At 47.6% G+C, this 112,177-nt stretch overlaps 3 protein-coding genes across 5 annotated transcripts; 2 read left to right on the plus strand and 1 right to left on the minus strand.

Annotated features, from left to right (window-relative positions):
- The first annotated feature begins 9,649 nt into the window (after positions 1–9,649).
- On the plus strand, positions 9,650–17,241 carry ACR (acrosin). The gene is given in 7 exon segments (XM_074984258.1): positions 9,650–9,783; positions 10,379–10,582; positions 11,017–11,282; positions 12,449–12,594; positions 13,090–13,106; positions 13,108–13,173; positions 16,989–17,241. Coding segments are annotated over 7 exon segments (1,086 nt in total).
- A 554-nt stretch (positions 17,242–17,795) lies between these two features.
- RABL2B (RAB, member of RAS oncogene family like 2B) lies at positions 17,796–49,945 on the minus strand. Of its 3 annotated transcripts, XM_074984260.1 has the most exons (9): positions 49,808–49,945; positions 47,446–47,597; positions 47,221–47,250; positions 42,842–42,921; positions 28,793–28,872; positions 24,006–24,117; positions 18,925–19,022; positions 18,604–18,687; positions 17,796–18,227 (listed from the first exon to the last, which is right to left on the minus strand). In XM_074984260.1, the coding sequence occupies exons 2-9, from the start codon at positions 47,559–47,561 to the stop codon at positions 18,150–18,152; spliced, it is 678 nt and encodes a 225-aa protein (XP_074840361.1). In that variant the 5' UTR covers positions 47,562–47,597; positions 49,808–49,945; the 3' UTR covers positions 17,796–18,149. The 3 variants fall into 3 exon arrangements, with proteins under 3 accessions (XP_074840361.1, XP_074840360.1, XP_074840362.1); XM_074984259.1 differs by lacking the exon at positions 49,808–49,945 and having other exon boundaries at positions 47,446–47,818; XM_074984261.1 differs by lacking the exons at positions 42,842–42,921; positions 47,221–47,250; positions 49,808–49,945 and having other exon boundaries at positions 47,446–47,534.
- An 83-nt stretch (positions 49,946–50,028) lies between these two features.
- Positions 50,029–60,459, plus strand: NME6 (NME/NM23 nucleoside diphosphate kinase 6). The gene is made up of 5 exons (XM_074976884.1): positions 50,029–50,189; positions 54,080–54,182; positions 55,254–55,293; positions 55,953–56,113; positions 56,216–60,459. Exons 1-5 carry the CDS (start codon positions 50,100–50,102, stop codon positions 56,380–56,382), a joined length of 561 nt encoding a protein of 186 aa, XP_074832985.1. The 5' UTR covers positions 50,029–50,099; the 3' UTR covers positions 56,383–60,459.
- The last annotated feature ends 51,718 nt before the right edge of the window (positions 60,460–112,177 follow it).

Genomic DNA, 112,177 nt, shown 5'->3' on the forward strand with positions numbered 1-112,177 from the left:
ATAGTTTTATATAGGGGAAGTATGATATCTTTTGTAGTATTATCTATCCCTTTTTTAATAATTCCTAACATCCTATTTGCTTTATTAACTGCCACTGCACACTGCGTGGATGTCTTCAGAGAACTATCCACTATAACTCCAAGATCCCTTTCCTGATCTGTCGTAGCTAAATTTGACCCCATCATGTTGTACGTGTAATTTGGGTTATTTTTTCCAATGTGCATTACCTTACACTTACCCACATTAAATTTCATTTGCCATTTTGCTGCCCAATCACTCAGTTTGTTGAGATCTTTTTGTAGTTCTTCACAATCCCTTTTGGTTTTGACTGTCCTGTAGAACTTGGTGTCATCTGCAAACTTTGCCACCTCACTGCTTACCTCATTTTCTAGATCATTGATGAACAAGTTGAACAGGATCGGTCCCAGGACTGACCCCTGGGGAACACCACTAGTTACCCCCCTCCACTGTGAAAATTTACCATTTATTCCAACCCTTTGTTTTCTGTCTTTTAACCAATTCCCGATCCATGAAAGGATCTTTCCTCCTATCCCATGACTGCCTAATTTACATAAAAGCCTTTGGTGTGGGACCGTGTCAAAGGCTTTCTGGAAATCTAGGTATATTATGTCCACTGGGTGCCCCTTGTCTGCATGTTTATTAACCCCTTCAAAGAATTCTAATAGATTAGTTCGACACGACTTCCCTCTGCAGAAACCATGCTGACTTTTGCCCAACAATTCGTGCTCTTCTACATGCCTTGGAATTTTATTCTTTACTATTGTTTCTACTAATTTGCCTGGTACTGATGTTAGACTTATCGGTCTATAATTGCCAGGGTCTCCTCTGGAGCCTTTTTTAAATATTGGCGTTATATTGGCCATCTTCCAGTCATTGGGTACCGAAGCGGATTTAAAGGATAGGTTACAAACCACTGTTAATAACTCCGCAATTTCACATTTGAGTTCTTTCAGAACCCTTGGGTGAATACCGTCTGGTCCTGGAGACTTGTTACTATTCAGCTTATCAATTAACTCCAAAACCTCCTCTAATGTCACTTCAATCTGGGAGAGTTCCTCAGATTTGTCACCTAAAAAGGCTGGCTCAGATTTAGGAACCTCTGTAACCTCCTCAGCCGTGAAGACTGAAGCAAAGAAATCATTTAATCGCTCCGCAATGGCACTGTCTTCCTTGATCGCTCCTTTTATATCTTTATCGTCGAAGGGCCCCACTGCTTTTTTAGCGGGCTTCCTGCTTCTAATGTATTTAAAAAACATTTTACTGTCATTTTTTGAATTTTTGGCTAGCTGTTCCTCAAAATCTTTTTTGGCTTTTCTTACTACATTATGACACTTAATTTGGGAGTGTTTATGTTCCTTTCTATTTTCCTCACTAGCATTTGACTTCCACTTTTTAAAGGCTGCCCTTTTCTCTCTCACTGCCTTTTTAACATGGCTGTTAAGCCATGGTGGTTCTTTGTTAGGTCTCTTACTGTGTTTTTTTATTTGGGGTATACATTTAAGTTGGGCCTCTAGTATGGTGTCTTTAAACTGTTTCCATGCAGCTTCCAGGGATTTTAATTTAGTTACTCTACCTTTTAGTTTCTGTTTAACTAGCTTCCTCATTTTAGTGTAATTCCCCTTTTTGAAATTAAATGCCAGAGTGTTTGACCGCTGCGGTGTTCTTCCCAACACAGGAATATTAAAAGTTATTATATTGTGGTCGCTATTTCCAAGCGGTCCAGTAACAGTTACTTCTTGGACCAGATCCTGCGTTCCAGTCAGGACTAGATCGAGAATTGACTCTCCCCTTGTGGGTTCCTGTACTAGCTGCTCCAAGAAGCAGTCATTTAAGGCATCAAGAAATTTAATCTCTGAATCCCGTCCTGAGGTGACATGTACCCAATCAATATGGGGATAATTGAAATCTCCTATTATTACTGTGTTTTTTATTGTGATAGCCTCTTTAATCTCCCTTAACATTTCAGCATCACTATCACTGTCCTGGTTAGGTGGTCGGTAATATATTCCTAATGCCATATTCATATTAGAGGAATGAATTGTTATCCATAATGATTCTATGGAACATTTTGATTCCTTTAGGATTTTTGGTTCATTTGATTCTATATTATCCTTCACATATAGTACCACTCTGCCACCCGCACGACCTGTTCTGTCTTTCCGATATAATTTATATCCCGGTATGATAGCGTCCCACTGATTGTCCTCATTCCACCATGTTTCTGTGATGCCTATTATGTCAACTTCCTCCTTTGATATGAGGTACTCCAGTTCACCCATCTTATTAGACAGACTCCGAGCATTTGTGTAAAAGCACTTTAAAAAACTACCACTATTTATATGTCCGCCTTTCACAGACGCCTTGGATTTTTTTATATGCGATTGTTTCACATCTGATCTTGCCCATATATTATTTCCCACGTTCCCTGTCTGACTAACTTCTAGGGAGTCCCTATCTATGGAGCCTCGTGTAAGAGAAGTCTCCGTCCGATCCACGTGCTCCCCCGCACCAATCGGCTTTCCCCCACCTCTTAGTTTAAAAACTGCTCTACGACCTTTTTAATGTTTAATGTCAGCAGTCTGGATCCACCTTGATTTAGGTGGAGCCCATCATTCCTGTATAGGCTCCCCCTACCCCAAAAGTGTCCCCAGTTCCTAATAAATCTAAACCCTTCTTCCCTACACCATCGTCTCATCCACGCATTGAGACTCTGAAGTTCTGCCTCTCTATCTGGCCCTGCGCGTGGAACTGGAAGCATTTCAGAGAATGCCACCATAGATGTTCTGGATTTCAGTCTCTTTCCTAGTAACCTAAATTTGGCCTCCAGAACATCTCTTCTACCCTTCCCTATGTCATTGGTACCGACATGTACCACGACCACCGGCTCCTCCCCAGCACTGCCCATAAGTCTGTCTAGATGCCGCGAGAGATCCGCAACCTTTGCACCAGGCAGGCAAGTCACCATACGGTTCTCCCGGTCATCACAAACCCAACTATCTATATTTCTAATGATCGAATCCCCCACTACTAGAACCTGTTTCTTCCTAACAGCTGGTGCTCCCTCCCCCGGAGAAGTATCCTCGGCATGAGAGGATACCATAGCACCCTCTGGAAGGAGGGTCCCAACTATGGGATGGTTTCCCTCTGCTCCCATGGTCTTCACAGAGAAGTCTGAAGGAATGCCTGACATAGTGAATGCTGGTGGAAAAGGGGTAGAGTTAGTTTTTGAAATAAAAAAAGAACAAGTTAAAAACCATTTGGAAAAATTAGATGTCTGCAAGTCACCAGGGCCTGATGAAATGCATCCTAGAATCCTCAAGGAGCTGACAGAAGAGGTAGCTGAGCCGTTAGCTCTCATTTTTGGAAAGTCATGGGAGACAGGAGAGATTCCAGAAGACTGGAAGAGGGCAAATATAGTGCCCATCTACAAAAAGGGGAACAAGAACAACCCAGGAAATTACAGGCCAGTCAGCTTAACTTCTGTGCCAGGAAAGGTAATGGAGCAGGTAGTTAAGGAAGTCATCTGCAAGCACTTGGAAGGTAGTAAAGTGATAGGGAACAGCCAGCATGGTTTTGTAAAAAACAAATCATGTCAAACCAACCTGATAGCTTTTTTTGACACGATAACGAGACTCGTAGATAAGGGAGAAGCAGTGGATGTGGTATACCTAGACTTTAGTAAAGCATTTGATACGGTCTCGCATAATATTCTTATCGGCAAACTAGGCAAGTCCAACTTAAATGGGGCTGAAATAAGATGGGTGCATAACTGGCTGGCTAATCATACCCAGAGAGTAGTTGTTAATGGTGCTCAATCCTGCTGGAAAAGCATAACAAGTGGGGTTCCGCAGGGGTCTGTTTTGGGACCAGTTCTGTTCAATATCTTCATTAATGATTTGGATATTGGCATAGAAAGTACGCTTATTAAGTTTGCAGATGATACCAAGCTGGGAGGGGTTGCAACTACCTTGGAGGATAGGTTCATAATTCAGAATGATCTAGATAAATTGGAGAAATGGTCTGAAGTAAACAGGATGAAGTTTAATAAAGATAAATGTAAGGTGTTGCACTTAGGAAGGAATAATCTGTTTCACACATACAGAATGAGAAAAGACTGTCTAGGAAGGAGTACAGCAGAAAGGGATCTAGGGGTTCTAGTAGATCACAAGTTAAATATGAGTCAACAGTGTGATGCTGTTGCAAAAAAAGCAAACATGATTCTGGGATGCATTAGCAGGTGTGTTGTGAACAAGACACGAGAAGTCATTCTTCCGCTCTACTCTGCGCTGGTTAGGCCTCGCTGGAATATTGTGTCCAGTTCTGGGCACCCCAATTCAAGAAAGATGTGGAGAAATTAGAGAAGGTCCAGAGAAGAGCAACTAGAATGATAAAAGGTCTGGAGAACATGACTTATGAAGAAAGGCTGAAAGAATTGGGCTTGTTTAGCTTGGAAAAGAGAAGATTGAGGGGGGACATGATAGCGGTTTTCAGATATCTTAAAGGGTGTCATAAGGAGGAGGGAGAAAACTTGTTCTTCTTGGCCTCTGAGGAGAGAACAAGAGGCAATGGACTTAAGCTGCAGCAAGGGAAATTTAGGTTGGACATTAGGAAAAAGTTCCTAACTGTCAGGGTGGTCAAGTACTGGAACAAGTTGCCAAGGGAGGTTGTGGAATCTCCTTCGCTGGAGATATTTAAAAACAGATTAGATAGATGTCTATCAGGGATGGTATAGATAGTGGTCGGTCCTGCCGTCGGGGCAGGGGACTGGACTCGATGGCCTCTCGAGGCCCCTTCCGGTCCTAGTGTTCTATGATTCTATGATGTCTTTTGGAATCCTTCCATCATTCATCCTGTGGACGTGGCCAAGCCAGCGGAGTCGAAGCTGCCTGAGGAGGGTGTGCATGGTTGGGATTCCAGCTTGCTCGAGGACGGCGGTGTTGGTTACTCTGTCCTTCCATGATATTCCAAGGATGCGCCTGAGGCAGCGCAAGTGGAAGATGTTCAGCCTCTTTTCCTGGCGGGCATACAGGGTCCAAGTCTTGCTGCCATAAAGGAGGGTGCTGAGGATGCAGGCTCTGTAGACTTGCATTTTGGTGTGAGTGTACAGCTTGTTGTTATTCCACACTCTCTTGCTGAGTCTGGACAGAGTTGTGGCCGCTTTTCCGATCCTCCTATTGGTATAGAGAGCCTCTATTTCCATGGTGGCCAGGATGGTGTTTTCAGGAAGATCACCAGTGCATTGTAGTTTCCTTAGGAAGTTGGTGGCGTCTCGAAGATGGCTAAGAGTGGTGGCAGCATAGGGTCTTAGTAGTAGCGGATCTTGGGTAGTAGGTAGAATAACCCTGGCTGGGGCTCTACGGGTATGTGTGGGTAGACATAATAGTGGTATGGTTAATTCACCCAGCAATTTTGTCAATCTATCCAACTATATACTCGGCCCAGCAGAAGAGTCTGTCATATTTCGGGGACTCTCTTTTTGCCCCACCACCCCAACAAACATTATATAGTTCTGCCGTGATCTGGAAGTGTACTTTCACTGTCTCTGACTCAAGGAATACTTCCAATATGACACTGAACAGTCCACTGACTCACAAATACCCTCCTACCAACAGTACAAGAAGAATTCTCCATGTACTCCTCCTGATGGTTGAAACAACAGACTAGACCTATATATAGAGTGCTTCTGCTGATGTGCACAGGCCAAAACTGTGGAAAAGCAGCATCATTAGCCCCCTAACCTCAGCCGTGCAGAACGCAATGCCATCCACAGTCTCAGAGACAACTCTGACGTTATAATCCAACAGGTTGACAAAGGAGGTGCTGTTGTCATCATGAATAGCTCAGACTACCAAAAGGAGGCTACCAGGTAACTCTCCAAAACTCTCCAATACCACATTCCACAGGCTTCTATCCTCTGATCCCACAAAGGTATACCTAAAGAAACTGCACCATCTGCTCAAGACACTCCCTACAAAAGCACAGGAACAAATCTACACAGATGCACCCCTAGAGCTCCAAGCAGGGTTACTCTACCTAGTACCCAAGATTCATAAACCTGGAAATCCTGGGTGCTCCATCATCTCAGGCACTGGCACTCACACTGCAGGATTGTCTGAATATGTGGACTCTCTACTAAAACCCTATGTTCTCAGCACTCGTAGCTACCTTTGAGATACCGCCGACTTCCTGAGGAAACTACACTACATTGGTGATCTTCCTGAAAACACCATCCAATCCAGTCCAATCAATCACTTCTCAGGTGGTATAAATGAATCAGACTGTACCACAGTTATCACCTGGCTGCTGTACAGTCACCTGAGAAGATCAATGCACACTCATCTAGGACTGAAGCCTCCATTTTGTCTCCCTCTCTGATGTATACAAAGCCACACTTTGCAGCTCTGGACACCCCTCACAGCTTTTCTTCCTCAAGTAGATGCCCAAGTCCCTAGCACTTTGCAGTTAGTGCTGCTAGAGGCCCAGGACTGCTGAATAACTGCCCAGTAAGGGGATCTATGGGACAGTTCTCAAAGAAAGAAAAGAGGTTCTGCACCAGGGTAATTATGACCCTCGTCCCTTTCCCCTTGTTCAGAGTCTTGGGGGAAACTATTTGCAGAGGAGAAGGGGGAATATGGGATAAGTGGCCCCAATGGACACTGTTTCTAGCACACCCACCTTGTATGTTGTGTAAGTGCTCACACCAGCGGTGTGTCTCCCTATAAACAATCACCTGGAAGAACCAGTCACAAGAATGAGAGTTTGGGGTGCTGGGACAGAGGGAGATGAAAGCAAAATCATGGCACAGTCCACTCCCACCTACAATCAACTGCAACACTAGGGAAAAAAGCATGTTGGTCACACTTATTGCCTGGGGGACAGAATTCTGGAAATCCCTAACTCTGTAAAGGACTCTGTGGTCACGGTAGAAAACAACTGAAATTAACTCTTATTTTGATGCTGTGGTTAGGAGGGAGAATGTGATCCTTGGATGTATTAGCAAGCGGGGTATCAGGTATGATTGCGCTGATGATATCACCTGTGTATACAACTCTGGTGAGACCATTGCTGGATACTGTATCCAGTTCTGAGTCTGCGTTTCAGTAAAGATATTGGTAAATTTAGTGGCGCTCTGAGAATGTTTTGGGGTCTGGGAAGCATGCCTTACAGCAAGAGACTAAGAACATTCTGAGAAGTAACTTGACCATCATTGACAAGTACTTACATAAAGAGGAGACTTCTGGGAGCATGGTTCTCTTTATCACAGCAGACAAAGGCAGAATAAGAGCTCACGGCTGGAAGCCAAAGTGAAACACATTCGGAGTAGGAATAATGCATAATGTATTTAATTATAATGTTCTTTGCTGACCTTAAAATCTCCCAGTGCACCCTGCTCTACCCATTGCACTCAGGCTTCCTGGTATTCCCCAAGACTGAAGAATCCTGATACTGGCCATGGAAGTTTAAAAGCCTCAGACAGGTGCCCCTCATTCAAATCCATCATGCCCACCCGCAGTGCCTATGTTAGAATTACATAGAAGGACAATTATTTTCAAAGACCTCACCCTCTGAAGCAGGCTGACTTCTTTGTCAAGGTGTCATAATCAGAGGGAGGCTCTTGCCTTGAATGGCTCTGCTCACTCCCTCAAACTTAGAAAGGGTTTTCCCCACTAAGCATGGCCCAGGTTTGATGGATTCTCTGCAGATAGGCTAGGGAATGTGGCTGGAAAGTTAAGCTTTTGAGCAACACACTTCCCAAGTGCATGGTGCATTCACTGCCCCGGAAGCACAAGTGACATAAATAACTACACTGCGCTGTTGGTTGATGCTTTTCATCATCAAAGCACTGTTTAAAGACTAACTAAATATATCTCTGCTGTCTTAAACAGGTCAAGTCTGTGCAGCACATGCTGCAGGCATTGGCTGGGCTGCTCCCAGTGCAAACTAAGCAGTACCTTAGATCATGGCCAAACTTCACACACATCCCTGTGTGACACATCCCTCCACACGTTCTTATCTCACAACCATGCACCACATGGGAACATCTGTCCACTATCAATGTAGATAAATGTACACTGGGCAGGAAAATGTGAACTGCTCATACATTACAAGGCTCTATCAGCTCAGAAAAGGACCTTGGTGCCAGTGCAGACAACTCTATAGGAAACACAGTCAAGCCAGTCAGCAAAGAACATGGATGCCTAAGGTGTGGCCTGGAGACTAACACAGAGACTATTGTAATGTCATATAGTCAATGGTGCAGTCTCAGTTGGATACAGCAGCATTTGAGGGAGTAGAAGAGAAGGATGTTGGCAATGATCAGAGACCTGGAAAAACTCATAGCAAGAAAGATTAAAGAGATCGGGATTATTACTTTAGCAAGGAGATGAATAAGGGGGCATGACAAAAATCTATAAAGTAAAAACTGACCTCATGACGTTGGATCAGGAGCTTCTGTTTTCCTTGTCTCACTGCCCAAGGACCAGGGAACATATGATTAAATCAAAAGGGAGCAAACTGAAAACCACTAAAAGAAAATACTGTCCCTAACAATGCATAGTCTGTAGAACTCACTCTGTTACCATGGAAGTTGTTAAGGCCAAAAACTTAGCAAAAGTCCAAAAAGGACTGGTCATTTATATGGACAAAAATATCCAGATTTATGAGTATTAACACAAAAGTGGCCTTGGAAGGGTTATTAAACACTGGATTAAATCCTGAAGAACCATCTCTAGGGCCATGCCTACACTGGTACAAATCTTCCAAATCACCATGCTAACAGCTATTTCAAAGATTACTAATGAGGCGCTGAATTGAATGTTCAGCGCCTTAGTGTAGCATTAGCACGCTTCTGGCTGCGGCGCAGCTACAAGGGGGTCGTTTTCAAAATGACCCCGCACATTTCGAAATCCCCTTATTCCTCTCAGCTGACAGGAATAAGGGGATTTTGAAATGTGTGGGGTCATTTCAAAAAGGACCCAGTGCATTCAATTCAGTACCTCATGAGTAATCTTCAAAATGGCCATTAGCATGGCTATTTCAAAGATTTGTACCAGTGTAGACACGGCCTAACAGTTAAAGATTAGAATTATAACTTTGGAGGAAGAAGCAAATTCTGATTTGGGGGTCATAAACTTTCCTCTGGAGCATCTAGTTCAGGCAAGGGGTACAGGACATTGATCTAGCTGGAACTTGGGGCTATGTTCTTTGTTGTAGTTTATGTTTATGTTATCACTGCACTCTGGGAGAACCTAGGCACCTATTCCATGATGCCTCAGCAGGGTACAGAGTACCTTGAGAACATGCTTGCATAACCTGCAATGTGGCCTAGTAGAGAGCCAGCGGGATGGGAGGAGAGCCTGCCAAGTTGGATACACTATCCAGGGAGATTTCCCATGTGCTTTAAGCAGAAATGCCAGTAGCCTACCCATTCCTACCTGCCCCCAGGTATCTCCATTGCCCATGAAAATCACCTTCTATGTCATTCCCTCAGTGTTCACATCATTGGCCCTGAGGCCTCCTGCACCATCTTCTCAGCTGCACTTGAGTCACAAAAGAAGGAGGAAACCATAGACCTGTATGATGTCATGTCAGTTTGACACTGATTGGTCAGAAGCCCAAGACTTGGTCTATGATGTCACAAGTGGTGAGGCACAGCTCTGCAGATTCAGGTGCCCTGGCACTCTGGAAGAAGATGAGACTGCTCTCCCTCTTCCTGTTCTACACCCTGGCCTGGCCCAGTCACAGCATGAATGGCAGCTGTGAGTAAGTGGCATAGGGGTCTTGAGCAGAGATGTATATGTATCTCATAGAGCTGAAAGGGACTGTCAGAGGTCATTGAGTCCAGTCCCCTGCACTCACAGCAGGACCTACCAGTATCCCTGACAGATTTTTTTTTAAATGTATTTGCCCCAGATCCCTACATGGCCCCCTCAAGGATTTAGCTCACAACTCTGGGCTTAGCAGGCTGATGCTCAAACCTCTGAGCTATCCCTGGCCCCGCAGGAAGAGTGGTCCCGATGGGGCACTTCACCTACACCAAAGCACATTGTTTCCACCCCCAGCATGAGGTTCTCCTGCCAATGATCCCTGGGACATTCCCAGGTTCAGGTGATAGCTGTGCTTTAGGGGTTGGCAATGATGCCCTGGCACATAAATCTCATGCATCAGCTCACATGATGTTGGTAACACAAAGGGCTCCTAGGCCTTGCTGTTGCCCACAGGCTGCATGCAGGGAAAGGCAGTTGGCATGACAGCAGATGCATGGAAAGACCTGGGGAGTCAGAAACATCTTAGGGTAAAGTTCAGCCCCACGGTGTTAAATCCCTGCAGCAATGCAGTAACACACTTTCGTCTCTAGTGCAGTCTGTGGGCGCCGCCCCCTGGTGTCTGGTTATGGTGGGATGCGGATCGTGGGTGGTGTTGATGCCCTGCCGGGGGCATGGCCCTGGCTCGTCAGCATCCAGATCCTGACCCGAATGGGCCCTCGGCATTCATGTGGTGGGTCCCTCATCAGCGCCCGCTGGGTCCTCACAGCAGCTCACTGCTTCAAAGCCAAGAGAAGGTGAGATAGGGGATCTTTGGAGAGGGGTGCCTTTACAGCATAGGCACGGTGCCAGATAAGGAACAGGTCAGGCCACCCCACCTACTTTTCCATGTATGCCCAGCACTTGTAAGCCAGAAGGGCACCTGGGAAATACTGTGGAACTGGCCATGCCATGGGGTTATCCTCCTGGGGAAAGAAAATGGCACCATGGTCTGTCCCGCAGTTTGGCACCATTCCCTGGGTGCTGGAGAACACACTACCCAGCACTGGCCCCTGTTGTTTTTCTGTACCTGGCTCCCTGCAGATGCTCTCTTCCCTGCACCTCAGAAAATAGGGCAGTGTAATGCACCCAGCTACAGTGCATCTCTCTGGTGCCCTCCACTGGCTGGGAGATGAACCTTTCTATCCCTTCCTCTCTCCATCCCAAGACTGATTCCCACTCTGTCCTTCAGGCTGCTTCCACAGTGGCGTGTTGTGATTGGTGCGTCCCAGCTATCCCAACTTGGCCCTGAGACCCAGGTGCGCTCCATCAAACAGGTGGTGCAGCATGAGCGCTATGAGCCTCGCATGGAGAATAATGACGTCGCTCTGTTGGAGCTCAACCAGCCCATCGAGTGCAATGAATATGCACAGCCTGCCTGCCTGCCTGCAGCCACAATGGACATGTGGAATTTGTCCCACTGCTATATCAGCGGCTGGGGTGTCACGCAGGAGACATGTGAGAGCCACAGGTTCCCTGTAACTTCTAACTAGGCACCTGTCCCAGCACAGGCACAGCGACCTCACTGGGGACTACTGAGATCTTCTACTCTGAAGGCCTAGGCCTCTGCTGCTGTGAAAAGACAGCAGCTGATCCTCCTGACAGTATCAGTGCCCCACACACCTCATTGTGCCAAGGGCTTGTGTCTTCCACAGGCTGGATCCAAACTTGACCCCCCTAGGCGAGCGAGGAAGATGAGGGGATGTATTAGCAAAACTTCCTACCACAAAGCTGATAGAGGAGAGAGTCAAATGTGAGGAGCACACCCATGCGAGATCTTGGGGAACGGGAGAGAGGGTTAGGACAGGGGTGACCAATAATTTTTGATGGGAGCCACTCCAAGATTTGGTAAGTGGCCAAGGGCCACACTTTTTATATGGAGAGGTGCTGGTCTGGGATGGAAGTTGGGTGCAGAAGAGAGCTTGGGGTAGGGGCTCAGGTGTAGGATAGGGTGTGAGGTCTGAGAGAGAGTTCAGTTGAAGGAGAGGGCTGTGACCTGGGGTGGGGTATTTGGGTGCAGGGTCCAGGCGTGACTATGGGAGCAGGAGAAGATTCTGGCCTGGGTAAGGGGCATAGGGTGGGAAATAAGGTCTGGGAGAGGGTTGGAATATGGGAATATGGTGCTACAAGCAGGCTCTGGCCAGGAGCATACTCTTGCCTGCCAACAGCCCCAGTGGCTGTTCCATGTAGTTCTCTGCGTGCGGGGGGATCGGGGGGGGGGCTATCAGGTAAAATAAACTGGCCAATGGGAGCTGAGAAATTGTGGTGTGCTAACCTCACTCTTGGCAAAATCTCTCAGCTCCCATTGGCTGGTTTTGTGTGCTGCCCCTGTCCCAAGCAAAATCTCTCAGCTCCTATTGGCTGGAATAGGAATTTCTCCTATTGGAGAAATTGTGCTACATAGCTGAGAGATTTTGCTGGGGCAGGGGTAGTACATGAAACTGGCCAATGGGAGTTGAAAGATTTTGCTTGGGGAGGCACCCAAAGCCCTCCCCCTCTGCAGCCATAGGGGCTGGCAACAGACCGGATTAAAAGGTTTGGTGGGCCAAATCCAGCCTGTGGGCTGTATCTTGACAGCCCCTGGGCTAGGAGCTCTGCAGAAAATATTCTTCATGTCCCCACAGCCCTGGAAACAGCCGACATCCTGCAGGAAGCCAAAGTGCATCTCATTGACATTTCAACCTGTAACAGCAGCCGCTGGTACAATGGGGCCATTGCCAGCAACAACCTGTGTGCAGGGTATGAGCAAGGAGGCATCGACAGCTGCCAGGTATTGCAGGCCATAGGCCTCTGACCACATGCCCCACTCCCAGCACTAACCCCAATCCCCCATGCCCTCTTCAGGCATCCCCAGCCTGCCCTAGAGAGTGACAAGCTGCAAGGTATGCAGGCTGGAGCCCTCTCAGTTCACAGCCAGCCCTAGCCCCACTCAGATGCCTCTGCTGTGGCCTCTCAACCCCTCATCTGGGATCTCTACCTAGAACTCTCATTTTCCACTGTTTTGCTGGACTCCCTACTGGGGACCTTGCCTCTCCATCCTCCCGTATCCCTACCTGGTGTTCTGCCTCCATCTTCTTTTCCTCCAGGATCCTCCTCTACCTCCTCCAACCTGAGCAGTTTCAGTTCTGTTGGCTATGGGAAAGTGAGACCAAATCATTCCTTCTCACCCATCCTCAGGATTCTCCACTGGTGCCCAGTCCATTCCAAACTCCCATACTTCATTTTAAAGCCCATGCCTTTTGCCTCTGTCTTTCTGTTTGCCCAGCACTGGCCTCTTCCCCTAGGTGGTATGGGCACCTTCTCCTCAATCTGCCTGCTGCCTGAATCCTTCCATATGCCCATGTCAGGGGTAATCTCAGCTGGAAATGTCTTTGCTTTTCTCTCTTTCTGTATCATTGTATTTAGGGGTGTAAAACCCATGAGATCCTAGTCAAAAGGAGGGGGACAGTATAGAAATAGAAGTGGAAGGGAACCTGGGCTGCAGTGACCATGAGACCGTAGATCTCAGGATCCGGACGAAAGGAAGAAGGGTGAGCAGTGACATACAGACCCTTGATTTCAGAAGAGCAGACTTTGATTCCCTAACAGACTGGATGAGCAGGATCCCTTGGGAAATGAAGATGAAGGGGAAAAGAGTTGAAGAGAACTGGAAGTACTTTAAAGAAGTCTTACTGAAGGCACAGGAACAAACAATCCCACTGAGTAGTAAGAAATGCAAATATGGTAGGCAACCAGCTTGGCTTAACAGGGAAATCCTTAGTCAGCTTAAATTCAAAAAGGATGCATACAAGAAATGGAAATGTGGACAGCTGACTAAGGAGGAGTATAAACATACAGCTGGAGAATGCCGGGCAGTAATCAGGAAAGCGAAAGCGCAATTGGAACTTCAGTGGGCAAGGGATGGGAAGAGTAACAAGAAGGGTTTCTACAGGCATGTGAACAATAAACAGGTTATCAGAGAAGGTGTGGGGCCATTACTGGATAAGGGAGGTAACCTAGTGACAGATGATGCAGGAAAAGCTGAAGTACTCGATGCTTTTTTTGCCTCAGTCTTCACAGACAAAGTCAACTTCCCCAGGACGGTCCTAGATGATGCAGTATGGGAAGGTGGAGGGCAGCCATCTGTGGGGAAGGAACAAGTTCTGAGCTAGAAAAACTAGATGTGCACAAGTCAATGAGTCTGGCTTTAATGCACCTCAGGGTACTGAGGGAATTGGCAGAGGTCATTGCTGAACCTTTGGTCATTATCCTTGAAGACTCTTGGAGATCAGGGGAGATACTGGATGACTGGAAGAAGGCAAACGTAGTGCCCATCTTTAAAAAAGAAAAGAAGGACAATCCAGGGAAATATAGACCTGTCAGCCTTACCTCAATCCCTGAGAAAATAATGGAGGGAATCCTCAAGGAATCTGTTTTGAAGCACTTGGAAGAGGGGAAAGTGATCAAAAGTAGCCAACATGGATTCACCAGGGGCAAGTCCTACCTCACCAATCTGATTAGCTTCTATGACGAGGTAACAAGCTCTGTGGACATGGGGAAGTCAGTGGATGTGATATACGTTGACTTCAGCAAGGCTTTTGATACGGTCTCCCACAACATTCTTGTCCATAAGTTAAGGAAATATGGATTGGATCCTTGGACTATAAGATGGATAGAAAGCTGGCTCGATGGTTGGGCCCAACGGGTAGTGGTCAATGGCTCAATATCTGGATGGTGGTCTGTTTCAAGCGGAGTACCGCAAGGCTCAGTTCTGGGGCTGGTGTTATTCAACATCTTTACTAATGACCTGGTTGAGGGACTGGGTTGCACCCTCAGCAAGTTTGCGGATGACACAAAACTAGGGGGAGAGGTAGATACGTTGGAGGGTAGAGAGAGAATCCAGAGGGACCTGGATAAATTGGATTGGGCCAAAAGAAATCTGATGCGGTTCAATAAGGAGAAGTGTAGAGTCCTGCACCTGGGGCAGAAGAATCCCAAACATTGTTACAGGCTGAGGACCAACTGGCCCAGCAGCAGTACGATGGAAAGGGACCTAGGGGTTATGGTGGATGAAAGGCTGGATATGAGTAAACAGTGTGCCCTTGTAGCCAAGAAAGCTAACGGCATACTGGGGTGCATTAGGAGAAGCATTTCGAGCAGATCTAGAGAAGTAGTTATTCATCTTTATTCAGCACTGGTGAGGACACCTCTGGAATACTGTGTCTAGTTTTGGGCCCCCCAGTATAAAAAGGATGTGGATTTGCTCGAGCAGGTTCAGCGAAGGGCAACAAAAATGATTAAGGGTCTGGAGCACAATACCTATGAGGAGAGGTTGAGGGATTTGGGCTTGTTTAGTTTACAGAAGAGAAGACTTAGAGGTGATTTAATAGCAACCTTCAACTTCCTGAAGGGAAGCTCTAAAAAGGAGGGTGAGAAACTGTTCTCAGTGGTGTCAGATGGCAGAACATGGAGTTGAAGAGGGAAAGGTGTAGGTTAGATATTAGGAAGAACTACTTCACCAGGCAGGTGGTGAAGCATTGGAATGCGTTGCCTAGAGAGGTGGTGGATTCTCCATCCCTTGAGGCTTTTAAGTCCCGTCTGGACAAGGTCCTGGCTGGGATGACTTAGTAGGGGTTGATCCTGCTTGAAGCAGAGGGCTGGACCAGATGACCTCCTGAGGTCCCTTCCAGCCTTATGATTCTGTAGATCCCATGCATAATGAGCTGCATTGGGCTATGGCACTGTCCCAAAGTAAGTGGGAAGAGATCAATTTCGTGTCCTCAAAAGTGTGACTGTCCAGAACACTAAGGGAGAGGCCAAAGGAAACAAGCTACAAAAATAGCTGAGTGTGGCCCAGTAGGCAGTTTTTATCTCTAATGTCACTGACTCAGAGACCCAGTATGGGTCAGGAGCTCTCAGGGCCAGTGAGGCAGATACCCTGACATGGCAAGCACAGCTGTGAGCAAGGCCCCAGTGCTCTAGCACATGAGGGCAGGGAGTGAAGCCACCAAGCCATACTATGTTCAGAGGCATGATCAAGGGTCTGCAACCAAAATTGTGAGAAGAGTCATTTTTCCAAATTCAGTTACAAAATCAATCCTTCAAGACCCACAATGCATGTAAATATAAGATAGTCCTTAATAAATAACAGCAAACTGTGCTTTTTATCACCCGTTTTAAGAACAGCACACACACAATAATTTGTACCAGTTAGAAAGTTAAGTTACCCCAGTCTCCAAGTTTTATCTGCCTCAGCCCCAAATATGCCCCCTATCCCCAGGCTTTACCCCCACATTCTGCAAACCCACCCCAACATCCCCAGGATTCACTCCCTTCAACCCCAACCTTCCCCAGCACTCACACGCTTAACCCCTCTGAACCACAACCTCCCACCCCCCCTCAGGCTTAACTCGCCTTAGTGCGTGCAGTTTGGGCACAGCCGCTGCCTTCTCCTCCTCCTTCTTGGCATGGCTGCATGGCTTCAGCAGAGATAGTCCTGGTGGCCCTCCCCCAAGTTCTCCTGCTGGCTTAGACTTCCGCCCATGTGGGGTGGCTCCCTATATAGCCAGCTTTCTTTCCTGCCACAGCTGACTGCTGAGCAGCTCCGGCTGCCACTGTTTACTGAAAAAAAACTAAATTCAGTTGGCTCAACAGTGGACAACTGGATTTATATTTTTGTTTAAGCAGCAGCAGCCTCCAGAGCTGCAAGAGGAGTCAGTGGCGACTGCTCTTGGAGCCACAAGTGGCTCCTTAAAGAGCGACATGCAACTCTGGAGCTACAGGTTGCCGACCCAGGGCATGACCAAAGAGGACCCTGTATTGGAGGAGGAGGAAAAGAAGGGCACTTACTGCTCAGTGCTCACTAATCCATGGTATGAGCTAACAGAGAAGTGTAGCTGACTTCTGATGGAGGAATCCTGGCTGCAGCTCCTAGAGAGTCCATCTCCAGGGGCAGGGAACACCGCAAGACTGTTAGCTTTTTGAATGTGTGTTAGGGCTTTGCCAATGCTAGCCAGGACCGAGGGGTTGGCCCCCTTCCCTTTAGCTCTAGCTGACAAATTTCTCCCAGTGGCAGATGCCAAAGGGAGGAATGTGGATTGGTAAGCCTCTCCCAAGGAGGAGTCAGCCTTACTGCCAAGCTTGTGACAATTTGGCTGCACCTCAGATCTCTCTCCCCTTCTACAGGGTGACAGTGGTGGTCCCCTCATGTGTGCAGAAGAAAGGTCAAAGCGTTTCTGGGTCATTGGAGTCACCAGCTGGGGGCTGGGCTGCGCCAAGGCCCAGAGGCCAGGGGTCTACAGCTCCACTCAGCACTTTCATGACTGGATCTTGGGGAAAGTCAGGCCCAGGTCCAGAACAAGGACAGGCTCCTGTCCATCAGGCCAGAGCAGCTTGTTGGACTTCTTCAGGAAGCTGCATGAGTTCCTACAAAGCCTGAAGGGAAAGGGGACTTGAGAGGGGAGGGGAGCAGAGCACAGCGGAGGCTGAGATGGACAGTGGCCATTTCTGATACTTTGCCCACTGCTGTAGAAGACTCTGCATCAGCACCCAGCTCCTATCCTGCCTGTCCTCCTTGTGGATGGAGAGACTGAAAGCTGACCTGACACCAAAGAAATAAAACAGTGCCCATGACACAGCCTGCTCTGCTTCTGTTCTATTAAACCCCTTATGCCAAGCCCAGAGCCCCACAGGAACAGGGCTTCACACATGGCCAGGTGGGCTAGAATGATGGAGCAAGGCAAGCGAGGTATGGCTTATGGTGATCTGGGAAAGGGGGGCACACAAAACCAGATGGGCTTGAACACTGGGCATGATGACAGGTGGCACACACAATACTGGAGAAACATTGGGGTGGAGCGGGTGGGCTGGAATGGTCAGTTAGGTTGGGGAGGGGTAGAAAGCAGAGCTGATTGGGTTGAAACAACAATGGTAAGGGCCGGTATTCAAACACGTACGCAAGGTACAGGTGCAGGAAGGACTCAGACTCAACACTTAGCAAAAACAATCTTTTAGTGTTTTTTTCAAGCTGGGCTCCACTAATACACATGTGAGCAGGGCCTTTCCCGGCAGGGTGGACAGTGGCCCCATTCCCCAGCAATGTCCTGTCCTCCCCTGGCACCACAGGCAGCAGTTACATGTACTCTTGTCCCTTCTGCATCGTGGTTGCTCAAGAGGGTGGGACCGAGGCCAGGAAGATCAGGCCCAAACAGTCTCCCCAGGGAGGGGAGGCCCCCAGCATGGTCAGCGCATGAGAAACCTGCTCTCCTCAGGCTGAGTGGCAGCTTTAACTAACCATGAAGGAGCTGGGCGATGGGGAGCAACACAAAGTTGGTCTAAAGCCTAGGCTCAGGTGGATGGCAGTTTCCTCTCGGGGTTGCTCTCATCTTTATCGGAGTCCTCTCCCTTTTTCTGCAGTTCGAAGTTCTGGAAGGGAGCAAGACGGGGAATGATGAAAAGCAAATGAGAACCAGCTAGTCCCCACCACAAAGCACCTCAATACCTCCGCCCCCAACCTGGGACTGATTGTCTGGCATCCCCATGACACTCCCAGACCAGCCCTCCCCTGGCACTGAGCTGAGACAAGTTGTCCAGGATTACCACAATGATCCCAGCACTGGCTCCACCTCACCCCCTATTTGACCTGGACTGGTTGTACATGATCTGCATGATGCTCCCAGCACAGATGCCCTCTCAACCCACTCTGAGCCAGGACTGGGAACATTTTCCTAGTGAGAGCACAGGGGTGTGGTGCTGGCAGCACACTAAGGAGAGGGAGGGGAGCTTCAGGCAGGGCTCTTACCTCCAGCTCCCGCATGACCTCATCCATAAAATCCCCTGAATTCTGTTTGTATGCGACAGCCAGTTTGATAGCATCACTGAAGAGCTGAAGAAAAACAGGGGCACTTGTCACTTTGGGAATCAGAGGCCCAACCCCAGCTGAACCCACAGGACTTTTGCCCACCCCACCCCACAGCACCCTAGAGAAACCAGCCATGAGACAATCTCCCCACACACACTTGGGAGGCAGCCAGTGACACATCCTGTCTCCCAAAGAACCCCTCCTCTTTTCTGCCCCCCGATACAGCCAGGCACCAAGCCCACCTCCACCGCCAAGCTTCACCTTCACTACATTGGTGCCATCTGCAGCTGAGACAAAATAGAAGGGCAGATTGAACTTCCGGGCAAAGTTGAAGCTTTTCTGAGTCATTTTCATATCCGCTGGAGGAGGAAAGGAGAAGCAGATGGTGAGCTATCACTGCTGGCTGTGCTGGGACAGCATAGAGAAGGAGTCCATGCAACCTGCATGGGGACATATCTTGCTAGGAAGTTCCCCTACATGGTTTGAATGGTCCCTCCACTTGTGCCTGTAGCCAGACAGACTGCCTGACCATGGATGTTTCTACCCAGATCCTGGTGTGGTTCTGCAAGGACTGTGGCTTGCCGTTCCCACTTACTGATACCCAGGCTGAGGGGAATATTCAGTGTGAAAGGTGCCTGCTGGTGGAATCTCTCAGGCAGCAGGTGGGGAAGCTACAGGAGGAGGTGGCCAGGTTGAGGAGTATCCGAGTCCATGAGCAGTTCCTGGATAGTATTCAGGTGGAGACTGCGGAGGTAACTGTCCCAGTGCACAGGACGGCTGATAAACCACTGGAGGAGGTGGACCAAGGTGGACACTGGCAGCTGGTTACTTCTCGCAGCAGGCAGTGTCCCACCCCTGCTCAGAACCCTCCCACCGTGGTACTGGAAAACCGTTATGCTGTACTCGATACAGGAGACCAAGAATTACCCTGTACAGAAGAGGAGAAGCCTCGTACCCCCAAGTCTGGGAAGTCTACTGCCACCCTTGCAAGAAGGAAACGTAGAGTAGTGGTGGTTGGAGACTCTCTTCTGAGGGGGACGGAGGCACCCATCTGTCGCCCTGACATTTCATCTCGGGAGGTGTGCTGCCTGCCGGGGGCCCGTATCTGAGACGTTACGCAGGCATTGTTGAGGATTATCCAGCCCTCTGACTACTATCCCATGCTTCTCATCCATGTGGGCACTGATGATACTGCGAGGTGTGACGCTGAGCAGGTCAAGAGTGACTTCAGGGCTCTGGGGGCACGGGTCAGGGAGTTTGGGGTGCAGGTGGTATTCTCTTCAATCCTGCCTGTCAGAGGTAGGGGCCCAGGCAGAGACAGGTGTATCCTGGAGGTGAATGCTTGGTTGTGTAGATGGTGTTGCCCGGAAGGCTTTGGTTTCTTTGACCATGGGATCCTTTTCCGGGAAGGACTGCTAGGCAGAGATGGTGTTCACCTTTCGAGGAGGGGGAAGACCATATTCGGACACAGGCTGGCTAACGTAGTGAGGAGGGCTTTAAACTAGGTTCGACGGGGGCAGGTGAGCAAAGCCTGCAGGTAAGTGGAGAGCATGGATACCTGGGAGATGAACTTGAAATGGGACGGAGTATGGGCTACACTGGGAGAGTAAAAAGAGGGCCAGGGCAAAACTGGGAGGCAAGACCAAATCAATGTCTGAGATGCCTATATACAAATGCAAGAAGTATGGGAAATAAATAAGAAGAATTAGAAGTACTAATAAATGAATACAACTATGATATCGTTGGCATCACAGAAACGTGGTGGGATAATACTCATGATTGGAATGTTGGTATTGAAGGGTACAGCCTGCTTAGGAAGGACAGATAGGGAAAGAAGGGAGGAGGTATTGCCTTGTATATTAAAAATGTACACACTTGGACAGAGGTGGAGATGGACGTAGGAGATGGATGGGTTGAAAGTCTCTGGGTTAGACTCAGAGGAGTTAAAAACAAGGATGAGGTCCTACTAGGCGTCTACTACAGGCCCCCTAGCCAGCTGGAAGAGGTGGATGAGGCTTTCTTTAAACAGCTAACAAAATCATCCAGGGCCCAGAATTTGGTGGTGATAGGGGACTTCAACTATCCAGGTATACGTTGGGAAACTAATACAGCAGGGGACAGACTGTCCAATACATGCTTAGATTGCATTGCAGACAACTTTTTATTCCAAAAGGTTGAAAAAGCTACCGGGGGGAAACTGTTCTAGATTTAATTTTAACAAACAGGGAGGAAATTATTGAGAATTTGAAAGTGGAAGGATGCTTGGGTGGAAGTGATCATGAAATCATAGAGTTCACAATTCTAAGGAAGGGTAGAAGGGAAAACAGTACAATAGAAATAATGGATTTCAGGAAGGCAGATTTTGGTAAACTCAGACAGCTGGTAGGTAAGGTCCCATGGGAAGCTAAACTGAGGGGAAAAACGGCTGAGGAGAGTTGGCAGTTTTTCAAAGGGACATTATTAAGGTCCCAAAAGCAAGCTATCCCACTGCGTAGGAAAGATAGAAAATATGGCAAAAGACTGCCTTGGCTTACCCAGGGGATCGTGCATGATCTCAAACTAAAAAAGGAATTGTATAAGAAATGGAAACTAGGACAAATTACAAAGGATGAGTATAGGCAAACAACACGAGCATGCAGGAGCAAGATTAGAAAGGCTAAGGCACAAAATGAGCTCAAGCTAGCTACAAGCATAAAGGGAAACAAGAAGGCTTTTTACAAATACATTGGTAACAAGAGGAAGACCAAGGAGAGGGTAGGGCCATTGGTCAGTGAGGAGGGAGAAACAGTAACAGGGAATTTGGAAATGGCAGAGATGTTTAACGATTTCTTTGTTTCGGTCTTCACTGAGAAATCTGAAGGAATGCCTGACATAGAGAATGCTAGTGAAAAAGGGGTAGGCTTAGAAGTTGAAATAAGAAAAGAACAAGTTAAAATTTACTTAGAAAAATTAGATGTCTGCAAATCACCAGGGCCTGATGAAATGCATCCTAGAATTCTCAAGGAGCTGATAGAAGAGGTATCTGAGCCTTTAGCAATCATTTTTGGAAAATCATGGGAGACGGGAGAGATTCCAGAAGACTGGAAAAGGGCAAATATAGTACCCATTTATAAAAAGGGGAACAAGAATAACCCGGGAAACTACAGGCCAGTCAGCTTAACTTCTGTGCCAGGAAAGATAATGGAGCAGGTCATTAAAGAAATCATCTGCAAGCAATTGGGAGGTGGTAAGGTGATAGGGAACAGCCATGCATGGTTTTGTTAAAAACAGATCATGTCAAACCAATCTAATAGCTTTCTTTGATAGAATAATGAGTCTTGTGGATAAGGGAGAAGCAGTGGATGTGTATACCTAGACTTCAGCAAAGCATTTGACACGGTCTCACATAATATACTTATCAATAAACTACTCAAATACAACTTAGATGGGGCTACTATAAGGTGGGTGAACAACTGGCTGGATAACCGTACCCAGAGAGTAGTTATTAATGGCTTTCAGTCCTGCTGGAAAAGTATAACTAGTGGGGCTAAACAGGGGTCTGTTTTAGGACCGGTTCTGTTCAATATCTTCATTAATGATTTAGATATTGTCATAGAAAGTACACTTATTAAGTTTGCAGATGATACCAAGCTAGGAGGGGTTGCAACTTCTTTGGAGGATAGGGTCATAATTCAAAAGGATCTGCATAAACTGGAGAAATGGGCTGAGGTAAACAGGATGAAGTTTAATAAGGACAAATGCAAAGTGCTCCACTTAGGAAGGAACAATCAGTGTCACACATACAGAATAGGAAAGGACTGCCTAGGAATGAGTACAGCAGAAAGGGATCTAGGGGTTATAGTGGACCACAGGTTAAATATGAGTCAAAAGTGTGATGCTGTTGCAAAAAAATCAAACATGATTCTAGGTTGCATAAACAGGTGTCTTGTGAACAAAACACGAGAAGTCATTCTCCCGCTCTACTCTGCGCTGATTAGGCCTCAGCTGGAGTATTGTGCCCAGTTCTGGGCACCGCAGTTCAGGAAGGATGTGGAGAAATTGGAGAGGGTCTCCAGAGGAGAGCAACGAGAATGATCAAAGGTCTAGAGACCTATGAAGAAAGGCTGAAAGAATTAGGCTTGTTTAGTTTGGAAAAGAGAAGATTGAGGGTGGGACATGACAGCAGTTTTCAGCTATCTAAAAGGGTGTCATAAGGCAGAGGGAGGGAACTTGTTCTTCCTTGCCTTTGAGGATAGAACAAGAGGTAATGGACTTAAATTGTAGTAGGGGAGGTTCAGGTTGGATATTAGGAAAAAGTTCCTAACTGTCAGGGTGATCAAACACTGGAACGAATTGCCAAGGGAGGTGGTAGAATCTCCATCACTGGAGATATTTAAGAAGAGGTTAGATAGATGGCTTTCAGGGATGGTCTAGGAAGTGCTTGGTCCTGCCGTGAGGGCAGGGGGCTGGACTCGATGGCCTCTCGAGGTCCCTTCCAGTCCTACTCTTCTTCTTCTATGATTCTAAGTATGGGTCCCTGCAAAGAGTGGCAGGCGAAACTAAGTTAACAAGAAAGTACATGATGGAAAAGAACTTTTGTGTGGCTGATCCAGAACTCTCTATAGAGATACCCCTACAAGGACTCTCACCTCACGGTGAGGTGCAGTGAAAACAACAGAGCATGGCTTTTCTCCCATCCCAGCTCCCAGCCTGCATGGCTCTGGCTGTGCTAGAGATGTCTTTCAAACATTTCTCACTAGGGCTAACACTGGTTCAGTTCCTATGACGCTTGCAAAGTACCTGCATATCACAGAAATATCACCCTTGTTCTCTCTCCCACTGTTTGTCAGGCTCACTTGTTGCATCTCTTCCCCAAGTAGACTGCAGCCTCTTTGGGGCAGAGGCAATCTCATCCTATGTTTGCACAGCACCATACAGTCAGGGGTTTGATCTGGATGGGACTTCTGGGTACTTCCACAATATAGACTATAAATAGGAGCAACAATGTCAGGGAACATGGTGAGTTCAGAGGGCTCTGCCAGCTGTCCAGTGTGGTGCAAGCTGCTGTTCAGAGATGGGGAGGTGGCAGGAAGGAGGCTGAGTGATGTCAGGACAGAGCTCTATGTTTATGTCTGTGCTGAAAACAAATTTGCGTTTTCGTTTCTTTTTGTGAACAAAGCAAAGTTAAAAGGCAAAAACATTCTATGAAAAGCCAGCACAGAAGCCACCTTTTTCTAAAGTAAAATATGCCCTATTGCGTCCATCTCCAAGAAAGCCTTGGGCCCAGCCAGGCTTAGTAAACAACCATGTCACCAAAAGGATCATCCCACAGTACTGAAAGCCTAAGATACAGAAACACTCACCATCAATTTTGTTGGCCACCACAATGCAAGGAATCTCTGGACGGAACTCCCTCAGCTCCTTGTACCAGTTACTCAGGTTCTTGTAGGTGACCTTCCTCTGCACATCAAATACCTGCCGAGGAAGAGCCACCTGTCAGTTCCTGAGCAATCCACAGTATTGAGCATTTATAAAGAACTCAGCCCAAAATGTCATATCAGTGCCTTTCTTTTTAAACACAGAGAAGTGCAGAGTTAGTGCCTTAAGGGAAGATGCTGAAGAGAGATGTTTAGAAACTCACTGTCTGAATTTATTATAATTGGCTTAGACCAAATACCAACATAGGGGATGAAAACTGGCAGGAAGATAGTAAAAGAGAGTCTGTGATCAATGGGAAACTATCTTCAAGCCATTAAAAATAAAACCAGCCCTTCTCCATGAAATAATTTACCACCAGCCTCTTGGTTTCCCAGCAGATTCCTGCCTTATATAGTGCTGAGCAAACAATAACAAGGGGAGTGGGCAGGGTGAAGGATCTAGTGTGCCCTGTAAGGATAGTTGTCAAGACCAGCCTAATTTACCAAATTCAATAATTATCTAGACCAAGGGATCAGCAACATGTTATTGAGGAGCTGAGAACAATAGTGTGACCAGAGGAAAGAGAAAGAGACTAAAGCTTGGAAAAGGGAACACACCTGGGCAGGGAAAAGGAGACACCACTCCCCTCATTCTGCTTGCACACCAGCCCCCGTAGCCTGGGAGGCCAGGGCTAGTACATCTTGTGGGCCCCTCTAGGTTGTAGGGTGGGGCCACAAGTTAGAGTTCAGTGTGGGAGGGGGCTGCTAGGAAGTGGGCTTGAAGTGTGTGGCCTGGGCAGGCTGGGTGGGAGGCAGCATGCAGGAGTGTGCTGGGGGTGGGCAATTTGGGCAGGAGTGGACTGCAGGTGGGGATTCTGTGGTGGGAAGGAGGTGCAGGAGCAGGCTGGGGGTGGAGGTGTCTGAGCAGGAGCGGGTGTGTAAGAGGGATGAGGGTCTCAGGGGGAGGGGTTGCAGTAGGATGGGAATGCAGCTCTGGGTGGGAAGAAGGGTGCAGTAGGCTTTGGAGTATAGAAGGGAGAATTCAGGATGGGGGTGAAGGGTGCAGGAGGGAGGGTGCAGGAAGGGGGAGTGGGGGTCTGGGGAGCAGAGAGGGTGCTGGAAGGGGGTGGGAGCTGGGGTCTGAGTAGGAGGGATATGGGACCTGTCTGGGGGTGCAGGGTGTGGGCGATGGAGGTGGAACTTACCTGGGTAGCACCCTTGATGTACATGGAATTCCAGGGAATCCGAGTGGCAGGATAAAACCTTTGGGCAGTGCTGCTGCTGCCACTGCCCCTCTCTTTCCCTTATACGAAACAGGCACTGTGTGTGCAGACAATGTATTTTGAAACAGCCAAGTGCCCTATTTCAAAATGCATTTTTGTGTAGAGGTGTTACTTTGAAAGTTATTCCAGAACAGTTTGTTTCAGAATAAGGCTGCTGTGTAGGCATGCCCCTAATTCGATTCATTTATGATTTTGACTACATTTGAATCTGAGCTCTCTTTCATATAAGCTGCGTCTACACGTGCACGCTACTTCGAAGTAGCGGCACCAACTTCGACGTTAGGCGGCGAGACGTCGAAGTCGCTAACCTCATGAGGAGATAGGAATAGCGCCCTACTTCGACGTTGAACGTCGAAGTAGGGACCGTGTAGACGATCCGCGTCCCGCAACGCCGAAATTGCTGGGTCCTCCATGGCGGCCATCAGCTGGGGGGTTGAGAGATGCTCTCTCTCCAGCCCCTGCGGGGCTCTATGGTCACCGTGGGCAGCAGCCCTTAGCCCAGGGCTTCTGGCTGCTTCTGCGGCAGCTGGGGATCTATGCTGCAGGCACAGGGTCTGCAACCAATTGTCAGCTCTGTGTATCTTGTGTTGTTTAGTGCAACTGTGTCTGGGAGGGGCCCTTTAAGGGAGCGGCTGGCTGTTGAGTCCGCCCTGTGACCCTGTCTGCAGCTGTGCCTGGCATCCCTATTTCGATGTGTGCTACTTTGACGTGTAGACGTTCCCTCGCTGCGCCTATTTCGATGTTGGGCTGAGCAACGTCGAAGTTGAACATCGACATTGCCGGCCCTGGAGGACGTGTAGACGTTATTCATCGAAATAGACTATTTCGATGTCGCAACATCGAAATAGGCTATTTCGATGTTGGCTGCACGTGTAGACGTAGCCATATAGTACAACACCCAAATAAGCCAGACCTACTCTGTCATTCCTTTATATTTTGTATCCTGGTATTACTATGACCCACTGATTATCATCCGTCCACCAAGCTTCTGTGATATCAATATCCTCATGTAATACCAGACACTCAGCTTCACCAATCTTAGCAGGTAGGCTTCTTCCATTTGTACATAGGCACTTGCAAAATTTGTCAATATTGGTCTGCCTTCACGTGATGTGACTGAGTGGGACAATCTTTAATTTGATTGTTTTTCTTAAGCTTATATATACATTTTGTCAATTTCTATCCTTCCTTGTTTACTAGGACATAGAGAATCCCCATTAATAGATCCTCCCCTTTGGAACATTTGTCTGTATCATGTCCTCCTCCGCATCTGTCAGTTTTCCCCCAGACCTTTGTCTAAAAATGTCTCTATGACCTTTTCAATTTTACAGATCAGCAACTGTGGACCATTTTGATTTAGCTAGACCCCATCTTTCCCTTTTCCTAAAAGGTTCCCCAGTTCCTAATACATCTAAACCCATCCTCTCTACACCATTGTCTGATCCATGCATTGAGATCCCGTAATTATGCCTATTTACTTGGCCCTGTACACAGAAATGGAAGCATTTCACACACTGCTACCAAGGTCCTGTTATCTGTCAGCTTAAATTTCAACTCCAGAACCTGTTTCCTAAGTTTCCCTATGTCACCAGTTCCCACAGGTACCATAACCACCAGCTCATAAGAACATAAGAATGGCCATACTGGGTCAGACCAAAGGTCCATCCAGCCCAGTATCCTGTCTGCCGACAGTGGCCAATGCCAGGTGCCCCAGAGAAGGAGAACAGAAGACAATCATCAAGTGATTTATCTCCTGCCATCCATCTCCTGCCCTTGTACTGAAGGCTAGGGCACCATACTTTACCCCTGACTAATAGCCATTTATGGACCTAACCTGCAAAAATTTATCGAGCTCTTTTTTAAACCCTAATAGAGTCCTGGCCTTCACAGCCTCCTCAGGCAAGGAGTTCCACAGGTTGACTGTGCGCTGTGTGAAGAAAAATTTCCTTTTATTAGTTTTGAACCTACTACCCATCAATTTCATTTGGTGTCCCCTAGTTCTTGTATTATGGGAAAAGGTAAATAATGTTTCTATATTCACTTTCTCCACACCATTCATGATTTTATATACCTCTATCATATCGCCCCTCAATCGCCTCTTTTCCAAACTGAAAAGTCCCAGTCTCTCTAGCCTCTCCCCATATGGGACCCATTCCAAACCCCAAATCATCTTAGTCGCCCTTTTCTGAACCTTTTCTAATGCCAATATATCTTTTTTGAGGTGGGGAGACCACATCTGCACACAGTACTCAAGATGTGGGCGTAGCATAGTTTTATATAGGGGAAGTATGATATCTTTTGTCTTATTATCGATCCCTTTTTTAATAATTCCTAACATCCTATTTGCTTTATTAACTGCCGCTGTACACTGCGTGGATGTCTTCAGAGAACTATCCACTATAACTCCAAGATCCCTTTCCTGATCTGTCGTAGCTAAATTTGACCCCATCATGTTGTACGTGTAATTTGGGTTATTTTTTCCAATGTGCATTACCTTACATTTACCCACATTAAATTTCATTTGCCATTTTGCTGTCCAATCACTCAGTTTGCTGAGATCTTTTTGTAGTTCTTCACAATCCCTTTTGGTTTTGACTGTCCTGAACAATTTGGTGTCATCTGCAAACTTTGCCACCTCACTGCTTACCTCATTTTCTAGATCATTGATGAACAAGTTGAACAGGATCGGTCCCAGGACTGACCCCTGGGGAACACCACTAGTTACCCCCCTCCAATGTGAAAAGCTCCTCTCTAGCACTGGACTTAAGTCTATCTAGATGTCTCAGAAGATCCATAATCTTCACTCCCAGTGGTCAAGTCACCACATGATTCTCCCACTCATCACAATCCTGTATATATTTCTAGTAATTTAATTCCCCACTGCAATTACCAATGTCTTCCTAATAACTGGGGTCCCCTTTCCTGGAAAGGTATCCTCAGTATGAGATGATACTGTGGCATCTTTTGAAAGGTGTGGTTTGAGCACTGGCCTGCTAAACCCAGGGTTGTGAACTCAATCCTTGACGGTGCCATTTGGGGCAAATAGATTTAAAAAAAAAAAAAAGAAAAATCTGTCAGGGATGGTGGTAGGTCCCGCTGTGAGGTCAGGGGACTGGACTTAATGACCTCTGAAGGTCCCTTCCAGTTTTATGAGATAGGTAACTATGGAACTGTTTCCTTCTGCTCCAGTTTGATGTTCTTCTCCTAGCACTTTCATATTTCTCAGTAACACAGAGGATGGGGGCGGGGACAGCTCTGCTGTGTCCCAGAAAATCTTCTCTGTGTACCTCTTTGTCACTCTGAGCTCCTCCAGTTTAGCCACTCAGGAACCTATACTTGGGCAACAGTACTACAGGTAAGGTGTAGGCTGAACATTAAAGAGGTTCTGTTACCAGCCAGGAATCCTCTAAACAAAGAAAATGAAAGCCAGATATAGAAGAATGCCCTTACCATGATACAAGCATGGGCCTTATGGTAATAGGATGCATGCATACTCTGGAATCTCTCCTGTCCAGCTGTGTCCCAGAAGTCTAAAAAAGTCACAAATCAGCAAGTTCAGCATGTCATGAAAGGAAAAAACTTACAACCCGCGCATAACACAAAACGAGAATCCAGCCCCACAAACACAGGCTCTATCTATATTTGGGATTTAGCTATGCTTGTATAAATGCCCCAGCACAGACAGTTGGCATCATAATACACAGTAGTGCAATGAATTTGGTGTAAACTGGATTTAAAAAATAAAATGCAGAAAAGCACAACACAGCGTGGTTGTGAAAGTTGAGGGAAGTATTCAGATAACATAGGAAGGAGTGTGGGATCCAAACTTATAGGGCTTGTCTACACTACCGCCTTCCTTCGAAGGAAGGGTAGTGATTAGGGTGTTTGGAGTTTACTAATGGAGTGCTGCCGTGCATAGGCAGCACTTCACTAAGCAAATTCCCACCCCCCCCGTGGTAACTTCAAAGTTTTAAAATTTTGAGGAGTAAGGGGACTTTGACGTTGCCCCAGCACTTCGAAGTACCAGCGGGTGCACCACGGCTAGATGTGTGCTGGTACTTGGAAGTTTAAAACTTTGAGACTGGGACTTTTCAGTTTGGAAAAGAGGCGATTGAGGGGCGATATGATAGAGGTATATAAAATCATGAATGGTGTGGAGAAAGTGAATATAGAAAAATTATTTACCTTTTCCCATAATACAAGAACTAGGGGACACCAAATGAAATTGATGGGTAGTAGGTTCAAAACTAATAAAAGGAAATTCTTCTTCACACAGCGCACAGTCAACCTGTGGAACTCCTTGCCGGAGGAGGCTGTGAAGGCCAGGACTCTATTAGGTTTTAAAAAAGAGCTTGATAAATTTTTGCAGGTTAGGTCCATGAATGGCTATTAGCCAGGGATAAAGTATGGTGCCCTAGCCTTCAGAACAAGGGCAGGAGATGGATGGCAGGAGACAAATCACTTGATCATTGTCTTCTGTTCTCCTTCTCTGGGGCACCTGGCATTGGCCGCCGTCGGCAGATGGGATGCTGGGCTGGATGGACCTTTGGTCTGACCCAGTATGGCCATTCTTATGTTCTTATGTTCTTAAGTTGCCACGGGGGGGAATTTGCTTAATGAAGTACTGCCTATGCATGGCAGCACTTCCTTAGTAAACTCCCAATATCCTAATTACCATCCTTCCTTCTAAGGAAGGTGGTAGTGTAGACAAGCCCATACAGATTAAGAGCGGTCTCAACAATGGCAGTGTGATTTTTTTAGCAAGGGTAGTCCACAGTCATGATCCTGACATGGAAAATGCTGTTATCCTCCCTGGGCAGACTGAATGTGGCTCTGTCCAACTATATTGCCCCTATGGCTGCAGAAGCATGGAGGATAATGTGGTCTCTGAGGTAGCCATGTCCTAAATTACTGAATGCTTCAGACTAAGGCTGTGTATAAACTCCCACTTTCTGCACTAAAACTTTAGTGTTCCACAGGTGTGAAAAAGCCAGGAATGCCAAAAGTTTTAGTGCTGAAAAGTACCAGGATACACAGCATTTTATCACTGTGAGCCCCATAGCCTTGGTGACAGAGCTACCACTCTTCATTTGGGTTTTTTTTTTTTTTCCCCTTTTTAAATTGCCGAACAGCTCTCCCCTGGTGACAAAATGAGACTACTGCTCACATCACAGTGCTGTAAGATGGGCAGTGTTGACATACCAGAAGCCTCTGCTGTGAAGCATAAGAGGAACAAGTGTGGCCTCACCAGCTTCCCACGCTGCATAGCTCCAACCCTTCCTTTTCACTCCATTCTTTCCTTCATTGCACCAACATCCTCCCGTGGCTCTATCCTCTACATGCTGCCTCCACCTACTCAGATGCCCCTGCTCTGCTGCTTTCCACCCTCCTACATTGTTTGGACACTGCTCCAACTTTTCCAACATTCCCACTATCACTCTCGTTACTATGATTACTCACATATCCACCGTCCCATCCTCCTTCTTGCTATCCATGCTTCTGATAAGGCTAGAGGGACCATGAGCAGGTGGTAGGATTGTGTGGTACGTGTATAGTAGCTGAAGGCAGAAGAGTTGAAATGAAAAGTCCCTAAACCAGATCTATCCCTGGTGCACACAGAAAAGCTATATACATCCATTCACAGAGCAAAAGTTCAGCTGAATGAGAATACACCATGAAGAATAATAAAACTTGAAGCAATAGATCTGAGACATGTGAACTTCTCCATTCATATCATGGATGTTCTCATTCTCCTTTCCTGAACATTTACTATACAGCTAAGACATGGTGGGATGGGGGCCAGGGCAGGGAGAGGGTTTCAGATGTCCTCAATGGGTCAGGACCTGCAGATGCTTGTTTATGTAGAGTGGGAAGATAAGGGCTCAGATCCCCAAACAAGGCACACCTAAGGGAGAGAGAGATGGCCTTAGACCATCTTGACCTCATAGAAGAGCTAAGTTTGGGGATCCCATTCACTGGGAGGGAGCAGGAAAAAGGTTTCAGACTCCTCTTGCAGCAAGCCAGGGGCACCCAGATCCTAGCTTACATGTGGGACATCCTCACAACAGTCAATATGATCTGTATGGGAACCTGTGCTGTTCAACATATTGAATAATGATCTGGAAAAAGATGTGTATACTGAGGTGGCAAAGTTCAAAATTATTCAACATATATGTAAGTCCAAAGCAGACTATGAAGAGTTGGAGGAAGCTCACAAAACTGTGAAGGTAAGCAACAAAATAGCAGATGAAATTCAACACTCATAAGGACAAAGTAATGTACATTGAAAAAATAATCCAAATACATACAATAATGGGCTCTAAATTAGCTGTTACCACTCAAGAAAGAGATCTTGGAGACATTGTGAACAGTTCTCTGAAAACTTCTACTCAGTGCACAGTAGTGGTCAAAATGACTAACTGTATGTTACACACTATTATAAAAGTGATAGAAAATAAGACAGAAAGAACATAAAAATGACCATATTGCATCAGATCAATGGTCCGTCTAGCTCAGTGTTTTGTCTAACACTGCCAGACACTCCACAGGGAATGAAGAGGCCAGGACAATTATTAAGTGATCCCTCCTGTCTGTTTTCTTCTTCTTTGAGTGCTTGCTCGTATCTATTCAACATAGGCGATTCACAAGCCTTACACAGGGGGAGTGGTCAGAGTCAATGAGTGTCTGACTCAAGGGCTGCGTCTACACGTGCACGCTACTTCGAAGTAGCGGCAGTAACTTCGAAATAGCGCCCGTCACGTCTACACGTGTTGGGCGCTATTTCGAAGTTGAAATCGACGTTAGGCGGCGAGACGTCGAAGTCGCTAACCCCATGAGCGGATGGGAATAGCGCCCTACTTCGACGTTCAACATCGAAGTAGGGACGTGTAGACGATCCGCGTCCCGCAACATCGAAATAGCGGGGTCCTCCATGGCGGCCATCAGCTGGGGGGTTGAGAGATACTCTCTCTCCAGCCCTTGCGGGGCTCTGTGGTCACCGTGGGCAGCAGCCCTTAGCCCAGGGCTTCTGGCTGCTGCTGCTGCAGCTGGGGGTCCGTGCTGCATATACAGGGTCTGCAACTAGTTGTTGGCTCTGTGTATCTTGCACTGTTTAATGAAAGTGTGTCTGGGAGGGGCCCTTTAAGGGAGCGACTTGCTGTTGAGTCCGCCCCGTGACCCTGTCTGCAGCTGTGCCTGGCTCCCTTATTTCGATGTGTGCTACTTTGACGTGTAGACGTTCCCTCGCTGCGCCTATTTCGATGTCGGGCTGCGCAACGTCGAAGTTGAACATCGACGTTGCCAGCCCTGGAGGACGTGTAGACGTTATTCATCGAAATAGACTATTTCGATGTCGCAACATCGAAATAAGCTATTTCGATATTGGGTGCACGTGTAGACGTAGCCAAGGACAGCAGCCCCAAAGGCTGCTTCCCATCTGGACTGTTGCACAATAGTATACTGCAGTATGATAGTGTGTACAGAGGACCACGTGGCAGCTTGACAGATTTCCAAGAAAGCAGTTGAAGAAGCTTGAGCTCATGTAGAAGGCGCCATAATAGGCATTGGGTCAACCTAAGCAAGGTCATAGCATGTGAATATACAGGACGTGATCAAGGATGAAATATGCTGTGATGAAATTGGGACAATCAGCAATGGTTACAGAGCTGTGAAGTCTTACAAAAGGGCTTGATCCTATCAATATAGAAAGCAAGCGCTCACTTCACACTGAGAAAATGTAGCTGCTGCTCCAGTGGAGAGCTATGAGTTTAGGATAGAAAACAAGAGGAAAAAATGTCCTGGCCAATATGAAAGACAGAGATCACTTGCAGAAGGAAAGCTGGGTAAGGGCAGAGGTGAACCTTTCCCTTATGGAAAACTGTGTACCGGGTGCTACCACTAGAACCTAGAGCTCGGACATCCTTCTGACAGAGGTGATAACCACCAGCAAAGCCACCATCCAGGAGAGGTAAAGGAGGGCACACACAGCCTAGGGCTTGAATGTGGGATCCATGAGCACCCTGAGGATCAGGTTAAGATCCCAGGTCACAACTGGGTGGTGAGCCGGAGGGCAAATGTAATCCTTGTCCTTGAGATATGCCCAACTATGGGGCTTGTAAAAACAGAATGCCTGCCCTCCCCCAGATGGAAGGCCAAGGTGGCCACCAGGTGGACCTTGAGTGAAAAAAAGGCTGCTTCAGAGAAAAAAACGGTACAGCAGGACAGAGGTGGACAGATGCATGAGGTCTGATTGACAACACCAGCAGGAGAAGCATGTCCACTTAGCCAAGCATCGGAGGGGTAGCCGTGTTAGTCTGGATCTGTAACAGCAACGAAGGGTCCTGTGGCACCTTATAGACTAACAGAAAAGTTTTGAGCATGAGCTTTCGTAAGCACAGACTCACTTCATCAGATGAAGTGAGTCTGTGCTCACGAAAGCCCATGCTCAAAACTTTTCTGTTAGTCTATAAGATGCCACAGGACCCTTCGTTGCTGTTAGCCAAGCATGACAATCTCATGGATGACTTACAGCACCTGAGGACATGATGTGCTTGTTACACGCACAACTCTTTGATGTGTTCAATGATGAAGCTGCCATGCCATAAGGTGAAGGGAACAAAGGTCCAGGTCACAAAGACAACTGTGGTTCTGCATGATGAGTCCTGGAAGCAGAGAAAGTGGAATGGGAGGAAGCACTGAAAGTTCCATCGACTTTGAGTATCAGTGCTGATGGGCCCAAGCCAGGGCTATCAGAATAACATTCATCTGGTCCCTGCCAAGCACGAGGAGCATGTTGTGCACAAGAGGGAAGGGAGAAAAGTATAAACCAGCCCCAACGTCCATGGAATTGAGAATGTATCTGCTAGGGAGCTGGGACTCAGGCATTACTTAGAAGGAGCAAAATTGAGGCACTTGTGGTTGTCCCAAGACATAAAGAAGTTCAGCTGAGGAAAGCCCTACTTTTGGAAGACAGAGTGGAGGACATCTGCATGAAGTAACCAATTTTATGTGAGGAAACAGTGACTAAGATGGTCTGCCAACTTGTTCTGGATCCCTGGGACATATGATGCCTCCAGGTGGACAGAGAGGACTATGCACAGCTTCTACAGGCAGAGAGCTTCTGAGCAAAGCAGAGAGGAATGTGCACACCCCTGATAGTTGATGTAATACTTGGCTGTTGTGTTGTCTCCAAGGATTGTGACACCGTGGCTACGGAGTTCAGGAAGGAAGACAAGAAATGTGAGGTGAACTGCCCAAAGCCAATGTACATTCATATGGAGATATAGTTCTTCCACAGACCACATTGCCTGAGTGGTGAGCTTCCCCAGACGTGCCCCCGCAGCCAAAATCAGACACATCTGTAACTAGAGACATGTTAGGTTTGGGGTGTGGATGTAAAAGGGTACACTGACCAACTTATTCCAGGGTTCTAGCCACCAGTGAAGAGCATTGGAGACATGTCGTGGCACCATGATGACCATATCCATACTGTCCTGGCCAGGGTGATATACCGACACCAAACGACAACTGGAGGGGATGAAGGCCAAGTCTCACAACCAGGACCACGTATGTGCATGCCACTATATATCCCAGCAGGCAGAGGCACATCCATACTGTGGTGACTGGAAACTGGAACAGTGCAGAGATGTGCAACACCCTGTGATGACATAGTGCCAAACACGGATGTGATGGCAGAATGCCTCAAGGATCCAGATGCTGAGCTGGAGCCACCCACCACAGAAGCCCTCAAATGGGAGCAGCCATGCATGAAGTGGGATGAAGAGCAGTGCCGCAGTCAGACTGGTGGTACCATGAGCAGCCACACCAGGCTCCGCATGGTGTCAGGACTCCAAGTGGACAGGCACTTAGGCCAGGACAAGTGGAGCCATCGAGGCAGGCTTGCCCCTGCAGGGTGCTGATGAACAGAGGCCTCAGACTGTGCCGAGGACTGCAACATTTTGATAAGCATGGTATCCAACTCTTGAAAGACAATAAGTAATTGATTCTTGGGTTCTTAATTCTTAAGTCATTGATTCTTGGGTTCTTACATCATTGATTCTTGGGTTCTTGATTCTTAAGCTCTTGGATTGCATTGGAGATAATTTTTTTATTCCAAAAGGTTGAAAAAGCTATTGGGGGGAAGCTGTTCTAGATTTGATTTTAACAAATAGGGAGAAATTGGTAGAGAACTTGAAAGAGCAAGGCAGCTTGGGTGAAAGTGATCATGAAATCACAGAGTTCACAATTCTAAGGAAGGGAAAAAGGGAAAACAGCAAAATAGAGATAATGGATTTCAGGAGGGCAGATTTTGATAAACTCAGAAAGATGGTAGGTAAGGTCCCATGGGAAGCAAAATTGAGGGGAAAAACAGCTGAGGAGAATTGGCAGCTTTTCAAAGGGACATTATTAAGGGCCCAAAAGCAAGCTATCTTGCTGCGTAGGAAAGATAGAAAATATGGCAAAAGACTGTCTTGGCTTAACCAGGAGATCTTGCATGATCTCAAAATAAAAAAGGAATCATTTAAAAATGGAAACAAGGACAAGTTACAAAGGAGGAATATAGGCAAACAACACAAGAATGCAGGAGCAAGATTAGAAAGGCTAAGGCACAAAATGAGCTCAAGCTAGGTACACATATAAAGGGAAACAAGAAGGTTTTTTATAAATATATTACAAACAAGAGGAAGACCAGGGACAGGATAGGGCCATTGCTCAGTGAGGATGGAGAAACAGTAACAGAGAACTTGGAAATGGCAGAGATGCTTAATGACTTCTTTGTTTCGGTCTTCACTGAGAAGTCTGATGAAGGAATGCCCAACACAGTGAATGCTAGTGGGAAAGCGGTAGGGTTAGAAGTTGGAAAAAAAAAAAAGAACAAGTTAAAATCACTTAGAAAAATTAGATGTCTGCAAATCACCAGGGCCTGATGAAATGCATCCTACAATACTCAAGGACCTATCATCACTGGAAAATCATGGGAGACAGGAGAGATTCCAGAAGACTGGAAAAGGGCAAATACCGTGCTCATCTATAAAAAGGGGAATAAGAATAACCCAGGAAACTACAGGCCAGTCAGCTTAACTTCTGTGCCAGGAAAGATAATGGAACAGGTAATTAAAGAAATCATCTGCAAGCACTTGGAAGCTGCTAAGGTGATAGGGAACAGCCAGCGTGGATTTGTAAAGAACAAATCATGTCAAAACAATCTGATAGCTTTCTTTGATAGGATAACGACCCTTGTGGATAGAGGAGAGGCGGTAGATGTGGTATACCTAGACTTTAGTAAAGCATTTGATACAGTCTCTCATGATATTCTTATCAAAAAACTAGGCAAATACTATTTAGATGAGGCTACTATAAGGTGGGTGCATAACTGGCTGGATAACCGTACTCAGAGAGTAGTTCTTAATGGTTCTCAATCCTGCTGGCAAAGTATAACAAGTGGGGTTCCGCAGTGGTGTGTTTTAGGACTAGTTCTGTTCAATATCTTCATCAATGATTTAGATATTGGCATAGAAAGTACACTTATTATGTTTGCAAATGATACCAAGCTGGGAGGGTCTGCAACTGCTTTGGAGGATAGGGTCATAATTCAAAATGATCTGGATAAATTGGAGAAATGGTCTGAGGTAAACAGGATGAAGTATAATAAGGACAAATGCAAAGTGCTCCACTTGGGAAAGAACCATCAGTTTCATACATACAGAATGGGGAGAGACTGTCTGGGAATGACTACAGCAGAAAGGGATCTAGGGGTTATAGTGGACCACAAGCTAAATATGAGTCAATAGTGTGATGCTGTGCCAAAAAAAGCAAACATGATTCTGGGATGCATTAACAGGTATGTTGTGAACAAGACACAAGAAGTCATTCTTCTGCTCTACTCTGCGCTGGTTCGGCCTCATCTGGAGTATTGTGTCCAGTTCCGGGCACCGCAGTTCAAGAAAGATGTGGAGAAATTGGAGGGGGTCCAGAAAAGAGCGACAAGAATGATTAATGGTCTAGAGAATTTGACCTGTGAAGAAAGGCTGAAAGAATTGGGGTTGTTTAGTTTGGAAAAAAGAAGATCGAGGGGAGACATGACAGCGGTTTTCAGGTATCTAAAAGGGTGTCATAAGGAAGAGGGAGAAAACTTGTTCTTTTTGGCCTCTGAGGATAGAACAAAAGGCAATGGACTTAAACTGCAGCAAGGGAGGTTTAGGTTGGACATTAGGAAGAAGTTCCTAACTGTCAGGGTGGTAAAACAATGGAATAAATTGCCAGTGTGCAGGGGCAGTGAGTAAAGCAAATAGGATGTTAGGAATAATTAAAAAAGGGATAGAAAATAAGAAAGAATATCTTACTTCCCTTATATAAAACTATGGTACACCCACATCTTGAGTACTGCGTGCAGATGTGGTCTCCTCACCTCAAAAAAGATATATTTGTGTTAGAAAAGGTTCAGAAAAGGGCAACTAAAATGATTAAGGGTTTGGAACGGGTCCCATATGAGGAGAGACGAGAGAGACTGGGACTTTTCAGTCTAGAAAAGAGGAGACTGAGGGGCGATATGATAGAGGTATATAAAATCATGAATGGTGTGGAGAAAGTGAATACAGAAAAGTTATTTACTTGTTCCCATAATATAAGAACTAGAGGACACCAAGTTAAATTAATGGGTAGCAGGTTCAAAACTAATAAAAGGAAGTTTTTCTTCACACAGCGCACAGTCAACCTCTGGAACTCCTTACCAGAGGATGCGGTGAAGGCCAGGATTCTAACAGAGTTTAAAAAAGAGCTCGATAAATATTTGGAGGTTAGGGCCATAGATGGCTATTAGCAAGGGGTAAGGTATGGTGCCTAGCCTTTTGTCGAAGGCGGGAGATGGATGGCAGAAGACAAGTTGCTTGATCATTGTCTTCAGTTCACCTCCTCTGGGGCACCAGGCATTGGCTATTGTCGGCAAACAGGATACTGGACTAGACAGACCTTTGGTCTGACCCAGTATGGCCGCTCTTATGTTCTTATGCCAAGGGAGGATGTGGAATTTCCATTGCTGGAGATATTTAGATGTCTATCAGGGATGGCTTGGACAGTACTTGGTCCTGCCATTGGGGCAGGGGGCTAGACTTGATGGCCTCTCAAGGTCCCTTCCAGTCCTAGTATTCTATGATTTTATGACTTTTGCTGGAGAAAGCACTATTATGAGCTCTTGAACCACCCCTCCACTGTGGTCCTAGAATCCCTTGACCAAATGCCTCTGCAGCTGCCTAGAGAAGATCTTGCAACACCTCCTACCCTGAGTGAGGTCCAAGTTGCCATCAAAGTAATGACATGCAACAAGGCAACTGGACTAGATGGAATTTCCACCGAAGTCTTCAAAGAAGGTGGGCCAAAGCTCCACAAACAGCTCTACCTCCTGATTCTCAAGATCTGGGATGGGGGCAGATGCCACAAGATTTCAGAGACACACTGATTGTCAATTTTTTCAAGAAGGGCAGCAAGTCAGACTGTGGAAAGTATCGTGGAGTCTCCCTCCTGGCAACAGCAGGGAAAATCTTTGTGCAAATCCTCACAAACCGACTCCTGCCATTCTCAAAAGAAATGCTCTCCGAATCCCAGTGTGGCTTTTGACCATTCAGAGTGTGGAAGCCATCTTGTATAGAAGCCATTTCACATCCCTTATTTTTGCACGTACACAAGAGCTTGAACTTTTCCTCACCTATTTGGGAATGGCAGGGAGGATGAGCTCTAGGGAATGCGTTAATGAACTGTTTGGAGTTGGGGATCCAGCTCCCTTGTACCTGTTTTTCCTTGCTGATAACGGTTTCTCTTTGGAAAGTGATTTACGATTCTCTAACTAATTGCCTCTGACACTGGGCTTGTTTGTGTAATGGTATAAAATACTAGAGTTAGCTGCACCAAGCAGCCTTGTTGGACCTAGTTTTACTAGTGTCCAGTTCGGCTCATCTGTTGCCTTACTGAATTCAATAAAGCTGAATGTTAGCCGCCTAAACTCAGAGAAGTCTTGTGCTTCAACAAGAGGAATGGTGGACATGATCTATAGACAGCATCACAGAGGTGGGCTGGAGCCCAAAGCCTGGATCTTTCCACAGGAAACAGAGATATTGGGGGCCCATGGGGCTGCATGGTACTTCTTCCAGCAACGTCTGGTTTCTGCCCTGTCTGAGAATTGGGGGGCTAGACTCAGCACACCCCAGCACCCCCACTCCCTGTGATAAGGCAACGTCACAGGCAAGCAGCCAGGTACAGAAGCACTGGAATGTGACATGTCCAGGGAGAGGGACAATGCAGGAAGATGTACAGAGCAGCCTCACAAGCCCTCAGCAACCCTGTTCCACATGGAAAACTCCAGCTTCTGGGCTGCCGCCCCCCTCTTGCCACTGCTGCTCTACCCAGACTACCTCTCATCTCTCCTATGGTGCTGTAGACTGGAAAAAGGAGCTACAGGCAGGGCATCAGCCGGGATGGGGTTTGTAGCCCTGAAGCTTTCTAGGGAAGCGGAAGTACTAGGTTGCTTGCATGGTACCTCTCCCGGTGCTTTCAGAGTTGCATCCTGCCTTAGTGCTGAGAGCCCAGTCTCAGCACGTCCCAGCACTTCATTCCTGCTGCAGCCCTGCAAACCTCCCTTTTGCTTATTGGCAACTTCCAGATAATAGCAACTACTTATGGTAGTGAAAGTGTGCCGATAAGTGGCATATGTTGTACTTCATTCCAGCTGCTTAGTCCAAACAATTGATTTTAGGAAACTGTGGATCAATATAGTTTTTCACAGGCTCCTGAGGATAGAAGGCACACAAGTTCCTGAAACAGAGTCCAACCAGTAAAATGATGAATGTTTGGTATTCATGGGTATGCTCTGACAGACCCAAACCAGCCAGCTGCCACTCACTAATGAAAGACAGATATTCTGGGTTTTCGGTCAACAGTTTCCTCTTCCCTGAGTACTATCTGGATGCTGGGAAGTGGGCACCATAGCTGAGCCTAGTGCAGCACAATCAAGCAGGCAACTGGGGACAATTAAGAACTTGCCAGGAAGCAGCAAGCTAATTAGTACACCAGCAGCCCATTAAGGCCTGCTGGGGTTTGTTTCAAAGGTCTCCCTTCCAGGAGAACAGGAGCCCAAGGTCTGAGAGTGAAAAGATACAGTGGGTGAGAGCTGAGAACTACAAGCAAGTCAGAGTACTGTGGAGAAGCTGAATAGACTTGTTAGATACTAGAGGAAAAGTACTGGAAGGGAGTGTTTGGGGAAGTGGCTCAGGGAAGAAGCTGCCAGGCTGGGAGTAGAGGAAACCCCATCTGTTGTAGCTGCCTTAGGGTCCCCCACCTGGAACCCTGGAGTAAAAGGCAGGCCTGGGGCTCCCTCCAACCCTCCCCACACCACTGCAGGGTCTCCCTGATCCTAAGAGGGGAAGCCAGGACTATGGAAGGATTTTTCACTCCAAAGTGTGGACTGGGCTATGAGGAGGATGGCTCAGCAGGCTGACCCTTGCCTCTAGTAAGGAGAAAGAAGCTGTATGGAAGGACACAGAGGCTGCGTCTACACTTGTATTCCCCTTTTGAAAGAGGCATGCAAATAAGGGGAATAAAATACAAATGAGATGCAGAGTTGCATATCTGCCCCCTCATTTACATATTCTTCTTTCAAAAGAGCTTCTTTGGAAAGAAGAAAAGCAGTGTAGACGCAGCTCTTTTGAACATAAACACCATCTTCGAAAGAACCCTTCCTTTCTTTTTAACTTTTGAAAGAGCTGCGTCTACACTGCTTTTCTTCTTTTGAGAGAATAGGTAAATGAGGTGCCAGATATGCAAATCTGCACCTCATTTGCATGTTCAATTCCCTCATTTGCATGCCTCTTTTGAAATATGTGTGCAAATGAGGTGCATATTTGGCACCTCATGTGCCTATTCTTATTTCAAAAGAAGAAAATCAGCGTAGATGCTGCTCTTTCAAAAGAAACCCCATATTCAAAAGAATCTTTCTTCCCTTCATTTAATGGGAAGAAGGATTCTTTCAAAGATTGGGTTTACTTTCAAAAGAGCAGCATCTACACTCGTTTTCTTCTTTAGAAAGAAGCTATTTTGAAGTAAGAATAGGCACATGAGGTGCCAAATATGCAAATATGTATCTCATTTGCATTTTTTGATTTCCCTCATTTGCATACCTATTTTAAAAGAGGAATTCAAGTGTAGACACACCCAGAGAGACTCTGAGACAAACACTATTCACCAGAAACACAGGATCCTTAGGGCATGGCCAGTACTTTGCCACACATCTAAAAGCAGAAGAATCATGATTCCACCTCTTGGTAAGTAAAGACGAAACCCCTTGGGAGTCAGAGAGATCAGAAAGAAGACTAAAGAGCTGTTAGCCACACTGCAAGGATATGGAGCAAAATAAGACAGAACACTATCCTTTGTAACCTTATTCCCAGGTTCTCACACAGCTCCTGCCCCACGGGAGAAGCACATCAGTAACATTTTCTGTTACTAATAGTCTCAGAGGACTAGCTGTGTTAGTCTGTAGCTTCACAAAAAAACAAGCAGTCTTGTAGCACCCTAAAAACTAGCAGATTTATTTACTAGGTAATGAGTTTTCATAAGACTCACTTTTTTAGAGGATGCCAACCATCCTGTTGCCCAACGTTACTTATCTCTGCATCTTTTCCTCTCACCTCAACATATTGAAAATCCAGCTCTTCTTTTCCATCCCACAAGCTAGAACATCAGTCTTGGCTTCACTCACCTCTCATTCTGATTGCTGCAGGCTTATCCTCAGTGGCTTCCACGCCCTTTCAGTCATGTCCCTCCAATCTACCCAAAATACAGCCCATATGAACTGCCTTGGCTGTCAAGCTGATGTCACCCCTCTCTTGGTCCCTTTTCTGGCTCCTTCTTTGCTACTGCTTAAATTTAAATTCCTCAGCCTGGCTTCCAAGGTCCTGTGTCACTGCACACCTGCCTACTACAGAGAACTTGTTCCTTAACATTCCACGGTACCAGCTTCAATGATCTTTTCATTCTTTTTTTCCACTTTCCTCTCTGAGCCTTCTTCATACCTATCCCAGGTGCAAAGTGACCCCAATCTGTGTTCACCAAATTCTCATTCAAATCCCTCCTAGAGTCATTTCTTTTGCAGCGCCCCCAAACTGGGAGTTCATAGCAGTAACCATGGTCACTCCCTCGCCTCAGTTTCCCAGGGTGAGCTGTCTTCCTAATGCTGACTTTGACAGTGTACACTCCTATAGGCAGGCATTGTCTTTTTGTCCTATGTAACCTAAGCACAGTTAGCTCAAATGTTTCTGTGAAAATAGTTAATAGTGACACTGATACCATGGACACTGCCATGAGTCTCATTAAATTTCTGTTTACACCCAGTTGAGGTGAATAGGAATCTCTGAAATCAATATAGGTCCATTAGTGATGCTATAAAAGGAATTTTCATGGCTGTACCCAACACTCAGAAGGAAGATATTTGCCTGTTCTCTATGAGGTGCTTACCCACAAGGATATTTTTCCCATCCACATTGGTTGTGTACTTGTAGAGTGTCAAAGCAAACGTCGAGAGCTGCTGTGGTCGGCTGTGCAAAGGTTAAGGATCTGAAAAGTAAGTGTTTTACTCTCTGTCCCAGGAGTCTTATGCAGACCCCAATCTCATGTTCAGTAGAGCACCCATGAAGGGGACTTGCTTGAGAGGAGGCTCTCATGAACTCAGCAACTGAGTCACCAAACTGCTCTTCTGCATTGTGTACAGCCAAGCTGTGAAGTTGAGATGAATATATAAATCACTGTTGCAACCACTGCTACATTTGCACCAAATCTTGTTCAAAGTCAGCCAAATAAGATGTCTATGAAAAGCTTATGATTTGCTGATTCTGTTTATGATATTCATATGCATATATCATTTTTGTATTTGAAGTTATGAGTATTGGTTATGTATGTGTGTTTTAAATGCATACTTCTGGGAGACATCAAAAGACGTAGCCAGACTGTAATGAAAGAGTTGCTAGTCAAGTGAATAGCAGTACTTGACTGACAATGTACCTTGGGAGATGTCAATCCACATCTGATGAGCTTGCTGCTATCTCAAAATGACTGAATCCTACATAGACACATGACTTGATCATGTGACAAACTCCATGTTGGGACATTTCACACTGCAAGAACATTGGGATTCCATTCACATGGACAAGGGTATAATGAGTACCTTGGGGGTTCTGCTATTTGGGTCTTTAACACCCATCTTTATTTGGGCTAATGATTTATGAAGGATCTCTGCTATGAACTGAAACCTCAAAGAACTGATGACCAATCCTAACAAAGCATGTATTCCAGAGACTTGTTTTAAGACAGCACAGGAAAACTGGAGTGTCTAAGGGTATGTCTATACTACAAAATAAGGTCAAAGTTATCGAAGTTGAATTTGTAACACTGGATTTTAGAATGTTGAAATTGAGTGTCTGCACCTGCCCAGAAAGTCAACTTAGTGTGTCCCCACTAATCACCAAAGGCCAACTGTTGCAGCAGTGCATGGGGGGAACCTATCCCACAGTTCCTTGAGCCCCATGGCATTCTGGGTTTTTTCACTGCTGTGTTATGGGAAAAATCCATGCAATTGGTTGTGAGAGTTATGTCATCTTCCCACACTGCATTGCCCTCAAAAAACCAGCTACTTTTTCACAAATCTCTTTCCCCAAAGAGATATTGAGTCATCTGAGCCATGGACCTTTTAACCAAATCTGTCACGATAGCACCCACTTTCATCTTCCTAGACTGCACTGCCCTCATTCCCCTCCCTCTGAAGCCAAATGGCTAATTTTCAAAAGGAAATTAGGAAAAATGGGGAATCCCAAAGGGCATTGGTGTCCAGTGGCTAGCATCACTCAGAAAAAGAGAAGGAAAGACAGAATGCCTCACTTTCTAGTGAAAGAAACCAAAACAGTAGAAATGTAGAACTTTAAAGACTTAACAAAATAATTTAATCAGTGATGAGCTTTCGTGGGATAGACCCACTTAATCAGATCACTTTCTAGTGATTAGTGTCTCTCCCCTTGTTGAAAATTAGTGATCCCCAGGGGAAAGAATACTTAGACTCGAGAAATGTATACAGCAGCCAAAAGGATTGGTAAGGGTACCCAGGCTACAATTTTGTGGACACCTGGGAATTTTCTGCTGTGCAGTGGTGCTGGGCAACAAGTCAGGGAGCTGTAAATCTCTCAAATTATGGTGTCTGTTCTCCAGGTCTCTGTTTCCCCACTGTGAAATGCACCAAACAGGACACTGCAGAGACCGTGCAGGTATCCTGAGCCACACACTTTGGTAAGTGGTCGGGGGACAGCCCACAATGCAACTTTGGCTATGGTTGGTCCCCCAAACCTCTGGAGCCATGGGCTTGACAGAGGCTCCCGTTTGCATGGAGCAGGCACCAGGCTCTGGGGGTTAGCCCACAATTCAACTTTTGCCCTGGCTGGCCCCTCAATCCTCTGGAGCCAAGGGCTTGAGAGAGGAACATGTGCTATACTTCCTGCTAGCGACAACCAGCTAGCCCTCGAAAATCTTTGCCGCAGGGGGAGACTCCCCACCAGCGACAGACAGCCCCCAAATCTTTCCCATCTTTGGAGCCTCCACTGCATGCAAGCCAGGACATGCTGCTGTTTGGAAGCATGGTCTGCACTGTGCAGCAGGCATGTGTTTTTATTGTGTCAGGGGCTATCCACATGGTGTGGTTGGATGGAGGACAGACCCCGACTGCATGGCACCTGTAAGGGACAGGGGCTGCCTCCATAAAACGGTGACCTGCAGAAAAGAAGTTTCTCGGCCTCTCATATAAGCATGATCCCTCACAGCCTAACTGCCATGTGCCAGACCCCTAACTGCAAGGCACCTGTGTGGGAAATGGGGCCTCCACATACAAATGTAAAGTAGTGAAAAAAATATTTCAGCCTCTCCTACTATATCATGTGCAGGGAAGAAGCCTTAACCTGAACATAACATATCGCCCCGCTGTCTCATGAGCCATGGTCTGGTCCTAACAACCAAGCCACCATGTGCTGTGTTGGGACAGGAGTTAGTCTCCAAGATGAAATGACTCCCTGGCTCTCCTGATGGCTCCATGCTGGGGCTCTGTAAAGGAGCTAGATATGATCACCATGCTGATCATAAAGAAATGAATTCAAAATGCTGGGCTTCCCATTTCCTACTTCCGGGTCACCTGGAGCAATTACCTGAAAGGATACCTCACGGACAGTTTCTGGGGTTAATAAAATCCATTTTAAACCTGGTTAACCTACTCTGCTTTAACTCAACATTGCAAATTCAATTTTTCCAGTAACTTCATTGGGAAGTCAGCAATACAGAACTTGGTGTTACAGCCACTTAGGATTGACTTTTTGAGTGCTGGGGTGAAGATGGATAGTTTTTAAAATTGAGCATAGAGCCTGAAATTCAACTTCATTTCCTAGTGTAGATCAAACCTAAGAGAATTGCTTGTATGATTTTTTGCTTGCCAGTGTGGTAAACAGAAGTGCTCTTTGTGACTTGTTTGGTGCGCCTGATAGTTGAGACCCTGAGTCTTGAGCTGTAGTCTCTAAACAATTTACTCTGAATTGACCCTCGCAGCAGTAACCCCAGAAACCTCCTGTATTATACAAGCCATTCACTCAAGTTTGCCTCAAAGTTTCAATCCCAAACTAAGGGACAGGCTACACTAGAATCACTACAACAGCACAACTGTACCGAGGCAGCTGCATTGCTGTAGCCCTGCTACTGCCGATAGGAGAAAGCGCTCCAATCAGCATAATTCCTCCACCTACCTCAGCAGCAGTAGCTCTTCTGGCAAGATAACATCTCCCACACTGGTTGATATAACTTACATGATTCAGAGGGGTGGGAGGGGAGGCTTTTCCACACCCACGAGCAACTTAAATTATATCAAAATAAATGCTAGTGTGTACAAATAGCAAGAATGAAAGCAGGAACTCCACAGCTTGAGTGCTTATGATAGTCCTACAGGTCTTACAGGACTAGTTGCTAGCACTGAAGTGTTCAGGAAAGGCATTCCAAAGAAGATATTGTAGGTGATAAGGGGGAAAAGAGACCTTCTTTGGAGGAGCAAAAGATATAAATTCCCAATTGCTGTGTGGATTTAGCTAGCCCATTACTGTAGTGAAAGAGTCTAGGTCAGTCAATGAAAGCCTAGAAACAGACCTCTAGTGAGAATGGGATAAGAATATCTGATGGCAAAAACACAGTTAAACAAAAAAGCATTACAGTAAACCCTCAATTTTATGGATTCTGATTTAGCAGACTTCAGGAACAATGGAATTCCCCCCACCGCCCCGCCATTACTCCCAAGTCCGCTGGGGTCCGTAAAATCATCCCTCCTCCAAAGAAAAAAAAAAAAGTAAGAGACTTACTGCAGCCACAGCCTGCAGGAGCTGCCACCTCCTCCACTGGAGCTACCATATGCTCCTCCCAGCATGGGTGGGGTGTGTAAATGAGCACACTGGCACTTGCATATGCGTCCCTCCCCTGGTGGGAAGCATGCGTGGCAGCCCTTCCAGATCTGTGTGGTGGGGCTGCTCCAGCCATGTGGGTGAGGTCCACTGAGCCCTCCAACGGCAGCAGCTCCGGTGACTGGCAGTGTTTTGTTTTTTGTTTTGTTTTGTTTTGTTTTGGGGGAGAGGGTTGCAGCTGAGGGAACCTGATGGGGGTGCGTGGGCAGGAAACTGTCGCATTTAACAGACTTTTGGGAATAGCGGACACCCCTCCCCTCTCTAGTCCATTAAACTGAGGGTTTACTGTTAATCACTTCCCCTTCCTGTACCCCCAATTAGCCCTAGGAAGAAGAATGGAGACGACTGAGAGATTCCAAAGGATACAATCCGTCCAGGAGGAACCTTTCCATTAGCCTGCAAACAGAACAACGACACAGGCCCATTAGCCCTTACCTGCTCATGTTATTATCTACTTTCTTCACCTCTCTGATACAATCACGGACCCTACTCCTTCACATTCCGTTTTTCCCTTGGTTGTAAACGCAACTAACACACCATTGTGTAGGTAACAATGACTAGAGCGGCTGGCAACAAGGGCCAGATACTCACTTGGATTTCCCCACAGCACTGTCCCCCAAGCAGATAATCTTCACATTCTCATCTGCATCATATTTCTCCTGGTCCAGCTCTTCACAGGAATCTTCTCCCGGTGCATCTCTAGCCATGCTGCCTCCACCCTAGCTGGACAGAAACTACCTCTCCTAGGACCAAGAGTAAGATTTTACTTATCTGAACCTTTCAAAAAGAGATAGAATAAGCTCACAGTATTACAGTCTCCTCCCTAGCTCCCAAAAAGCAGCTATCACCAACACAACCGCTGTACTGGATCAGCACCTGTCCCTCTGGTGAATACCCCCCAATCCAGAATGGAATGGGAGCCTCCTGCTCTCCTCCCCCATAACCACTCCTCCAGCTGGGGACAGCTCCCCTCCCCACATCGCTCCTCCCCACTGGGGACAGCTCTCCGCTCCCCTGCCACAGCTCCCCCCGCCAGGGACAGCTCTCTTCACCCCACTGATCCCCCACTGCCGCAGACAGCTCTCCTCCCCCCACCACTCCCCCCACCAGGGACAGCTCTCCCCCGCCACTGCTTCCCCCCTGCCTGAGACAGCTTCCCTTCCCCCCCGCTCCCCGCCTGTGGACAGCTCCCCTCCCCCCACTGATCTCCCCCCCGCCAGGGACAGCTCTCCTCCCCCCACCGATCTCGCCCTGCTGCGGACAGCTCCTCTCACCGCCCCTCCCCCTGCCGGGGACAGCTCCCCCCCGCTCCCCCCGCCACGGACAGCTCCCCTCACCCCCACCGCTCCTCCCGACGGGGACAGCTCCCCTTCTCCTCCAATGCTCCCCCCGCCGCAGACAGCTCCCCCCCACAGCTCCCCCCGCCAGGGACAGCTCTCCTCCCCCCACCACTCCCCCCCACCAGGGACAGCTCTCCCTGCCACTGCTTCCCCCCTGCAGGGGACAGGTCCCCTCCCCCCACCGCTCCCCCCACCAGGGACAGCTCCCCTCCCCCCACCGATCTCCCCCCATCGCAGACAGCGCCCCTCACTCCCCCGCTCTCCCCCCTCGCCGGGGACAGCTCCCCTTCTCCTCCACCACTCCCCCCACCGCGGACAGCTCCCCTCACCTCCCTCCCCCTGCCGGGGACAGCTCCCCCCCGCTCCCCCCGGCGCGGACAGCTCCCCTCACTCCCCCCGCTCCCCCCACCGCGCACAGCTCCCCTTCTCCTCCCCCGCTCGCCCCGCTGCGCACAGCTTCCCTCCCCCCCACCGCTCCTCCCGCCGGGGACAGCTCCCCTTCTCCTCCCCCGCTCCCCCCGGCGTGGACAGCTCCCCTCACTCTCCCTCCCCCTGCCAGGGACAGCTCCCCCCCGCCCCCCCCCGCCACGGACAGCTCTCCTCACTCCCCCCGCCGCGCACAGCTCCCCTCACTCCCCCCGCCGTTCCCCCCGCCGCGGACAGCTCCCCTCCCCCCCAACGCTCCCCCCGCCGCGGACAGCTCCCCTCACTCCCCCCGCTCTCCCCGCCGCGGACAGCTCCCCTCACTCCCCCCGCCGCGGACAGCTCCCCTCCCCCCCAACGCTCCCCCCGCCGCGGACAGCTCCCCTCACCCCCAACGCTCCCCCCGACGCGGACAGCTCCCCTCACTCCCCCCGCTCTCCCCGCCGCGCACAGCTCCCCTCACTCCCCCCCGCTCCCCCCGCCGCGGACAGCTCCCCTCACTCCCCCCGCCGCGGACAGCTCCCCTCCCCCCCAACGCTCCCCCCGCCGCGGACAGCTCCCCTCACCCCCAACGCTCCCCCCGACGCGGACAGCTCCCCTCACTCCCCCCGCTCTCCCCGCCGCGCACAGCTCCCCTCACTCCCCCCGCTCCCCCCGCCGCGGACAGCTCCCCTCCCCCCCAACGCTCCCCCCGCCGCGGACAGCTCCCCTCACTCCCCCCGCTCTCCCCGCCGAGGACAGCTCCCCTCCCCCCCAACGCTCCCCCCGCCGCGGACAGCTCCCCTCACTCCCCCCGCTCTCCCCGCCGCGCACAGCTCCCCTCACTCCCCCCGCTCCCCCCGCCGAGGACAGCTCCCCTCACTCCCCCCGCCGCGGACAGCTCCCCTCCCCCCCGCCGCGGACAGCTCCCCTCACCCCCACCGTTCCCCCCGCCGCGGACAGCTCCCCTCACCCCCACCGTTCCCCCCGCCGAGGACAGCTCCCCTCACTCCCCCCGCTGCGGACAGCTCCCCTCCCCCCCGCCGCGGACAGCTCCCCTCACCCCCACCGTTCCCCCCGCCGCGGACAGCTCCCCTCACTCCCCCCGCTCTCCCCGCCGCGGACAGCTCCCCTCACTCCCCCGCTCTCCACGCCGCGGACTGCCCAGCAATCCTCCGTCTCCGCCGAATCCCGGCGCGACGCTCACTCACCGGGCCAGGCGCGTCCCGCTGCTATGCGACGCAGCGGCTCGAAGCCCGGGCTGCCCCTGTCGGTGCCTGAAGGACCCCGTGCCGCGGCTGCCCGCTCCTTGGGAAGCGCGACTGGGACCCGCACCAGCAGGGGGAGCTATTCGTCCTCCCTGCCTCCCGGCCAGGCCCGCTTCCTCATCGAACCTCTCCTCGGCCTCTGCCGCCCTGGCGACACCGCTCAGGGTCCCCGCGCGTGCGCGCTCGCCGGCCGCTTCGCTTCGCTTCGCACCGCGGGGCGGCGCGGCAGAGCGACATGGGGCCTGTGCTGCGCTCCGGGCGGCCGCTGCAGCTCACGCTGGCGGTGCTGAAGCCCGACGCTGTGGCCCACCCACTGGTGCTTGAGGTGAGGTGAGGGGAGCCCGGAGCCCAGCGCCCAGCCGCCGCCCAGCTCCAGCTCTCCGCGCCTTGGTGGGGCCGGGAGCGGCCGCCCGCTGCTCCCGCCAGGCCGGCCGGGTGCGCTGTGGGGCGCGCTGCGCGGGCTGTGGGAAAATCGCCCGGCGTATGACTCAACCCGCACGGGAGCTGCGGAAACGCGGTGGTTATGTTGGTGCGCCTGGGAGAGCGGCGGGAGTCCGGCGTGCACGGCCGGGTGGTACCATTGCGCTCGGCCCCGCTCCCTGCTCAGCGCCTCCCCGCTACGGCGCGGCTCGCAGCTGGCAGCCACGTGCAGCGGCATGTCCGTGCTGGCAGGGTGGCTGCACTCAGCTGCTGGGCTATGGCCTGTTCCCCTTCCAGCCCTAGCAGGAATCACAGCGAGATTCGTTTCCCGTTAGAAAGGCCAGAAGCGAGTGAAGATACTACAGGTTGTACCTCTTGCATCCGGTGCTCTCTCGTCCAGCACTGTCCCTCGTCCTGAATGATCGCAGATGCTGCCAGATGAGAGTAGTTGGCAGGTGCAGGAACCTCGGCAGGGCTGGGAGCCAGAACCCCCGCCTGCCTTGCAGCTGGGGGCAGAAGGCTGCCATGGCTCTGGAACCTGTGTTCCCGCCCTGCCATGCAGCAGCATGGAGCCAGGACCCTGAGCCCTTGCTTGCCCCACAACAGCAGGGGGTTGGGATGCTGCTGCCGGCCTGGGAACCAGAGCCCCTTGATGGGAGCTGGAGCCTTCTCTTTGCCTTGCAGCACCACGAGGTGGAGCCTGAGCCCCTGCTTGCCCCACAGCAGTGGGATTCAGGAGGGTGCCATGGGGCTAGGAGTTGGCGCCCCCGTCTGTCCCATGGCCATCTGGGCAGAGAGACTGCTGCAGGCCTGAGCTGGAGCCCTTCCTTGTCCTGCAACAGTGCAGGGCCAGGAGCCTGAGTGTCCACTTGTCCTGCAGCAGCAGGGGCAGGACACTGCCAAGGGGCTTGGAAGCGAAGCTTCCTGGTAGCTCATGGGGCCAGGAGGTGGAGCCCACGCCTGCCCCCAGTAGCAGGATCTGGGAGGCCGCCATGGGCAGGAATTGAACCCCCACCTGCCCTGTGGCAGGGCATGGGGGGCACTGGCTGGAGACCTGTGGCAGCCCCTGGTAGTCTGGGCTGAGGCCAGAGCCACAGGTGAGGGAGGCTGGAGAAGGATGCACTTTTTCTTATCTGGCAAATTCCCTCATTCCAAACCTGTTGGGTCCTGAGCATGCCAGGTAAGGGAGGTGCAACCTGTACTACTTTCTGTTATTAAAACCACATACTGTACAATGTGACATTTTCAGTACTATGATACCTGATTAAATTAAAGTAAACCCTCAAAATATGCAATTTTGAGTTGCGTTTAACTTGCATTAATGTGAGTTAAGCACAACTCAAATTCCTGCTCCCCTGGCCCTGGTTCAACCCCCTGTGGCCTGTGTGAGTGTGACTCAGCCCCTCCTCATCCAGGCTCTCCCCTCATCCACACAGCTAGCTCTGGCTCACCACCCCTCATGTGCGGCTCCAGCTCAACTCTCCGCTTCATACCCCCTGCGTGCAGCTCTGGTTCCATCCTCCTGCCCTGGTTCAACCCCCACCTGCGCAGCTCTGGTTCAAACTCCCACCTCGTGCATGGCTCCCATTCAGCCCTCCCACACAAGCAGCTCTGGTTCAAACCTCCCGGTTCAAACCTCCCAGTTCAACCCCCTGCTAGGTACAGCTCTGGTTCAAACCCCCATCCTGCCCCCGTTCAGCCCCCCCCACGCGTGACTCCAATTCAACCCCCCCACGCGTTGCTCCATTTCAGCTTCCTGTCCTGGTTCACCTCCCCCCCATGGCTTAGGTTCAACACACCCTGCCCTCGTTCAACCCCCCTGTGCACGGCTCCAGTTCAGTTCCCCCACCCTGGTTCAACTTATCCCCTGTGCATGGTGCTGGTTCAAACCCCCCACAGCCTGGAGCACCACCTGAGCAGGGCTCTGGCTTACCACCCCTCGCGTGGTTCTGGCTCAAATCCCCTGCCCTGGTTCAACCGCCCCAAGTTCCGTCTCAACTCCATCCCCCGCCCCCATACCCTCTGCAGCCTTAACTCATCCCAGGCTTAACATCTGTGCCCCCCTCCCTCAGCCCCAGCCCACCACCAGGCTTAACCCTCCCCCACCCCCCCCCACCACCTGAGGACTTATCTTGCAAAGGGAGCCCCAGGTGCTCCTGCTGCTGTCCCAGGTGCAGAACATGCATTCCACTGGGGAGGAAGCCCCCTGCGACTAACCCAAAATTCAGGTTACGTGAGGGAGCATGGGAGCGGAACCTTCCCGTAAATCGAGGCTCTGCTGTACTTCATTTTAGTTTTGCTGTATATGTTGCTGGGATTTTTCTTTTTTCAGTCTGACAACAATTTTTTTTGAAAGAAAATGTTCAGGGAAGTTCTGCATAAAAATATTGTTTGGTGTTCTCTGGTCTCAAAAAGTTCAAGAAGCACTGCTCTAGGGGAGGCGTGCACACTCCTAGCTTGGCTCCTGTTGCTTCTGTGCTTGTCCTTTTGTCCCCTCTCACTGGATGCTGGGCAGAGGATGTGCAGTCCATGGGGTGCACTGCTGCCAGCTGCCCCTGTCAAGGAGCCTAGAGAAGGGCGCAGCAGACTGGGGTGTCTCACGCTTCCATCGGTATCCATGCAGCAGTGCCCCCAGGTAGCTAGCCCATCACTTCCTTGTGGCTGCACAGTAAACACGAGCAGCAGGGCAGGAACCCATCTAACCGTCAGCCAAAGATAATCCAGCAGCAACCAGTACTGCTCCAACACCCCCCACACGCACCTCAGCCTCTGACCCTGACTCCTGCACCCACTTGCTCCCTGACCTAAGCTTCTCCTCACACTCTCGCAGCTCCCTTGCCTAACTTCTGTACCTTCCACACATCCCAATCCCCAGCCCTGAGTCTCCCTCCACACTCCTAGCCCCCTTCCCTGACTCCTACACCCCCTGCCCCAACTCCCTGCCCTTAGTCCCTCACCCACCACTCCTGACTCCTACAGCCCTCTTGTCCCCAGATTCCTGCCCTGACTCCTACCCCCCATCTGCCCTGAGCCCCCTGGACTCTGCCTCATACATAATTTATTTGTTACTGTTGGATCATAACCCCCTCGTCTCAAGGAAATGGTTGTGAAAGGGTAATACCTGTAAGAAATTTGTTACTTTCACTCCTGCAAATGCCCCAGGAGACGTTAGTTGGTGGTGTCTCCCCTACATCCCTGTCCTTGCCTTTCTACCCTGGGAGGTGTTAGCTGGTGGTGCCTGCCCCAGCCTAGCCTGTCCTGCTTTGGGAGGCATTAGTTCAGGGTAATACTCTCTCTTCCCCTGACCTAACTCATCTCCCTAGGGGATGTTAATTCATGGCACCCCTGGCTCCACGTCCCCGCCCCGCCCCATTTGGAATAACTGAACATTGACCCATTTGAACGCAGCTCTTCGGCCCAATTATGCCCTCTTCTCCTACTATCCTATATCTCATGCACAGAGCTGTGCACCACAAGCTAAACTGTCCTTTGAAAAGAAATTTGTCTGAGTCTCCAAAGCCTGGCATGATAACTAGGTGAGGCAAGAACTGCCCTATTCTTGCTGGAGGGTGCCGCAAGAACCAGGGACCCCAGAATACAGGGCCACTTGTCAGTGGAGTGCAAGACCTTGTGAGTTATTCAGGTTGCATTGTATCTTTTTCCAGGCTAGCCTCTACATGCCCTCTGTGCCACATCTTTCTCCCAGCAATCAGGATCCCTCCAGATTCCTTGGCTGAAGGCTTTGTTCTGTCACAACTGATATGTTTGTGCCTTATCCTTGTCCTGCCTTTCCAGGCCGTTCATGAGACCATCCTGAACAACAAATTTCTCATCGTGCGGAACAAGGAGTTGGTGTGGAGAAGGGAGGACAGCCAGCGATTTTACCAGGAGCACTCTGGTAGTGACTCTAAAGGGGCCCTTTATCAGAGTGAATCCTGCTATGAGAGGTTGTCTTAGCTCAAAGTGTGGAAATGGGCAGTAGGGAGCACAGGGAAGGGTGCAGCTTAGCCTTTCTCAAGAGGGGCATCACAGAAGGGAAAGGAGTTGAGAAGGGTGAAGAGAATGAGAGAGTTTGAAAGACTCCTGTGTAGAGAGAGAGTTGAAGAGGGATTTTGTAGTTCAGCGTGGAAACGAATGAAAAGGAACGTGGCAAGGATACAGAATGGATTTCTTGTGGAAAGTGCTCAGATAGTATGGTAATGCCAGTAGGTCAGATAGATAGGAGGTAACTCAAGGAGTCCTGTTCACTCTCTTTGAATACTACAGCAACCGGCTAGTCAAAGAAATGGAAAGGCACCATACTTAAGAGTTTTCATAAGAAATACCTGTTATGCCATACGTGATCTGTGGAACTTTCTGCCACGAGGCATTAATGAAGCTAAGAGTTCAGTGGAAGTCAAAATGCAATTAGACACATATGTCTGTAGAGCTCTGATACAGACTTCTTGCTTGACCTTGGACTAGCCACTTAGTAGCCCCGTTCCCCATCTGAGACAGAAATAATACCACTTTCTTACGTGGCCCGTGTTGGGAAGATAAATACAGTACATTTAAAATTGTGAGATGCTCTGCTCCTTGGGTAACAGGGACCAGATACATACCATGTCTGGGTGGGAAGAATGCAAACTAACATCTTCTATGTATCTGCTAGGATTAGATAAACCCTCTTCTGCATGGAGGAGCTAGCCATTGACCAACAAGGCTCAGGTGATTCTCCCATGAGATTGGTTTATCCCAGAATTGTGCACTGTGGGGGTACAGCTGTCAAAGTAGCTGGTATCAATCCCAGTCAGGGACAAGATGATTTGCTAGATTTACTCTGAACTGGTAACACCTCTCTTCTTATTGTACGAGCAGCACAGGTAAGGGCAGTAGAGCAGGGTGGGCAGTAAGGCAGGACCAAAGAAGGGTTTCAGGGTGAAGAGCATCTATGCCCCCTTAGAGTGAAAAGTTCTCTTTCTCATTGCAGGGCGATTTTTCTATCAGAGGCTTGTGGAGTTCATGAGCAGGTACCTTCCCTCCACTCACCCAATCAGCCCCACCTCTGCAGTGAATTCCAGCCATGGGGAGTAGGAGCCATTTAGGCTGTCAAGAGTGAGCAGAGGTGACATCGAGTGTCACGTACATGCTGTTGCCCCCTCTTGCTGGTTCTTCTTTTAGCAAACCCATTGTCTTTGACCCTGGGAGGCTCTTCCACCTCTGCCTTGGTAAGGGGAGTATGAGGGTGGGGCACAGGAATGGGCAAGTTCATTCCTAAAATCATGAGTTAAATGGCCCAGAGAGGCAGCATTCATGGTTCAGTGAATGATGTTCAGATCTCTGGACTTGAACTTTGATTCCAGTCTGGCACCAGCTGATCCTCAGTGCTGCCCTACCAGTGTAGCATTTGGGGGATGTATGATGTGTACTGACAGAAATGACATTCTTTCCCAGCTCTCTTGTGTAAGATCGCTGTGCTGGAATTGGAGTTTTAGCAGTCGGAGATAACCATGGGGTCCTGGCTACCAGTGTGTCTCAGTCAGCCTACTCTGTGTCCAGAGGAGTGATCTATGGCAGACACTTTATTGTGCCTCTCTGATTTTGCTGTGTCTGTGAGGATGGAAAGCACATGAGATGCCCACACCTTGCTATAACCTCATTTTCTCTTGTCCTGGCTGTATTTCCCCAGTGGCCCTATGCGGGCTTATATCCTAGCCCATGAAGATGCAGTTACACTTTGGAGATCTCTCATGGGACCTACCAGAGTATACCAAGCCCGAAACACAGCGCCGGACTCCATCCGAGGAGCCTATGGCCTCACTGACACAAGGAACACCACTCATGGGTCAGGTAAGAACACCAAAGGCAGTCATTAGAGTAGAGGAAGGGCCAGGTGGGGGTGCAGTTGGGGTAACATGCCACCATCTGAGGGCATGCACTCTCTTTTTACAGACTCTACAGCATCAGCCAGTAGAGAAATTGCGTTCTTCTTCCCAGAGTTCAATGAGAGTCACTGGTACCAGGAGGATGAGCCACGTCTGCGCTGTGGCCTGGCATGCTACGATGCAGCAGAGCATGTTCACAGCCTACCCAAGGATGGCAGGACAGAGTCATACTAGAACAGAGGAGGAGACTTACCCTGACTGACCTCCTTGGAGATGGGCAGGGCATTGCCTTACACTCATGAAGTGCTGCTAGTAGTATTAGCTGGACTATCCCTGGAAAAAGGACAGGGAGTCATATATTTAGTTACAGTGAGTGAATCCCAGATGTGATGCACCTTACACCACACTCTGGGAGATTGTCTCATTTGCCTTAGGCTGCACGTGTAGTGCCTAGGTAGCATGGGTGCTATAGACAAATGTTAAATATCATCAGGAATCCACTGAACTCCAGCATGGTAGAGGAACCTAGTCTACAGTTCACCAGCACAGTGTATGCTCATATATAAATTGGTTCAGAGGGTGCAAGGGGGCACAGGTCTGTGTGCAAATTTCAGTGCTGGTAGCTCTTATAGCTGCAAAGCCCTTCCCAGTGCATTGTCCAAATGCATGCTGGCTGTTCATTACTATTACAATCTTCCATGCTTATCTGGTGTGGTTATGGCTTGTGGTGATCTCCAAAACATTAGCTATTAGCCACATGTGGCTGTTTGGCCAGTTGAGTGTGATTGTTGGGTTGAATAATAAATACATTCAGAATAATGCATCTAGTGCCCTGTAGCAGTGGCTACTGCTTCAGAACTGGTTGGACACCACAGTTCTAGTGGATGCTGACTCTAATCTAGACCCATGTCGGGACTGGCTCGTATGGAAAACATTTGAAGAAGAGAGTCAAGCTTGGCTTGTTTAACTTGTGTAAAACTAAACAAAGGCTGAGGAGAAGGATGAATGTTTTCTATAAATACATATGAGGGGTAAACTCCTGAGAGAGGAAGAGTTATTTAAGTTAAGCACCAGGGTTCCAAGAACACATGGGTATAAACTAACCATCAAGAAGTTTAGCTTGAAATTAGATGAAGCTTTCTAACCTCCAGGAGAAGTTCTGGAACAGCCTTCCAAGGAGAGCAGCAAGGGTTAAAAAAGATCTTGATACGTGTATGGAGGGAATGGTAAAATGAGACTGCCTACAATGGTATGTAGCTAGTCTGTGACTGTTAGCAGCAAATATCTCCAACAATTGATGATGTGACACTAGATGGGAAGGGCTATGAGGTTACTATGAATAATTCCTCCATAGGTGTCTGGTGAATTTTGCATCCCTGCTCAGTATCTGATTGAATATATTTAGAATCAGAAAGGAATTTTCCCCAGGACAGATTGGAAGAGACCCGGTTGGGGTGGGAATTTTTTGTGCCTTCCTCTGCAACACTGGGAATCAGTCACCTGGAGATTTAATTTAGTGTAAATTGTGGGTACCCTGTAACTTGAGATCTTTAAATTGTGATTTGAGGATTATGGTAATTCAGATAGAAGTTAGGGGTCTATTACAGCAGTCAGTGTGTGAGGCTCTGCCACCTGAGATAGTAGTCAGACCAGATGATTACAATGTTCCCTTTTGATCTTAACATCTGAGTCTAACCGGGATAGTTTGGCTGCCTCATTTTGTAGCTCATCATAGCATAAGAGGGAACACAATGACCACTTCCTTATGTACCTATTTACAGTGTGAAGGAAGAAAATCTGTGTGATCATGGGGAACTTCAATTTAAGTGACACATTCTGCAGTTCTCTTGTTGCTCATATTAAAACGTCCATGGAAGTTCTAAACATTATAGACGAGTTTTCTAATTCAAAAAGTGCTGTAGCCAACATGGGGGAGATTCTTTATTAGAACTTCTCCTAACAGGTAAAGAGGAATTGATCTCAGAAATAGAAATTAACTATAGCTCAGGTACAAGTGATCATGATGACCACATTTATAATGTGCAAGCAGAATAAAGTCTAGACCAGTAATTACTGTGAAAGGGTTAGGACAGAAAGCTACTGGATAATGGAAGAAGGGAAGTATATTACCCCCAGATTAAATAGGTCCCTTTTACTGGAGTAAACCAACAAGGACTAATCCAGAATAAGCAGGAATTTGCCAAAATCAATTAGGGCACACAGGTCAATTACGCACCTGGAGTCAATTGGCAGGTTTCCAGAATCAAGTGAGCCAGGCTAATCAGGGCACCTGGAGCCAATGAAGAACCAGTGATTACTGGTTAAAAAATGGATCCCATGCTGTTAGCTTATTGAATGCAAGGAGCTGGGGAGCAAAGATGCAGTGGAAGTTCTGGGAAGGGCAAGTCTTAGCAAATACCAGGAAGAAGAGCCTGCACTAAGGAAGCTTCTGGTGGGGACCATGGGAAAGCAGCCCAAGGAATTGTAGCTGTCATGCAGCTGATACCGAGAACGTTGCAGGCAGCTGTTATTACAGGGTCCCTGGGCTGGAAACCGGAGTAGACAGCAGTCTGCATTCCACTCATCCCCAACTCCCTATTCACCATGGGGGAATTGGTCTGGACAATGGAACACACGAACAGAGGAGGACTAATTTGGAAAAGGGTCTGTCTTGTCCCTGAATTACTTGCAGTGGCAGTAGAGTCTATGGGATTTAATCTTCTCTCTTTTCTCCATGCTGGCCAGTGATGAAGGTGGCTAACTAAACCACCAGCTTTTGCCCTAGAGAAAGTGTCTAAACTGAGGGTTGCTATGAACCTCTGAGATAAGCAGTCCTGAAAGCATGTGTCACACCAAGGCAGAGAAGAAGCTTCATCGCATTACATATGTATATATACATATGTGGGTGCTTGCCATCCCACATATACACACAATGCATTAATGGGACTAATTTCACAAAGCTGAAAATAATTAGGAAGAAGTAAAACAAAGTGTGTTTGTAGGTGGGAATAATTTTAAGAACAGCTTACTAGATTCCTTTAAAACTAGGCTCTCATAATCAAAGACGATAGGCCATACTGATTTAAAAAATGGTTCCGAAGGGAAGTGAAGGCAGCTATAAAAATAAAATGTAATGAAGAAAGGTATAGCTGATAGTAATTAATATAAATCAGATGCTAGAAATTGTGGAAAATTGATAAAGCTAAGGAATACAAGACGTCTGTGGCCAGCAGAGTTAAAGGACAGTAAGGAAGACATTAATAGGAGTGTTGTGAGCAAGACACGTGAAGTCATTCTTTTGCTCTACTCTGTGCTAATTAGGTCTCTGTTGGAATATTGTGTTCAATTCTGGGCACCGCATTTCAAGAAGGGTGTGGAGAAATTGGACAAGGTCTAGAGAAGAGCAACAAGAATGATTAAAGGTCTAGCAAGCATTAACTATGAGGGAAGACTGAAAGAATTGGGCAGGTTTAGTTTAGAAAAGGGAAGACTGAGAGGGGACATGATAGCCATGTTTCAGTATTCAAAAGAGTGTTACAAGGAGGATGGAGTTAAAAATGTTCTCCTTGGCCTCTGAGGACAGGACAAGAAGCAATGGACTTAAACTGCAGCAAGGGAGGTTTAGTTTGGATGCTAGGAAATACTTCCTGTCAAGATGGCATGACAAAGTCCTGGGTTACTCCTTGTGGCTCCTGCACTTTGTGGCTGTTAGAGATGCCTCAGAGGCTCACTCCATCTCTTTTGCTCTACCTCCCAGTTTTCCCAGGGGTGGGGCACAGCCTATCAAAACCTTTTCATTATCAACACAGTCATAAATGGGAGAGGTCCCCCATGGACGATGGGTTCTCCTTCTACCCCTTCTGAGCTGCCCTAGAGGGTGTGGGGCAGTGTGGGGGGAGCCCGGTCTCCTCCCACTCAATCTGGGTTTTTGCCCAGGGACCCTAGGTAGCTGCTGCTGGAGGAGCTGTCTCCCTCGTTCCAGAGTGCACCAGGTTCCCCTCAGGCCACTTACCCAGACACTTCCCCGAGTACTTTCTACTGGCTGCTGTACTTTCTTCTTGCAGGCTATCTCCTGCAGTTCTTTGCTCCTTCCTGGGACGTCCCCTTTCTTCTTCTTCCTTACCTGTGGGAAACTTTTTAAAGGGTTCTATGGGCCTTCATGGGTTGCAGGTGGCTGATTAACCCTGGGTGCTGGATTAGCCTGCTGTTGCAGGCTGATCCTGGATGTCTCAGTCCCTGGGAAACAAAGGCACTGATCCAACAGCCCACATGCTTGCCCTCCATAAGGTTACTATAGTGTGTTGTGGGCTGCGGTTCCCCACACATCTTCCCCCCTCCTATTCAACTTAGAAGGTTGGGCAACTTGGGACGTGAGGCAGTGCATCCTGAAGAAGCTATCAGCATTTCCATGACAGCTTCCCGCCCTGTGCTGCACCCAAAATTGGAATGTTTGGAGGGAAATGAACCACCTGGTCACTCTGGCATTTTTTGTTGCTTTGCATCTGCTGTAGTGGAGCATGATCCGTCACCAGTGTAAAACAGTTTCAGAGCAAGTAGGAGTGCAGTGCCTCCATCGCTCGTTTCACGGTGAGGCATTCTTGTTTTACCACTGCATATTTATGCTCCTGTGGGAGCAACTTCCTACTGAGATACAGAATTGGGAGCTCCTTTCCCTCAACCATCTGGACAGGACTGTCCCCAGCCTTACCTCCAAGGCATCTGTTTGCAATATAAATTCCTTTGAAACATCCAGGGTGATTGGTACTGGGTTGTTGCAAAGGCCTGTCCTTAGGTCCATAAATGCTTGTTCCAACGTCTCTGACCACTGGATCGGGGCCACGAGTCTTCACTAGATCTATCAGTGGGCTGGCTCCTGTACTAAAATGGAGGATGTACTTCCTGTAATACCCCACCACCCCTTGGAAAGCACAGACCTGTTTTTTTGCTGTGGCCAGGGCCATTGTTAAATGGCCTCTAGTTTGTTCCTCTGGGGTTTCACCATTCCCTTAGCCACTACATACGCCAGATACCTGACCTCTGTAAAACCTGAGGGCATGCTTGGACAGGTTTGCAGTAAGGCTGGCCTGCCTGAAGGTGTCTAGGACTGCTGCTGCCCTTTCCAGGTAGGTTTCCCATTTTGGGGTATGTATGACGACATCATTGAGGTAGGCGGTGGTGTACCTTGCAAGGGGCTGCAGAAGCCTATCTGTTAGGCGTTGGAAGGTTGCTGGGGCTCTGTGAAAACCAAAGGGGAGGACTGTATATTGGAATAGATGGTCTGGGGTGGAAAATGCAGTCTTTTCTTTGGCATCTTCGGTTAGAGAGATTTGCCAATAGCCCTTGGTCAAGTCCAGGGGTGTCAGGTACTGGGCATTGCCTAATCGGTCCACTAGTTCGTCTATGCGTGGGATGAGGTATGCATGAAATTGGGAGCTTTCATTCAGCGTCCAGAAGTTGTTACAGAAATGCATAGTGCTGTTGGGATTCAGTACTAGTACCATGGGGCTAGACCATTGGCTGTGGGATTCCTTCATCATCCCCATCTCCAACATTCTTTTCACTTCTTCCCCTATCTCCTACCTTTTGGTGGCTGGCACCTGGTAGGGCTTCATCATTACTCAATCCCCAGGGCTGGTGATGATATGATAGACGGCTGCTGTCGTTCACCCTCGTCTCTCTGAAAACACATCCTTGTTCCTATAGATCATCTCAGTAACCTCCTCCCTTTGGGATGGCCTATGTTCTGGCGCTACTCGGATTGGTACCGGGGTCCCAGCTGGGGCATGTATGGCTGACTCCAGGATGGTCACACAGGCCTCTCCTGCCAGGATTTCAGGACGTTGACATGATATATCTGTTCTTGTTTTCTGTTCCCCAGCTGTTGTACTTTATAGTTTACCTCCCCTATGCATTCAGTTACCTTATAGGGGCCCTGCCAGTGGGGCAAAAGCTAACTCTCAGAGGTGGGCACCAGCACCACAATGTGGTCCCCAGGCTGAAACCACCAGAGTTTGGCCTGTTGATCATAGTGTATTTTCTGAGCCTCCTGGGCCTCCTCCATGTCTTTTCTTACTACGAAAGTGACTTGCTCTGTCTGGCTTCTTAGCTGCTGTACATAGTCCACTATGTTTTCACTTTGTCTGTCTCCTCTTACCACCTTTCCTTAGCTATGTTGAGGGAGCCTCGGGGGGGTGCTGCTCATATAAGAGTCCAAAGGGGGAAAATCGGGTGGAGGCCTGGGGCACCTCATGGGTGGTGAACATAAGGATCAGTAATAAAACATCCCACTCCTTACTGTTCTTGCTCACTACCTTCCTAATCCTAGCCTTGAGGGTCCGATTGAATTTTTCCACTATCCCGTTGGTCTGAGGGTGATACACTGAAGTATGTAGTGTCTGGATGTGGAGAAGGGAGCACAGTTCCTTCATTAGTCTGGCCATGAAAGGCATTCCCTGGTCTGTCAGTATCTCCTTTGGAAAAACCAACCCTAGAGAAAATCCCTGGTAACTCTTGCAATGTTCTTTGAGGCCATGGTTTGTAGTGGGATAGCATCCGGTTAACGAGTGGCATAGTCTAGTACAACCAGTATGTACTGGTGATCTTGGGACATCTTATCTAGGGGGCCCACCAGGTCCATAGCAATGCACTCAGTGGAGTCTCAATGATGGGTAGTGGCACAAGGGGGCCTGCAGTGGAGATGTGGGCAGTGCAGCTGGCATTCTGAGCAAGATGCGCAGTACTGGCACACATTTTTGAGCACCCCTGGCCAATGGAACTGGTGCAGGATCCGCACCACGGTCTTCTCTGCCCCAAGCTGCAACCCAAACAAATGACTGTGGGCTAGTTCTAATTTGGCCCATTGGTGCTTCCATGGAGCCAAGAGCTGGCACACCTCTTGTCCTTCTATCTGTACAACCTGGTACAGGAAGTCTCAAGGATAAAATAGGGTCCCACACCTTGGGCCTGCCCCTCTATGGGCACCCCATTGATATCTGCCATCTCCATGCAGGCATTTTCATACCAAGGATCCTTGGCCTGGTCCTGGCCGAAAGTTTTCCACCCCAGTTTAGCTAATCCAAATCCTGAGAGGTCATCTTCCTCTCCCTGTATTGGCTTTTCTGGGTTAGAGTCAGCACTTGCTTCTGGCTCTCCCTTTGCCTCAGGGTTTTCTCCTCCTGACCCTGAGCCCTGCCCTTGGGAAGCTAGGGGGCCTTTATTGACACACACAGCCTGCCAGGCCTGCCACAGGATCTGGATGCCCAGGGCCTTGGCCTTCTTCCGCTGTTTCTTTGATTTCCTTCCCCTCCCCAGGGTAGGGAACAGCTCTTGGGCTATCTTGGAAAACGTAGGGATAGGAGGGTCCTGCACATTGTCTCTCTTTGGGTTGGGATGTTCCTCCTCCAAAGATGTGTGTCTCTGTGGGTTGAGGGGAATAGCTCAGTTGTTGGAGCATTGGCCTGCTAAACCCAGGGTTGTGAGCTCAATCCTTAAGGAGGCCATTTAGGGACTGGGGCAAATAGATGTCAGGGATTGTGCTTGGCCCTGTCAAGAGGGCAGGGGACTGGACTAGATGACTTCCTAAGGTCCCTTCCAGTTCTAGGAGATGTGTACCTCCAGTTATATTATATCCACCCATGTGGGGTAGTAAGTCCTGCAAACCTGGGAAATCCCTCCCAAGGAGGATGGGATAGAGTAGGTGGGGGACCACCCCAGCTCATGCTCAAGTTTGAGTCCCCTGAACTCTTCCACCTCTACCCATGCTCTGCGGTAGTAGAGTACATTTCCAAGAGTGCAGGTGATCCCAATATGGGCCACAGGTGTTAGCTGGTTTGGCTTCACCAGTTTCCCTGAGATAAGCATCACAATGCTCCTGGAGTCTACTAAAGCCATGGTCTCTTTCCCCTCTACTCAGACCAGTCTAGTAAAATTGTGTGGGGAGACCACCACCCCACTAGGTTGAACAGGGAGCATGGGTTGTCCAAAATCCCAAGGTCACAGTGCATGGGCTCCTTGGTATTGGGGCACTGAGCTGCAATGTGCCCCAGCTCCCCACACCTGCAGCACTAGTAGTCCTTTCTCAGGCTCCAGCAAGGCAACAAGTGCCTGGCCTAGGGGTTGTTCATGCATGGCTCCTGTCTTCCTTCTGTGCCCATTGGAGGTCTCCCATATGCCTCTCCCTTCTTCTGGGGCTCCCCAGATTTTTGGGCACTGAAACCCCTGGGGGCAATGTGGGTGGTCTGCCCCCAATGGTCCCCCTCCCCTTTCGAGGCTTCACAAATTCCCTCATAGCTAGGTGTCTTTCAGCCAAAGTCACAGTGTCATTGTAGGTGGTGGGTTCATATTGGCTCACCCAGGCCTGAAGGTCCAGTGTCAGTTTCCTTGTGAATTGTTCGATAACCAGAACTTCCAGAATTTCCTTGGGGTTGTGAGCTTCTGGATGCAAACACCTCCAGGCTAGGTGGGCTAACTCAGACAGCTGGGCCCATGCAGAGGCTTCTCCTCCTGGTATCTCCACCATGGTACCTCTGGGCCCGGATAGCTGTGGTCACTCCTAACCGGGCCAGGATTTCGTCTTTGAGTTGGGTGTAGCTTGATGCCTCCTTGATGGACAGATCATAGTAGACCTCCCGTGCCTCCCCACATAAGAAAGGGGTGAGGATGATGGCTCGCTGCCCTTCGGGCCAAGCTTCTCTCTGAACAATCCACTCAAAGGCCAGGAGGTAGGCCTCAGCGTCATCGGCTGGCGTCATTTTGGGGAGACAGTCCATGGCTCTTAATGTGGGAGGTGCTCCAGTCCCACGGGCCCAGGCTGCAAGTACCCTCACTTGTTCGACCATGTTCCAGAGGAGAGCCAAATATGAGGTGGCCTGACTTATTAATAATTTGTTTGGCTCGTGCTGGAGTTGAGTCGTCTCTTGCAAAGCTAACGTCTGTGCCTGCATGGCTTCCTGTTGGATGGCTGTAGCCCGCACTAATGCCTTTGCCACATCTTCCATTGCAGTACTCCTGGGTACCCCTTTAACACTATAACTAAGCAGGGGATGGAGGACAGTATGTACTAACCAACCCAATTCATTCATACCCAGGTGGGTTTTTTTGTGGGCAGCGGGGGTGTGTTTTTGTTTTTTTGTTTTTTTTTTCTCCTTTGTTTTCTGTGCTTCTCACTGCTGTGCGAACCAAGCTATCCCACTCTTGGCACCAGTGTGAAAAGGTCCTGAGCTACTCCTTTTGGGTCCTGTGCTTTGTGGCAGTTGAAGAGATGCCTTGGTGGCTTGCTGCATCTCTTTTACTCTACCTCCCAGTTTTCCCAGGGGTGGGACACAGCCTATCAAGCCCTTCTCATTATTGTCACAGTCATAAATGGGGGAGATCTCCCATGGATGTTGGGGTTTCCTCCTACCCCTTCTGAGTTGCCACGGAGGGTATGGGGCGGCCTGGGGGGAACCCAGTTCCCTCCCACTTGATCCAAGTTCCAGCCCAGGGACCCTAGGTAGCTGCTGCTGGAAGAGGTGTCTCTCTCAGCCCAAAGCGTACCAGCTTCCCCACTGGGCCACTTCCCCAAACATTTTAAATACATTAGAAGCAGGAAGCCTGCTAAAAAAGCAGTGGGGCCCTTGGACGATAAAGATATAAAAGGAGCGATCAAGGAAGACAGTGCCATTGCGGAGCGATTAAATGATTTCTTTGCTTCAGTCTTCACGGCTGAGGATGTTACAGAGGTTCCTAAATCTGAGCCAGCTTTTTTAGGTGACAAATCTGAGGAACTCTCTCAGATTGAAGTGACATTAGAGGAGGTTTTGGAGTTAATTGATAAGCTGAATAGTAACAAGTCTCCAGGACCAGACGGTATTCACCCAAGGGTTCTGAAAGAACTCAAATGTGAAATTGCGGAGTTATTAACAGTGGTTTGTAACCTATCCTTTAAATCCACTTTGGTACCAAATGACTGGAAGACGGCCAATATAACGCCAATATTTAAAAAAGGCTCTAGAGGAGACCCTGGCAATTATAGACTCATAAGTCTAACATCAGTACCAGGCAAATTAGTAGAAACACTAGTAAAGAATAAAATTGCAAGGCACGTAGAAGAGCACGAATTGTTGGGCAAAAGTCAGCATGGTTTCTGCAGAGGAAAGTCGTGTCTAACTAATCTATTAGAATTCTTTGAAGGGGTTAATAAACATGCGGACAAGGGGCACCCAGTGGACATAATATACCTAGATTTCCAGAAAGCCTTTGACACGGTCCCACACCAAAGGCTTTTATGTAAATGAGGCGGTCATGGGATAGGAGGAAAGATCCTTTCATGGATCGGGAATTGGTTAAAAGACAGAAAACAAAGGGTGGGAATAAATGGTAAATTTTCATAATGGAGGAGGGTAACTAATGGTGTTCCCCAGGGGTCAGTCCTGGGACCGATCCTGTTCAACTTGTTCATCGATGGTCTAGAAAATGAGGTAAGCAGTGAGGTGGCAAAGTTTGCAGATGACACCAAGTTGTTCAGGACAGTCAAAACTAAAAGGGATTGTGAAGAACTACAAAAAGATCTCAGCAAACTGAGTGATTGGGCAGCAAAATGGCAAATGAAATTTAATGTGGGTAAGTGTAAGGTAATGAATGTTAGAAAAAATAACCCAAATTACACGTACTACATGATGGGGTCAAATTTAGCTACGACAGATCAGGAAAGGGATCTTGGAGTTATAGTGGATAGTTCTCTGAAGACATCCACGCAGTGTGCAGCGGCAGTTAGTAAAGCAAATAGGATGTTAGGAATTATTAAAAAAGGGATCGATAATAAGACAAAAGATATCATACTTCCCCTATATAAAACTATGGTATGCCCACATCTTGAGTACTGCGTGCAGATGTGGTCTCCTCACCTCAAAAAAGATATATTGGCATTAGAAAAGGTTCAGAAAAGGGTGACTAAGATGATTAGGGGCTTGGAACGGGTCCCATATGGGGAGAGGCTAGAGAGACTGGGACTTTTCAGTTTGGAAAAGAGGCGATTGAGGGTGATATGATAGAGGTATATAAAATCATGAATGGTGTGGAGAAAGTGAATATAGAGAAATTATTTACCTTTTCCCATAATACAAGAACTAGGGGACTCCAAATGAAATTGATGGGTAGTAGGTTCAAAACTAATAAAAGGAAATTTTTCTTCACACAGCGCACAGTCAACCTGTGGAACTCCTTGCCCGAGGAGGCTGTGAAGGCCAGGACTCTATTAGGGTTTAAAAAAGAGCTTGATAAATTTTTGCCGGTTAGGTCCATAAATGGCTATTAGCCAGGGATAAAGTATGGTGCCCTAGCCTTCAGAACAAGGGCAGGAGATGGATGGCAGGAGATAAATCACTTGATGATTGTCTTCTGTTCTCCTTCTCTGGGGCACCTGGCATTGGCCACCGTCGGCAGATGGGATGCTGGGCTGGATGGACCTTTGGTCTGACCCAGTATGGCCGTTCTTATGTTCTTATTTCCCACGCTACTGGCTGCTGTTCTTTCCTCCTTCTTCGGATGTCCCCTTTCTTCTTCCCCTTCCTTGCCTATGGGAAACCTTTTAAAGGGTTCCATGGGCCTTAATGGATTGCAGGTGGTTAATTAACCCTAGGTGCTGGATTAGCCTGCTGCTGCAGGCTGCTTCTGGATACCTCAGTCCCTGGGAAACAGGCACTGATCCAAATGCCCACATAAGGTTACGATAGTGTGTTGTGGGCTGTGGTCCCCCACAATGGTTAAACACTGGACTAAATTGCTGGTGCATTGTTCTGTGATGACGGCAGGGGGCTGGACTTGACCTCTTGAGGTCCCTTCCTTTTCTAGTCTTCTATGAATCTGTGATTTTAAAAATATACTGAGAACAAATGGAATGCTGCCAATGTTATTGGTTTATTACTAGATGGAAATAGTGGAAGTATCAAGAACACAGAAAAGGAAAAAATGTTCAGTCAATAAGTCTGTTCTGTATTGGAGGAAAAGATGATACAGTCTCGTCAAGTTGTGATAGCACTTTTCCATTCCACTAGTATCTCTGAAAGATGTTAGCAGAAGGTACTGTAGTTAGGTACTTTTCAGTCAACAGATGCAGATAAGTTGCATCTGCAAGTTTTAAAAGAGACAACAGAACCTTGCTAGACTGTTAATGTTAATTTTTCAATAAGTCTTAAAGTTTTGGAATGTGCCATTTTTTAAAAAGAATTGTCAGGATAACAAGGATAATTATAGGTCTGTCAGCCTGATACAGATTCCTGGCAAGACAAAGGAGTGGCTGGTATGGGAGTCTTTTAATAGGGAGCTATAGAAGGGTAATGTGATTAATACAAATCAACATGGATGGCAAGTGAGGTCTTAGAAGCCTGGAGAAGTGCTAACATAGTTCCCATCTTTATGAAAGGCAAAATGGAAGAGCTAGGACACTATAGCTTAGTCACCTTGCCTTCAGTATCTTCTAGAAGCTGAACAGCAATGTATGTAACATTCAGTTTACAAACAAGTAAGAGAAGCTTCCAAATCACAGGCCTTGGTTCTTCATGAGAGACTTTAATCACCACAACATTTGTTGGGGGACAAATACAGCAGCACATGAACAATCCAGGAAGTTTTTGGAGAATGTTGGGGATAACTTCCTGGTGCAAGTGGTGAAGGAACTGACCAGGGGCCGTGCCCAACTTGACCTGCTGCTCACAAACAGGGAAGAACTAGTAGGAGAAACAAGTGGGTGGAAACATGTGCCATGTTTGTCTTCCTCCCAGAAGATAAAAAGGATTTTCTGTGTACTAAATGCAAGCTGGTACACATTTCGGAAGAGAAGGTTAGAGGACTTGAGGTGCAAATATCAACCCTCGGGTCCATTAGAGAGAGTGTAGACTTTCTGGATAGCAGGCAACATATGGTACTTCAGGAACAGCAGGCTGCTCAAAAAAAAGAGGAGAACTGGAAGTGTGTTACCTCTAGGAGGATAAAACCAACTCAGGTCTCTCCAGTTCCAGTGGAGTTAAGTAACCGCTTTCAGCCTCTCTCCACAGGTGATACGGCAGAAATAACTGAGGCTGATACCTCACAGGGATTGGATCTGAAGGAGTCCCCACAGTTTCTAAGGCATGGGATGTGCAGTCCTAGGGATGAGGGTTCTATGACCACCACCACTAAGAGAAGACGGCGTGTGGTAGTGGTCAGGAATTCCCTCCTAAAAGGGATGGAGTCATCCATCTGCCATCTGGACCTAGAATCCTGGCAAGTTTGCTGCTTGCCAGGAGCTAAAATCCGGGATATTACAGAGTCTCTGCCAAAAATTGTTAAACCTGTAGACTGTTACCCCTTTCTACTTCTCCATGTAGGAACCAAGGATACAGCCAAGAGCAGCTTTGATGAGATCACAGTGGATTACGTAACCCTAGGATAGAAGATCAAGGAATAAAGAGCACAAGTGGTGTTCTCGTCTATCCTCCATGTGGAAGGAAGGGGTCTGTGCAGGGATTGTCAAATCACAGAAGTAAACGTGTGGTTGCGTAAGTGGTGTAGCAGAGAAGGATTTGGTTTCTTTGACCGTGAGATTCTCTTTTGTAAACAGGGATTGCTGGGAACAGATGGGATCCACCTAATAAAGAGGAAAGAGCATCTTTTCAGGCAGACTTGCAAACCTAGTGAGGAGGGCTTTAAACTAGGTTAATCGGGATGGTGACACAAGCCCTGAGGTAAGTGAGGAAGGAGGAGGGAACAATCAAGTAGGTTTCCTGGGTGAAAAGGAAAAAGTGGTCCAATCAGCCACTTCTCTAAGATGCTTGTACACAAATGCCAGAAGTCTGGGGAACAAACAGGAAGAATTAGAGGCCCTGGCACAGTCAAAGAAGTATGAGGTGGTTGGAATAACGGAGACTTGGTGGGATGATTCGCATAACTGGAGCATGGTCATGGAAGGTTATAAATTGCTTAGGAAGGACAGATGGACGAAAAGGAGGAGGAGTTGCGGTCTGTGTGAGGGAGCAGTATGATTGGCCAGAGCTCCAGTATACTAGTAGGCATGCTTCGATCCTGAGGGATCACAGGTTTGCGCACCAGTTGGACTGATTCGAGCAGCGTCTTCTGTGGCTGTGCAATCCAATGCGGGAGTGGCAGTCCTTTCCACACTGTGAGCAGCAGTAGGCAGATGTCACTCTGGTATCATGGGCACAGATCTTCCTGAGGGCTCTCCTGTCTTCCACCTTCTTCACCAAGGTAGTTTCATACATAACAAGAGCTTCCTTCACTCCCTGTTTCCAGGTGTGCCTGTCTGAGGTGAGCAAATGCCAGGTGTTCACACTGATAGAGCGCTGAGGTCACACTTGCACGTGTCCTTGTAGCGCAATTTAGGTCACCCTTTTGGCCTCTTTCCAGACGCCAGTTTGCCGAAGAGGAGGTCCTTCGGTATTCAGCCATCCATCATGCGTGAGACATGGCCCAGCCAGCGCATACGCCTCTGTTTGAGAAGGGTGAACATGGAGGCGGTGCCTGCCCTCTCAAGCACTGCGCTATTGGGGACCTTGTCCTGCCATGAGATACTGAGTATGCACCTAAGGCAGTGCATGTGGAATGTGTTGAGCCGCTGCTCTTGTTTTGAGTGCAAAGTCCATGTTTCACTGGTGTACAGCAATGTGCTCAAAACACAGGCTGTGTAGACCTGCACCTTGGTGTGTATAGTGAGCTTATTGTTAGCCCATACTCTCTTCTTCAGCCTGGAGAACGTTGTGGCGGCTTTTCCAATGTGCTTGTTGATCTCGCTATCAAGTGACAAGTTGTCTGAGATCGTCAAGCCTAGGTACACGAACTCATGGACAACTTCCAGTTCGTAGTCTAGCATCTTGATAGATGGCTCGTTACCCACGTTTTGGCCCATCACCTGGGTCTTCTTTAAGCTGATTGTGAGGCCAAATTCCATACATGCATCCGCAAAGCGACTTATGAGTGACTGCAGTTCCTGCTGAGTGTGAACAGCAATAGCTGCATCGTCAGCAAAAAGGAACTCCCTTAGACTATTTGTAAGCACCCTGGTCTTCGCTCTAAGCCTCGACAGTTTGAAGAGGTTGCCGTCCGTTCTCGTGCGGAATGAGATGCCCTTTGTAGCAGTTCCAAAGGCATATTTGAGCAAAACTGCAAAGAAGACGCCAAATAGCATTGGAGCCAGCACACACCCCTGCTTCACTCCGCTGAGAATCTCAAAGGGTTCGGATGTGGATCCGTCATATACGACGGTCCCCTTCATGCCTTCATGGAAGGCCCTAATAATGCTGAGCAGAGTTGGGGGACAGCCGATCTTAGCCAGAATCGCAAACAGACCTTTCCTGCTGACGAGGTCAAATGCCTTGGTCAGGTCGATGAAGGCAATATACAGAGGTTTGTTCTGCTCCTTGCACTTTTCTTGTAGTTGCCTAACAGAGAAAACCATGTCTATGGTGGACCATTCAGCTCTGAACCCACACTGAGACTCAGGGTAGACTCTCTCCGCAAGAACATTGAGCCTCTTCAGAACAACACGTGCAAATAGCTTCCCCACGGTACTGAGAAGGGAGATGCTGCGATCGTTGTTACAATCGCTTTTGTCACCCTTGTTCTTGTAGACAGTCACGACGTTAGCATCCCTCATATCTTGTGGTACGCTGCCTTCTCTCCAGCATTGGCAAAGTATTCCATGCAGCTCTGAAACAAGGGTACTGTTGGCGCATTTGAGGATTTCTGAGGGAATACCGTCTTCCCCTGGGGCTTTTCCAGAAGAGAGTGCTTTTAGCGCGTCACTGAGTTCCTCCAAGGTGGGCTCAGCATCGAATTCAGTCATGGTGGGCAGAGGCTCAATGGCATTCAGGACTCTCTCTGTAACTACGGTCTTTCTGGCGTACAACTGTGAGTAGTGTTCCACCCAGCGTTCCATCTGCTTGGTTCTGTCCTTCAAGACCTCGCCTGTGGCTGACTTCAAGACCTCGCCTGTGGCCTGTATAAGGAGGGAGAAAATCCAGTTGAGTGTCTTTGGGTTAAGCTTAGAGGCAGAAGTAACAGAGGTGATATTGTAGTTGGTCTCTGCTATAGACCGCCAGATCAGGGAGATGAGGTAGATGATTTCTTCGGACAGCTAAGTGAAGCTTCCAAATTACAGACCCTGATTCTCATGGGGGACTAATCATCCAGACATTTGTTGGAAGACCAATACAGCAGCACACAGACAATCCAGGAAGTTTTTGGAGAATGTTGGGGATAACTTCTTGGAAAAAGTGCTGAAGGAATCGACCAGCGGCTGTGCACAACTTGACCTGCTGCTCACAAACAGGGAAGAACTTGTAGGAGAAATAGAAGTGGATGGAAACCTGGGCTGCAGTGACCCTGAGATTGTAGATTTCAGGATCCAGACAAAAGGAGGAAGGGTGAGCAGTAACATACAGAACCTTGATTTCAAAAGAGCAGACTTCGACTTTCTGAGAAAAGTGATGAGCAGGATCCCTTGGGAAACGAAGAGGAAGGGGAAGAGAGTTCAAGAGAACTGGCAGTATTTTAAAAAAGTCTTACTGAAGGCACAGGAACAAACCATCCCACTGCATAGTAAGAAATGCAAACATGTTAGGCGACCAGCTCGGTTTAACAGGGGAATCCTTAGTCAGCTTAAATTCAAAAAGGATGCATACAAGAAATGGAAACGTGGACAGTTGACTAAGGAGGAGTATAAACATACAACTTGAGAATGCTGGAGAGTAATCAGGAAAGCGAAAGCACAATTGGAACTGCAGCTGGCAAGGGATATGAAGGGTGACAAGAAGGGTTTCTACAGGCATGTTAACAATAAACAGGTTATCAGAGAAGCTGTGGGGCTGTTACTGCAGGAGAGGTAACCTAGTGACAGATGATGTAGGAAAAGCTGAAGTACTCAATGCTTTTTTTGCCTCCATCTTCACAGACAAAGTCAACTCCCACACTGTGGTCCTAGACAATGCAGTATGGGAAGCTGGAGGGCGGTCATCTATGGAGAAGGAACAAGTTCTGAGCTGTCTAGAAAAACTAGATGTACACAGATCCATGGGTCTGGATTTAATGCATCCAAGGGTACTGAGGTAATTGGCAAGTGTCATTGCTGAACCCTTGGCCATTATCTTTGGAGACTCTTGGAGATTGGGAGAGATTCCGGATGACTGGAAAGAGGCAAACATAGTGCCCATCTTTTAAAAAGGAAAGAAGGACAATCTAGAGGACTATATATGCTCAGCCTTACCTCAATCCCTGGGAAACTAATGGAGCGGATCCTCAAGGAATCCATTTTGGAGCACTTGGAAGAGGGGAAAGTGATCAAAAGTAGCCAACATAGATTCACCAGGGGCAAGTCCTGCCTGACCAATCTGATTAGCTTCTATGATGAGGCAATAGTTCTGTGGACATGGGGAAGTCAGTGGATGTCATATACCTTGACTTCAGCAAAGCTTTTGATATGGTCTCCCACAACATTCTTGCCCATAAGTTAAGGAAATATGGATTGGATCGTTGGCCTATAAAATGGATAGAAAACTGGCTTGACGGTCGAGCCCAACAGGTAGTGGTCAATGGCTCAATATCTGGACGGCAGTCGGTTTCAAGCGGAGTGCTGGAAGGCTTGGCTCTGGGGCTGGTATTGTTCAACACCTTTATAATGACCTAGAGGAGGGACTGGATTGCACCTTCAGCAAGTTTGCGGATGACACAAAACTAGGGGGACAGGTAGATTCGTTGGAGGGTAGAGAGAGAATCCAGAGGGACCTGGATAAATTGGAGGATTAGGCCAAAAGAAATCTGATGCGGTTCAACAAGGAGAACTGTAGAGTCCTGCACCTGCGGCAGAAGAATCTCAAGCATTGTTATAGGCTGGGGACTGACTGGCCAAGCAGAAGTACAGTGGAAAGGGACCTAGGGGTTATGGTGGATGTAAGGCTGGATATGAGTAAACAGTGTGCCCTTGTAGCCAAGAAGGCTAACGGCATACTAGGGTGCATTAAGAGGAGCATTTCAAGCAGATCTAGAGACGTAGTTGTTTGCCTCTATTTGGCACTGGTGAGGCCACATCTGGAATATTGTGTCCGGTTTTGGGCCCCCCAGTATAAAAAGGATGTGGATTTGCTGGAGCAGGTTCAGCGGAGAGCAACAGAAATGATTAAGTGGCTGGAGCACAAGACCTATGAGGATAGGCTGAGGGATTTGGGCTTGTTTAGTTTACAGAAGGGTAGACTTAGGGGTGATTTAACATCAGCCTTCAACTTCCTGAAGGCAGCTCTAAAGAGGAGGGTGAGAAACTATTCTCAGTGGTGTCAGATGGCAGAACAGGGAGTAATGGTTTGAAGTTGAAGAGGGAGAGGTTTAGGTTGGATATTAGGAAAAACTAGTTCACCAGGAGGGTGGTGAAGCATTGGAATGCGTTGCCTAGAGATGTGGTGGATTCTCCATCCCTCGAGGTTTTTAAGTCCCAGCTTGACAAGGTCCTGGATGGGATAACTTAGTGGGGGTTGGTCCTGCTTGAAGCAGGGGGCTGGACTAGATGACCTCCTGAGATCTCTTCCAGCCCTATGATTCTATGAATCCACCTTGATTTCAGAAGAGCAGACTTTGACTCTGTGAGAGAACTGATGGCCATGATCCACTGGGAAGCTAATGTAAAGGGGAAGGGAGTTCAGGAGAATGAGCTGTTTTTTAAAGAAGTCTTGCTGAAGGTACAGGAACAAACCATCCTAATGCACAGTAAGAAAAGCAAATATGGTAGGCAACCAGCTTGGCTTACAAGGGAAATCCCTGGAGAGCTTAAACTCAAAAGGGATGTGTATAAGAAGTGGAAACTTTGACAGATGACTGAGCGGTATAAATATATGGCTGGAGAATATTGGGGGATAATTAGGAAAACAAAAGCACAATTGACATATGGCAGAACAAGGAGCAATGATCTAAAGTTACGGAGGGAGAGGTGTAGGTTGGATATGAGGAAAAACTACTTCATCAGGAGGATGGTGAATCACTAGAATGCTTTACCTAGAGTGGTGGTGGAATCTCCATCCCTAGAGGTTTTTAAGTCCTGGCTTGGCAAGATCCTGTCTGGGATGATTTAGTTAGGGATGATCCTGCTTCAGGCAGAGAGCTGGACTAGATGACCTCCTGAGATCCCTTCCAGCCCTAGGATTCTATGATTCTATGAAGTGGACAGTGGGCTGCGGACAGGGGAGTTTAAGAGGGAGAAGAAGAGATCATACTGCTGAAGAGGCTGCCAGGTGGGTGTACTAGCTTTTGGTGAGAGTGAGTTTCCTTGACTGTGAATTTTGGTTTCAGGTGATTTCAGTTACTGTGGCAATTGGGATTTGTGTGTCTGGGAGGGTTTGATCCCTTGTTCCTTTCATCAGCTTGAGGATCAGCCTTCCCCTGTGTGGCTAACGAGGGGGTAGGCCTAATCTAGGTGAGCCAGCTTTAAAAAGCCACAGGCAGAGTGACTAGGGTAGTGAAGAGGACGGGGCTGCAGAGAGGGGAGTTTAGGAGGGTGTCTGACAGTCAACTTGGAGTTTGCCTCAGCAACATCTGAGAGGAGTTCAGGTAAGTGTGGCTTTTGCGGGACTGTGTTGTAAGCCGGTGGGGTAAGTATCCAAGTGTCTGTCTGTCTGTGAGCATTTTTTTGACTGTGTGTTGGGCAGTTTGGAAAGTGTGAATTGGGAGTGCTTTGTTCCAAGTGGGTCTTCAAGGGCTGATTGGATTGGAGGCGAGGCTTTGAGTTAGGCTTAGCCAGCAGCCTTATTAAAAGGCAGCCAAAGCAAACACTGTGAGCAGCCAATAAGGGAGTTTGCTTAGGAGTTCATTTTGGGGGACATCCCCATACTGTTTGGTCTCTTTCTTATAATTTTGTTTCCTTTCTGCCCTTCAAGGGGGGCAAGAAATTTCAATGGGGGTGTGATTAATTATGGGAATAATAAACTTCCAATGCAAGTGAACTCACTGTTCTCCACTGAGTAATGCTTATGGGTGTTCCCCTTAGGTGTCAGCGCATCCCGGTGGTGGAGAGTGGACTGATTTTAGAGCAGTATCTCTTCCTCAACCCTCCCCCGGTGCCATGTGTGCACACTGGATTTCTCAAGCTGCCACTACTCTGAGGTGTGCGTTTGCATATAGTCCTCTCCACTTCCTTTTTTACTGTTCTCGGCTGAAGACGAACTCAGAGCAGCTCCTCTCCTTACCTGAAAGAAACAGCAGAAATCCTTAGTTAGCCTCCCACTTTACTTCATAGTTTTTATAGTTACACTTTTTACCTTTTTTTTTTTTTTTGAGGAAAAGAAAGGGGAGGCAGTGCTGTGGCACCGTGGCAGCGGGTCTATTTTTTCTCTTCACAATGCTGTGCTCTCCAGTGATGAAGAACTGAGATTCATGTAGGGGCTCTATGCCCCCATCTGATGCGCACACACGCTGTGTAGGATGCCTTGGGGAAATCCATAATGCCAACAAGTGCCCCCATTGCCTGGGTATGCTGGAAAGGGCGCACAAAGAAAAGGAAGCACAACTAAAGACTCTGCTCTGGCAAAAGTAGGGACAAGCCAGATGACACATAGGTGCAGCAATGAGATCCCTGGGATGGATGGCGTGCATACTGTCCACACTCATGCCAGGCTCATCGCTCAAATGCACTACTCCAACATCAATACACGCCCAGCTGTCCTCCCAAAATTTTGGTGTGTTCCTCACCTGCCAACTTGTCGTCTTTAATCTCCCAGGTGGCCTCTAATGCAGTTGCGCAGTTACCTCAGTCAGATTCCAAAGGTTCATCCCAGGGTCTCAGATCCACCAAGGATGATTCAGTGTTTCAGATCTCCCCCTCTCTTCTTGTGATCTGAAACAGTTTCAAGAGCTGTTCAGACTGGTAGCCCAACCCTAGGATATTACCCTGCAAGAGGTGCAGGATAAACAATATAGACTACTTACTTTATTATAACCATGTGTGCCTTCTAAATTATCACTGTGTGTTAACACGGCTATCCTTGAGCCTTCTGAGGCTCTTAGGAAAAAAGCATCTGTCCTGCCCATGAATTGTAAGGCAGATAAGAAATATTTTGTTCCATCGAAGGACATGGATTTTCTTTTCTCATATCCACAATTGAACTCCCCTTTTGAGGATTCTGTTAATCATAAATCCAAACACCCACAGTTTAAATCTACATCTACAGATGAAGAGCATAAGCAGTTAGATTCTTTTGGCTGGAGAGTTTACTACTCAGCTACACTGAAGTTTTGCATATCCAGTTATGCTGCCCTTTCAGCAAATTATGATCATGCAAATTATAACAAACTACAGGACTTAGTTCAGGACCTACCAGAAATAAACACCCTATCCTGCAGTCTGTTATTCAAGTCGGCCTCCCAATTGCAAAGACTGCCCTCCAGGCAGCAATGGATGACACAGCTGCTAGGGCTACAGCACTACAATAGTTATGCACGGGGTGGCATGGCTACAATCATCTGCCATCCCATGCGAAATCCAAGCAAAGGTGGAAGACCTCTCCTTTGATAGGAAACAATTATTCCCCAGTACTAATGATGAAAGACTACAGAGCGACAATGTGCATATTGGGAATATAGTTCCCACCAAACAGAGGGCACAAGTACATTCCCAACCATAGATCAAGGGTGCACAGTTATACCTATTATAAACAACACAGGTTGTATGATAACAAGGCCGAGAGTTGATCCAACAGGTGGAGGGCATAGCAGGGCCAGTCCTCAACAGCCCTTCCTACCTCCCAAAAACAACAAATTGAGGGTATGGTCGGGGGTCTGAGTGACCACCCTACAAGTCTAGTGCATCCTGTGGCTACCTTCCAGCATTGTTTGAAGCCCTTTTACTATCAATGGACCCAGATCACATCAGACAAATGGGTCTTAGAGATTATCAGAGAAGGCTATACAACTCCTTTCACAATTGTCTCCCCCTCCCAGGCCCAAACCCAGTCTCTCTTCAGGGACCAATCGCACAAGCCCCTTCTTCAAGTATCAGAGGGGTAGCCAAGTTAGTCTGTATCTTCAAAAGCAACAAGAAGTCCTGTGGCGCCTTATAGACTAATAGATATTTTGGAGCATAAGCTTTCATGGGCAAAGACCTGCTTTGTCAGATGCATGAGTTGGGGGTTCCAGAGGAGGATTTAAAGAGGGAGTCTCAGTCAAGGGGAAAGCCAGAGTTGACAAGGTCTGTTCATTCATAGAGGATTTGGCCCATTATCAGCAGTTGATGTGGAGTTGTGAACATCTCTCTCAACTCTGATCACATATCTACACCAGCAATATCAACACAGGACCTAACCACATCAGCCACACCATCAGGGGCTCTTTCACCAGCACATCTACTAATATAATATATGCTGTCGTGCCAGGAATGCCCTACTGCAATTTACATTGGCCAAACTGGACAGTCTCAGTGTAAAAGAATAAATGGACACAAATCAGACATTAGGAATGGTAACATATAAAAACCAGTAGGAGAACACTTCAATCTACCTGGACACTCAGTAACAGATTTAAAAGTAGCAGTCCTACAACAAAAAAACTTCAAAAAGAAACTTGGAAGAGAAACTGCAGAGCTGCAATTAATTTGCAAATTTGACACTGTCAATCAAGGACTGAACAGAGACTGGGAGTGGCTGGCCAATTACAAAAGTAGTTTCTCCTCTCTTGATGTTCACACCTCCATATTAGCTACTGATAATGGGCCACATCCTCCCTGACTGAACTGACCTGATTTCTCCTCTCTTGATAGTCACAACTCCACATTAACTGCTGATAAAGGGCCACCTCCTCCACAACTAAACAGACCTTGTCAACTCTGGACTTACCTTGACTGAGTATATAAGGTGCCACAGGACTTCTTGTTGTTCAAGCAGAGGTGAAGAGATTGCTCAATCTAGGGGCAATAGAACCTGTCCACAGCAAACACTGCGTCAAGGGGTTCTCTTCCAACTATTTCCTTACAACCAGGAAATTGGGGATGGAGGCCTATCTTAGACTTCAGGGAATTGAACAGATTCGTTCTCAACTCAAAGTTCAAGATGGTAATCTTGCAGACAATCATTCCAGCACTAGACAAGTGGGATTGGTTCTCAGCCCTCAACCTCCAGGATGCATACTTCCACCTGACTATTCACCCACTCCACAGGAGATTCCTCAGATTTATTGTGGACAGAGATCACTACCAATACAGGGATGTGCCTTTTGAACTTTCTACAGCCCCTCGAGTGTTCTCAGGGGTGCTTGTGGTGGTCACACCATTCCTCAGAAGGCAAGACATCATAATTTTTCCTTACCAAGACAGCTGCCTGATGTAGGGTCTCAATTGTCACCACACTACCCTGCTGATAAATACCACCAGGGAATGTTTTCCCTGACTTGGCCTCCTCATAAACCCCCAACAGTCCATTTTAAGACCTACGCAGAGCAGAGGGTTCATCAGAGCACTGCTAGGTTCAGTCACAGTGAGAGTCTATCTACCATTACACAGATCCCAAGCAATCTGCAGTCTCGTCCATGTAGTCAAGCAGGTCCCCCTTGCCACAGTTTGGACTTACCTCCAATTATTGGGGCACATGGCTGCCACAGCATTTGTAGTCCTATTTGCAAGACTGCATATGCACAACCTGCAGCACTGGCTCACTTGCAATTACACTCCCACCTGTCACTGCTTGACAAAGGGCCTCGCTCTTCCTCCATTGATACTGCAGTCTCTAGAATGGTGGACATCCCCAGCAACCCTCCTCTGGTATACCCTTCCACTGCCCAGATCCTTCTCTGAATATAAACAGATGCATCACTCTTGGGTTGGGTGGCCCACTGTGGCACAATGTCAATACAGGGAATATGGGCCCACCACTAGAGGCACATCCATAGCAATATCCTGGAGCTCAGGGCCATTTGAAAAACTTGCACCCATTTTCTTCCTCTGGTAAGAGACAAAACTATCCATGTCCTCATGGACAATACACTTGCTAGGTTTTATGTCAACCGGCAGGGGTGTTCCCAATCACACTATGTGCTGAAGCACTCAGATCTTGGAACTGGTGCATCAAGAATCAGGTAACCCCACCAGCTATGTATGTATCGCGAGAACAGAACATCAGGGCAGACAGAGCAAGCAGGCATTTCTCAGACCAGCATGAATGGGAGATCAATACTGATACACTCCTCTCCATTTTCCACAAATGGTGTTTCCCAACAATAGACCTCTTTGCAACACCTCACAATTGCAAATGTCACAGGTTTTGCTCTAGGATGGGACTAGGCAAGAGATCACAAGGGGATGCCTTCATGATTTGCTGGGCAGCCCCTCCTTCTCTATGTCTTTCCTCCAATGCCACTCATCACCAGAATGATCAACAAGATCAGGTCGGATTGGGCCACTGTAATATTAGTAGCTGCAGTCTAGCCCAGACAATCTCAGTTTCCTTACCTGCATTAAATATCGATAGATTGACTGATCCCTTTTCCAATGGTGCTGAATTTCCTGACACATTATTGTGACAGCACATCACCTCAATATCAAGATCCTGAAATTCACAGCATGGCTTCTCCATGGTGCCAAAATGAAGAACTTACCTGTTCAAACAGGATCAAGCACATCCTCTTAAACAGCTGTCGTCCTTCCACAGAAGCACCTATACAAAGAAATGGGTGCACTTTCAACAATGGTGCACAACGTGCAATTTACTTCCTGATACCATCCCTATACCCACCTTGCTTGATTACCTCATGGACTGCAGCAATGCAGCACTCTGTTAGTTCTATCAGAATTCCTACGGCTTTGATTACAGTCTTCCATGAGTCGGGAGATGGTTCTTCTCTCTTCACGCACTCCATGATGAAGCACTTCCTAACAGGGTTACAAAAAGTGCATCCAAACCTGCATCCACCGGTACCACTATGGGACCTAAATTTAGTGTTACATACACTTACAAGACCATCATTTGAACCTCCTGCCATGACATTCCTCCAATATGTTTCCATGAAGGTGGCTTTCCTAGTGGCCATAACATCTGCCAGAAGGGTTGAGGAAATTGCTGCCCTCATGGCTGACCCACCTTTCACTGTCTTAACCAAGGACAAGGTGGTACTTAGGCTTCACCCAAAGTTTCTCCCAAAGGTCATATCTGATTTTCATGTAAATGAAACTAGATACTTACCTTCCCAAACCTCATACCTCCTCTAAGGAGGCTGTATTACACACACTTGATGTAAGACAAAAAAGCAGAAGTGTAGCACTTTAAAGACCAACAGAATAATTTATTAGCTGATGAGCTTTCATGGGACAGACCCACTTCTTCAGATCATAGCCATATCAGAGCAGACTCGATATGTAAAGCACAGAGGACCAAAATTGTTATCAAGGTTGACCAATCAGAAAAATTGTTATCAAGGTCAGCAAATCAGAAGAGCAGAGGGGCAGCAGGGGAGGAGTGTATGGTGGGGAAGTTAAAAGTTAGATAAAACAAAGCATCTATGCTACACACTCTCTTACTTTGTTTTATGTAACTTTTAGCTTCCCCACCCCAGACCCCTCCCCTGCTGCCCCTCTGCTCTTCTGATTTGCCAACCTTGATAACAATTTTTCTGTTTTGTCAACTCTGATAACAATTTTTGGACCTCTGTGCTTTATATATTGAGTCTGTCCTGGTATGGCTATGATCTGAAGAAGTAGGTCTGTCCCACGAAAAAACATCTCCTAATAAATTATTCTGTTAATCTTTAAAGTGCTGCATGATTGCTTTTTTGTTTTGATAGAATACAGACTAACACGGCTATCTCTCTGTCACTGTTTGATATAAGACATGCGATTGCATTCTATCTTGACAGAATTAAATCAGTTAGAAAGTCAGACAGGCTCTTCATAGAACAGTCAGGACCTCGTGCAAGAACAGTCGTTTCAGTACAATGCCTATCGAAGTGAATTGCAGGTTTCATACACACTACACACCAACTCAGAGGCAAACAGCTCCACAGACTATTAGGGCCCACTCCACATGGGCAATGGCCACAACAACAGCTTTCCTTAGCAATGTCCCTCTAGGTGACATCTGTACAGTGGCTACTTGGTCTTCACACCATATGTTTGCCCAACATTATGGTTTACAGAAAGGGCCAATACCTGCCACTGCTTTGGCAGATGCGGTTTTGCATCAATCCACATAAAGACTCCAATACCTACCTCCTTCAAATGGGTACTGCTACAGAGTCACCTAAGTGTAACACGTTCAGGGACAAGTCGATGGAGAAGGCTTTACTCATTGTGGAGCAGTAATGATGGTTCTTTGCGATGTGTCCCTGTGGGTGCTCCATGACCCTCCCGTCATCTCCTCTGCTTGGAGCCTATAGTAACTTCAGGTAGGAAAGGAACTGAGGAGGGCTGTGTCTCATGTGCACTCTTAAGAGCAGTGGTGGCTCCAGATGGCCAGTGCGCATATATGGCATGGGGGGGCATTGCTCTAAAAGCATTCTGATCTCTGGCGCGGGGATGTGCCAACACTTAAGTGGAGCACCTGCAGGGGCACATCTTGGAGAACCATCATTACTGCATGAAAGGGAGTAACTTCTGCTATGTTGCTTACAACACTTCTGCTAATACATCCTAGAATGATAACTGTAGACAGATAGCTGTCTGTCCCATGAAAGCTTATCACCTAGTAAATCATTTGGTTAGTCTTTAAAGTGCTGCTTATCCTAGAATGATGTTAATTCCCTCCCCCCCACTGCTTTTTCTTGTTGTTTTTGCAACTGTTACACAGTTGACACATATTTAACTCATCCACATATAACACAGATGGACTTGGGTCATCATCAGAAGGGATTGACCCTGTAGCCAGCTGGCCTTTAGCTTGCATGGTAGAGCACAGCACTTTAGCCCCTATAGTTGCAGGTTCAAGCCCTTCTACCAACAACCTGGGTCAGTCAGCATCACAAGTGGGGGCTTGTCCACAATGAACTGATGGACAGTGTCAGAAGCTCTGAACACGCTTCCTCAGTTCAGGGGAGTATATAATCCCAGTAGCACTGAGATCCCATGCTAGGGTGAGTGAAGCCTCTGCTCTAAAGCATTGGTTGAGAGCCAGCTGATGTGGTAGACAACAGGGCTTTAGCCCCTATGGCTGCAGGTTCAGTCCCTTCTGCTGAAAACCCTGGGTCAGTCAGTGTTACACACAAAACCCCACAAATCCCTTGCTACCAGGGGTGTAAAAAGTTACTTGAGTAAAACTACAGTTCCTCTTGGGAAAAAATGTATTTGAGTAAAAGTCAAAGTGTCCTCCTGGAAAATGACTTTGGTAAAAGTACAAAGTTGTCACATCTCAGTAGTACTCAAGTATCCGGAAGTAAAAAGTAGACATCCTATAGAACTCTATACTTAACCACCTGAGTTATCATAGGGCTCCATAATTTTTTCATATGGACACCCTACATAATATATATATACACGTATTATATACACATATGCTATGGCTTTATTTTTCAAATCTGGAATTTATATGTAGTTGTAGCCTTCATTTATAAAGCTAAAGCGTGACCAAATTAAATACGTGAATCAAATTACAGAAATGTATTTATTTTGTCCACATTCACAAGTGTGCATTGTAGCATTGTAATGATTAACTACAAAAATTCTTGTTCAACCTTAGAAGCAATTGATTTTCAAAATTATCAGAGTCAAGCCTTAGGGAAAATGGTGCCCTGGTGCCCCCACAGCCCAGTCATGGTGCACACCCCCCCCCTGCCATTTCCCTTGAAAGCTGCCTAGTCCCTTGGTCCTCTGAATACAGGGCTTGCAAAGGGAGTTGTTAAAGTTCACCTTTGCCTTGCCCTTCCTTTAAGAGCTACATGGTGAATGGATTATATTAGGTTAAATCAGGGGTGGGGAACCTAAGGCCTGGGGGGGGGGCTGGATGCAGCCCCTGGCTTGCCTAGATCTACCCCCAAGACTCAGGGCTTCCCCCCAGCATTGAGGTGTCCATGCTGGAGCTCCAACCTCCTTCCTTCCTCTCATGGGGCTGGAGCACACAAAACCTACCAGCATTGGCCCTTCAAGGTGAATGTATTTCTTCTTCTCAGTTGGGGGCCACATCAGTGAGGGTTCTCTTTGCTTTGATTTGGTTTTTGTTTTTGCTTCTAACTTGTATGTGACCTCGGATGGTGGCCTCTGACCCAAGAAAGATTCCCTACTCCTGAATTAAATATTTCCCCCCAGATATGACACCCAGAAGGCAGCTGGTGTTTTTGAATGGCATCTTTTGTGAAATGAAACAGTGGGTAAAAGAATTCTGAGGGGTCACACACCATTCAGGGGGCTCTACCTCCATTATTTGAGCTGCTATGAAGAAGCACTGGCAGCACCCTTCCTGCAGCAGCACTTGCCCCTTATGCCTGGTGGTTAGCCTGCAGCTCATGGCAAACTCCATGCTATTGGATGGAGGCTGCATCTTGCGCATGGCTCTCCTACAGCTCTCTGACCACTCCTGACTCACCAGTGGGTGGCACTATTTCAGATTGTGGTGGTGCTGGTGAAGGCAACTTCACTAGTCACTCCAGGGGATACTTAGACACCTGAAATGTCTAGGGTTTTGGGGGACTTTTTTTGAGGGGTTCAAATAACTTAGAAATTAGCTGATTTCACAGTACACAGCAATCCTAAATATTTTCATCAGTAATAAGTTAATTCCCTATAGACAGAGAAAGCAAGAAAAATGGGGCTTGAGAACTTGCTAGAGTTAAAATTCTATGAAATAAACTACTGAACTGAGCTTCTAACAAATGGACAAGTGAATGAATAGTTAAATCAACAAATCATGTCTAGTATTAGGGTATATCTTGATATGTGATACAGTGAATTTTGCTGTTTTGTTGTACATAAGAACATAAGAATGGCCATACGGGGTCAGACCAAAGGTCCATCCAGCCCAGTATCCCATCTGCCGACAGTGGCCAATGCCAGGTGCCCCAGAGAAGGAGAACAGAAGACAATGATCAAGTGATTTATCTCCTGCCATCCATCTCCTGCCCTTGTACTGAAAGCTAGGGCACCATACTTTACCCCTGACTAATAGCCATTTATGGACCTAACCTGCAAAAATTTATCGAGCTCTTTTTTAAACCGTAATAGAGTCCTGGCCTTCACAGCCTCCTCGGGCAAGGAGTTCCACAGGTTGACTGTGCGCTGTGTGAAGAAAAATTTCCTTTTATTAGTTTTGAACCTACTACCCATCAATTTCATTTGGTGTCCCCTAATTCTTGTATTATGGGAAAAGGTAAATAATTTTTCTATATTCACTTTCTCCACACCATTCATGATTTTATATACCTCTATCATATCGCCCCTCAATCGCCTCTTTTCCAGACTGAAAAGTCCCAGTCTCTCTAGCCTCTCCCCATATGGGACCCGTTCCAAACCCCAAATCATCTTAGTCGCCCTTTTCTGAACCTTTTCTAATGCCAATATATCTTTTTTGAGGTGAGGAGACCACATCTGCACATAGTACTCAAGATGTGGGTGTACCATAGTTTTATATAGGGGAAGTATGATATCTTTTGTCTTATTATATATCCCTTTTTAAATAATTCCTAACATCCTATTTGCTTTATTAACTGCCGCTGCACACTGCGTGGATGTCTTCAGAGAACTATCCACTATAACTTCAAGATCCCTTTCCTGATCTGTCATAGCTAAATTTGACCCCATCATGTACGTGTAATTTGGGTTATTTTTTCCAATGTGTATTACCTTACACTTACCCACATTAAATTTCATTTGCCATTTTGCTGCCCAATCACTCAGTTTGTTGAGATCTTTTTGTAGTTCTTCACAATCCTTTTTGGTTTTGACTGTCCTGAACAACTTGGTGTCATCTGCAAACTTTGCCACCTCACTGCTTACCTCATTTTCTAGATCATTGATGAACAAGTTGAACAGGATCGGTCCCAGGACTGACCCCTGGGGAACACCACTAGTTACCCCCCTCCATTGTGAAAATTTACCATTTATTCCAACCCTTTGTTTTCTGTCTTTTAACCAATTCCCGATCCATGAAAGGATCTTTCCTCCTATCCCATGACCGCCTCATTTACATAAAAGCCTTTGGTGTGGGACCGTGTCAAAGGCTTTCTGGAAATCTAGGTATATTATGTCCACTGGGTGCCCCTTGTCTGCCTGTTTATTAACCCCTTCAAAGAATTCTAATAGATTAGTTTGACACGACTTCCCTCTGCAGAAACCATGCTGACTTTTGCCCAAGAATTCGTGCTCTTCTACATGCCTTGGAATTTTATTCTTTACTATTGTTTCTACTAATTTGCCTGGTACTGGTGTTAGACTTATCGGTCTATAATTGCCAGGGTCTCCTCTGGAGCCTTTTTTAAATATTGGCGTTATATTGGCCATCTTCCAGTCATTGGGTACCGAAGCAGATTTAAAGGATAGGTTACAAACCACTGTTAATAACTCCGCAATTTCACATTTGAGTTCTTTCAGAACCCTTGGGTGAATACCGTCTGGTCCTGGAGACTTGTTACTATTCAGCTTATCAATTAACTCCAAAACATCCTCTAATGTCACTTCAATTGTAGTCATATTGGTGCCTGGATGAGAGCCACAAAGTGAGCAAAGTAATATCTTTAATTGGACCAAATATGATTGGTGAGAGAGACAACCTTTGGAACTCCTCAGAGCTCTTCTCCAGATCTGTGATGCTCAAAAGAGCTAATCTCTCACCAACCAAAGCTGTTTCAAAATAAAAAAAGATATTACCTCGCCCACATTGTCCCTCTGTGTTTTAACAGCTTTAAAGCTTGAACTCTGCATCTGAACTTTGTCATTAAAATTTATCAGACCTCGCTCCATAATTTCCTACAACTTTGAAAATTATAAAAATACAAAAACCTTAAAACATATTACACACAAGTTATAAAAACATAAAAAGTGCATTCCACCAAACCTTTTTTTGACCCTTAACAGCAAGGGTGAAACATTGCACAAGGGACAGAGCCTATATTCCCACTAAATTCCTCTGAGTTTAAATGCATCATTGAACCTGCAAGTCACAACAATCACACCTCATCCTTCCAGAGAATGAAGAGGGTTTCAAGGTTAAGATGGAAACAAAGAAACATCCTTATTCCTTCTTGATGGAAGATTAGCACTGTACTCAAAAGATTCTCAGGTCACGGGAATTTAAGAAGGCCCCCTGACTTGAGAAAATTGAGCATACTGATAAGTACAATTTGTAGTGAGAACATAAACAAAACCTGAAGGTGTGGCTAGGTCAAGCAAGAATTGAATGAAAGGTAAATGTGTTTCAGCCATCCTGCCAGACATCACCCACTGGACTATGTCCAAGGGGACTCCTAGGAGAGCTGACTTCAGAAACAGTTATCTCTTCCGCACCTACCCACTTGCCTCACTTTGAAGAAGCAGCAGCTCCCCCCACATCCACCCTAAAAAAGTGAGCAAAACTGAGCCAGCCAGGGAAGCAGGAAGACAGGAGGATCAACTACTGATAGGGGAGGGGCAAAATTAAAAGTCTCCTACCTCAAAACTCAAGTGTCATACCCCAGTTAGTAGCCCCATCCTCCTCCTCAGTCCCCCAGTGGTGCTTAGGAGGAAAAGGGGGTGAAGATGGACCCAGACCTGCTCCACACTAACACACACTCAGACAGCAGGGTTACTCCAAATCCCAGCCAGACAGCACAAAGAGGGAAGATACACACATACAAACCCTAATACTCACCCCGCTTACACACTCCAAACTCCAGCCACCCAGAACAGAGAGAATACACACACAACAAGAAGTTCTGCAGCACCTTATAGGCTAACAGATATTTTGGAGCGTAAGGTTTCGTGGTCAAAGACCCACTTCATCAGATGCATGAATCACATACATATACACTTGAACAGTAACAGAGAGGAAGCCGTGCTAGTCTATATACTATCAAAACAAAAAAGCTGTCAAGTAGCACTGTAAAGACTAGCAAAATAATTTATTAGGTGATGAGCTTTCGTGGGACAGACCCACTTCTTCAGACCATAGCCATACCAGAACAGACTCAATATTTAAGGCACAGAGAAGCAAAAACAGTAATCAAGGAGGACAAATCAGAAAAAAATGATCAAGGTGAGCAAATCAGAGAATAGAGGGGTAGAAGGGCCGGGGAAGGTCAAGAATTAGATTAAGCCAGCCCCTGCCCTGGGCACCCACCTTGCTGCTTCTCCCACCAGAGCAGAGGCATTACCTGAGACAGAGCAAGTGCTGCAGCTGCTGTACTCCCTCCTGGATTTCCCTTCCTAACTAGCTGGCTTGCCTGCAGGTAAAGTCACTTGAGACTGTTCAGATGCACTCCCCCAACCTTCCCAGCAGATGACTTTGGGCAACAGCCTTGGTCACTGGGGATGGTAGATACTGAATAGATTCGGTCTTTGAATGAAAAGGTGTTAATGCAGCCATTAAAAGGCTATTAAAAAAGGTTCCTATTTGGCAGGGTCATTGTGCTTGGTCATGTTTTTTTAAATTGTCACTGCATGATAGTGTGTAGTAGGTAGTGTGGCTGAGTGGTCTAAGGCGCTGGATTTAGGTTAGGAAAAAGTTCCTAACTGTCAGGGTGGTCGAAGAGTGGAATAAATTGCCAAGGGAGGTTGTGAAATCTCCATCGCTGGAGATATTTAAGAACAGGATAGATAAATGTCTATCAGGGATGGTTTAGATAATACTTGGTCCTGCCATTGGGGCAGGGGGCTGGACTCGATGGCCTCACGAGGTCCCTTCCAGTCCTAGTATTCTATGAATGTGACCTATGAAGAAAGGCTGAAAGAATTGGGCTTGTTTAGTTTGGAAAAGAGAAGATTGAGGGGAGACATGATAGCGGTTTTCAAGTATCTAAAAGGGAGTCATGAGGAGGAAGGAGAAAACTTGTTCTTCTTGGCCTCTGAGGATAGAACAAGAGGCAATGGGCTTAAACTGCAGCAAGGGAGGTTTAGGTTGGACATTAGGAAAAAGTTCCTAACTGCCAGGGCGGTCAAACAGTGGAGTAAATTGCCAAGGGAGGTTGTGGAATCTCCATCGCTGGAGATATTTAAGAACAGGTTAGATAGATGTCTATCAGGGATGGTTTAGATAGTACTTGGTCCTGCCTTTGGGGCAGGGGGCTGGACTCGATGGCCTCTCGAGGTCCCTTCCAGTCCTAGTGTTCTATGATTCTATGATTCTAGATGAAAGAACAAAAATATCTACAATTACTTCGTCGATTTTCTGAAGGTATTTGACAGTATAATTGGGCAGTGTTGGAGCTGTATAGAGTGGCTAGCAGACTGATATGGTTGTTGAGGGATATTAACGACAATGAGGAGGCAGCAGTGGAAATGTGCAGAGAGTTGGGAAGATGGTTTAGAATGAGTAAAGGTACGAGACAAGGAGATCCAATAGCGCCATGTATCTTCATCACACACCTCGACAGAGCAATGGACAAGATCACAGAAGGTGTAGAAGGGATATCGGTTCACAGGATGTGAATTATCAACTTGAGGTTCATGGATGATATTGTCATCATCAAGGAAGATAAAGAGAAGCTAGCAAGAACAGTGCAGGTGCTAAACGAGAAAAGGAAGTGGTATGGCCTGATTATGAACATCAAGAAAATGAAAACTGGAATTTGGAGATAAGGAAATTTGAAGGATGATTAGCGTAGATGGGATCAAACTAGAGAATGTAGAGAGGGTCATGTATCTAGGGAGCAACATGACGTATGATCTAGACTGTAAGAAGGAAATAGTGAGCAGAATAGTGAAAGTAAGAGTGAGTTTGAAGGTGATGGATAAAATCTGGAAAAGCAATGAGATTAGCTTAGGTATGAAGCTGAGCACCTTGAAAATGTGCATATTCAGCAGCATGTTGTACGGATGTGAGACATGGGTGAAAGATTTGAAGAGATGGATATGGACATTTGAGAGGAGTTGTTATAGAAAGATCCTGAGAATAGGATGGATGCAGAAGGTCACCAATGAGGAATTATATAGGATGATACAGCTGAAAGAGAACCTACAGCAGGAGTATCAAAAGGGTAACTGTATTAATCTGTATCTGCAAAAATGAGAAGTCCTGTGGCACCTTATATACTATCATATATTTTGAAGCATAAGCTTTCATGGACAAAGAGCTGCTTAGTCAGATGCATCTGACCTTCTGCATCCATTCTATTCTCAGGATCTTTCTATAAAAACTCCTCTCAAACATTAATATCCTTCTCTTTGAATCTTTCATTATCACTCATGTCTCACATCCGAAAAACATGCTGCTGGTCACACGTTTTCATTTCAAGACACAACTTTGTTCATAAACTAATCTCTTTGCATTTGATGAAGTAGGTCTTTGCTCATGAAAGCTTATGCTCCAAAATATCTGTTAGTCTATATGGTGCCACAGGACTTCTCATTGCTTCTAGTGCAGAAGGTTGTATAATGGAAGTTACAGCTATTCAGGCATATCTGTGGAGTGAATGAGAAGATAAGACCCTAATATTCAGCATAATGGATGGTTCAAATGGGAGAAGACCCCACAGAGAAAGGGTAGATGATTTAGTAGATAGTTTCTGTAGATTAGCTTTGCCCCTAAGCCACTCTGCACTGGACAGGGAAAAATGGAAGGAAATAGTGCGGGAGGCATCAGACACCATTGGGTGCTGAGCCCATGGCTGTTGTTGATAATGATGATGACAGTGGTTTACTATGAAGGCAATCTGTCCTGAAGTAGAGTTTCCAGATCAGTGGGAGATATGCCGCATAATTTCATGTTGGCCTTTAAAATCTCTTTATAGTCATAACTACTAATAGAAGGCCTTCCATGAGCAAGCTGGCCATAGAAGACCATGTTTGGTATCTGTGTACAATTCATCCTCACAGCATGACCAGTCCGGTAAAGGTGTTTATTCATAAGCATTGTTTCTATGTCCATGACACCACACAGCTTATGAACTTCTGTGTTAGGAAGGTTTACAATTACCCTGACATCTGTTGGGAGACCAATAAGGCAGTACACAAGCAGTCCAGGAAATTTCTGGAGAATGTTGGGGATCACTTCTTGGTACAAGTGCTGAAGGACCCGACCAGAGGTTGTGTGCAGCTCGACCTGCTGCTTACAAACAGGGAGGAACTAATAGGGAAGGTAGAGGTGGGGGACAACCTGGGAAGCAGTGATCATGAGATGGTAGTCTTCAAGATTCTGACCAAAAGAAGGAAAGAGAGCAGCAAATTACACACCTTGGCTATCAGAAAAGCAGACTTTGACTCCTTCAGGAACCTGATAGGCAGAATCCCCTGGGATGCTACCTTGAAGGGAAAAGGAGTCTACGAAAATTGGCAGTATTTTAAGGAAGCCCTGTTGAAGGCACAGAAAGAAACTGTCCCGATGAGCAGCAAGAGATGTAAATATGGTAGGAGACCAGACTGGCTTAATGAGGAAATCCGTGGAAAACTTAGGCACAAAAAGGGAGCTTACAAAAAGTGGAAACTGAGACAGATATCTAGGGAGGGGTATAAACGTATAGCTCGAGAATATAGGGCAGTTATCAGGAAGGTGAAAGCGCAACTGGAATTGCGACTCGCGAGGAATATGAAGGATAACAAGAAAAATTTCTACAAGCATGTTACCAAGAAGAAGGTGATCAGAGAGGGCGTGGGGCCCCTACTGGGTGAGGGAGGTAATCCAGTGACAGATGATGTAGGGAAAGCTGAAGTACTTAATGCTTTCTTTGCCTCTGTCTTCACGGACAAAGACAGCTCCCGGACTAATGCGATAAGCACCGCATTGTGGGATGAAGGTGGACAACCTTTGGTAAGGAAAGAACAGGTTAGGAGCTATCTAAAAAAGCTAAATGTACATAAATCGATGGGCCCAGACCTAATTCATCCTAGGGTTCTGAGGGAGTTGGCATATGTCGTTGACGAGCCCTTGGCTGTTATCTTTGAAAAGTGGTGGAGATCGGGAGAGATCCTGGATGATTGGAAAAAGGCATATGTAGTGCCCATCTTTTAAAAAGGGAAGAAGGATGATCCAGGGAGCTATAGGCCGGTCAGTCTTACATCAGTCCCTGTAAAAATCATGGAGGGGCTCCTCAAGGAAGTCATTTTGAGGCACTTGGAGGAGGGGAGAGTGATCAGGAATAGTCACCATGGATTCAAGAAGGGCAAGTCATGCCTCACCAGCCTGATTAGTTTCTACAATGAGATAACTGGCTCTGTGGATAGGGGAAAATCAAGGGATGGGACTTATCTTGACTTTAGCAAAGCTTTTGATATGGTCTCCCACAATATTGTTGTCGGCAAGTTAAAGGAATGTGGATTGGATAAATGGACGGTAAGATGGATAGAAAGCTGGCTAGAAGGTCGGGCCCAGAGGGTAGTGATCAACGGCTCGATGTCGGGATGGCAGTTGGTTTCTAGTGGAGTGCCCGAAGGTTCAGTTCTGAGTCCTCTTCTGTTCAATGTATTTATCAATGACCTGGATGAGGGTTTGGATTGCGCCCTCAGCAAGTTTGTGGATGACACTAAGCTAGTGGGAGAGGTAGATATGCTGGAGGGTAGGGACAGGGTCCAGAGTGACTTAGACAAATTGGAAGACTGGGCTGCAAGATATCTGATGAGGTTCAATAAGGGCAAGTGCAGAGTCCTGCACTTGGGCCAGAAGAATCCCAAGCATTGTTACAGGCTGGGGTCTGACTGGCTCGGTACTAGTTTTGCAGAAAAGGATCTGGGAGTTGTTGTGGATGTGAAGCTGGACATGAGTGAACAGTGTGCCATTGTAGCCAAGAAAGCTAATGGCATATTTGGTTGCATGAAGAGGAGCGTTGCCAGTAGATCCAGAGAAGTGATTATTCCTCTTTATTCGGCTTTGGTGAGGCTGCTGCTGGAGTACCATGTCCAGTTCTGGGCCCCCATTTATAGGAAGGATATGGATACACAGGAAAGGGTCCAGCGGAGGGCAACCAAAATAATTAGGGGGCTGGAGCATATGATCTATGAAGAAAGGTTGAGGGAACAACCCAGGAAATTACAGGCCAGTAAGCTTAACTTCTGTGCCAGGAAAGATAATGGAGCAGGTAGCTAAGGAAGTCATCTGCAAGCACTTGGAAGGTAGTAAAGTGATAGGGAACAGCCAGCATGGTTTTGTAAAAAACAAATCATGTCAAACCAACCTGATAGCTTTTTTTGACACGATAACGAGACTCGTAGATAAGGGAGAAGCAGTGGATGTGGTATACCTAGACTTTAGTAAAGCATTTGATACTGTCTCGCATAATATTCTTATCGACAAACTAGGCAAGTCCAACTTAAATCGCGCTGCAATAAGGTGGGTGCATAACTGGCTGGCTAATCGCACCCAGAGAGTAGTTGTTAATGGTGCTTATCCAGCTGGAAAAGCATAACAAGTGGGGTTCCGCAGGGGTCTGTTTTGGGACCAGTTCTGTTCAATATCTTCATTAATGATTTGGATATTGGCATAGAAAGTACGCTTATTAAGTTTGCAGATGATACCAAGCTGGGAGGGGTTGCAACTACCTTGGAGGATAGGGTCATAATTCAGAATGATCTAGATAAATTGGAGAAATGGTCTGAAGGAAACAGGATGAAGTTTAATAAAGATAAATGTAAGGTGCTGCACTTAGGAAGGAATAATCTGTTTCACGCATACAGAATGGGAAAAGACTGTCTAGGAAGGAGTACAGCAGAAAGGGACCTGGGAGTTCTAGTAGATCACAAGTTAAATATGAGTCAACAGTGTGATGCTGTTGCAAAAAAAGCAAACATGATTCTGGGATGCATTAGCAGGTGTGTTGTGAACAAGACACTAGAAATCATTCTTCCGCTCTACTCTGCGCTGGTTAGACCTCAGCTGGAATATTGTGTCCAGTTCTGGGCACCCCAATTCAAGAAAGATGTGGAGAAGTTAGAGAAGGTCCAGAGAAGAGCAACTAGAATGATAAAAGGTCTGGAGAACATGACTTATGAAGAAAGGCTGAAAGAATTGGGCTTGTTTAGCTTGGAAAAAAGAAGATTGAGGGGGGACATGATAGCGGTTTTCAGATATCTTAAAGGGTGTCATAAGGAGGAGGGAGAAAACTTGTTCTTCTTGGCCTCTGAGGAGAGAACAAGAGGCAATGGACTTAAACTGCAGCAAGGGAAGTTTAGGTTGGACATTAGGAAAAAGTTCCTAACTGTCAGGGTGGTCAAGTACTGGAATAAGTTGCCAAGGGAGGTTGTGGAATCTCCCTCGCTGGAGATATTTAAGAACAGATTAGATAGATGTCTATCAGGGATGGTGTAGATAGTGGTCGGTCCTGCCGTCGGGGCAGGGGACTGGACTTGATGGCCTCTCGAGGCCCCTTCTGGTCCTAGTGTTCTATGATTCTATGATTCTATGAATTGGGGCTGTTTAGTCTGCAGAAGCGAAGACTGAGGTGGGACTTGATAACAGCCCTCAACTTACTGAAGGGAGGCTGCAAAGAGGCTGGAGAGAGGCTGTTCACAGTGGTCACGGATGGCAGAACATGGAACAATGGTCTTAAGTTGTGGTTGGAAAGGTCCAGGTTGAACATTCGGAAAAAGTTTTTCACTAGGTGGGTGATGAAGCATTGGTGGTGAAGTAGTGAAGTCTCCATCCCCAGAGGTGTTTAAGTCTCTCCTCGACAACACCCTGGCGTGGCTGATATGATGGGTTTGGTCCTGCTTAGAGCAGAAGGCTGGACTTGATGGCTTTTTTAGGTCTCTTCCATCTCTATTGTTCTATTATTCTATGATTCTATGAAAGTGGTTACTACAACTATCTGTGACCTTCTGTTTGCTGATGCTTGTGCATGGTTTGCCCATTCAGTGAAATCATTCAACCACATTTTTCCTGATGTCATGTGTGGGAGCTGAATGCACACTCCTTGCCATCAAGTCCTATGACTGGTACACAGTCATCTTCAACCCTTTGTGCTACACTGACATCATGAGCCAGAGGGTGTGCTTAGTGTAGTAGGTACAGGCCCAGTATGAGGCCTTAGGCCTGAACCAAAGTAATGGTCAAGACTTTGCTAACAGAAAGCAAAGTGCAGCTGTGAGCTAAAGGAATGCATTGCTCACAGAAGTTGGCAAGAAGAGGGTTGATGGCGCATAAACATATCTACCTAGCATATTGAAGTAGGTACATGGCACCAGAACTCCCTACCCTGGAACATTGCACAGATAAGAAAGAATAGGCCAAACCATCCCAATGACAGAGGCAAAAGGGTAATATGATGGATAGAGTTGTTTTGTTCAAACCAACGTGTACAAAGGGGGAGGCGGCACCTAACTACGTAGAAGGGTTGTACCTCAATACATCAGGAGTGATGTGTAAGTTGTTTGTACCTGTGTATACGAATGTAATCCTGGGATGTGGTCTGGGTCCGGACGAGGTGGCAGTGGAAAGTCCCGCCACTGACTGAGCCGAGTCCATTGACCGTGGGTGCATATTTGTAGTATGCCCTGACTTAGACTAAGAAATCTACAGGGAACTACTATTGTATCCAATATGGCAATAAACCTGGCCGACGTGCCTTCGCACCTTACTAGACTCTGTGGTCATTGGGGGTTCTCTTCGAGTCTGCTGTGTCAGCTATCTGCAGAGCTGGGGCAGCACACAGAGGGAACACAAGCACGCAGCCGAGTGATACCAACACTGGAGAGAGCAGAGCACCGCGCTGGTGGCAACTCTGACAACACTCACCATCGGCTCCTGGCTCTCAGGTCTTCTGGTCTCAGCCATACATACCTTCCTCGTCTCCTGTTTATCCTTCTTTGGAGCCAACCAGCTTCACCACATCTTCTGTGACATCCCTCCCCTGCAGAAGATCGCCTGCAGTGACACCTACATCAGTGTAATGGTGCTTCACGCTGCCAGCATCTTTGTGGGCCTGAGCCCATATTTCCTCATTGTCATCTCATACCTCTACATCCTGGTGGCCATCTTCAGGATCCACTCCAGTACAGGAAGGTAGAAGTCCTTCTCCACCTGTTCTGCCCATCTGATTGTGGTCACTAAATACTTTGGGATGGCCAACCTCAACTACTATCACCCCAATGCAGGCTACTCAGTAGGGACACCCTGTACTGCATTATCACTCCCATGCTGACCCCCTTATCTACAGCTTCTGCAATCAAGAAGTGAAGGGGCCATGTGGAGCTTCATCTCCAGGCTGAGGTGTGGTGTGGAAGAAGTTGCCTGCTCTGCTCTGACTGAAATGTAATGTCTCCACTTCATGCTTCCAAGGGACACGTTCCATGTTTATTCATATTTAAGGAAACAGCTTTTTGTTAGAATCAATTAGCTGTTCCTTGATGATGCAGCCTGGGGGAGGAAATATTTACATGTCAAGTGCACTAAAGATTCATATGTCCCTTCATGCTTCAACCACCATTCCAGAGGATAAGCATCCATTCTGATGACAGGTTCTGCTCAATAATGATCTAAAGCAATTTGAACCCAGGCATGTTCATTTTCATCATCTGATTCAGATGCCACCAGCAAAAGGTGATTTTCTTTTTTGGTGGTTCAGGTTCTGTAGTTTCTACATCACGGTGCTGCTCTTTTAAGATTGCTGAAAGCATGCTCCACATCTTAACCCTGTTGGATTTTGTAAGGCACTTCAGAGTCTTAGCCATTGGGTTGAATGTTGTAGCTATTTTTAGAAATCTCACATTAGTACCCTCTTTTTGTTTTGTCAAATCTGCAGTGAAAGTGTTCTAAAAACAATTATGTGTTGGGTCATCACCTGAAACTGCTATAGCATGAAATATAAATGACAGCATATAAGTAAAACAGAGCAGGAGATGTGCAAGTTTCCCCCCAAAGCAATGAGCAGTCCTGTGGCACTTTATAGACTAACAGATTTTTTGCAGCATAAGCTTTCATGGGCAAAGTCCCACTCTGTCTGATGCATGACAAAAGCTTATGCTCCAAAAAAATCTGTTACTCTATAAGGTGCCACAGGACTTCTCATTATTTTTGTGGATACGGACTAACATGGCTGCTACTCTGATACAATTCTCCCTCAAGGAGTTCAGTCACAAATTCATTGATGCATTTTCTTTTTAACTAGTGTCATCAGCATGGAAGCATGGACGGATGGCCAAAGCATGAAGGGACATACAAATATTTAGCTTATCTGGCATAAATACCTTGCAATACTGGCTACCAAAGTTTCATGTGAACACATGTTCTCACTGTTAGATGATGTAGCCAGACAAAGTCTCCCCCTTACAAGCCAGCTTGCTCGCTGCCCCCCATCCCCTGCCACTGAGGAGCACACAGGGCACGGAAACGGCTGCTGACAGCACAGTCTTTGATGCCTCTGATTGAGGCCCAGATGTGCTAGCTCATCGTGACCCTGAGAAGCAGAAAGTACAGATAGAAGGCTAACAGGCCAAACTGTCAACAAGGGGGGGGGGAGGACCCCTCAAGAAATCACCCCAGCTGGCATTGATGGATTTGATGCACACACACATACCATCCCTGAAGAGGAAATCTCCGCCCCCGCAAAAAGAATGTCCTGTACTCTCAAATTGCTTATCTCCTGTCTTACAAGTGCAAATTAAGTAAGAATTGCCCTTGTAACAAACTGGCGTCACAAAGACAGACCAGTATGATCTGGCACCTTAGATAAGAAAGAGAATACGTAACCCAAAAAGGGGTATAAAAGATGGGTCCAGCAGAACTCTAACTTTGAGTGCATTCCACCAACTACCTGCTGGTCGGGTCAGGTGATTGCCTCCCAAGGTCCGCAACTGGGGACGCCCAACCTCGTGTTCATCTTTCCGCGGAATTGAGTGACTGATCCGGCTTGGCTACGCTGGTATCGAGAGAAGCAGAGAGGGTAAGATATACCCATGCTAGGTCTCTGTTCTTTTTTGTGCACAGCTAAAGAATTAGAGTTCTGTAACTAGACGTCGTTGCATCAAGATATCATTGTGTTAGATGGTAACAAATATCTTTGTACTGGATTGTAACGTAACTTGTTAACACCTGTACTTTGCTAGCATATAAGAAGTAGACAATAGCCTTTTGTAACCACACGCTTATAACTGTAGCTTAATAAACTTGTAACTAGTTAAGATCCAAGCCTGACTGCTGTTAACCCTTTTGTCACTACAACACAGCCGGCACAACAAAAAGAACTTTAACCGTTTGGTTACCACAGCCTGACCGTAGGTGAGAGTGCTAGCAGCTCCCTGCTCTAACAGTAAAAACTGGGTTGTTTAGGACCCAGGGGAGTACCTCACCGCACATTACCCGGCCACCGGCTAACAGATGATGTAGTTAAAAATTAAACAGGCAACATTAACTTCTGCAAATATAAACAAACATGTTAGTTTGAGCAATTGGCTGAACAAGAAGTAGGACTGAGAGTGTGTCCACACTAGACATAGAAGTTGACCGCAGATAAATAATTTTAGCTACACCTATTGTGTAGCTAAAATCGACATATCTACGCTTGGCTAACTTGCCTATCTTAACAGGGGAAGGTCAACAGAAGAGTTTCTTCCTTTGATCTTCCTTTCTCCTCACCTCTTGTGAGGAGCATGGGAGGTGGGGTCATCTTTGACCCTCTAAGAGCTCAATTTCATGCACATATGAAATCAAACCCCAAAAGATCGACCCTGAGTGGGTTGATTAGTCCTGAGTGAACTAGGAGTGTGGTGAAGCACTGGAATGGGTTATCAAGGTAGACGGCCGAAGGTCAATCCCTAGAGGTTTTTAAATCCTGGCTTGACAAGGTCCTGACTGGGATGACTTAGTTAGGGTTGGTCCTGCTTTGGGCAGGAGGCTGGACTGAGTGACCTCCTAAGGTCCCTTCCAGCCCTAGGATTCTAACTTATAGGTGCTAAAGCTTTACCTTGTTTTACTTCTGAATGAAGTTTTTTAAACATAACTCAATATTTATAAAACAAAGCAGCAGAAATCTAGCACTTTAAAGACTAACAAATGATTTATTCAGTGATGAGCTTTCATGGGACAGACCCACTTTTTCAGATCAATTTCATTTCCAATACAGACTGACATTTATAAGTACAGAGGACCAAAAAAAAAATTACAATAAAAACTGACAAATCAAATAGGATAGAAAGAAGCTGGTGAGAGGTGGGGAGATGCTAATTGTCCTGTCTGAGACAATTATGAGCATCAAAGGAAAGGATGCAGTCCTTGTAATGCGTGAGGTAATTGATATCTCTGTTCACACCACATGTTAACGTGTTGAATTTGAATATGTACTCTAACTCAGAAATCTCTCGCTGTAATCCGTTGTTAAATTCTCTATATTGCAGGACACAAATTCTCAGGTCTTTAAGAGAATGGCCCACTCCATTGAAGGGTTCACTGACCGGCTTATGTGTATTGAGTTTTTGGATGTCTGCTCTGTGTCCTTTTATTCTTTGGTGAAGGTTTTGCCTAGTCTGTCCAACATACATAGTGTCAGGGCATTGTTGACACATAATAATATATATGATGTTCCTGGACGTGCACAAGAATGTGCCTTTGATCTTGTAACTAATGTGGTTAGGTCCAGTGATGGTATCCCCAGAATAAATATGCGGATAAAGTTGGCAGTGGGGTTTGCTGGAAGGAAAAATTCCAGGATTCATATTACCGTGGTGTAGCCTGTGATTGCTGGTGAGAATCTTTCTGAGGTTAGGAGGTTGTCTTTAGGAAAGGACAGGCCTGTCACCTAGAATCTTCTGGAGTGTAGCATCCTGGTCCAGAATAGGTTGTAGATTAACAAAATGATTTATTTGGTGATGAGCTCCCACGAAAGCTCGTTACCAAATAAATAATTGTTTTAGTCTTTAAAGTGCTACATTTCTGCTGCTTTGTTTTGTTGGAGTACAGACTAACAAGGCTACCTCTCTGGTACTATTCAACATTTATAAGTTCATCTTTCATGTTAAAGGGATTGCATTCCACTGCTTGCATTAGATGAATTAGAAGATACTATAGTTCACCATGCAAATATTTGTAATAAAAAATAAATAAAGATAACGCTTTACACTTGTATTTTGTGTTGTAATTGAAATCAATATATTTGAAAAGATTGAAAACTTCCAAAATATGTAAATAAATGGTATTTTAATATTGTTTAACAGTGTGATTAATTGCAATTAATTTTAATTCCTTGCAGACCGAATAAAAATTAAAGATTGAAAAAGAGTTCTCTCAGCAAAGTGCTCTATTGTGTCTACACAAACTTTTGTATAGCAAAAGGCTAAAGCAATGAGATGCCAGAGTCCAATAAGAAATAATGATAGCCCAAAATCATAAGAAAGGGCTCAAATCTTTTCTAAGAAAAGAAGTAACTGAGCATGATGGTTTTCTAACACTAGAAGCTATCCATAAAACAACCCCTATAATTATGTGCATTCATTTTATGCAGCAGAAGTTGAGGAAAAAATGAAAAGTTAGTAACTAACAGGCAAGGCAAAGTGCCACTTCTTTATGGTTATGGGTTATGCAGGTCATAAGGTAGTACAAATGAAAAAGCAGTGGTGCTGGAATACTTTTAATAGTGGGGCTGCCCCAGTCTTCAGAGTTGGGGTATAGAGCTGGCAGCCAGGACCCCAGGTTCAGGACCAACAGCAGGAACCATGGGGCAACAGCCAGGACCTTGGGCCAGTGGCTTGACCCCTGGGCTTGGGGCCAGGAGCAGAGCCCTCTGCAAAACCTGGAGGTGTTGCAGCACTCCCCACTGCCTGGTTCCTGTGAATATGTAAAGGAACAAAATGAAAGACTAGTAGACAGAACAAAGAACTAAAAAAGTGTGTGTAATCTTAATACCCCACTCGTTCAGTTCAGAGTCAATAAGCGGGAGACTGGGAGATTGTCAGGTGCAGCCAGATGCTCACAGAAAGAAGTCAGGCTGGTAAACTCAGACAGAGAATTTTAAAAGTGCATTACAAGTGGCCCTGACACAGTTAAGTGTAGTTAAAAAAAAGAGGGCACATTGGTAGATCACTGAAAATGTAGGAAGGAAATCTCCCATGCTACCCTCCTACAAGCATAACTAAACTTGCTGCTGTTCCCTGTGCTTTATAATGCTTTGTTCCTAGTTCTTTTGCTTTGCTTTGCTTTCCAGTGTTGCATGGGTCTGTAATGCATAGAATGCCAACCCTTTTGATTAATCTCCCTTGGCTCATGCCTCTCACTTTTCCCTTTTAGAATAAAGAGAAGGAAGGAGGGAAGAAAACAATGCAAGAAAGGCACTAACTGTTACAGAAAGCCCTGACATTGGAATGGAAAAAAAAATCTAATCAAAACCACATGTATGGGGGTGGGGGAGATGAAGGAAGTTCAAAACAAAAAGTAATCATAATTTAACACACTGATTAGGCCTTGACTGGAGTATTGTGTCCAGTTGTGGGCACCAAGTCTCAGGAAAGATGTGGAGAAGTTGGAGAAGGTTCAGTGAAGAACAACAAAAGTGATTAAAGGTCTAAGAAACAAGACTTGAGGGAAAACTGAAAAAAAATGGAGTTGTTTAGTTTGGAAATGATTGAGATAGCAGTTTTCAAGTACCTAAAAGTGTGTTACAAGGAGAAGGGAGAAAAATTATTCTCCTTAACCTCTCAGTAAGACAAGAAGCAATGGGCTTAAATTTCAGCAAGGGAAGTTTAGATGGGACATTAGGAAAATCTTCCTAACATGATGGCTAAGCACTGGAATAAGGTGTCTAAGGAGGTTGTGGAATGTCTGTCATCTACCATATGTGTGTTTGTTTCTGTCTGTGTCCCCATCGGTCACTCCTGAGTCTATTTGTCCAAGAACTCGTCCTAAACTGTAAGAGCTAGTATCAGAAGGGAGCAGAGTTAGTCTGTATCTTCAAAAAACAGCTAGAGTCCTGCAGCACCTTATGGACTAACAGATCTGTTACTCAGTAGCTGCGTCTACACGTGCACGCTACTTCGAAGTAGCGGCACCAACTTCGAAATAGCGCCCGTCGCGTCTACACGCGTCGGGCGCTATTTCGAAGTTAACTTCGACATTAGGCGGCGAGACGTCGAAGTCGCTAACCTTATGAGGAGATAGGAATAGCGCCCTACTTCGACGTTCAACGTCGAAGTAGGGACCGTGTAGACGATCCGCGTCCCGCAACGTCGAAATTGCTGGGTCCTCCATGGCGGCCATCAGCTGGGGGGTTGAGAGATGCTCTTTCTCCAGCCCCTGCGGGGCTCTATGGTCACCGTGGGCAGCAGCCCTTAGCCCAGGGCTTCTGGCTGCTTCTGCGGCAGCTGGGGATCTATGCTGCAGGCACAGGGTCTGCATCCAGTTGTCAGCTCTGTGTATCTTGTGTTGTTTAGTGCAAGTGTGTCTGGGAGGGGCCCTTTAAGGGAGCGGCTTGCTGTTGAGTCCGCCCTGTGACCCTGTCTGCAGCTGTGCCTGGCATCCCTATTTCGATGTGTGCTACTTTGACGTGTAGACGTTCCCTTGCTGCGCCTATTTCGATGTTGGGCTGAGCAACGTCGAAGATGAACATCGACGTTGCTGGCCCTGGAGGACGTGTAGATGTTATTCATCGAAATAGACTATTTCGATGTCGCAACATCGAAATAATCTATTTCGATGTTGGCTGCACGTGTAGACGTAGCCAGTAAGAGCTAGGACACCAATTTTGGTATGCAGCTTCCTCTCATTATAACAAAGTGAGGTAAGGGTTTGGCTGTCCCAGGACAATGGAAATGTGCCTGCAATGTGATTGTTTCTTGTGAAACTGAAAGGCGGGTGTGATAGCAAGGACAGGTATAATCATGAATGACTGCAGTGTGGCAGCAAGCAGGTGGGACAGTTAGACCCCAGAATAACCACAGGCAGACAGCAGCTCCCCAGCAAACAACTGGTCGCAAGCATGATCCCTGCTACCCTGACTTGCCTGGGGACCAGTTGCTGGAAGAGCTGCACAGCCCTACCACCCTGGGCTGGCCCCAGGTAGCACCAGTGGGTGACCTGAGTGGTCTCTGTTGCCTCACACTTGAGTGTAATTATTGGGGTGGACTGCCCCAGGGAAAAATTACCACCCATCCCCATCCCCTACTCTGAGCCCCCTGCCCTGAGCCCCCACACCTCCTAACCCCCTGTTCTGCCTCCTTTAGCCCCACCCCATGCCCTGAACCCTTCCTTGCCCCAAACCCTGACTCTGCGCCCTTCTACACCTCCAGCCCACTGTCTTGAGCCCCTCCTCACCCCCAACCCTAAATATTAACTATTTTCATTCTCAGGAAGTTGAAACAGTTTAGAAACCAGAAAGTAAAGACATTATTTGCACAGCTCCCAGAAAGTGTATGTTAACTACAATAACCAGTTAAGTAATGCTGTGAAAGGTAAAATGCCTAACAATAATTACAAAAGCCTTTGATATACACTACATTAATCTGGTACAATGGCAATGAACTCAGTCATGTAAAAAATTCCCTTTAGCACCATTCAAAATTTGGGGTCAGTGACAGCACATGCAGACCAAGGCAACTATTCCAAACAATCTTGCTCACTGTAGCCGTGTCTACACGTGCACGCTACTTCGAAGTAGCGGCACTAACTTCGAAATAGCGCCCGTCACGGCTATATGTGTTGGGTGCTATTTCGAAGTTAACATCGAAGTTAGGCGGTGAGACGTCGAAGCCGCTATCCTCATCAGGAGATGGGAATAGCGCCCTACTTCGACGTTCAACGTCGAAGTAGGGACCGTGTAGTCGTTGCACGTCCCGCAACGTTGAAATTGCGGGGTCCTCCATGGCGGCCATCAGCTGAGGGGTTGAGAGACGCTCTCTACAGCCCCTCAGCTCAATGGTGGCCACGTGGAGCGGCCCCTTAAAGGTCCCTTCCCCCTCCCTTCCTGTGCAGGAAGCTGAGGGAAAGTGCAGGCGGCAGCCCAGACACGTGGCCAGCCTGCACATCCCTCAGCCATCCAAACCAGCCACCCCACCTGTGATGGCTGCCCGGCAGCCCCCCCAGTGCCCCCAGGGGACCCCCCCCCAAGGGGAGCCAGGACAGCCAGGCCAGCCAGGCAGGCAGCCAGGCTGGGAAGCGGCAGCGGGGCCCCTCCTGGACGGAGGCCGAGCTGCGGAACCTGCTGGGGCTCTGGAGCGAGGAGGAGGTGCTCCAGGTAATGGGGAGCAAGAGGCGGAACACGGATGCGTTCGCTCGGCTGGCTGAGGGCCTGGCCGCCTGAGATCACCCTGCCCGCACTCCGGATCATGTCCGCAGTAAAGTGAAGGAGCTGCGGCAGGGTTATGCCTGGGCCCGGGATGCGGCCAGCCGATCTGGGGCCGCCCCCATCACTTGCCCCTTTTACAGGGAGCTCAGGGACATCCTGGGCCCCCGGCACACCTCCTCCCCTCTGGCCACGCTTGATACATTGGCCGACGAGCCCCAGCAGGCCCTGCAGCCGGAGTCCGGACAGGAGGTAAGTCCCGCACCCCAGAGGCCCCCCCGGAGCCCACCCCCGGGCCATTGCGGCAGGAGGAGGAGGAGGAGGAGGAGGAGGAGTCCTCCTCTGCAGAGACCGGGCTGCAGATCCTCCTCCTGCCCTCCCGGAGCAGCAGCCGGGCGTCCGCCCCCCGGGGATCCCCGGACCGTGGGAGTGGACCGACAGGTATGTACCCCCCCCGGTGTACACCCCCGGGGTTGAGGGGCGGGGGTAATAGATATGTGCCCAGGGCCTCCCACATGCCCACATGGCCATGGCCCCAAGGACAGCAGGGCCATGTCCCTCACTGGAGTGCATCAGCCCCTGCCCCCCACAGCACGACAGTGCCATGCCCCATCCCCGGGGCGGGGAGGAGCGGAACCTCGAGGGTCCCCCGGGAGGAGGGGGTGGGACACCCCGCAGCAGCAGCAGCAGCAGCATGTGATGGAGTGGGGGGAGTGCAAAAGGGAGACTCAGGCTAGATATGAGCAACAAGCTGAATAGCTCCCAGGGGCAAAGGATGATCCTGGGGCTACAGTTGGCAGGTGACACCTCTGCCCTGAACAAAGAGGAGGGAGGAGCCGAGCTGGCTTTGAATCGGGGGGGGGCCGCAGGTAGAGGCTAGGGGAAGGGAGAGCTGGAAGGCAGCCAGCCTGAGGAGGGGGAAAGCTACACCCCAGAGGGGCACCCCTTGGGGTCTTCTCCCCAGGACGGGTTGGAAGGACTGTCTCTGACAGCTGTACTGTCACTCCTGGGAGAAACTGGACATCTGTGGCCTAAGAAACCTCTCCTGTCAGACCCTGCTGAGTGAAGTGAGAGTCACTCCCGCCAGGGGACGGGGTGCAGTGCAGGGGGACCCCTGAACCCCATCCATCACAGCAGCATCTCCTGGGGACGGGGATAGGGAACCTGCAGCACAGGGGTGGGGGGACAAAGGCCACGGCTCGGGGCCCACACTAACGCCTGTCTCCACTCTTCTTCCCCCGCCTCCTGTGTTCCGCAGCTGCACCATCGGAAGGACAGGAAGAGAGCGCCGGCGAGGCATCAGTGGTCCCGGAGACCCCTCCGGGGCCATTATTCCAGGCAAGCCCCTCGGCGGAGGACCGACTGGCCCCACGGCAGGCAAGACAGCGGACCCCGCAACACCACAGACCGGCGACGGACCCCCAGCTGCTGGCCATCCATCGTCGGCAGCTGGAGGTCGCGGAGCAGCGCCTGTGGGTGGAGCAACACCGTCTCGACCTCCAGGAGCGGGCGCTGGCCTGGCGCCAAGAGGCATGGTGGGCCTACATGGACACTTTCAACCGCCTGGTGGACTATTTGGCCCCCCATGCCACACCGGCTGCCGCAGCGCCCACCCTGAGTGCTCCACCCGCCGCACCACCTGCTGCTCCGCTTGTCGCCGCGCCGTCCGCCGTCACCCTGCCACCCGTCACCAAGGGCCGGACCGCCGAGGGACACCTGGGGCCAGCTGAGACTCGCTGGACATATCTTCTGGTCTGCCCGGCCCCCAGCCAGCCCCGGACAGGGCTGCAGCCGAGGCGGGGCTCCCGGCCGCCCACCCCCAGTGCCGGACTATAGGGGCCTGGGGCCCAGGACGTGGCCCCCTCCCCCTTGTGTATAGTTTTGGGACTTATTTATTTGTGCCCCCCGTTTGCCCCCCCCCATGTACATAGTTCTCCCCTTCCTTGTAATCCCTGGTTTTCTGTTTTTTGTACATATAATATCTGCAAACTTTTTTATTATTCACTTATATAATAGTTTAGTTAGAAGGTCTTGTATATAGTTTGTTGTTATTAGTTAAAAAAAGCAGTTCAAAGAAAACCAGTTTCATTTCACCAACAAGTGCGTGCTTTTATTTGTCCAGGAAAAGTGTGTGGGGGGGTGTGCTGTTGGGTGCTCCGTGGTGTGGGCGTAGGGGCAGGGAGTGTGGTGAAGGAAGGGGGGGGCAGTGGGGGGCCTGGCAGAGTTTACCCCGCGGCCTCATCGAAGTGGACCCGCAGGGCCTCCCGGACCCGGGTCCCTTCGGGGTCCACCTGGCGACTGGGGGCAGCGGGTGGCTGCACGTCGGCCCTGCCAGCCTCCACAGCCCAGCCCTGAAAAAAGGCCTCCCCCTTGCTCTCCACCAGATTGTGTAGGGCGCAGCAGGCACCCACAATCTGGGGGATGTTGTTGGGGCCCGCATCCAAGCGGGTCAGGAGACATCTCCAGCGCCCTTTGAGGCGGCCAAATGAGTGCTCCACCACCTGGCGCGCATGGTTCAGGCGCTGGTTGAAGCGCTCCTGGCTGGCAGAGAGATGGCCCATATATGGGTGCATGAGCCAGGGCCGGAGGGGGTATGCCGCATCTGCGATGACGCAGAGGGGCATGGTAGTGTCCCCCACAGGGATCTCCTGCTGGGGGATGTAGGTCCCCGCCTCCAGCTGGTGGCACAGGCCCGAGTTCCGGAAAACCCGGGTGTCATGGGTGCTGCCAGGCCAGCCCACATAAACGTCCTGGAAACGGCCCTGGCTGTCCACCAAGGCCTGGAGGACCACTGAGTGGTAGCCCTTGCGGTTTACGTAGCGTCCTCCACTGTGTTGCGGGGCGCGGATGGGGATGTGAGTCCCATCCAGAGCCCCAAAGCAATTGGGGAAGCCCAGCGTGGCAAAGCCCGCGATGCTGGCATCTGGGTCCCCCAGCCTCACGAGCCTGTGGAGGAGCATGGCGTTCATGGCGCGCACGACCTGCAGGGGAAGCACATGGGAGAGCACCAATGAGGGATGAGCAGGGTGTGCGTGGCCCTGCCCTGCCAGGGCTCCCCTCCCCTCCCCTGCCCTGCCCTGCCCTGCCCTCCCCTCCCCTGCCAGGGCCCCCCTCCCCTCCCCTGCCCTCCCACAGCTGCCTCCCCCTCCCCCCATGGGTCCTCTTACTTCCATGAGGACAGCCCTGACGGTGGCCTTGCCGACGCCAAACTGCTGGCCCACAGATCGGTAGCTGTCTGGAGTGGCCAGCTTCCAGACAGTGATGCCAACCCATTTCTCCACTGGGAGGGCACGCCGCATGGCGGTGTCCTGGTGCCTGAGTGCGGGGGTGAGCCACTGGCAGAGCTCCATGAATGTCTGCCGGCTCATCCTAAAGTTCCTGAGCCAGCGGTTGTCATCCCACTCCTCAAGCACCAGCCGCTACCACCAGTTGGTGCTGGTGGGGTAGCTCCACAGGCGGCGGCATGTGAGGTGGGGGGGGGTCAGGGTGCTCCACGGTTGGGGGTTGAGTCCTGCTCCCCTGCAGGCCGCTCCTCCTCCGGTGTGGCAAGGAGGTGCTCAGCTGCCTCCCGCATGGCATGGATCAGGGCGAGCCCTGCTCCTGCAGGGAGGGCTGGGTGGACCTCTGGCTGCTGCTGCTGCTGCTGCTGCTGCTGGGGGTCCATGACTGCGTCGCCCGAGGTCTGTGTGCCTATGGCTCCTCAGACCGCATGCTGGGCAGGCTGAGTGTGTCTGGGAGGGGCCCTTTAAGGGAGCGACTAGCTGTTGCCCCAGAAGCGCTAGTCCGCCCTGCGACCCTGTCTGCAGCTGTGCCTGGCATCCCTATTTCGATGTGTGCTACTTTGGCGTGTAGACGTTCCCTCGCGGCGCCTATTTTGATGTGGTGCTGCACAACGTCGATGTTGAACATCGACGTTGCCAGCCATGGAGGACGTGTAGACGTTATTCATCGAAATAGGCTACTTCGAAGTAAGCTTCACGTGTAGACGTAGCTTGTGAGAGCACATGCCTATTCCTTTACACTATCTTTGACCATGAAAGCTTATGTTGCAAGATGTCTGTTAGTCTATACGGTATCACAGGACTTGTTGTTTATATTGGCAAAGACCCACTTTGTCAGATGTGTTGGCAGGAAATTCCAGAGACAGCTGACAAAATGGGTCTTTGCCCTCAAAAGCTTATGCTCCAATATATCAATTAATCTGTAAAATGCTGCAGAACTTCTAATTGTTTTTGCAGATACAGACTACCACAGCTAGGCTGGGTCTACATGTGCCCCTTCCTTTCGAAAGGGGCATGTTAATGAGCAGGTTCGAATATGCTAATGAGGCGCTGCAATGAATATGCAGCGCCTCATTAGCATAATGGTGGCCACAGCGACTCGAAAGTGCGGCTTTTTGAATCGCACGCCGCCCGTGGAGACGGGACCTTCCGAAAGGACCCCCCCTGCAGTTTTCGAAAGCCCTTCTTCCTATCTGTGATCAGAAGAAGGGCTTTCAAAAACTGCGGGGGGCGGTCCTTTCGGAAGGTCCCGTCTCCACGGGAGGCGTGTGATTCAAAAAGCCGCACTTTCGAATCGCTGCAGCCACCATTATGCTAATGAGGTACTTCATATTCATTGCAGCACCTCATAATCATATTTGAACCTGCTCATTAACATGCCACTTTCAAAAAGAAGGGGCACGTGTAGACCCAGCCCTACGCCTCTTATGTTTGCCAATATTGGGTCCTGAGTCTGCACTATTTAATAGATTACCCTACTGACTGGATTGCAGCTCCATATAAGACATTATCTACAAGGAGAGCAGGATTTACTACAGTTACTGGTACAGGTTGAATTTCTCTAGTCTGGCACTCTCTCGATCAGCGGCAGCCATCGCACAGCATGATTTTAGTTATCTGGATGTCAGTGTCTCATGGGTGTGGCCAAGTTTCCTGGGTCCCATAAATTTGTTTACAGCCACCAGTCTTGGCTCTCAGTGTTTTGTACTGTTATTTAGCTCTAATTTACCCTAAATGTCTTCTATGGACCCCATAGGTGGTAGAAGTGTTGGGAATGCTGCTAAACAGTATTGACCTCCTGTGGTTGGGCAGATTCTCTGATTCAGCATTGGTCAAGTCCTGAGGGTGCCAGACTAGAAAGTTTCAACTTGTATTTCACTCAGCACCACAGCAGTGAAGAGCACCACATGCAGCCTGTGAAAGGATATTGGTAAATGAGCAGACATGACACCTGTATTGTAACATCACAGCTCTTCTCTGTGGCCATGCCAGCCTCACATGAATCAACAAAACAAGTGAGCGAGCACTGACTGTCTCCTGATCCATAATGCTTACCAAGTGGTGATGGCCAACAATAAAATAATCTGTAACCGGGATGAAGAGTATTGTGTAATAGATTTTTTATTTAAAAACATATGCATGGCAACCCATTTTGTAATCCCATGACTCCTGATTTCTGTTTAAATTTGCATATACATAATATTGTGGATCAACTATCATTATGCCCATTTCAGTTTTTCCAGAAAGAATCCATTACACACATCATTGCTAATATGAAGATGTCTTTTCAACCTTTTTTTTAATTCAGTGGTTGTAGATCAATATGTATGTCTAAAAAATGGAATTTTTCAGTTTCATCCTAATGTAGATGCTCATTTTTGGTAAAGATGAAATCCTCCAAAGTTTTACTATATGACTGTCACTGAGAAATACAGCATGCTCCCATTCACCCAGAACCATGTCACTGGCATGCAGCAGACAAGCAGCCTGCTGCAGTTCTGTTGTCACGGGAGTTAAGTGAGCAGTCCAGAGCAGAGACACCATCCCCGAATCAGGACTGCAAGGAGGATGAAGAAGAGCCCACAGCTCTTGCCCTCTTGATTATTCACTTTTTTCTGCACTTAGTTCTAATATAAGACTAAAGGTCACCTTTATAGCTAATAGTTTTACAAGTAGTATTAATTTTATGTTGCTGCTTATGCAGTTGGTAACAGTACAGAGCTCATACAAAAGCTCTTACTTCTGCTTCATAGATCCACTTAATGAAGGTCTCGCCCTGATGTAACTGACATTTAGCCAATACAAATAGGCTAAGTGTTTAGAACACTATGTTAATATGTATTACATGCCCAGCATGAATATTGCACACGCATCATAGCATAACTTTTCAAGACTAATCTAGGCTGTATAATGAGGAATTATAGTCTGCTTTTCCCAAAATGCTGTTGACCACCTTAAGGCATAGCTCCTTACAGTTTTCACAAATCACCTGTGTCCTAGTCACAGAAAAACAGAAAACCTGCCAGAAATATGACAGATAAATCAGAGTTGTAAGACTGGAAAGGACCTAAAGAGACCACCTACTCCACATGTCAGGACTAAGCAGTATCTACACCACCCTGACAAGTATTTGTCTAACCTTTTCTTAAATATTTCCAGTGATTGAGAGTCCACAATTTCCCTGTGCAGTTTATCCAGTGCTTAATCACTCTGACAGTTCAGAAGTTTTTTCTAATGTCCACCCTGAACATCACTTACTTCAACTTGAGCTTCTTTTCTAGTCTCCAAGGTTAGCAAGCTCAGGTTTTTCCTTCTCCTTCTAACAACCTTCAATGTCCATGAAAACTGTTATGACCCCTGTGGGTCTTTTCTTACCCAGACTAAGCAAACCCTGTCCCTCCCCAGCCCCCACTGTTCCATTACAGGTCAAGTTCTCTAGGCCTTTACTCATCTTTGTTCGTCTCCGGACTATCTTCAATTTCTCCACATCTTTTCCAAAATGTGATACCTAGAAATGGACACTACATCAAGTTGTCTTACCCCTAATTAGTGCAAAGTAGCATGGAAGAATTACAGCTCATGTCTTGCTTACAACATTTCTGTTAATACATCCCAGAATGATGACTGTAGTTTTTGTTTTTTGTTTTGCAAAAGTCTCAAACTCTTATTTAGCTTGTGGTCCACTATGCACTTAAAGGCTCTTTCTGCAGTACTCCTTCCTAAGCAGTCTTTTTCCATTTTATATACATGCAACTGATTGGTTCAGCCTAAGCAAAATATTTTGCGTTGTCCTTATTGCATGTTATCCTATTTTCTTCAGACCATTTATCCAGTTTTTCCAGGGTACTTTGTATTCTAATCCTATCCTCCAAAACACTTGCAACCTCTTAGATTTTTTGTATCATCCATCCATAAATTTAGACTCATTGGCTGGGACCACACTAGCCCCTCCTTTCAGAAGGGCCATGGTAACGTGGCACTTTGGAATACACTAATGAGGCACTTCCATGAATATGCAGTATCTCATTAGCATAATGACAGCCACGTGCACTTCAAAACTGCCAGTTTTGAAACACATGCCGCTTGTGTAGCTGGAAGCCTTTTGAAATGGCCCCCTGATTTCTAAATTTCCTTCTTCTCATCTCGTCTCAACTCCACCCCCCTTCTGAACTTTTATAAGCATATTCTCTGCGCCATTAGCTAAATCACTGATGACAATATTGAAGAGAACCAGACCCATAACTGAACCCTGTGGGACTCCACTTGATATGCCCTTCCAGCTTGTCTGTGAACCACTCATAACTACTTCATCTAAGTTGTAGTTCTCTATTTTTGTGTATGAGAAGGTCATGTGACCCAGTGTCAAAAGCCTTACTAAAGTCATGATAGACCATGTCTACCATCCCCCCTAAATAGCACATCTTGGTTCAGTAAAATGGTGTCTCCCCAACCCAACAATATGTGGAATATGATATCCAAAGCTAAAATAAGGAGGGTAAAGAAAAAAACAAGATAAAGAA

The sequence above is a fragment of the Carettochelys insculpta genome, chromosome 1 (assembly GCF_033958435.1).
Source record: "Carettochelys insculpta isolate YL-2023 chromosome 1, ASM3395843v1, whole genome shotgun sequence".
NCBI classification, from domain to species: domain Eukaryota; kingdom Metazoa; phylum Chordata; order Testudines; family Carettochelyidae; genus Carettochelys; species Carettochelys insculpta.

Bases quoted from the DNA above. Each gene is read 5' to 3' on its own strand.
- RABL2B (XM_074984260.1), bottom strand. From the start codon at position 47,561: ATGGCTAGAGATGCACCGGGAGAAGATTCCTGTGAAGAGCTGGACCAG. The intron at 47,251-47,445 runs GTGAGTATCTGG...TTCTGTTTGCAG, and splicing joins AGTGCTGTGGGGAAATCCAA to GCTAATGGAAAGGTTCCTCC. The intron at 28,873-42,841 runs GTAAGCACCTCA...TGACTTTTTTAG, and splicing joins TGGGAAAAATATCCTTGTGG to ACTTCTGGGACACAGCTGGA.
- NME6 (XM_074976884.1), top strand. From the start codon at position 50,100: ATGGGGCCTGTGCTGCGCTCCGGGCGGCCGCTGCAGCTCACGCTGGCG. The intron at 55,294-55,952 runs GTACCTTCCCTC...GTATTTCCCCAG, and splicing joins CTTGTGGAGTTCATGAGCAG to TGGCCCTATGCGGGCTTATA. The intron at 56,114-56,215 runs GTAAGAACACCA...CTCTTTTTACAG, and splicing joins GAACACCACTCATGGGTCAG to ACTCTACAGCATCAGCCAGT.